Source organism: Rhinolophus ferrumequinum, chromosome 4, assembly GCF_004115265.2.
Source record: "Rhinolophus ferrumequinum isolate MPI-CBG mRhiFer1 chromosome 4, mRhiFer1_v1.p, whole genome shotgun sequence".
NCBI lineage: Eukaryota > Metazoa > Chordata > Mammalia > Chiroptera > Rhinolophidae > Rhinolophus > Rhinolophus ferrumequinum.
Genome location: NC_046287.1, coordinates 85,686,597 through 85,802,770, shown reverse-complemented (window position 1 = coordinate 85,802,770; position 116,174 = coordinate 85,686,597). Strand labels below are relative to the sequence as shown.

The following is a 116,174-nucleotide window of genomic DNA, read 5'->3' as shown; positions in this document are numbered from 1 at the left end:
TTCCAGCTTCCTGACAGGACCTGTCAGGACCTATGGATGCTTGTTGACCACCTCACATTTCCTTTACAGGGCATCATAAGTGGCTTTTCCAGATACCTGAGGCTTATCTCTTTAAGCACCAGATTTAAAAAAAAAAAAAAAAAAGTTTTGTCATATTGGGTGGAAATCCTGCCCAAAGGTGTCATTTATCTTTCAGTTGCCTTTTAAAATATGAGTTACTATGCATGTTTCAACTTTTCCTTGGTGCTGTAAGATCATTATAAATATAAATGGTTCTTCTGTGCTCTAGCTATGAGTGGTTAGTAAGGACAGAATCTTGGCACCGTACATCCCAAGTGCCTTTGAATAGTCTATTCTGTTGGCACCGTGAAGTATGAAAATTGAAATACTTAACTGTAAAATACTTTTATGTCTCCTAAATGGTCATTCAGACCCAGAACACAGCGAGGAGGAGGAGGCTGTGGCCAGGTTACAAAGGACATGAAGTTTAGAGTTTGTCCTGTGGACAGTGGAGAATCATCAGGAGTTTTTAAGCAGAGGACGTACGTGATTTTATTATTTATGGTTTAGAAATACAGTTCAGGCAAGTACAAGAAAGACGACTCAGAGGAGGGAGGATTCTAGGGATAAAAGGAGCAGAACAATTCATGGTGGAGTGGAATTAAACAAATGAGGGGGTCTTCCAGGCTCAGGGATCCCAGCAGGTGACGCACAGGACCTGGGGATGACAATGCCATTTCTGGTTTGGCAGAGATGAGGAGGGAGCGGGGGGCCTATCTGGGGTGGAAATGGTGGATTCTCCTTCGTTCTCAGAGAATCCTGGGAAACAACCAGGGCAGCAGCCCTTTCCCAGGCTAGAGAATCAAGTCCAAACCCCTCTTTCTGGCACCTTCCCTTTTCCTCACACCTGACCCCTAGGTTTCCACCCCCTCCCCATCTAATCCTCCTTATCCTTTAAGTCCTTTCTCTCTTGGAGGCTCCTCCACCCTAGCAGGGCTCCCTCCCTTATCACTTATGCCAAGGCTGCAGGCTGGCAGCCTTCCATCCATATTGAGGACAAGTCTTCTCCCCCCGCCCCCCAGGCTGCACTCAGATCAGGCCATACTTATCACTATTGCTTAGCATGCACTCAGCACCAGGAAACCCTGTAAGCTGCTGGAAGACAAGGTTCTTACATCTTATCTGCCCACAGACCTAACAAGGTAATGAACAAATATCACACAGGAAATAAATACTTGCTGGGCTGAACTACAGACAGATCAGAGGGAGCTTTCTGCCTAGAATTTCATAGTGCTTTTGTCCCTCTTATCCCGATGCAAGGGCAAACTCCATTAGTCTTTTACATATTACTCCTAGAACTACAGCTCTTCAAGTGTTTCCTTGCACTAAAGTATTCTGCCTCCCACAGGTGCAAATCTTATCAGCTATTTTCCAAAATAAAATTCACCTTGTTTATCTCCTACCCACCTTCCCAGTCTCTGTGGATCTTTCCTATATAAAAATAAAAATCCCTTTGGTGTCCTAAACAATCCTGTTGCAACCTGAGAAGCCTGGGCCCAAAGGCAGATGGGCAGCTCATGTTTCCGTGCCTCCAGGACAAAGGACCCTATTTGGAGGAGGGACAATTGGTTCAAATATTTCAACATTCACAAAGATTACCCACTCAGCCCAGCTAGAGGCTCACACTGGGTGGGGCTTCTCAGAAAAAACACTGGGTCAGTCCCCCCAGGACAGGCAGAGGAGCCGGGGAGCCTGGGACTGGTCAGGATGCAGAACCCGACACCAAGCTGCATGCTGGGAAAGCAGTGGCCCAGAAGGTTCCCGTACAGAGAACATGAGCAGTACGAACGGCCCATCCTTCACAACGGGGGCAGAATGTTAATAAATGAGTATAATTTAGAGCCTGAGAGACAAATAGTTAAGTGCTGTGCACAAAAGAAGATACAAGAGACACTTTCTGCCCTCAGGAGCTTGTCAGCAAGTTAGGAAAGAAGTAGAGGACAGTATTAAAATGCTAAAAAAAAATTCAAACTGAGGTGCTGGGGTGAGGGAGGGGCTGCTGCAGGCCAGTCACCTTGGAAGACTTGCCAGGAAGGACTGGTGGGCCTGAAGGTCTGCCCGGCTGCTCCTCACCCCCAGGGGCTGGGGACTTCAGAGCTGAAACAGGTAGCTCTGCATGCGTTTTATACTAGCGTATTAACAGGAGACAAACAAACAAAGAAAACCTGGGCAAGCTCACTGGAGGGAGTGCTCTTCAATAAAACTGCACTTGGCGGAACAGCCTCGAGTGGGGAAAAAAGAAATTATAATGGTTCTAAATTATCAAGAGACTGGACAGGGTGACAAAGAGAAACACTGAAATCATCAAAGTGTAAAAACCAGTGCTTCCATTCCACAGTGTACCTTCCACCTCCCTGGCTGCCTTCCTCACCTGGGGACTACCTGGCACAACTCCAACACTGGTATTCTCCAAGTTCCAAGAGTCTCCAAATCTGTCTCCTTGCAGCTGAACAAGGATGAGACAAAATACACTCAGATTGGCTGGCCATGCTGAATCACAACCACTAACCCGGAGCAGGCCCTGCTGACACCCGCAGTCCAACTGTCTCTGCCTAGCTCTCCTCTCTCCGGGACAAGGATTCCAAGATCCCTCACCTCCCAGCCTCACACCTCCACTCCCTGCCCCCCTCAATTGGCACTGATGAGCCTGCTCCCTGTCGACTGAAATAAAAGCAAAATGAATGTCAACTATAATTATATATATATATACAAGAAGCGGACTACAACATAAGGAATAGAGACAGTGGAAATGTAACGGCTATGTGCGCTGTCAGCGGGGTAGTAGATTGGGGGCCGGAGGTTATCACTTTGTGAGGCGTATAAATGTCTAACTATTACATTGTTTTGTATACCTGAAACTAATAAAAAAGGAAAAGAAAAAGAAGCAATCAGAAAAGAACTTGCAAACACCTCAATCACCACCTGCCTGAGTGCCTTCCCTCTCATTGCCCAGGGAGATGTCCTTGCCCCCCAGGTCAGCCTCCATGTACCCATCCTCCAGGTTTTCCTCCCACCCTCCTGCCAGCTCTTTCTCAGAGTCCTTCATAAGAGCCAGCTAGTCCCCAAACCTCTGCGTGCTGGAGTGGCTGTGGCTCAGCTCTTGGCTCTATCTCTGCTTCCCTGTCTGTGCTAGTTCCTTGGTGATCTCCCTGAGTCCAGCAGACACACCACGTACAGCCAGCAGCTCCCAAGCTCCACACTTACAGACCCACATGCTCAATCAACATCTGTTGGATATTTAATATGCATCTCAAATGTTAACTTGTCTACAGCTGAGTTCCCAATATTCTGCCCCTTACTTGCTTTTCCCACCTTAGTAAATGGCAACTCCTTCCTTCCACTGGGGGTGGGGGGGGATCTTGGATGGCGTCCTTGATAAGAATCATCTCCTTTTAAATCATAGGTAAATGTCCAGCAAATCCTGTCAGTTTTATCTTCAAAATACATCCAGCACCCAACCACTTGTCAGTACCTCCACTACACCAACGGCCCAAGCCCAAGCCACCACTACACCAACGGCCCAAGCCACTTTGTTACTAAAATAATCTCCTAAGTGACCCCCTGGCTTTTGCTCTCACCCCTAAAGTCTCTTCTCAACATAAAAGCCAGAGGAATTCCTTTAAAGGAGAAGTCAGATGAGGAAATCCCTCCAGGGGATTTCCTTGTACTTAGAGTAAAAGCTAAAATTCCTTGCACTGACCTAAAGGACACTGCAGGGTCTGCCCCACCCCCATTACCTTTCAACCTATCCTCATACTCCTCACCCTCACCCACTCTGCTAAACCATCTGATCCTGCTATTCCTGGAACAAAGCAAGACAAGCTCCTGCCTCAGGGCCTTTGTACTGGCTACTCACAGGTTTCGAAATATTCCTCCACCAATACCCCGTATGTATGTGGACCAAAAAAACAAGTCACCTACTAAACCTGACAAGCTCAGGGGAGGACAGCGAGGTGGGCTCTACAAACTCAGAGACAGAAATTAACCATGCAGTGTTACCATGGGCAGAAAGCACAGGGCCTGGGGCAGAGAGAGGGAGGAAGGGAAGGAGGAAGTGGAGACAACAAAGTAAAGAGAGAAAATCATTCCAAAGGTGCAGCTACAGCTAACTATAATAGATTATAATACTATTAGCATTGTGGGAAGGGAGAAATCTCTACCCCCTGTGCCGCCATGACAGTTCCAACAAGGCCAAGTTAAAACAAGGGAATCCCATTGCCCCACAGAAGAAGCGGTCAGCGAGGACCCACCTGGGAACACCCGCGACACCACCCCTGAATATTTCATGCCCTCATTCACATATAATCGTAAACTTCTTTGTTCTTTGGGGCAGTTGCTCTCCTTCTGGGCCTGTCTACCCCCACATTTTGGGAGTGTATTCTCTTTCCATTTTTTAATAAATCCTCTGCTTGCTTGGCTTTGTTTGTGTGGCTTAATTTGGTACGTGCTGGAATTCGTTCCTGTGACGTTTACCAAGAGCCCCTGTTCTCCAGCAACAACAGAATGGTCTGAACATAAAAACTCCAAACTAAAAGCGGGTCATGGACTGGTAGTCATGTGCTAGGCCTGTAGCTTCCTTGACAAAGGTCATCCTTTACCTTAAGTGAGCCTGTCTATGGTCTTTCTTGCATCTAAGATAACATACCCTTGGAATGTCAGTAATCCCTTTTTCCGGACCCCTCAGTGCACAACTCACCCCACCAGAACAGGAGACCACAAACCCCTCTTTGTTATCTGTTCCCCAATATCTCTGTGCGCTATAAAATGTTAATTATTAACTATCCTGTACCCACAAATGGAAAAGAACTATGTGTCCCTCCATTTTACTTTTTATCCAGTCCCAGAGATTTCCCCACTTTGCTTACTCCCACACCATTAACCTACCACCAATGGATTTCATGTATCCCTCCTTCTGTACAAAATAATGTATTAAATAAGCTGCAAAACGGCCACTCTCTGGAGCATTTTCTTAATCTGTTGAGATTTTGCTTCCTGGCAATGATTGTCAGTTTGGCTCAAATAAATTCATTAAAGTTCTCTACAGGTTTGGACTTTTCTTACGTCAACATTTACTTGGTGGGTGCAGTTGTTAATTCCAAAGAAGCCCACCTAGGACCACCCTGCAGACCTGCATATGGTGCTAGGTACCAGCAGGGGCCATTGTGTCCCACCGGCTTCCCACTTCGCATTGGGTGAACTTGAGTAAGTTTTTCTTGGAATTCTGAACCTCCCTGTTTTAAGATAGGAGGCCCTGACTTTATTTGAGCTGCTTTTTATAAATCCTCCAGGTGGCATTAAAGATTAAGGGTTGAGATAACCCAGACTAAGGACAAGAATTAAAATAACTCAGGGACAGAAGGGGAAAAAAAATGCGTGGCTGGTTTTTAATTTTGGCTTTTCAATTGGAATCGCTTACTGCGAGTCTGAACAAAACCTTTTGCTGGATAAATGAGAGTCCGAACCTGTTCAGCTCCAAAGATAAGGGGCATTTACTCCCCGGGTATTCTTAGGTGACTAAGAATCTAGGTGGAGGTGTTTGAGGGTACTCCTCAAAACCAGCGATGGCCCCATAGGGAATTCCAACACAATTGTAATTAAATAATTGACTTCTCTGGGGACGCGCACATAAAGGCTGGTCACTTAGCACTCCAAGTCCTCATGGTTGTACTAGACAGCCGGGGAGAGAAACTGAGGCAAGTAAGAGGGTTGAAGCGACGTGGGAGGTGACGGCCCCTTGGAGGTCAACTGTAAGCAGCACACTTCAACCCATGACACAATATCACTAGGTATTTGTTCAGACTCTGCAGATCTCAAAAGAAAACTAAAAATTAACTGGGAAATCGCGCCTCCAAGGCCGGTAAGCTCCCAGCCCCCAGCCCCATGAACACTCCTGCAGACATACAGTTCCTAGGGAGCCTTTACTTCCAAATACTTACGGAAATGGGAAGATTTAACTGGAAGTGATAGTAACTTAAGATGTCTAAAATGGAGCTCTTTTGACATCTAAATTAATTTTTTGTGTGCTCAATTAGAAAAAGCCAGCTTTAAAATCAAACCAAATGAATGGGCAAATAGAAAAAAGCCTCTGAAATGGAGCACAGAGAGACGTTCTTCTCTCCAGGAAGATACTAAGAAAATTTTAGAGACTATCTTTGAACTAAAGAAGGTTTCTCAAGCTACTCAATGCCAACACCCCACTTTTCCTTCTTCTCCAACTGCCCCATTGTACTCCTTCTTTACTGCAAGTTGTCCAGACTCACTCTCCTTTCCTTCTCCTTCGCTCTGTTCTACACCTCTATGCAGCTCCCTACGGACCTAGAGAACACTCAATAGAAAAGCAGACCAGGATAGACCAAGAAAAAAAACACCCAGAAATTCTGGTAGCTCCTTTTGGAGAAAAGCCAGTCTCAGGCAGAGGGGAACCAGCAGTTGTGTGCAAACAGACCTAAGGAATCTACTAGATTCCCCCAACCCTTCTCAGGATCCTGATGAGTTCGCAAAGAAATTTGAATTAACTGTTAGAACATATGATCCTGGTTATTCTGACCTATTCCAATCAACACACCTACTGGTTTCTGAGAGAGAGCAAAGCAACAGTATTACTAAATAAGGTTTGCTGGGGAAATTCTTGTAGAAGACTCTGATTTATTGTAAAAAGTCAGGTCATCTTAAGAAGGATTGTAGAAAACTGAAATGGGATTAAGAAAAAGAAAAGAAACAGAAGCAAGCATAGGCCTGCTCCAAGGACTCTGAGGAGACATTTCCCCTTACTAATACTTGGGAAACAACGGAAATGACCATAAAAGGAGAACCCACTAAGGCCATTGTAGATACTGGGGTTACTTTACCTGTTCTTAATACCACCTCACTAAGTTGCCCTCTCCCTCGAAGTAAAGCTCTTATACAAACGGTAGGGACATCTAATCAATCAGTGTCAGAACCTATTCCCCTCCAGCTAGGAAATGTTAAGGGGCAACATATATTTTTACTTGTCAAATCTGCCTGGACTCACCTGATACGGCGAGACTTTCTTGAAACCAGTGACACCCACATATCCTTCTCCCTGAAGGGTGAAATGTATTTAGAACTAAATGAATCAGATACTGAACCAATTGGGAAAATAATGATTTTAAAAGAAACTACATGAGAGGAAACTCATCTTAACACTGGCTGAATGTTTGTTACACGGTGCTCCAATGCAACTTGAGGGCTTTCCAGCACAGAGCTTGGCAAGATTAAGTCAGTCACTCTTATGAACATAACCATGGACAACACCTTGCCTCTACCTAATATCTGCCAAAATCCTTTAAGGTCTGATGCACTAGCCGGAATTAGCCCATTCTACAATATTACTTTTCAAAAGAGGGGGCTTATAATTCCATATATAAGCCCCTGTAATTCTCCTATCTTTCCAGTAACGAAACCCAAAGGGAAAGGATGGAGATTTGCACAGGATCTCATAGCTAGCTATATCCTGTGGTTCAAAATTCACATTCCCTGTGTTAAGGTCCGGAATTGTCCCCCCTCAGACAGACAGAGAACCCGCACAATAATGTAAGTCACACAGCGAGGTTTATTTCCAGCCAGCTGGGGTCCGAGTCTCTGCCCGACGCAGCGGGTTTTAACAAGGACCCAAAACACTTAAAGCCAAGGGGTTATATAGCATTTTCAAGGCTTTCCATAGCTTCAGAGAGTACTAGATAAACTTACAGGACTTGCATAGCTTCAAAGAGTATAAGATTTACTACAGGACAAGGAGACCAGGAGTATAAGATAAGCTACAGGACTTGCATAGCTTCAAAGAGTATAAGATTTACTACAGGACAAGGAGACCAGGAGTATAAGATAAGCTACAGAACTTGCATAGCTATAAGGAGTATAAGATAAGCTACAGAACTTCTAGTCTCCATGCTGCAACTGCCCACATCCTGGAATTTTATAATTATGTTGTTTCAGGCTAGGGGCTGTTAACCCTGACCTAAACATAGCAGTTCTCATGCTAACAGTCTCTTACATTTCCCCCCTGTGTGTTGTTCATAATGAGGAATCTTGCTCATGTACAGGCCAGCCGTAGAGGTCTTCACGGGTGGGCACTGTCTGATACTGTTGTCTTAGGACCATGAGCTGGACGGTATTAACACGATCTTTTACAAAATTAATAAGCTTGTTTAATATGCAAGGGCCCAAGGTTAGAATGAGTACAAGCAAGATAATTGGGCCCACTAAGGTAGATACTAAGGTGGTGAGCCAGGGGGATAAAAGGCTTAAGCCAGGAGGGAGGACTCTCTACTAAGGCTTGCCACATCAAAATATAGGGATATTGGTCCGGATGGCGCCGATTAATAATATCTCGGACCTTCTTAATAATGTCTAGGGAAAAAGTTCCCTGGGGGGCCAGCCCACATTAAAAGTAGGCCATTCTGCAGAGCAGAATGTATCAAACTTACCTTTTTTTACTTCCACACCATGATTATGAGCCTTGGCGCGGATTTCAGGAAAGTGGTTCAGGAGCAGGGTCTTAGGTGTTACCTGAACCTGTCCCAAAGAGAAACCAAGAGAAACCAAGAAAAGGCAAAAGAAAGGACAAAAGACACAGTGCCAGCAAATACACAACTTCGCACGGGACTCTTTAACACCCACCGGCCGGTCAACCACACCACATCCACAGGCGCCGTTTCAATCACATCAGTCTCACCACGCTCAAGATCCTTACCCAGGGCCCGTCCAAAAGGCGTCCACTGCGGACGTCGCTGGGCCACCTTCTCATCGGGGACGTCTCCCACGACTTCAAGTAATGGAGCCTCCAGGGTCGTAACCCGCACTTTCCTCCCCGTGAGAATTCTCAACTGGGACCGGGCAGAGACCTGTTTCAGTCTCTCCGGTCGAGGACCTGTTTTAGTCCTCCCCTGTTTGGGACCGGGCAGAGACCTGTTTCAGTCTCTCCGGTCGAGGACCTGTTTCAGTCCTCCCCTATCGGAGGTGGCTAAACCTCCTTCCGCGGTTCCCTATGTAAACCTCGGTATCGGGAGTTGTCTGTTCCCCTGAGGGGCGGGCATCCCGGGCGAGCCCCCAAATGTTAAGGTCCGGAATTGTCCCCCTCAGACAGACAGAGAACCTGCACAATAATGTAAGTCACACAGCGAGGTTTATTTCTAGCCAGCTGGGGTCCGAGTCTCTGCCCGACGCAGCGGGTTTTAACAAGGACCCCAAACACTTAAAGCCAAGGGGTTATATAGCATTTTCAAGGCTTTCCATAGCTTCAGAGAGTACTAGATAAACTTACAGGACTTGCATAGCTTCAAAGAGTATAAGATTTACTACAGGACAAGGAGACCAGGAGTATAAGATAAGCTACAGGACTTGCATAGCTTCAAAGAGTATAAGATTTACTACAGGACAAGGAGACCAGGAGTATAAGATAAGCTACAGAACTTGCATAGCTATAAGGAGTATAAGATAAGCTACAGAACTTCTAGTCTCCATGCTGCAACTGCCCACATCCTGGAATTTTATAATTATGTTGTTTCAGGCTAGGGGCTGTTAACCCTGACCTAAAGATAGCAGTTCTCATGCTAACAGTCTCTTACACCTGTTATCAGCTATTCCTGTATATGCTGCCAATATTTTTCAGTGATAGATTTATGTAATGCTTTTTTCAACATTCCTGTAAAAAAAAAAAAAGGACAGGAAATACCTCTTTGCTTTGCTTTTCCACCTGGGAAGATCGGTTTACTTGGACAGTAATGTACTGTCCAGGGAATATACGAGGACCTCACCTATTTCTCTCAGATTCTAAAAGCTGATTAGAATGATGTTGAATTTCCCAGAAATTACTCTAATCCAATACGTGGATGATTTACTCTTATGCTCTAGGATATATGAGATTCCCAAAAGGACACAATTTACCTATTACAATAGCTAGCCATAAAGGGTCATAGGGTCTCAAAGGACAAGCTTCGATTCTGTTTACCCCAAGTAAAATATCTTGGTTATTTAATATCTAGAGATAGACTATTAATTAATCCTGAAAGACTTAGAGGAATGATATCCTTTCCTCTTCCAAAAACAAAAACAGCTTAGGGGATCCCTGGATCTGACTGGATACTATCACAACTGGGTTCCAAATTTTTCATTAACAGCCCAGCCTCTATATGGTTTACTAAAATCAGATCAACCTCATCCAATTCAATGAAACCCTGAAGAGAAATGAGCTGAAGAAGCTCCAGACAATTAAACTCAGTCGTTACAGGGCTCTCTCCCTGCATGACAGCCATCTCTGCTACAATCATGTTCCACAAACAAACAGAAGAAATGGTTACGGTTGCTCTTTTACTTATGTTACTCATTCTGTTGCATCTCCACTGAACTCTCATGACACTTAACACTTCTGTCAGTCAACTGGCTTCTTATGAAGTACCCGTGCTTTCTGCGCCTAATATTATTAACTCGATATAACAGTCTTAATCCAGCAACTTTGCTACCTTCTTTGCAGGATGAAGACATCCACAATTGTGTTTTGCTTACTGACCACCTTCTTGTTCCTAGGAATGATTCACAGGAAACTCTTATTGATAACGCTGACTTAATTTGGTTTACAGATGGATCTTATCTGAAAGATAAACAAGGGACAATACGAAGCTGGATATGTAATAACTTCCATGGTGAACATAAATTGAAGGTTCTTTTTTACCTGAAAAAGATCTGCCAAACAAGCTGAGTTAATTGTTCTAATAGGAGCTTGTCAATCAGCCAAAGATCAAATAGCCAATATTTATACTGATAGTTGGTATACCTCTGGGGTAGCTCGCAACTTCCAGAATGTTGTGGAAGCAGTGAAGCGTCTTAACTTCCTCATGGCAGCCCATAAAGAATGGAAAACAAGTTGCAGAACTATTAGATGTCATACAACAACTGAAACATTGGCAATTATCAAAATTCCAGGACATTCTAAAGCTGCCACCATGGAAGCCAAAGGAAATAATTTAGTTAATTAATTGCAGCTACACAAGCAGCAATAAGCTGCCAAATTATCCAGATCTGAGAATGTTTCTTCCCCCCTTGTAAATCAGTAAAAGACTCTCTTACAATTCCAATGAACAGCTACAGAAGAATAGAATATGGCAACAAAAAAGGGGGAAACTTTGACCCAGACAACCAGATATGGCTTGGACCTAATCAAAAACCAATCTTACTTATAGGGGCTCAATTATGTATACTTCAACATGTATATGAGGGTCTTGAAAAGATAATTTTGTGGAGTAAAGAATATTACTGAAAACCTTCTTCTACTGTAGCTCATAAAGTATACAGCAGATGTTCTATCTGTCTAAAATATAACCATGGAAAATCACTCCATAGGTTTGAAGGACATCCCCACTTCGTTTAGGTCCATTTGAGGTATGGTAATTGGACTTTATCCAAATGCCGCCATCTCAAGGACACAAATATGTGTTAGTCAAGATTTGTATGTTGTCTCACTGGGTTGAGGCATTCCCTTGCAGGAGAGCAATAGCCTTAACAGTAGGTAAATTAGTACTTGAAAAAATAATCCCCAATTGTGGAATTCCCTGTGAGTTACATAGTGACTGACGAACTCATTTCACTGGGCAAATAATGCAATCCATTTATAATATCTGGCCTATTGTACAGCATTTTCATTGTGCTTATCACCTGTCCTCTGGATTGGTGGAACGTGCAAATGGTACAATTAAAACTTAACTATAGGCTGGGCTGGTGGCTCAGGCAGTTGTAGCTCCGTGCTCCTACCTCCGAAGGCTGCCAGTTCGATTCCCACATGGGCCAGTGGGCTCTCAACCACAGGGTTGCCGATTCAACTCCTCGAGTCCCGCAAGGGATGGTGGGCTGCGCCCCCTGCAACTAAGATTGAACACAGCACCTTGGAATGAGCTGCGGCTGAGCTCCCGATGGCTCAGTTGGCTGGAGCGCAGGCTCTCAACCACAAGGTTGCCAGTTCGATTCCTCGAGTCCCGCAATGGATGGTGGGCAGCGCCCCCTGCAACTAAGATTGAACACAGCACCTTAAGCTGAGCTGCCGCTCTGCCGCTGAGCTCCAGGATGGCTCAGATGGCTGGAGTGCATCCTCTCCAAACACAAGGTTGCCGGTTCGATTCCTACAAGGGATCGTGAGCTGCGCCCCCTGCAACTAGCAACAGCATCTGAACCTCGAGTTGAGCTACGCTCTCCACAACTAACACTGAAAGGACAACTTGAAGCTGAATGGCACCCTCCACAACTAAGATTGAAAGGACAACAACTTGACTTGGAAGAAAGTCCTGGAAGTACACAGTGTTCCCCAATAAAGTCCTGTTCCCCATCCCCAATAAAATCTTTAAAAAAAAAACAAAACAAACAAACAAAAAAACTTAACTAGATAGAGGAGCATTTGAGATCTTGCTCCCTGGCATATGTTGTCAGTTTGGTTCAAATAAACTCTTATAAAAATTGAAAAAACAAAAAATCTTAACTAGATAAATTTTCAGACGCTTTTAATCTCCTTTGGCCAAAAGCTCTCCCTATAGTGTTCCTCAACCTGAGATTTACTCCTTTTAGCAAACATAGGCTTTCTCTTCATTACTCTTTAGTTCACCCTATGCATCTGGATGAAGGGTCAGATGAACCAACCTTACTGAAAGAAGACATTCTGCATTATTATCAAGGACTTATCAACCAGTTTAAATAAATTGATAAATTAGTAACTGATTCATTTCGCTGTGTGGTCCCGGGAGATGAAAACTTCAAAGACCATGACTCACAACCAGGAGATTTCATCCGTTGGACAAGACATCAGTTAAAGACTCTCTCCAACCTCATTGGGACTTATCACGTATTACTAATTAATTTATGTGCAGCTAAACTTAAAGGTCTTAACTCAAGGATTCATGCTTCTTATGAAAAAAAAAGTGCCTAACTGTGAATGGACATCTGCCCATCAGACACTCGCCTCCACCTACAGGGAGCGTCCAAGACTCCTCGAGGATGAGAAGCCACCGACATGAGGGGTAGACAGCCCTCCCAAGACACTGGAAAGGCTTGCATGCCTACATAACTGATATTGAACTTAAAGCAATCATTTGTTTGATTGTCTTTACTGTCTGCTAATAGTATTAGTCATAATGGTAGTTATACTTGTTCTTTGGGCTTTTCTCGAACCTTGTACTTATATAGCCCAGCTGTTAATAATTGCTGAAGGTATATAACTTTTACATTATCAATAATACTATTTTTATGGTTTCTCTTTTGAAATTTAGAAAGGATGTTATTGTAGAAGGAAGAAAAGGAATGTGTGTGTGTTTTTGAGAGAAGTTAAAAGGAAGTAGTTTGTCCTAATAAGTTGATTATTTCTGAATGAGGAAAAGGAGACAAACTGAGGACAAGTGAAGCTGTAGGTTAGAGGAAAAGAAACACTGAGAAAGGAATTTTATGTATAAATGCTAGAACGCAATTACGGAACATGCTTACCCCCTAACCCAACAAAGATTACTGACTATATTAATTCAGATGAAAACTGAAAAGGCTATAAAAAAAAAATGGCCCTCTATAATGGCTGCTGAGGTACAGGAAATTTACTTATGAAACTTACTGTCCTCCTGACCGCTGGACATTTTCTAGACGGTAACTGTAATTTACACCATTGTGTTCTTACAGCCTTGGCCCTGATTAAACCTTAAAGTTACAGTTCCCAATTGCACAATTAGCAGAAATCAGATTAATAACAAATGACACTTGAGTGCTTCCAATGGGAAGTAGATGGGCCATATTAAAATAATAAACAATAAACCAGTAAATGAGAACCCCCTCATGGCCAGATATACTAAAGAGGTGTATGGTGTAGCCTCAAACTATAAGTAAATGGTCTACTACATGCAAAATACAGAAAAGTTCGACAGCAAAACTTGAATCGTGACAGTTATAGGTTAGAAATGATCCAGTATGTTTCTTACTTAGTGAAGGGCCATAAGACTTGATTGCCTCCCATTTAGCTTTTCCTTTTGAAAAACAATTTGGTCTGGACTACCATCCAAGGTCTTGGTCTTGTCTCATTCCCAGTCACCCATCATTTCAGGAAGACAAATGGTGACACAAAGACTTCCTAGGAATGAGCCTGTTTAGCATGGTGGGACCACATTATCCAATTAATGCATCCTTTGGATTGATTTACAACCAAAAGAGGGAAATGGAGATGAAAAAGGGGCCACATACTAAACCTGAAAAGCTCAGGAGAGGACAGCATAGTGGGCCTTACAATCTCAGAGACAGAAATTAACCACATAGGATGGTATGAACATAAAAATTCCTAACTAAAAGCAAGTCATGGCCTGTAGTCATGTCCTTGGCCTGTAGCTTTCTTGACAAAGGTCAATCTTTACCTAAGTGAGCCAGTCTATGGTCTTTTTGCATCTAAGATAGCATACCCTAGAATTAATCAGAGTAATCCCATTTTCGCGGACCCCTCAGAGCACAACCTACCGCCCCAGAGCAGGACACCACAAAATCCCTCATTGTTATCTCCTTCCCGGAACACCATCTCTATATGCTGTAAATGTTAATTATTAACTATCCTGTATCCACCAATGTAAAAGGAGTATGTATCTCTTTGTTTTACTTTTTATCCAATCCCAGAGATTTCCCCACTTTGCCTTCTCCCGCCCCCTTAATCTACCACCAATGAATTTCATGTAATCCTGCTGACATTTCCTCCTTTGATCCTAATATATAAAATATGCTGCAAAACTGCCATTCTCTGGAACATTTTATTAATCTGCTGAAATTCTGTTTTCTGGCAATTATTGTCAGTTTGGCTCAAGTAAACTCATTAAAGTGCTCTCCAGGTATGGACGTTTCTTAAGTGGACATCTAGATGGCTCACTTCCTCACCTCCTTTAGGTCTTTGCTCAAATGTCACTTTCTCAGTCCCCATAATTACCATTAACATACCCCACCCCCTATTGCATTTTCTCCAGAACACTCAACTACCATCTGGTATCATATATATATATATATGACTGATTTGTTTACTGTCTCCCCAATTAGAATGTTAAGTTTCAAAAGTGTAAGAATCCTTTGTCTATTTTCTTTACTCACAGCTGTATTCCCAACACGAAAACAGTGCTTATACTTAAAAGTTTCTCAATAAATAGTTATTGAATGAATCAATGACAGAATACCCAATAAAACTTATTTGCTTGTGATAAAACACTAAACTTTCAGACAAATAGACAACATGGGAAGGTGTCCCCATGCAAAGCTGGCTCTCTTTCCTCCTTCACTCACTCATTCCTTTTTTCCTCCAAGCCAGGAATCTAAGCTCAAATATTATCAAGAGTAGGCACTGACCTTAATGAGAATTAATGAGAACTTTAATATCATGACTTGTGGCCCAACATTTGAATTTTTGCATCTTGAGCTCTGAAACTGCTTACAAGGCATGACCTTTTGAGTTCCAAAACCATAGGCAGAGCAAGCAGCAGCCCTGTGCCGATGCACTGTTTGATAAATCCTACTCCTTGCATTGCAGATACATACCAGTAACACTCCCTGTACTACAATTGTGTAATCAAAAGAAAAAATAACCTTTTTGCTCTGCAGGCCTGGGCTGAAACTAGAACGTTGATAAATGCTTACCCATGTATCACCCATTATTCTCATCTCACAACCTCATTTGCTTGACCACTAAGTCAGCCAATCAGAAAACAAATGATGTAAATGTGGTCTTATTTCCCCTAGCAACCCATCTCGTTGAGCCTTCTTAGCACGGTGAGACCACATTATCCAACTAAACGGTTGGTCATTAATGCATCCTTTGGATTGATTTAAGACCAAAAGAGGGAAATGTAGATGAAAAAGGGGCCACATACTAAACCCGAAAAGGGTTTACCCCCCACCCCCCAAATTTTGGAGTGTATACTCGGTTCAAACCAGGGGTGCATTTCCTGGTTTGCAAATCATTATCTAAAAATACTTTTGAGAAAAAATATTTCTCTGGACTTTAGTTTACATAGGTTGGGTCGGGTATGTGGGCCGCATGAACAGCTCATGTGCCACCTAACAGAAACAGCTATTCCTGGGCTCCAGCCAACTGTTGTTAAATGGCCTAGGGTCACCAGAGTTTCTAAAAGAAGGAGCTGGGGTTTTACACAATAAAGTTTTCTAATTTTAAAATGTTGAAACCTGCTACAAAGTTCTGGCCAACAAAATACAAGGAAAAGTTGTATGTCAGGACTCCTGAGAAAGCTGCTAAAAGGAGACACCCCATTTGGCCTTACCCCTTCCTCATTTCCGCTGGGTGCAACATGAATTAGATGGCTGGAGCCCTAACAGCCATCTTAAGGCCATAAGGTATTAAGATTATGTTGTGTTCTAGCTTGTTAAGTGGGCGGGAGGGGTCTGGGGTCCCCGATGACAGGGAAGGTGCCACACCAACCTGCGATGCATACCTCCAGACTTCATCACAGCCATATTGTTTTGGGTCTTCTGTTACACGTAGCCAAATATAATTCTAGCTAATACAGTGTCACATGCAGTGGAGGGGTAGGGACTTTTGTCACGGCAATGTAAGGAGCTCTGCAGACCAGCTCCCCAGTGAAACTGGTGAAAATTATTAAACAAACAAACAACGTGGAAAATCTCTGAAAGTGAGCCCTAAAGACATACAGCAAATGAGAAACATATATTCATGAAAATCTACTACAGTTTGGTAAGAACAGTGACAATCTTTGGTATTTGAACCATGACCCCGAAAGCGGAGACCAAATGAGTTGGGTTGTAGAAGAAGCGTTTATTATCAGAGCACCAGTGGTCTGAGAAGGCAGCGGGTTAACACCTCCCAAAACTGCCTTAACATTCTCAGAGCGACTTGGGATTTTTAAGGCAAAATCTGGGTGTTCCTCCAGAGGCTACGTGAAGGTTCTGGGGTTCAGCATAGAGCCTTTCCTCTGCACCCATGATTCTCTGGTAGAGTCAGCAACCCAGGGATGGGAGTAGCCTGGAAAGAATGCTAGACCACAGAGATTGTGATCAATAAGCTTAAGGGTATTAATTGTAAGTTTCAGGGCAATTTTCTAAAACAGGGAACTTGGTGGAACAGGAGACATTCCAGAGCTCAAGCCCCAGGGGGATGATCTATTCTTGAGCTACAGGTAGGTAAGTAAAGGTGAGGCCTGGACACAGAGAGGCCTCCACTGTGGGGGTGCAGACCAGGCCCTGCTTCAACCCGACTGCCTCCCCTCAGAAACTCCACTCCACACCAGCACTCCCTCTCCTCCAGCTCCTAGTCAGAGGTTTTCTTCCCAGGAGGGACAGGACATCGGCATTGCTCATCCTGCCCATCTCATCCTGACGCTGAGTATATAAGTTGCAGGCAAAGCAGCCAAGAGGCAGGGGCTCCTTTCTTCCATGCAGTCCCCACTGGTGGAATGAAGGCACTGCCTTGGGCACAGTGTACCCAGAACATGGGGCCTGGTTGCCCCTGCCCTGGCTCACAGGTGGTGGTTCCACACCAAGAGAGGAAAGCTGAGCAAAACTGCCCGTCACCTCCCCCGCCAAACTTCCCCACCCTCTACCCAAGCATTCAGCTCTTGAAGTGGGGGAATCACGCAGAATGAAGTGTGCTATCATCCCTAGCTCCAGAGCTGTGGCTCAGCAATTCTGCCTGGGTGAAAGGCAATTGGGAGGAGACTGGTAGACTAACTGGACATGTAGGCTAATCTGTAGGCTGGCTAGTGTGCTGGAGTGAACCAGGGGGAAAAGAGACAGGGAAAGCATGCCTGGAGTCAGAATAAATCTCCAAACAGGATCTCAAGAACTATCCCATCAAAGGAACCTCCATTTGGTTACATCAGTTTGTGGAGCAATTTATGCCCCAGGACATTGTTGAAAACAATACGTCAGCCTACAGTTAGTGGAGCTTAAAAGCTACCAGGAAAACACAAAGACAAAATAATGTGGTCACAAGGTGACTGTGAGCATACCCAAGGCTGTGCTGCCTAAGGAGCGGCATCAGCGTCAGAGGCTTAATGGGAGGTGTGTGTGGTGGGGGGAGGGGGCGGCAGACTCTAGTAAAATAATCTTGCCAGTCACCAAATAATAAAAAAGCAAATAACAGTAACAAGCTCCTAGGGCAGGTGGGCGTAAGAGAGCAGCAGCACCCAGAGTTGTCTAAAAGGTCCAGTTTATAACAAAAGATTATGAGACATGCACAGAAATAGTAAACTAGAACCCATACACTGGGGGGGAAAAGCAGCCAAGAGGAACTGCCTGCGATTGCAACCAGATGTAAGATTTAATATACAAAGACAGAAAAGACAGAAACCATTAAAATCATTTAAAAAAAATAAAGGAAGAGATGATGACCATGTCACATCAAATAGAGAATACCAATAAGGAGAAATTATAAAAAAGAAGCAAATGGCAGTTAAAAAGTACAATAACTGCAATGCATAATTCACCAGTTGGGTTCAACAGATTTGAACTGATAGGAGATTAGCAAACATGAAGATAGATCAAAGAGATTATGGAAGCTAAGAACAGAGATAAAAAGAAGAAAAATGAACAGAACCTCATAGAAATGTGGGACACAATTCCCCACACCAACATATGGATAATGGGGATACCAGGAAAGAGAGAAAAGAAAAAAAAAAATACTCGAAGAAATATTGACTGAAAACTTCCCAAATTTAGTGAAAAAAATAACCTATACATCCAGAGACCTTGATGAACTTTGGATTCAAAGATACAAATAGACTGAAAATAAAAGATATATCATGAATGAGGGTTCAGACAAGTCACCCCAAGATGTGATTTTGTGGTATGTGGATTATGTTATGTGGTATGTTAGGAGCTAACGAAGGCAACTGTAGCTGAGGGCTCAAAAGAAACTTCTGCCCTTCCCTTAACTACCTAGAAGAACTTAATTAGGGGTCTTGTCCATAATCCATAATAAAATGATCAGAGATAACCTCTTTTGACCTATCTTTACAGCAGGGCAGGGTAAATTTCTATTTACAAAACATCTGCTCTTCTTGTCACCCTACAATGACCCTTTGAAGTCTCCAAGGTACCTTACCTCATCCCTAGCTCAGTATGTCATACATACCCATGTTCCCTTTCTGTCTCTGAACCTCTTGTGCACATGAAGTCTCTGATTCTCATGTATGTGGGGTTTCCATACATATGTATTAAATTTGGTTACTTTCTCTTGCTAATCTGTCTCATCTCTATTTGATTATTAGACCAGCCAAAAGAACCTTGAGGGTGAAGGAAAGATTCTTCCTCCCTCACACATGCAAACAGCAACTACAAGAAGCTGTGGTCGCTATAATATCAAACAAAATAGGCTTTAAAGAGGTACATTTTATAATGATAAAAGTCAATCCATCAGGAAGATATAATTATAAGCATACATACCCAATAACAACACAAAAATACATAAAGCAAGAAATGAAGACAATTCAACAGTAATAGTTAGAGACTTCAATATCCACTTTCAGTAATGGGCAAAAACTAGGTAGAAGATCATTTTGATTTATAATGAATATATATTTATTATATTGTGATTTGTAATAAATATATATTTGATCTTCCTCCCATTTCTGGCTCCTAAAATGCTAGAAATTTCCTAAGCCAGGAGAGCGATAAAGATGCCTTTTGTTATGTTAATGAGGTGACTTTTGGAAAGCCCCATAGGTCACCTAAGGATGGTTGCCAGGGGAACCAACCAGAGTACAGGGTTGGAACTTTCAGCTCCATCCCAGACATGTGGGAGGGCAGAGGAGCGGGAGATTGAGTTCAATCACCAATGGCAATGATTTAATCAATCACACCTTTGTAACCTCCATAAAAACACAAAACAATAGAGTTCAGAGAGCTTCAGAGGTTGGTGAACACGTGGAGATCCAGGAGAGGGATCACCCAGAGAGGATAATGGAAGCTCCGAGCAGCTTTGCAGAGACCTTGCCCTACGCATCTCTTCCATCTGGCTGTGATAGATACACCCTTTTATAAATACACTGTTATGCAACTCTGAGTTCTTTGAGCCACTCTAGCAAGTTAATCAACCCAAGGAGGGGGTTGTTGGAACCTCCTATTTATAGCCAGTCAGTGGGAAGCACAGGAGATAACTTGGATTAACCTGTGGGATCTGATGCTATCCTCCAGGTAGATAGTATCAGAATTGAGTTAAATCGTAGGATGCCCAGATGGTGTCCAAGAATTGCTTCGTGTAAGGTAAAAACCCATACTTTGGAACTGGTATCAGAATTGCAAAATAGGAGACATGAGTAACACTATAAACCAACTAGACTTACCTGACACTCACAGAACTCTCCACCCAATAACGGCATATTATATATTCTTTTCAAGTGCACATGGCACATTCTCCAGGATATACCATATGCTAGGCCATAAAACAAACCTCAATAAATTTAAAAGAATTAAAACTAATGCAAAGTATATTCTCTGACCACAGTGGAATCAGAAATCAGTAACAGAAAGAAACTTAGGAAACAAATATGTGGAAATTAAACAATATACTACTAAATAACCAATGGTTCAAAGAAAAAATCAAAAAGGAGATTAAAATGAAATGAATGAAGACACAATATACCAAAATTTATGGGACACAGCTAAAGCAGCACATAGAGGAAAATTTATAGCCATAAATGCCTATATTAAGAAAGAAGGAGGCTCTCAATCAATAACCTAACCTTCTGCCTTATGACACTGGAAATAGGAGACTAACATAAACCTAAAGCAAGCAAAAGGAAGGCGTATTAGTGTCCTAGGAGTGCTGTAACAAAATACCAAAAATTGAGTATTAGAAATTTATTCTCTCACACTTCTCGAGGCTAGAAGTCAAGGTTTTCCTTTTTGGGGCTCTGAAGGAGAATCCTGTTTCTTGCCACTCTCCTACCTGCTGGTGGTTGCTGGCAATCCTTAGCATTTCTTGGTTTATAGAAGCATCACTAAAATCTCTCCGTGATCATGTGGCTTTCTCTTCTCTGTGTCTTTACATGATATTCTTCTAAGAACAACCATGATTGGATTTAGGGTCCACCATAATCCAGTATAACCTCATCCTAATTTAACTAATTAAATCTGCAAAGGCCCTATTTCCATATAAGATCACATTCACAGGTACTAGGGTATAAAACTTCAATACAGCATTTAGTGGACAAAACTCAACCCACAACAAAAGAAAGATTAGGAAAAAAAAGATTAACAAAATAGACAAATCTGAATCAACCCATAATAAATAAAGATACTGAATTAGAAATCAAAAAATTTCCCAAAAGAAAATCCCAAGTTCGATGGCTTCAACAATTAATTCTATCAAACATTTCTTAAGAATTAAGGGTGGCCAGATGGCTCAGTTGGTTAGAGCCCGAGCTCTGAACAGGGTTGCTGGTTCGATTCCCACATGGGTCAGTGAGCTGTGCCCTCTACAGCTAAGACTGTGAACAACCTGCTCTCCCTGGAGCTGGGCTGCTGTGAGCGGCCAGTGGCCAGCGTGAGTGGCTGAGTAAAAAAAAATAAAAATTAAAAAAGAATTAATACCAATTTTTAATAAAGTCTTCTGAAAAACAGAATAAAAGGGAACACTTCTCAGCTCATTCTATGAAGGCAGCATTACTCTAATACCAAAACCAAAGACATCACAAGAAAACTACAGACTAATAACTTTTATGAATACAGACACAAAATTCCACAACAAAATAGTAGGAAACCAAATCCAGCAACACATGAAAAGATTACATGCCCTAACCAAGTAGGATTTATACCAGGAATGCAAGTTTGGTTCAACATCAAAAAATCAATAATACACCACATCAAAAAACAAAAGACACAAAAGACACAGAAAAAAACATTTGATAACATCCTTTCATGATAAAAACACTCAACAAACTAGGAATTGGAGGGAACTTCCTCAACCTGATAAGGGACAACCATGAAAAATCTACAGCTAACTTGTACTTAATGGTGAAAGACTGGAAGTTTCCCCCTAAGATCAGGAACAGGACAAAGATTCCATTTATACGAAATGTTCACAATAAGCAAATCTATACAGACAGAAAATAGATTAGTAGTTCCTTAGGCATAAAAGTCATGGGAAGATAGGGAGTGATAGCTAAAGGGTACAGGGTTCCTTTTGGAGATAATGAAAGTGTTCTAAAATTGATTGGTGATGACTGCACATATCTGTGCATTGTATGGTGTGCAAATTTTATCTCAATAAATCTGGTTTGTTTGTTTAATGTAAGTAGACCATTAAAATAAGAATTAGGGAAGATATGCTTCTGGCATTCATAGAAAACTAAACTAAAGAAGTTTCAGGAAAAGTGGTGAAGCAATAGGAGCAGACTGCCAGTGTACACCAGCAGACTGCTTAAACAGCAAAAAGCCACAAACCACCCAACATCCTTCAAGGAGAATGGATAAACTGTGCTGTATTCCCACCACAGCATAACGCACAGCAATGAATCTTAGAACCGTAATGTCTAGCAAGAAAAAGCTTGTCCCAAAACACTAAACACACTATGATATCATTTTTCATAAAGTTCAGAAACAAGCAAAACAAAATAATGTATTATTCAGGCACTCATATATATGTGATAAAACTTTACAAAAAAAAAAGCTGAGTTACAACAAACACAAAATTGAGGATGGTGGTTACTTCTATAGTGAGTCCTCTCTGGTCACCCAAGAAGATGAAGAATAGCTGGGTAGATGCCATGGCACCTGGTTCTTGGGTCAGATGGTGTGTTCACAGGCGTCTCCTATTTCATTATGCTTTATTACTATATATGTGTACATGTGTATATACAGTATATGCTTACATATTTCCTTTATGTCCAATAAACTGATAAAATAATGAGGGAAAATCTTAAAAGTGAAGGAAGGAGTGGAAACACACAAATGCAGGTGGTTCTCACTGGAAGACAGAGGAAGGGGAGGGGAGAAACATTGTAACAGCTACTAGGGGACACAAAGTGATGGGAGAGATTTTAGAATGAAGCCAAATCGGATGGCTTTATACGTGAAGGGGAGAAGTCTGTGTCCTAGGACTTCTCCTAGGTGAAGAGGGGAAGAGAAGAGGGGAGATGACCGATGATAGCTCCAGAACGGGTAGAGAGGAAGGGGTAGGGATCAAGGACACTCGGAGACGAGATGACCTTAAAAAGAAGACAGGCCTGTCCTGAGAGTAAAGATATGGAAGTGAAAATAGGTTGCACATCTAAGTAAAATTTGGGAAGAAGCTGCCTGGAGACAAAAAGCTGAAGAAAATCATACACAATGGTGTCACTTTCCTCAAGGTAAGAAGTGAGGTCATTTGTTGAGAACAAGGGAAGGCAGAGATTGAGCACAGGGATGACTGCAGGTGGTGAAGTTTGATAAGAGTCACAGGAAGTTGACAAGGAACAAGTGAAAGGCATTTGCAGGGACAATTAGAAATGAGAAATTGCTAACAGCGCCAAACGCAAAATGCCTGAATTTCCCCAGCAATTCATAGGGACAGAGAAGGCAGTTTGCAGCACCGAAGCAGCAGGTTGGAGGCCACGGGAATGCACGGGCAGGTAAGAGAATATTTCCACGGGAATGCACGGGCAGGTAAGAGAATATTTCCACGGGAATGCACGGGCAGGTAAGAGAATATTTCCGGGGTGGCCGGTTAGCTCAGCTGGTTAGAGCGCGGTGCTCTTAACACGGTTGCCGGTTCGATCCCCACATGGGCCACTGTGAGCTGCGCCCTCCACCACTAGATCGAAACAATTACTTGACTTGGAACTGATGGGTCCTGGAAAAACACACTTAAATAAATAAAAGTTAAAAAAAAAAAAAAAGAATACTTCAGGCTTTAAACCAAGCAGTCTCAGGAAAAAGAAAGAAAAGCCAGTCAATAATCATAGTAATAGACTGATGGGCAGCTTTTAACACTGTTTTCAAAAAAAAAGTACATCTATAATGTGAGTACAACTGGGTTTAGAAAAAGAAAACAAAGAAATGAGAGACTGGACCAAAGATGTTTATTTTGGTTATCTTTGAATTGTAAGAGTATATTTTTTATTTCTAAAAATTAATATCTAGATGCAGCAAAAGCAAACAACGAAGGAAGTTTACAAATATGCTAACAATAGTCCTCCTAAGAGTGATAGGTCAAAGTAAATTTTCCCCTTTTGGTTTTTATTTTCAAATTTTTGTTATGGAGTTAACTTGCCTTTATAATAATAATTAAAAAATAATTTTAAATGTTTCATGCTCAATCAGAGTGATTTTTAGTTTCTGGAGAAACTGATGATTCAAAAAAACTGGTACCATTCTAAAAGCACAGATTTCACAATCGCCGCTGTGTTTAAAGTCTTATTTACTATGTTAGTTACATCACAAAAGTCACTCTCTGCTTTGCCCTCTAGCTCATCAACCTTTGATCTGCTCAGATTTTCTCCTTTAACTCAGTTTAAAAAAAAAACTACAGACATTTCAGAATTTCACTTGGCAATGATTCTACTCCTACAGTAAAAAAATAATATTGCACACACTTGAACATGGATACTTCCTTGATATCGGTGCTATGGTGTCAGTGAACAGGAATGTACCACAGGGCCATCTCCATCCTTGCAATAGAGAAGAAAAAAGCTAGTCCCAAAACACGAAACACACTATGATATCATTTTTCCTAAAGCTCAGAAACAAGCAAAATAAAATAATGCATTATTCAGGCAGTCATATATATGTGATAAAACTTTACAAAAAAAAAAAAAAAGCTCGGTCAGGTAAAGAAGCATTTAAAATCCAGCTCTCTCATCCCCATGGCTTCTCACCCAGTTACTCGTGAACCAATTACACTCTATACTGGTGTTGCTGTTAGGACTACCACTGGCTGCTGACACTGAACACTCAGGAGGCTAGAGAGCCGATCTTCTCTACTGAGAAGAGAGTAACGCTGAGTAACTCCACAAGGAATCAGGCACAACAGAGCCTACTTCCAGTTCTTTTGAGGCTTTTCCACTACCAATTGGGTCTGAACAGGGTTGGTCACCATCTAAGGCTGCTCGCAAGTCTCCAGCAGCTCCATTCCCAGGTTCACCCTCTTCTCTGGAGAAGTACCTCTGACTGTTTTCCTATGTTAAAACTCTGCAATCTGTGGAATAAAGTCCAAAGTCCTGGCCTGAAAAAGAGGGCCTTCCACAATCACTTTTCCAGCCCTGTCAGGCACTCATAACCACCCCACACGCCCAGTGCATCTTACATTCCTATCCTCTGGGCCTTTGCACACACTGGTCTCCCCATGTGCCTCCAATCAACCACGTGCCCAGCCAATGCCTATTCCTCCTTCAAGACTTCATTCAGGCACGACCTCCTATTGAAGCTCTTTTGCATACCTTCCCCTAGGAAAGGCCAACCGAGCATTCTCGCCCGTGAGTGCTATACTGTGTAGACACCTCTAATCTAGCACCTATGCCTGTCAGCTCCAAGAGCTCGGGGGCTGACCTCTATTTATCTTTGCATCCCCCTGGTGGACCCAGCACCAGGCAAACAGAAGATGCTCCATAATGTTTCTGGACTAAAGGCTGAATGACCCAGGTCACGGATCACCTCCCTTTCAGGGTCACCGCTGCCCTTGAAGAGGCCTCTGAAGAGAAAACAATGAAGGGGGAGTCATGCTGTAAGTCACTCATTCAAGAACAGTTGTGGTGCAACCTATCATGTGCACTGTGGAGCATATTTTTAAGTGATACAATCCTGGTCCCCACTTTTAAGAAGCACAGAGTTGCAAAGAAAAGATGGTATGCCCAAGTATTAAGTAAGTTTGAAAGAAAGCACATATTTGAGAAAGACAGGCCTGGCTCGGACTCAATCCCAGATCTGCCTCTTGCTAGCTGTAGAACCTTGAGCAAGTAACTTAACTTCTCTCTGCCTCAGTCCCCATCTGTAAAGATGATTAACTCGGGTCTTATGTTCTACCACCTCTTCCTTCTGCTCCAGCCATTCTGGCTTGCTTACACTTCCTCCAACATTCAGGTCACTCCTGACTTAGGACCTTGACACCTTCTGATTACTCATCCCAGAATACTTCCCCCAAATTTGAATCATACATGTTTCTACTCAAATGCCACCACTTCAGATAAGAATTTCTTCACCACTTGCTTAAAATAGTATCTCCCTGTTCCATGTCATTATGCTACTCAGAACAGTCCCTACCCTGATTTATTTACGTCACAGCCTTATCACTACCACAAATAACACTACTATAGTCTCCTCTTACCGCAGAGGGTATGTTCCAAGATTCCCAGTGGATGCCTGAAACCACAGATAGTACTGAACCCCATAGTTTTTCCTCCTATACATACATATCTATGATGAAGTTTAATTTATAAATTAAGAACAGTAAGAGATTAATAAAAATAACTAATAATAAAATGGAACAATTATAACAATATAAGGTGTGATCCAAAAATACAGTGACTATTTAAATAAAACTGTATTACAGTAAAAGACACATTGCCATTAATCCCCCTCAAAATACTCCCCCTCGCTTCAAACACACTTATCCCACCGTATTTCCATGAAAATAAGACCTAGCTGGACAATCAGCTCTAATGAGTCTTTTGGAGCAAAAATTAATATAAGACGCGGTCTTATTTTACTATAATATAAGACCCAGACTTAAATAAGACCCGGTCTTATATTAATTTCTACTCCAAAAGACGCATTAGAGCTGATTGTCCAGCTAGGTCTTATTTTTGGGGAAACAGGGCATCATCCTTGCCACTTTCTGAAGCAGTTAAGGACATCTTCTTTCGTGTTTTTAGTTGTGCTGTCGTGGCTGCCTCGACGTCCTGAATAATTTTGAATTTGAGGAAGAGTCAGAAGTCACATGGTTCCAGATCTGGTAAATAAGGTGGATGAGGCCACACCATAATGTTTTTATTTGACAGAAACTGCTGTATAGCAGAAGCCATGTGTGACACAGAGCGTTGTCACGATGGAGGATGATTTACGGCACACTTTGAAACACCTTCTCTCAACCGTAGCTCACACCCAACTGACTGCACTGAACAAGTTGAAACTTGTCACACACTGTTACTAAGATTTAACTCACCGCTTCCCTTATTAAAGATCCCTGCCTTTCCGTTGGATGGCACTCGGCAGCAGCATTCACCGTATTTTGTGATCACAACAGAAAGGCTCCATGTCACACATCGCTTCTGGTACAGCAATTTCTGTCAGATAAAAACATTATGGTGTGTCCTCATCCACCTTATTCACCAGATCTGGCACCGTGCAACTTCTGGCTCTTCCCCAAAGTCAAAATGACCATGAGAGGTAAAGGTTTTGAATCAATTCAAGACATCAAGCCAGCCACAACAGCACAACTAAAGACACTCACTAAAGAGGACTTCCAGAACTGCTTCAGAAAGTGGCAAGAACAATGGGATGTGTGTTTGAATCAAGGGGGAATATTTTGAGGGGGATTAATGGCAATATGTCTTTTACTGTAATAAATTGTTTTTATTGAAACATTCACCATATTGTTCGTTCGATCACACCTCGTCCTATAATAAAAGTTAAGTGAATATGGTCTCTGTCTCTCAAAATCCTACTGTTCTGTATTCACCTTTTCACTTAAAGGAAGCACTTTACAGCTCCTCTTTGGCTAATCTGAATTGCCAGCATCACTACTCTTGCATTTTGGGTTCATTATTAAGTAAAATAAGGGTGACTTGAACACAAGCACTGATAATCAAAACAACTACTAAGTGACAAACAAGTGGGTAGTAAATGCAGGATGGAGAGTCTGGATAAAGGGATGATTCACGTCCCGGGTGAGACAGAGCAGGATGGCATGAGATTTCATTATGCTACTCAAAACAGCTCACAATTTAAAACATTAAATTGTTTATTTCTGGAAGTTTCCATTTAATGTTTTTGGGCTTTGGTCGACCACAGGTAACTAAAACCACAGAAAGCAAAACTGTGGATGAGCGGGAACTACCATATTTGTTTACTCTCTTTTTTTTCTGTATCTCCTACTAAGATATAAATTCCTTAAAGGTGGAATCTGAGTCTTAGCTGGATCCCCAGTGACCGGCACAAAGTAAATACTGAAAAAATATTTGTTTAGTTAATGGTGACAAGAATACCTATATTAAAGGGTTTTGTGAAGATTAAATGAGATAGAGGAATATAAAATGCTTTATATACTGCCTGGCACACAGTAAGCTCAGTAACATTGGCTAGTATCAAAGGAATCCAGAAGAGGGTGAGGTCAACATGGGCAGAGGCAGTTACAGAAACTTTCAAGGAGGTGGCAGGTCTTAAGCTTGATCTAGAAGGATAAGGATTTTTCTGATGGTAGAGAGGTGGGGACATTTCAGGGGGATGGAAGTGTCTCCCCCATATACAAGCCAACCCTTCCTCACATATGCTCTCTTCACACCTCCATTAAATGCAGAGTCATCATACTAAGCATTATTTATTGACCAGACTGTGCCTATCCACCAATCCACTTATCTTTCATTTCTATACCACCGCAGCCTAGACGTATTTCACTACAATAGGACATGCAATAATGTTGAATTAATTTCAGGAATCTGTAAAAAAGGCACAGCATACTCTTCAGACCGGCAAACCAGGTCTAGGTGTCTATCCTAATGAAATACTCAAGTGGCAGCATTAAAAATCATGTACAAGGATGTCCGCTGTATACTGGCTTGTGAGCGGAAAAAAAAGAAGCAACCAGAATGTTTCCACATGGAAACAAGAAACATACTATGGTGCATCCACACTGTGTAGAGGTTAAACTGAATACGACAGATGCTTATGCACTAATGTGAAACAATCTCCAAAACATATTGTTATATTGGGGGAAAAAAGTTTAGCAAATACACAGTATGTAATCTCATTTATGTAAAACAAGCAAAAATTTTAAACCCACAAACATACAAAACCTAAAGATTTCTCTGGATATGTGTGTATATATATATATATATATATATATATACACATACACACACACACACACATATGTATACATATTACATATATACATGTATATATTCATATATTATACTATATAATATATAACATATATGACATATATATATACTTAACCACTATATTTTCAGCTCTTCACCACCACCTGAAACAGAGTAAATTTTCAACAAATATTTGCTGAACGAACAAAGACATATGTACATTAATAGACATATGTACATCAATAGAAAAAGAGTAGAAAATAGATCTGCTTTTCATGCTAAGTATTTCTGTACTGTTTACATTTAAGAGACCACATTAATGCACTACTTGTACAATTAAAATGAATTCAAAATTGTTAGAAAAAAAGTTTGCAGGATCTGGGTATAGACCATAAAGGACTCCATGTACCAACTCTGAATAATTTATCCAGGTAACTAATTTAATCGTCTTAAGCAATTAGGCCCTTACACAGCAATCAATACTCACTTTACCTCTCTAGCATCAGGCCCCTTAACAGCATTAACATGAATAGAGAAGTGCTGGGTTTTAAATTGTTCCTGAAAACCAGTCAATGGCATGCCCTTTCTAAAGGGTGCTCTTCTGACAAACTATGACTCCCCTGGGGATGGGATTCTCCTGCTCGGCCTTCCCAGCGCACCCTCAGGAGCCGAGTAAGGGCTGCAGGTGAGCAGATGAGCGTGCAAAGTCCTCCAGGTAGGTGTGTGCACAGAGCGCTGGGGGAAGGAAACTTACTTTCCGACTGGCCCCCTCTCTAGCTGTAATCTGTCTCTCCTGCTCAGGCATCATCTCTCGGAGGAACCAATTTCTTCTGTGATCCGGCCCAGAGCCCAAAGATCACCTGGTTAGTGGGAAAGAAGCGCAGCGTTAAAATCCAGAGAGGAGAGGAGCGAGGTGTGGATGGCATCTTTGCGGTTCGGCTCTCACCGGAGGCAGGATCTGGGAATCGGCCCCAGCATTTCGGACGAGGGGATCTGCTGCCCTCACCCTACAGGCTAATTCAAAGTTGCGCGCCACCACGCCCCTGGCCTTTGGGGGCGCCGGCAAGAGAACTAGAGGAGAGAGTGGGCCTCGGACCCTAACCCGCACCCGGAGGTGGGCTTGCGGATGCCACAGTGTCCCTCCTAGCGGGGCCCATCCTACCTCCCAAGTCTCAGCTACCTCGGGGCGATGCGCCCAGGACTCGGTCTTCAGTTCCCGCGTGTGCCGGTGAGGGAAGGAGGGTGGACCAGCCTCGCAGACCCGCGCTGGGGATGCTGATCCCAGGGTTCACCCACCGCGGGCGGGGGAGGTGCGGTGTGGCGGGCGCCCGCTTCGGATTCGCTCTGCACAGCCCCCTCTCCAGCTCCGAGTCTGACTCCCGGGCACCGCGGTCCCCAGACGCCGCAGCCGCCTCGGGAATGAACTCCGCACCTGGAAAATCGATCTGAGACGCGCAAGTGCCTCCCATTGGTCTCCAACCGGTGGGAGGCTCTCTGGGCTGAGGGCGCGGGGGGCTTCCAATGGGGTGGGGGCAGAGGGCGGGAGAGCCGGCTGTCCATCACAGGCCACTCCCACCCCACCGCACCTCCCACTACAGCCCCGCCCTTGGGCCGCGAAATCCGGGTACACCACCCAAAAAACGTGTCTACTCCGCGAGCGACTTTATTGGCTGGAAGGCCGTGGGAAGCTAGACCAGCAACCAATTGAAACGCACAGTCGGCCCCGTGAAGGCGGGGTAAACACCACACGCTTCCTCAGTAGCCAATAGAGAAGAGGAATAGCGAAGAGCTTCCTGAGTTCTGGGGTCGACTGAAGATGGCCGCCGACAGGGGTTGGTCCTTGTATGAGTTATTGAGGTGAGGAGTCGGCGGTGCGGGTTCGCAGGCGTTTTCGGTATTACGGTAGTCCGTGTCCGTCCAATGCAACTGAAGCTTGCGGGGACGGGCTTTCCTTGTCATGAATCCTGGCTATTTTCTTAAGGCCAGTGAGCGCTCTTCCTCCCGTTCGGGGTCTTCTAAATGGACTGGGGCTGACTGGGTTCAAGACTGTTTACTGCCTTTTCTTCACCTGCCCCACTGCTGGCTGAGGGGTCGAGTCCCTCTGCACGGTTTCGCTTTATCTTTTTCTCTTGGTCGCATTCCAATTAGTCTGTCATAAATGATTCATATTTGTTCCTCATTTTCCTTTATGATTGAGCCACGAATCGTTTTCCACTCATGTCTGTCTTTTTGGTAAAGAGGAAACTGAATCTTCCGTCTCACGTCTTATTTTCACTCACCAAACCCTCATTGTTAGCATTAGTCACTTACGCATAAAGTTTTTGTTGAATCCCCTGCTTCTTGATCATCCATTGATTTTTATTTCTGATGATGTAACAACAGTTATAAGAAATATTACGTTTTTATTACATAGGTAGTAAATTGTTTCTTGTGGGAAAGTTAGGAAATAGATGAGCAAAAACCAAAATTCGCCAGGAATGCTACCATACGGAGATAACTACTGTTAATATTTTACTGAAAAAACTCCCAGACTTGTTTTCCACATTTGTTGTTGTAATACTGCTGTGCTTCACTTGTCTTGAACTACACTAATAAAACAGAAAGACGCTGTCTATTCTACCTAAACAGTTCTTTTAATACCTACATATTTTTGTTCAGGTTGAAAATTTATTATTTACACAATAGCACTCTGAATAGCAGTATTTACATATTCTGTCCAAAATTCAGATGTTGTTTCTTCATGTTTGTCCCCTCTACTTCACATTCTATGATGATTTTTTAAAAACATTTTGAATGGGAAAGTATTTCAGAACCTTCATATTCTTCCCTGTCATTTGAAATATCTCTAACTCGGTGTTTTGCACATAATAATGGCTAAATAAATGTTTGCTAAATGAATGACTCACTTGTTTACAATTATCTTTTTTAAAGCCTTGTGTTTAAATATGGGTAAACATTATTTAATGGCACATATTTTAGTTATATTTAAACAAATTCTAAAATAAGCAATTTTGATGTGCAAGTACTGCAGGATGTTTAATAAATTTATAAGAACTGTAAGTGTATATTCAAAATTAACAGAACAAAATAAAGGACTGGTTCAACATTAGTCAATGTGATTTTTTTTCTGATTTTAAATTAAATAGTTCCGTTTGAAAATCTTATCACATAATTTCCCACTTAAATCATTTGAAGGAAATGTCATAAAAATCTTTGGATTCTGTGGGTCATATTACCCTTGACGTCCTGAATGTCATCCAGATATCTTCCTTTCAGTATTTCCTTTATCTTTGGGTAAAGAAAGAAGTCATTGGGGACCAGATCAGGTGAGTAGGGAGGATGTTCCAATACAGTTATTCGTTTACTGGCTAAAAACTCCCTCACAGACAGTGCCGTGTGAGCTGGTGCATTGTTGTGATGCAAGAGCCATGAATTGTCGAAAAGTTTAGGTCGTCTAACTTTTTCCCGCAGCCTTTTCAGCACTTCCAAATAGTAAACTTGGTTAACTGTTTGTCCAGTTGGTACAAATTCATAATGAATAATCTCTCTGATATCAAAAAAGGTCAGCAACATCGTTGCAACAAGTTCACGAACTTAATTGTCTGACCTGGTATGATGGCCAACCCAGAGAGAAAAACATAACTTGAGAAATTGTTTTAACATAATTTAAGAGTCATCTGAGGAGGTAATAAAATTTTGCATTCAGTCAGTATGTATTTATTGGATGTCTTCTCTGTGCCAGGTGATGGTAGACATTGAGATACGATGGTGAGCAAGCCTGGGTTCTTGCCTTTGCAGAGCTTCAGTTGACCTGGCAATAATAGAGAACCTTTTAGAAGTGAGTGTGGGAGAGAGTTTTCTAATGTGCATGAAGTAGGACATTAGTGGATTTTTGGCAACTCGTTTAGAGGCAAGTAGGGGAAAGCAGTGATTTTAGAGTCATGTAAACAGATCAAATGCAGGACTCAAATAGAAATGGAGACATTTAAATTCCATTCCTCTTATCCCAGAAATTGTTCTACTTGAGATGAAGAGAATAAATATCTTCACCAAACTTTCAACTCTTGGAATATTGATCATTCAAGAAGACATTTCTTTGGGTTACATATTGTCATTTTGAGGATCAGATGCCATTGCTAATCATGTCTAGTTGAAATTAATAATTAAATTTGTTTTAATCCCTTAACACATATACTGAATTAGGAGAAAGGTGGCTGGCTCAACATTGATTTTTACCGCTGATTAAAAATTGCTAATGTGCTGTGGAGATTGGAAGTAAAGGGGACTTACGCTTTAGTCATTGAATATTTTGTAGCATTAGAATTTTAATAATTGAGTACTTTGTTAGACTCTCAAAGCTATAAAATGTTTCTCTGTCTGCAACTAATATATAAAGTAGATATGTAAAAGTAGACTTTACTTTGTAGTCTTATTTTTGTTCAATGGGCATTTATATCTATTTTCACCCTTCCCCTCTTGTTTCAGGTTTTTTTATTCATTATTTTTCCCTGGGCTAATTGTTTGTGGAACTTTATGTTTGTGTTTGGTCATTATCCTTTGGGGAATCAGAGTGATGCTACAGAAAAAGAAAAACTCAAGATCGACTGGAAAAAATGGGAAAAATCAAATGGTGATTGCATTTTTCCATCCGTACTGCAACGCTGGCGGAGGAGGAGAAAGAGTTTTATGGTGTGCATTAAGGGCCCTGCAGAAAAAGTAGGTATGCGTCTTTCTTAGCTAATTGGCTATACTGTTACCACTTTTTTAAAAAATCATTACCCAGAATTCATCTTTTTCTAGTACTTTATTCATAGCCAGGAATTCCCTTTTTAAACTATTCTTTAATAAGGAAATACTTATCTCACATGCCAACCTGCCTTACAAGATCCTATTGAGTTTTAATTTCTATGATAAAGAAATGGAAAGGGAAAGTATCTGCCCTTTTATAGCATAATTTAGTGGGAATAATTAGTCACCTTGGGAGAGCGTGTGGAGGAGAAATTGAATACTAAACAAATATACCGAGTACTGTGGCGCACTTAACCTGAATACTTTTAGTCAGTAGCTGCGTACCCAAAATTATCTTCATGAAGCATCTATTTATTCTCATTTTGATATCATTATCTATTGGATTGTCTTAAGTAAGTTAGCTTGTTAGAAAAAGAGTATAGTGTTGTACATCATTTCGTGTTTTAGGCTTTTTTCTCCCACCCCCGTTCCAAAAATATTTATGATTCCCTCTTAGAAAGGAAAAAGCCAGGTTCCATAGTAAAATACAGGTTCCATTATTGTTTTATCATATGAGAAACACTGTTATCCTTTCATGGTTATTCTACTTCCTGGCACACGCCGTCCATTCAGTTCCAATGCCTTCAGGTAATTAATTCCCTTAGCTCTACATTTCTATATTCTTAGCCCATTCTGGCTTCCAGCCACCATCTCTATATTTCCTCTCTGTCTTCCATAAATGTCTACATCCAAAGAATTTTCTTAAATCCCAGCTTAATTTCCACCCCTTTGAAGCCCTCCCTCCTTTAATCCATACTATCCTTTCCATCTCATAACTCTGTATATTACCTTTGTCCCTGACGAGATGATCTAACTCGAGGGCAGTGGTGTTTCATGATATTTGTACACATACTCCTCAGCAGCCCCTATGACTCCTAATTCACCTGCAAGAAGAAAACTCCATCTCTAGTGTGACATAGGAGATACTTTTTCATCTTGCTCTTGCTGCATATTCTCATGCCTCTCTGCTCCAGCGTACTGAACTAGGAGCATTATGCTTTCTCTAGATTCCTTGCCTTTTCATAGAGTGTTCCCTTTTTTCTGAAACAACCTTTTTCCCCTCAGTTAATTCCTACGAAACTTTCCTGACTCGGCATAAGCTACAGGACCCTTTTCATTCGATCTTTTGTGAATCTTGTTTATCAGTATTTTATTAATATTTCATCACCATTTTTATACTGAGAAAGTTGTCAAAATAAAATTTTTTACTTTTTTGAAAATGAAAATGTCTCATTTATAAATCAGCAGCTTTTGTTGTTATCTGTTCCCTGCAGAACTCTTTTTGGAGGAGATAGCAAAGATCTGTAAGTCTCATTTGAAGGACTAACATTGGAATTGTAGGGCAGGAAAGAGTGGGGTCAGTAGTCCAAATGCAGTGAATGAAAAACAGTAGAAAACATTTTTTAGTCTAAAAATAAGCTTATGATGGTGAGAAAAAAAATATCTACAACTTTTTGATTGATTTGAACGTAAACTAATGAAATTCTTAACTGCTGTATTCTGTTTTAGGTTTCCCGAAGCAGTTTATGTCGTTTATACCGGTGATGTTAATGTCAGCAGTCAGCAAATCCTAGCAGGTGCTTTCAGAAGATTCAACATCAGATTAATGCGCCCAGTGGAATTTGTTTTCTTAAAGAAGCGCTACCTTGTGGAGGATTCCCTCTACCCTCACTTCACACTGCTGGGCCAAAGTCTAGGATCCATTTTTCTTGGCTGGGAAGCTCTGATGCAGTGTGTTCCCGATATTTACATCGACTCAATGGGCTACGCTTTCACACTTCCTCTGTTTAAGTATTTAGGCGGTTGCCGAGTTGGAAGCTACGTTCATTATCCCACTATCAGCACTGACATGCTCTCTGTAGTGAAGAATCAAAATGTTGGATTTAATAATGCAGCCTTCATTACCAGGAATCCCTTTCTCAGCAAAGTAAAGCTCATCTACTACTATTTATTTGCTTTTGTTTATGGACTTGTTGGTTCTTGCAGTGATGTAGTCATGGTCAATTCTTCTTGGACACTGAACCACATTCTCTTACTGTGGAAGGTTGGGCATTGCACTAACATTGTTTATCCGCCTTGTGATGTACAGACATTTCTGGACATTCCCGTACATGAGAAAAAAATGAGCCCGGGACACTTACTAGTGTCTATTGGCCAGTTTAGGCCTGAAAAGAATCATCCTTTGCAGATCAGAGCCTTTGCTAAACTGCTGAATAAGGAGGAGGCTAAGTCACTTCCTTCACTTAAACTGGTCCTCATTGGAGGCTGTCGGAACCCAGATGATGAACTCAGGGTAAACCAACTGAGAAGGCTCTCTGAGGAGCTAGGAGTTCAAGAAGATGTAGAATTTAAAATAAATATTCCGTTTGATGAATTAAAGAGTTACTTGTCTGAAGCCACAATCGGTCTGCACACCATGTGGAACGAACATTTTGGGATTGGTGAGTTTGTCTTTGAACTTGTTTGGTGCAATGAGATAATACATTTTAGGTTGTTTTGATAAAATAGTAATACTCCGGAAGTTCTCATCAAGTCCTAATTCTCTTCCCCCAGTGTACTAAGTGGGCTTTCCTGATTTGAGACCGTGTAAGACATAATTTATGATCAGGAATAATAGCTAATATTTATCGATCACTTACTGTGTGTGGGGGAGGGTCACTGTTGAGGTCTTTGCAAGTATTATCTGATTTTTTTTTTAATTTATTGGGGTGACAATTGTTAGTAAAATTACATAGATTTCAGGTGTACAATTCTGTATTACATCATCTATAAATCCCAGTGTGTGTTCACCACCCAGAGTCAGTTCTCCTTCCGTCACCATGTATTTGATCCCCCTTAAGTATTATCTGATTTAATCCTCTCTAGAACCCTAGTGGATAGGTGTTATTATTATTTCTATTTTATAAATAAACTCAGACACAGAGGTTTAGAACTCGCCCAAGTTCAGTTACACAGTAAGCCTAACCCAGAGAGCGCTGCTCTCCACCACCACATTTCCTCTCCCCAGCTGCCCCCATCCACCTCCTGGCACAGATCCCTGGGCCCAACCCTAAGGCCCCTGAAGGACCACGTGGGCTCTCTGGGTGGGGCCCAGGCCGAGGTCCGTTGGTAAAGCTCCGTTAGGTGATTCTGCTGTGCCCCAAAAGCTGAGAGCCAGTGTCTGCAGGTGGGGGTCTCACAAAATTCTGTGGGTTCTTTTATTGATTCTGTACTCAGTATTGGAGTGGCCTCTCCTTTCCTTTCTGCAAATCCCATCCTAAGTGTGTAGCTTCAATCTCCTTGCCCCTTTAATTGAGCCTTATTACAACACAGAGGGTCTCTCTACTGTGACCTGTTATGCACACATTTTGGTATAAAATCAAGTACTACTTTATGTCTCATTTGGTTCAACAAGTATTTCTCAAGTTCCTCCTCTGTGTTTCATACTGCTAGGTGTTAGGGGGCAGTAGGACAACATAAAAGCCAAGTCTCCTACGCCGAGGCTACAGTTTCTCTTACACCCTTTTCTGTCCCTTGTTGGTAGCACAGTACTAAGCTCAAGACAGAACAGCAGCGACTTGTTGATCCGAACCTTCCGCAGGAAGCCTGACTTCCATGCTTCCTTCCCCAGATGCTCACTGAGCTTTTACTGCGCAGGCACGGGAGTGGGTGCCGGGAATGACTGTGCAGTAGGAGCCGCTCTTACAGCTCTGGGTGATACAAGTTCGACAGGCAGTCACTGCAGAGTGTGCTGAGTGCTTCGCTAGGGCCAGTACAGGGGACTAGGAAAGCACGCAACACAGACTTAGGGGATCAGGGGACACTGGGAACGGAAGCTGGGCCCTGAGCAGTTAGCCATGCAGAAGAGAGAGTAGCCAGCAGAGGGTACAGCAGACATTGTCAAAGGACTGAGTTCAGTGTGGCTGGCGCATGGAGGGGCCAGCAAGGCAGAGGGGACGTGGCCTGCATCAGGCCGGGAGGCCACATTAAGCCAGTGGGAAAAGACAGACAGATTTTAAGTACTGGATTTCCTGACGTTCACTCTGGCTGCAGTGTGGGCAGTGGATTGGGGGGGCGGGGGAAGCAGGAAGATGCCTGGGGCTGCCCCAGCAACCTGACGAGCGGTGCTGGCGCCTGGACTTGGTAGGTGGACACACCAGCGAGCTTCTGAAGTATTGAACGGACTTGGTGATTAACTGAGTGTGTTAAGTCCGGGGCAGAGAGGAGGCAGAGACAACTGCCGAGTGTTTTTCCGACAACTGTGTGAATGGTGATGGCTTTTACCTAGAGAGGGAATCCAACAGGAGAGGCAGCTGATGAGCCAGCTTTCGAACATGGAGAGTGTGAATTGTCTGAGGGTCGTGTACGAGTGTGTACAGCAGGCAGTTGTGTGTGAGTACAGGAGGGGCACCTGATGTGGGAATACAGCCTGGGAGGTGTCGCTGTCGGGGCAGTGACTGCTGCCCCTGTGGATGTGGGCAGATTCCCCCGGAAAGAGTGTAGAGCGAAAAGAGGCCCGTAGTACAAAATGCTGAGAACACTACCAGCTCTGAAGTGGGCAGAAGAGGGGCCAGCCAAGGAGAAGAGAAGACATGGAGGGAGGAGGAAAGCCAGCGGAGTGCAGTGGCGTGGAAACCCGGGGACGAGGGGAAAGGGCAGCCGGTTGCAGTCCTGGCCCAGATAAGGAAGTGGGGGGCGGCGCGGGCCTGGGCAAGAGCGCGCTAGTGGAGGGGGGGGTGCAAGCGTGGAGTGGGCTAAGCTGCGCAGTGAGTACAGGTGAGCCAGTGCAGTTAGTGAATGCAGACAACACTTGCCGTATGTTGATCTGTGAGACGGAGATGAAAGAAGACAGTAGCGAGCGGAGGACTTGTGACCTGAAGAGGAGTGTGTGTGTGTGTGTGTGTGTGTGTGTGTACACACATGATGATTTTACAAGGCAGGCAGAAAGGGAGAGGTGGAAAATCCTGGAGGGAAGGGATAAAATTGATTAGATTGAGGTCTCCAAGAAAGTATAAAGGAATGGTATCCAGCCTTGCACAGAATACTATGGCATAATCCATATTTTTCAAATAAGAATTCAAATTACAACATTAGCAGAAAATTGTGTTCTGTCGAGATGTCACCGGTGCTGAAAAAACAGTTGTACTGATCTCCCTTCTCTCCTGTGCGTCTAGGATATCACTTCTGCACCACCCTTTGGAAAAGTGAGCAGTCAACTAAATCATTTCCTGAAGGCTTAATTCTCTCTAGAAACGTGGCTAAGAAAGGCTGACTAGAGCAACTTATATCCTCATCTGTTAGGTTGGTGCAAAAGTCATTGCAGTTGCAGTTTTTGCGGTGATTTTTAACCTTTTAAACCGCAATTACTTTTGCATCAACGTAATACATCATTTAGCAGAAACTAACTAAAACTTTCATTTAGTTCACTGCTATTGGGCATCCAGTAGTCTCAAAATTGCCAGAAATGTAGGCAGTAACGTAAACATCAGCAATAGTATGTCTCTCTAAGGTGGCTTACTCTTTTCCTTTTTTCGCCTCATGCTGTAATTCGAACTCTTAAAATTTTGCTTTTGATATTTTTTTATCTCTCAATATCTATTATTTACCATCTTGCTAACATTCTCTAGTCTTCTACTTTGTCTTTTTATCTGTAGTATATCTTTTTTGTATAGACTGTTCTTCCATCTACTAGTCTCTTTAAGAATAAAGCATTATTGTAAAGGTTTGAAAACTAAAAAACTTAAAATTATTTTTTTGCACCATGGAAATTAAATGAGCAAATTTATAGGCATACAGATACTTAATTAAATTTCTCACGAGTCTCTTAAAATTTGTAAAGGTTTCTGCTCATTCTTGTTCTTAAGAATGCATTTAAAAACTTAAAAGACTACATTATTTTGTTTCTTCCTCAGGAATTGTTGAGTGTATGGCAGCTGGCACAATTATCCTTGCACACAATTCCGGGGGCCCAAAGCTTGACATTGTCGTCCCTCACGAAGGAGAGGTAACTGGATTTCTGGCTGACAGTGAAGAAGGCTATGCTGAGACTATGGCCCATATTCTTTCCATGCCTGAGGAAAAGAGACTCCAAATCAGAAACAATGCTCGGGCATCTGTAAGCCGATTCTCTGATCAGGAGTTTGAAGTGACATTCCTGTCATCTGTTGAAAAGTTATTTAAGTAATGCCGTACCTGTACAAAGATATTTTATATACAATAGTCAAACACCTTCATATGTTAAGATTTTTCTAAACTCATTCCCTGTTGTAATAAAGTCAGCCTAAGCAATGCTTTCAGCAGTGTGTGTGTGTGTGTGTGTGTGTGTGTGTGTGTGTGTGTGTGTAAGCAAGGTATTTATTTCAGTGAAAAAAGGCAAAATTACCTAAATGGAAAAGATAAACTTACATAGTTTAAATGTAAAAATTTTAGTGTTTGGTCTCAAATTCTGAAAAATATAGATCTGAAAGAAAAAAATGAACAATCTTAATTTTGGTATATTCCTAATTTTCAAATCCTATTTGTCAAATCACTTTAGTAACCAGGAAAGAGAATTACTTTTTAGAAAAAAAGTAAATGTTGAAAGAAAAATGGGTGACATAATTGATCGGTACTTTAGAATTGTTTTGACAGTTTTGGAACACTGAAAAATTCTGGTACATTTAAATTTTAAATGATATTGTAGATGACCTTTTTGAATATAATGATTTTCTTAAAAGAAAAAAGAAACTTGAAGCAGACTTAATCAGATTCTAAAAGCATGTTGTCAAGACGAACTGACGGTGTTTGCTCTGTGTGCGCGCGTGGGCACGTAGCGGCCAAGGTACTCCCGGTAATCTTCTCCACAGCCAGGTACTTGTGAACACGGTTTTTGTTTAGGGCTGTCAGGACAAGTGGACAGGGCTCTCATTACCCCTTCACATTCCGCATCTCAGAGGCTGGAAGTCAGCTTCAGTCATTCAGGAGGGCGGAGGAAGAACAGCCGTGGTTTCGCCGATAGTGATGAGGGTACACAGATCCATGCGCTCGCTCTCCGTGAGCATCACGCACCGTAAGGCGACAGGGTGGCAGAAGAGAGCACTGGACTAGCAGTTAGAAGACCTAGGCCTGACCTCGGCTTCATCATTTACAAGCGTCTGACCTTTTAATACTAAAGCCTTTTCCTTAATCGTTCTGAGTCTCAGATTCTTCATCTATAATCTGGACATAGTAATGCCTGTCCTCCACTGCCTTCTGGAGTTCTGACACTAAAGTGGAAAGTATGTGAAAGTACTTTGAAAATTAGAAAAGTTTCTTTAGTTGAAGGTAACCGTGTATGTAAACGTCTTCTGTAATCCTGTCTTTATCAGTGCACTACAACCCTATGTAGACTCTTGGTTACTAAGCCAGTAGCGAGGAACTAGTATAATCGAACAGGACTTTGATCCTGAGTAATTAGCATGGAAAAGTGAATTTATGCATATGCACATATGGCAACGGAGGCCTACAACTCCTGGCATTGTCAGCATAGGTAGTCAGTTCCTTCTAGTTCAGTGAGTTGACCTTCCCAGTCTGATACATCTTTGTGTTGGGGGCATGTTACAGAGTATGTTTTTCCTTTCCAATCTCCCCTCGTCCAATTCATCGGTCCAGCCAGCTTCCTTATCTACTCCCAGTTACATTGTTCATGTGTCTGCAGGCTGTCTACTCTCATCAGATCAAAATGCAGCAAAACACAGTCCCAGGACATTCTGACACACACACACAGCTTTGTGTCAGAGATCATTCAACTTAGAAAAGACTGGTGGAAACTGGACATGGAAGGAATGCTACAAATTCTACCACCCAGGTTTTACTTTCAACTTTACAGACAAGCACAATTTAAAGAACTTAGACCCCTTGAGTAGCACAAGCTGTTGAATGGCAAAATCTGGATTATAACCTTGGTGTTCTGATTCCAGCCCAGTGCTTTTTCTTATCTTACAGCTAGTCTTTGAGGTAGGATTCACACCATTCATTGTACACTTAGCCTACCCTTCTACCTAAAGAAAATCATGGGACCAAAGATAAAGAAATTGAAATGTAGCAGAAGTAGAGGAAATAGTAAGAAAGGATTCTGAAAGTCCATAAAACATTTAAGCTGTTTCTTCAAAATAATTTTCATTTATCACAAACGTATCATTGGAAAGTATAATTTGTATATGTATTTATTTTTACTGTTCCTAATGTATTATAATACATGTTTTTTTTTTTTCTGAATGACTGATACCATGAAAAGTGTCAAAATATGTTAGCAACAATCTGGACAAATGCTGAGTGATTATTAATTTCTATACTATGTTGCTTTTGAGTGTCCATAGCAGTAGTACAATTCACATTCTTATTCCAGTTGTGTATGTTTTTTGTATAGTAATCTACCTGTATCTAAATGTGATTTATGTTTTAAGATACAAAATCATTATTTGTATCTAAATATGATCTAAAGAAGTGATTTTCGTTATCTTGCGTACTTTTCACAGTATGGTGCCTTTATACCCCTTATTTGGTCTCCCAATTCTGAATTATTATCTACTACCAATATTTCAGCCTTCACATGCCAAGACATTTTTTTAAAAGAAAAAAAATGTTAAGGCAAAACAAAGCCTTGCCGCTCATGCCCAAGAAGAATAGGTTTTCTTGGTTCAGCACTGTATCGATGTGCAATTTTATTTTTATTTTTATTATAGAGCAAATATTTCAGTCAGAATTCTACCACTAAGACATAGAACAAACAACCTTGTCCTTCATAGCAGCAGATAAATCAACAATATCTATTAAGATCCAGGCACATGTTCAACACTGGGATTGTTATAATCAATACACAAAAAGCCTAGGCTTTCCCGACTCAAAGAGCTTACAGTCTTAATGAGGAAATTGTATTATCATTTATTCATTCAAGAAACATTTCTGGCACTGTGCTAAGCACTCTATATAAAAGGACCATCATAAGAGTTTGTAACCTATACGTTTGAAACTATCAGAAAATAATAAAACATAATAAAATGATTATTTGGCATATAATTAATGACGCCTTGTTACCCATTCAATTGCCTTACTCCCAGGTCAACATCAGCTTCAAAACGTTTCAGTGTAACTTAAGAAATTTCAAAATCATGGTTTTATAAAATGGCAGATTCATTATTTTAAATGAATGAATTTGTATTAGTTTTCTATGACCATTTTAACAAATTACCACAAACTAAGTTAAAACAACACAAATTTATTGTCTTAAGAGTTCTGTAGGTCAGAAGTCTAAAGTAGATTTCACTACGCTACACCAAAGTGTCAGCAGGGCTCACGGGGGGAAATACGTCCCCTTGCCAGCTCCTAGAGGTTACCTGCATTCTCTGGCTTTTGGCCCTTCCCTCCATCGGCAAAGCCAGAAGCATCAGGCCAGCTCCTTCTCGCACTGTCATTTCTCTGATTCTTCTGCCTCCCTCTTCCACTTTTAAAGACTTGTGATTCCATTGGGTCCACCTGGAAAATGGAGGATAACTTCCCTACTTGAAGGTCAACTGCTTAGCAACCTTAATACCAGCTGCAACTTTAATTCCCCTTTGCCATGTAACATATGTTCGTTCACATTTGAGGGGAAACCACTTTGCTCCGCCTACCACATACATTAGTTACCTGAAAGATTTCTTAATGGAAATGTTCAAGTAAAAATATTAATTTCTACACTCAAGTTAGTTCTGTTATCTAAATTTAGAGAGTAAAATTAGTAAGTCCTTGTGATTACTAGAAAAGCCTTATCAATACGTGAATATTTACGACTTATACCCAAACAGATACTATAGTTAATAGACACTAACATTGCTTATTTAAAAAGTACAATAGTTACACTTGTATATTTTGACCCTTTGTTGATGTTCCTTGGTCTTCATCAACAATAAAAGTTTTGTCATTAGATGGAGTAGAAATGTTCTCCAAACCTTCATTTAATTCTGTATATTTCTGCGTTTTATCTGCAGAAATTCTCCTAACTCTTATTCTAACGTTTCAATGTCCTTAGAGGAACCGGAAGCTTCTTGTCTTTTGTCCTCCTCTCTGGAAGTAGTGAGTTTTTCCAGGGATTCCACTACTTCGTTTCTTAACTCATCTTCAGATTCTTCAAAATTTCTGAAATAAAAAACAGTAAAAATCAACTTCATGATACCAAAACACTGAAGAATACATAGGGAAATTAGTTTCCCTTCTCATGCCCCACCCTCACTTGAGCAATATGAAAGTTGCATTTTCACCCAGGTCATAAATTATTTACCTGGTTTTTCAAAGAATGATATTTTGGGAGAATCAATATTCTGTTCAGTGGACTTTTGTTCAGCAACCTTTATTATGTTTAGTAATACCCATATACTCATGTTTAAAAGAAGAGGGAAGAGGAAAAAAAAGAAGAATATGCCATATATATATCAAGCCCTTACTATATGCCAGTCACTGCCCTAGAGCACTTTACACACACTATATTTCATCTAATACTGACAAAACTTGAGGTAGACATTATCATCAATTTATAAAGAATCTGCGCTCAGAGAAGTTAAAAAAAATGTACCTGAGGTCTCACAGCTACTAATTAGTAGGAGTAGGAATTGAAATTGTGTCTAAGACTGCAACACTGATACGTTTAGAAGGGCAGAAGGCAAGAGACCAAGAAACCATCTCAAAGATCACTAATATTTAAGTGGCAAGTGAAAGAGACTAACAAGCTGGTAAGAGCCAAGCATGTTTATCATGGAAGCCAAGGGAGCTGTAACTATCCACAAGGAGGGAACAGCCAAATAAGATGAGGCCTGAGAAATGACAATTTCAAGGTGATAGGTGACCTTTGGGAGAGTATTTCTGAGTGCTGTGTGGCAGAAGCCATCACAGTGGATCAAGAAAGCAATGGGAGGTAAAAACGTGGTGACAATTAACTTAAACTCCTCTGCGGGGAGTCCAGCTCTGGAAGGACAGTGTTACCTCAAGAACATGGGAGTAATGGTTTTGCTTTCGTTTGTTTGTTTGTTCATTGGTTTTTCAAGATGGAAGACGTTGGCCATGTTTCTGCGCTGAGAGAAAGTAGGTAATAGATAATAGACACTGAAAATAAAGGAACAAAGCAGATTAATTGCTAAAAACAAGGTCACTGAAAAAAAAGGCTAGGATTTAGAGCACCTGTGCAACGATGGGCTTTCAGCAGAAAGGCAGACAATTTTTCATCTATGAAGGAAGGTAGGGAAAGAGGAGATACGGACTCATGTGGACATAGACAAGTTATGGAACTAGACAGCTGAGATGATGCCACCTACAAACACACACTGCATCTGATAAGTAGGAGGCACAGTCACATGATGACAGCAGAGTGGGTGGGGGTGAGTGCGCAGGGCTGAGGGTTTGAAAGGAAGCTGACTAGTCACAGGATTACTAGATATCACAGAGGCCCCCACTAAAACTGGAGGTCATAAATTTGGGGTGGACCACAAATTACAGCCTCCGTTTATTAAGCTTTCATTATTGAGGTATATGCTTACACAAGATCTTCCCTTTGTGCTCATTCCTCTACAACTTAAAACAATGATGTGTCCAGGTGTGAATTCCTTTTCATTGTTCCTGCTTGGTGGTGGTTTTATTTCCCAGATATGATTTATGCCTTTCAATAATTAGAAAAAGTCCACAGCTATAATTGTTTTGAATATAGCTTTCCCCCTATTCTCTCCTTCTGGAATTCTCTTTAGATATATATTAGACCTTCATGCCTCTTAATTCCTCTTTCACATTTTCTACATTTTTCTCCCTGAGCTATCTTCCAGTTACTAATTCCTTCATTAACTGTACCTATTCTGTTTTTCAAACTGTCAGTGGAATTTTAATTTCTATTGGTAGATTTTTTTTTCATTTCCAAAAGTTCTATTTGGTTAATTATCAAATCTTACTACTCTTTTTTTTTTTTTAGAAAAATGAAAGCTGATTTTTATTTTATCAACAGCCATTCTTTAAACATGAACATGCATACGTAATACTCCGCACACATCACAGTTTTTAACCTTAGTTAATAAAGGTTAAACACACAACATACATCTTTACAAAAAAGTCAAAATGCAAACATAAAACTTTAAACAAAAGTCTTACTAATTTAAAAAAAGTTTGTGTTGGGTACCATTTGTACAACACAGTTAATTTAAACATTTTCATTTTGGCTGCACATGAAAAAAGCGGCAGTAGAAAATAAAGTTATTGAGGGTTTTTAAATAGCAGAGTAGGCAGTTTTGCCATGCAGGAGAAGCAATATTAAATATTAGTTTTCAAAAAAAATCCACATTTAAAAATATTTAGTTCAAGTCACAGAATTTTTCTCAGTAGAGACCCCAATGCAATGCGTAATTAGCTGCCTTAGATGGCCTATTTGAAAGGACAACATCCCTTCAGAGTTGAACTTTACTGGTTTTGGCACAGAAAAGAAGTCTTAAGGACAAGAACATGATTTAAAAAGAGGGAAGAGGAACAGAGGACAGAAATAAAAAGCAAGAGTAAATGAGATCGTAATTGCAATCACTAAAAACTGCGTCCTCATCACTGCAGAACAGGGCTTCTGCCTGCAGCAGGCTCTCATCTCGGAAGTGCTATTGCAGCATGGACTTAATTTGCTTGGAGGTAGTCTCAATCATTCAAATGTTTTGTTGTGTACCTGAGAGCATTGAGAAGACCTTCTACACTATTCAGAGGCTGGTCCTTAGGAACTTTGATACAACCTTTCATATCGATTTTTGAAGTTTTGGCAAATGCTCCCACGGGATGTACGTGGTCATAGAGTACTATGACACCCACCGTTACCCTCAAGCAGAAGGACACTGCCTCTTCATTTGTAAATCTGCTTCTGTAGTCCGGTGTCTCCAGCATGACTCTGTACACACTGGCCATAGTGCTTAGACAACCTGTGGTATTTTCTATTGGTAAATTTTTATTCTCCGACACAAACTTCGTTGTGGCATCACTTAAGGTTTTCAGCATTGGGGTTGCCTCAGCATAAAACAAAGACATTCGATTTGCCAATTCATTATTTACTTCATTTTCTCCTTCTGCTGGAACATTATTAATCCTCATACGACTCAATGTTCTTCTATAATAGCTGAAATCATTCTGTATGGCAGGATTTGTCATCTTGAGTTCATCAAACCGGAGTGTGAAATGAAGGATTTCTGCAAACTGTTTAGCAAGAGCCTGCTCTCGCTCAAGATGCTGGGTGGGAGAATATGGGGTACTTGTCAAGGCTCCCAGAAGCCCTCTTAATGCTGCTTCTAACCTCCGAGAAAATTCGTAAACTTTCTTTAATTTGCCTACCAGTGGAACAACTGCACCCCACGCCTTCTCTTGTAACTTCTCCTCTGCTGGATGCTGGATTGCCTTCAGCCAGTGCTGGTGACTCTGTTCTCGTCCCTCTATCTGTCAACTTGATAACCTTGAATGAACTACTCCAACTCCAGGCTTGTTTCTTCTCCTGGCGGCCAGGCGAGCAGCGAGGACAGCGCGACCGCGGGCGCCGGAGCGCGGGAGCCTCGGAGCCTCGGGAGCCGCCGCCGCCGTTTCCCGGTTGGCGGGTCTCCTGTCACCGCCACAGGTTTGCGAGCGGCAGCAGCGGCGGCTCCGGCGAGTGTCAGGCGAGAAATCACTATAAAAGGAAGAGACGCCGCGAGGAGGAAGAGGAACCGCTGTTTCCCTCCCTCCGCGAAGCGGAGCAGCCGGCCCTCGCACAAGAGGAGGACGCCCACGGACGCGCCTCCCCCTGTGCCCGGTCCCCGCCGCGTCCCTTCCTACTCTTTTTTTGATGGATCTGCTTTTTCTCTCATGTTTTGATTCCTTATTGTAATTAAATAATTTTAAATATACAATATTAATTATCATACAAATATTAAATATACGTAAGATAACTATCTGAAGTTCTCTATGGTCTCATTCAGCTATTTTTGTGTTTGCTATCTCATAATGGATAGCGTTTTTAAATTTTTAATTGTGAGTCACCTTCAGTAGTGCGTTAGTGAAACCACTCGATGTCACCTGGACTGAAGTTATAGCTTGTTTTATGTTTACTTCTTCTACAGATCCCAGAGTATTATGATCCCTTACTGTGAATTTTAATGTTAATTTCTCAATGTACATGTTTCCAGACCATCCAAGTATTGTAAATTCAAACTCCAAAACTGAGTGAAGGCAAATCCACAGTTATAAATTTCTCAGGAAGAATTTTTCTCCCAGAGACGGGACCAACACAGACAAGCCACATTACTGTATTTTTCTCTAGACCACCCTGCACTGATGTGTAGCTCTTCAAAGTTTCCAGCTGTCGAGAATGGAGGAGAACCCATTCCTGTATCTCTATCAGGAAGCAAAAAATAAAGGCTCTAGAATAATTAACAAAACAAAAAATTTTAAGCTTGATATAATGGATAATCATATAGAACATATGTAGCCCCAAAATAGTAAGAACATGCATTTTTTTCCAAGTACGTAACAATCATAAAATTGACATTGTACTAAATAGCAATTGGAGTCCCAATATATTTTTTTAAATCACTAATATTCAGATGATATGGTCTCTGTCCAAAATGCAAATAAATTAGAAATCCTGGCTTTTAAAAGAGTGATTTAAAAACACATTAGTCAGATAATTCGGACTTGAATCATACTATTAAGAAAACTCAGAGAGTGAGAGAACTGGTAGTAAGGACATGTAAACAATGCCTATAACTCAAAAACTACGAAGACACCATACACACCCTTTAAATTAGTTAAAAGTTTTTAAACTGAGTATACCGAGTGCTTGATAAAGATGCAGAGCAACTAGACTCTTACACACTGTTCATGGGAATATAAAACGGCACCACCACTTTGGAAAACAGTTTGGCAATTTCTTAAAAAGTTAAACATTTACCTACCATACAATTCAGTCATTCTATTCCTAGGAATTTACTCATGAGAAATGAAAACTTACGGCCACACAAAGACATTTACATAAATATTCATAACAGCTTTATTTGTAATAGGCCCAAACTAGAAACAATCCAAATGTCCATCAATCGGAGAATGTATAAGTCAATTGTGGTACATCCATACAGTAGAATACTACTTAGCAATAAAAAGAATGAACTTGCAATACATGTAACACCATGGATGAATCTCAAAATTATTCTCCAACAGTAAGGTTTCTAGGAAACTTAAGGGTGTCATTCTTCAGTAGTCTGAGCAAAAGCTCAAGATTGAGTATGGCTTGACTCAAAAAGATTTGTGGCTCTGGATTTTGTCTAATGAAGTGAATCCAAGTAAGATTTGCAGAGACCTTACAAGATTTTTGAAAAAATATATATGCAGAAACATAGTGAGGTTGGACCAAGTGGGACAGAGACAGTGCTAAATCAAAAGAGGCTGCTGGAATCAAAATTCTACTGGCAGGAAGCAGGCTGAGAAAATTCTTCCCTCCTTCCTCCATCTGTCCCTTTCTTCCCTCCTTCTTCTTTTTGTCTCCCCTTCCTTCCCCCTTCCCTCCTTTATTTTCTACACAAGTTGATTCTAATGTTCATATGGAAAAATAAAACTAGACAGGAACATTCTGGAAAACAAAAGTGTTAATATTTAGGGGAACCAAAATAAGAATCCATATTGTAAGCAATATGTTTGTAATACAGTAATTAGACTATAAAGAATAGAAATTGGATGGAAATATGTATAAAAATGTAGTATATCATAAAAATGACATTTCAAATTAGCAGCAAAAATAAAGATTTTCAATAAATTGTGCTGGAATAGTAAGGACTTATTTGGAAAAAAAAATAAAGTTGGAGCCACACTTTGCAGTGTAATTTCAGATGAGTAAAATATTTAACTAAATAGAAAATTACATTATGAAAGTTCTTTAAAAATCCTGATATCAATTTTTAATAATCGATAAATCTAACTAAATAAAAATAAGAAATTCCAACATGGCACAAGCCACTATAAATAAAGTCAAAAGGCAAATAAAAAACTGGGGAAAATATTCCTGAATCATATTACAGATAAAAAACTAATTTTTCTAATATACAAAAACTTCCCAAAATCAATACAACCTCAATAGCCTAAAATTTTTAAATGGCTAAGGTCATTTAATAAATTGTTCCCACAGGAGGAAATAAACATGGATCTTAAGCATATGTAAAGACAACCTCACTCATTAAAAAAAAAAAAAAAAGCTAATTAAAACTAAACTGTGACATCATTTTTTTACTTGTCAATTTTATAATTGACAAGAATAATTTGACAATATCCAACACAAATGTACATATTCTTTGACCCAATACATTGCTGTTCTGGAATTTAAATATGTGTGTGTATATATATATACAGGTATATATGTAGTACATATAATATATGGTACATATGTATTACATATAATATGTATAAATATATATGTATATGACTATTTTATATGATGATATGTATTCAAGATACACTGCTAAGGGAAAAAAGGAAGTTTCAAGATAGTATGTACTTATGAAACTGTTTCTATAAAAAAGAAAAACATACATATATACAAAATATACATATTTGCTTACATTTTAATGGAATTCCTCAGGAGAAGTTTGCACGAGAAGCACATTAGATTGGTTCACTTTGGGGAGAGGAATTATGTAGCTGAGGTAGAGACAGCAGAAAGACTATGAAAAGATTGTACCATTTGAATTTGGAACTATATGAATATATTACTGATTTTTAAAGTAAATTATAATAAAATTTTTAAAATTCAAAGGACTCCAAATTTTAAAACTAATAAGAGAATTCAGTAAGGTTACAGGATACAACATCAATAGTGTTTTATACACTAGCAGCAGCCAAGTTGAAAGCACAAGAGAAAAATGACCCCATTAATTAAAATTAATGACCCCATTAATAATGGCAACAGCAGCAAAACTTAAGTGGCACCTATGCCATGAAGAAAACTACAAAAATATAAAGAATATAAAAAAAAGACATAACAGATAGAGAGCTATACTATATTCATAGCTGTCAAAATTTATAATCACAAAGATGTCAATTCCCATAAATTAATTAACAAATGTCATTCTCATCAAAATCCCAACCAAGTTTTTCATGACACTTTACAAGAGAATGCAAAGGTGAATATGTTGAGTAAAGGGCAACAACAGCTAAGATAAGTTTGAAGAAAAAGATGTGGAGACTAGAAGAAGGTGTGGGGACTAGCCCTACCAGATATCAAAAGGTATGAAAAAGCCACAGCAATCAAGACAGAATGTCACTGATGCAGAGAAAGAAAACGATGCCATTGGAAAAGATTGGAGAGCCCAGAAACAAACCCATGAATATAGTAAAACCTGGTCTCCTTAGCTAGGTCTGTAAGGGTATCTTCTATGTCTCAACAACAGCACTTGAACGTTCTCCTTTCATTTAGGCACCTGGATGTGACCTACTTACGTATCATCATCATCGGATCTTGCTTCTATTGGTTCCTCATCCACCTCAATGTCAGAGGCCATTGCCACCTTCCCCTCATCTTCTTTAGGAAGCCATTGTTTTAATGTTCCCGCTGTTAAAAAAAAAAAAAAATGACAGAGAGAGAGAGATTAACACATACCACTTTATACACCTGATGAGGGGTATGTACCAAAAATCCTGTAGTGAACATCAAACATAATAGTAAAACCTTTGAATCATTTCCATTAAAATGAAGAAGACACTGATGACAGCTGAAACCCCAACTACTCAGCATTGTACAGTAGCTAGTAGGAAACACAAGACAAGAAAAAAGGAGTGAAAGGAATAAGGATAAGTAACAAAGAGACAAAATACTCCCACTTTGGGGGTAGGCGCTTTGATTGTATAGAAAATTTTTTTAAATCTTGTGTTATAAAAATGTAAGACTTGCCAACATCATTGGACCACCATATTCTTCACTGTTTCTATAACATGAGTATCCAACTCATTGTTAGGTTTAATCATTACTGTCTGCAGAGAAAATTCAAAGCACATACACACAATTTTATCTTTTTTGGGTGGCAGGGGGGTGGATATATTGTTGTTCTTTAAAATGTAATTTTATTTCTCTTGAGAAAAGATCAGACTGAAGATAGTACAATATTTTATTTCTTTATGGCAGTTAGCATCCCCTTGACACCTCTAAACATTCCACTGATGATAAGAGGCACTTTTATTTTATACACAAATAGCAAAGAAAATGTTCCCAGTAAAATTACACAATGTTTTCTTACCCTTAGAATTTATAAGTTACAAATATAAATTATTACAAGAACTCTTTTAACCCTTTCTAAGCATATATGTTTTTTTATCTCATATCACTCTGTATACTCATAAAAAGGAAAATATAGTGAAACACATTGAATAAGGTATAACTGAAATTCCTCACTTTCAGAGCCTTATTCCTCTGAATTATTTTTTTTACATATCAATCAAACTTTTATGGATTCTTATTCAGAGAGACCATAATAAAACAATTCATGAGACAATCAAGAAATTTTGAATTACTTTTTAAGTCATTGGTGTTTTTTTTTTATTGTGGTAAAAAATATATGACATAAATTTACCCACTTAATTTTTAAGTTAACAGTACAGTATTATTACATATATGTACATTGTTATACAACAGATCTCTAGAACTTTTTCATCTTACACAACTGAAACTTTATTCCCATTGAACAACAATTCCCCATTTCCCCCTCCCTCCAGCCCTTGGAAACCACCTTTGTACTTTCTGAGTTTGACTACTTTGGATAGGTCATATAAGTGGAATCATACAGTATTTGTGTTTTTGAGATAGACTTATTTCACTCAGCATAATGTCCTCAAAGTCCATCCATGTTGTAGCATATGTCAGGATTTTCTTCTTTTTTAAGGCTGAATAATATTCTATTGTATGTTTATACCACATTTTCTTTATCCATTCAACCATCAGTGAACATTTATTTTGCTGCCATATCTTAGCTATTGTGAATAATGCTACAATGAACATGGGTGTGCAAAAATTTCTCTTTGAGATCTTGGTTTTTTTATTTTTATTTTTTTTGTATACCCAGAAGTAGGATTGCTGGATCATATGGTAGTTCTCTTTTCTTATTTTTAGCAACCTCCATACTGTATCCTATAATGGCTGCATTATTTTAAAATCCCACCAATAGTGTATAAAGGTTCCAATTATACCATATCCTTGTCAACACTCGTTATTTTCTGTTTTTAATAGCAGCCATCCAAATGATGGCGTGAGGTGATTTTTTTTGTGGTTTTGATTTGAGTTTTGTGGTTTTGATTTGATTTTGATTTTTTTCTGGTTAGTGATATTGAGCATCTTTTCATATGTTTGTCATTGATGTCTTATTTTTCCTACATAATTTCAATCTTGTTGCAGCCAAGAGCATTGTTGAAACAGATTTTCTTAAAAGAATACAAAAAAGAACTAAAAGAATTCACAAAAACTGAAAATGCTGGTTTCTTAAGTGGCTTTAAACTTATGTAGAACTAGACTAGTTTTAACTACCACTTTGGGAATTATACTAAGTATGTCTGCATTAGTTACCTTCTGCAGAACAATAAACCACCACATAACTTAGTGGCTTGAAACAGTAACCATTTATTTAGGTTACAATTCTGCAGTTAGGCAACCTTAGCTGGGCTCAGCTGGTTGGCTCTTCTGGTATCAGCTGGGCCCACTCAGGCATCTGCAGTCACTGGCCAAGCCAGCTGGCGGCTGGCTGGTTTAGTACGGCCTCACTTGGGATGGACTGTCTCTCTGTTCTACATGGGGTGTCATTTTCCAGCAGACCAACCCAAGCTAGTTGAGAGCTTGACAGGTTTCCAAAAGAAAAAGCAGAAGCTCCCTGAATACTCAGACTTGGCACACTGCCACTTCCACTGCATTCTGCTGGTGAAGCAAATCACAAGGCCAGTTGAGATTCGAGGAGAGAGTGGAAAAAAAAACATTTAATGATGGAGTTGCTGCGAAGTCATATTGCAAAAGCCAAGGTTACAGGGAGGAGTGAAGGACTGTGATAATTTTTGTAATCTACACTCTACAACCATCTGGCTCCGAAGGGTCCAAAGAGTGTTTCATTTTAGCCTCCAGGGAAAAATACCCTACCCACTGATACCCATTCTACTAGTTTTGATGTTAACTGGGGTCCACACAATAATCTATCAGGACTACTGCCTGGCCTACAGTGACTATAAAACACCACTGACTGTACACTGCATCCCAAGTTCAGAAACATTAAAAGAGGAAAGAGGATGATATGCATCTCAGAACTGGTGAATTTCAGGAAACTGAGGCTCAGAAGGGTTGTGTCTAGCCTAAGAGCACATGATAATCAGTTGGAACCTGCATCAGAACCAATATTCTTGGTCACTATTTTAAAAGCTAGAACTTATAAACCACTTACGCAGACAGGCAACTTGCTAGACAATTTACATATCGTATCTCACTTAATATTTAAAACAATGCTTTGAGGTTGATACCATTTTAATATTGATTTTACAAAGGAGGAAAATTAAGAAAGATTGGTTATCCTATTGGTAGTATCAGAGCCAGAAATTATACCAGATCTGTTTAGGTATAGAATCCATTCTTATCCATTATTCAATGCTGCCTGGTAATATGAGTATACTGCAGAGAGAATCTAATGTATAAACAACCTTTATGTATTCCAAATGTAAATGTAAATGTTTAGATATTTTGCGTTGTTTCCTCTTTCTTAGCACAATATACCTTTGAACATTTTTACAGAGGAAATTTATACTATTATAGTAAAAAAATCCTAAAAGAAAAATCAAACAATGATACAGGTATAGGGAATTATATTTATGTATCAATAGAGAAGAAATAGCCTAGGAATGGATCCAAGTATATATAAGGATAAAGTAAAATAAATTTTGAGCCAATAAAAAAATCTATTAGTCAATAAATAATTTTGGAAAGTTGGCTATTTTGAGAAAAAAATTAAAGTTCCTACATTATACCAAAATAAATACCAAAGAATTAAAGATTGAATTGTGAAAAAATAAAACAAAAGAAGAACTAGAAAATAAGAGTGAATATTTTTCAGATTTCAAGCTGAAAAAGCCATTGTAAGCATCCTCACAACACACAAAGGAAAAGATTGCTATATTTGATTATCTACCGATTTAATACTTTGAATGACTGAATTAGAAAAACATTTCACAAATACTATGGAAATTATTGTTTTAGGCAAGAATTACTGATGTTAAAACCATTAAGTGAATGGTTGATGGGGATTTGTACATTTGTATAGTGCCAAAGTAATACTGCACAGATTGCATTCTAGCCTTAACATGCAAAATATAATTGTAAATGGGAGATTATCAGTCTAGCACCTCCTTCATCAGTGGTCAGCCTTTGCTTTACTAATGGTGCGTCAATAGGACTTGTCTTCTGCTGTGATGCAATACAAAGTATACATTACCTAGAATATACTGTAGTAAAAACCCTTTAACTTCAAACCATCAAACTTTAGATATAATTCAGTTTACAAAAAATACTTGTATATAAGGGATATATTTTTATTTACAAAACAAAAAAACAATCAGACTGGGAGACCACTTCAGGGAAGATGTAGATGCCTGATCACTGCACTGTACACCTGAAGCTGAACAATAATGAATGCCAACTATAATATTATATATATATATATATATATATATATATATATATATGTATATATATGTATGTATACACTTACAAGAGGCGGAGTACAGCATTGGAAGTGGAGACAGTGGAAATGGGATGGCTCGGTGCGATGTCAGAGAGATAGTGGATGGGGGGAGGGGGTCCACAGTGTGAGGGATATAAATGATAAACATCTAAGTAAAACAAACAAACAAACAAACAAAAACAACAATCAGACAAATCCAGAAGATGGGACATTCTGCAGGACAACATGGTAATACCTTCAACAAATCACTGTCATGAAGAAAAGGATGCAGAGGAGAGCTGTACTAATTTAAAAGAGACTTAAGTGAAATATTAATCACATGAAATGTTGGTCCTTGAGAGGATACTGCTTCGGACTATCAGATGTAAAGGACATTTTTGGGACAACTGGAAAAATTAGAATGTGGCCTGTCTGGGTATTAAATGAAGTCAAAATTTACTGAAGTAAAACTTTATAGCCCAGTTTTGAAACATACTGGTAAATGTTCCATATGTACTCGAAAAGAAGATATTTTCTGCCATGGTTGGGTGTAATGTTCTAAGTATGTCAATCGTGTCAAGTTTATGAATTCTGTTGTTCAAATCTTCTACATCCTTACTGATTTTGTCTGTTCAATCAGCTACTGAGAAAGGTACATTACATTTTCCCACTATGTGATAGATTTGTTTATTTCTATTAGATCTGTCAACTTTTGCTTTATACGTTTTGATATTATTAGGTACATAGAAATTTAAGATTATATTTTTCTGATATATTGATACTTTTTCCATTATGGAAAGTCTTTATCTATAGTTATGCTACTTGCCTTAAAACAAATTTTTCTTTTAGTGTTTGCATGTTATATTTTTTCCACCTATTCACCTTTCACCTTCCTGCATCCTTATATTTAAAGAGTATCTTTTTGAAAGCAGCAGGTAGTTGGGTCATTTTTTTTTTTCTTTTAATCCAGTCTGAAACTCTGTCTTTTGATTGGAATCCTTAGTCTATACATACTTAATGTAATTTATTTTTATATATTTGAGTTTAAATCTACCATCTTACTATTTGCTTTCTATTGGCCCATCAATTCCATGTCCCTTTTTTTCTTTCTTTCCACTTTTTGAAATAAGTGTTTATTATAATCTCAATTTTTTCTTCTGTTTGTATATTATACATAATTTTACTATTATATAGTATTTACCCTAGATATTACAAATGCATTCTTGACATCTTAAAGTATAACAATACTTTTACCATATCCCAAACTATGTGCAAATACAAAATATTCTAATTATAATTTACCACTCCCAATTTATGTGCTATTTTGGTTATGTATAGTCTCTCTCTTTTTCCATCACTGCAAGTAAATTCATGAACTTACTATTTTTTCATATGGGCAGTTTTACATTAGGAATATACTAGAAATTTATTTAAGAAGTTGGGATTTGAGATATGAATTTTCCTTCAAAGGTGGAATTAAAAGCAAAGTGTGGCACGTTTTGTTTTGTTTTGTTTTTTTTTTGGTAAACTATTACATGACTGTTCACGTACACATCCTACCAGTGCGGTGGATGTTGCACCACACTGTAATTAAATGTTTACCCATTTTTCATCAAACATAAGTTTCATCCAAAACCACAACCCATATTATTTCCTAAAAGTGCATAAAACTAATGAAGAAGTAGATTGATATATCTCATCTATGAGGTAGTCTGGCTAATTAGACGCAGCCTGAGTATTCCACTTCGTGTGGGAAGCTGACAGTTTTTGTTTTCCTGTTTTAGGAAGACAATTTTAGGAGATTCTTGTTCTTGTTTAATAGGAGACAAGAAAGAATGTATGGTTAACAACAGAAATGTACATCAGCTGTTATTCAAATAGGCAATTTGTTACCAAGGCAACTATGGGGCCTGAAAACTTACACAAGAAAAACGGAGGGTACCTTCCCACCAAAGATTCACTTGGAGTGGTTAAATGATAAACAAAGTTACTGACCTGAATTAATTATGCACATGTAAAAAAAAAGACTTGTCCTTATTTAAGTAGTGTAGCTTTTACTAGTAAGATCCATTCAAAAGGATTTTAGAAGGTCTTGCTATTTTAAACTTTTTAAATTAGGACAAATTAAACATGTACTTAAGAAAGCCTCATTTTTAAATGAAATTTAAAGTTAGAAGCATCAAAGCAATTTATTTTCAAGCATTTGGAAGTTTAAGCTAAAGACTGTTTGATGTAGGATATATGAATAATGCTTAAGTGTATGATAAATCACTTATCCCTAAAAGCATTTATAAATTGTCTATTATACTTGTAATCAAAGTTACTAAAATTTACACATGCAGCAAGTCATTAGGAAGATTCTATACATCCATAAGGATTATTTTTAATGTAATTTCCCTATCCCACTTAATAGCAACACAAATATTGGCAACCTCGTGCCTTTGCATAAAGTAATACTAAAAATGTCCCGTGGCTAAATATGTCCTATACTAAATATGCTCCTTCACAGAGACTACAGCCACCTACTAAGTTCTAGGCAGACCAGACACTCAGGATGGAGACGCAGTGTGGGTGGTGAGTAAAGACAAAGCTCTCATAAGCTTATTTAGTGAGGAAGAAATATATTAAACAAGAAATTAAAGTGACTTATCTTTTTATGATCATAGAATTAATGTCTTGTGGGATGTTAAGCAGGGAAACCAAACCTAGAAAACTGTAAGGAAAACATGCACAGATGTTTTTTCAATCATCTAAAACAGTGGTTCCCTACCCATGGTACAGAGGCAGTAGTTTGATTTAGATACTGTTTATAGCAATCACTAAAAGTTCACAATAATATCATCACTGCATCTTTTTTATGATCCCCACTTAAGTGATCAATATAATAATGAAGTGTCAATATTTCCTACATTTTACAAATATTTGAGTGTGAATGAATCTAAGTGAGACTGAATGAATGTGAAATTGTCAGAGGCAGCTAACAGAGAAAAGACAGTGGACAACTTGAGGACTTATTAGGCTTTTTTGGATCAAAGAGAAGCATATTAATCAAGTTGCAAACTCTTTCACTCATTCATTCAAAAAACACTTATTCAGACTGTAGTATATTCCAGACCCCTTTGAAAAGCCCTATCTGGTAGTATAGGGAAAAGTAGGGAGAGAAGGATAACTGCCAATAAAACATAATGACTCATAAATTTAAAAAAAAATTAATTAGAAAAACAAACATAATGACAGAAATGGATGGGAGTTCGCATCAGAGTGAAACCTTCCAGGAGGGATTATTTTGGCAAAGGGACGAAAGCATTCATTCTCAACTGGGAAGAATTTCTGCTAATGGAGAAATGCTAGCAGCTTTGGTTTTGGGATGGTCCAGGTTGGGAGGGACCATCTGATCTTTACTGTGCCCAGAGTCTGCAAAGTCTGGATTTTATCCTGAGGGTAAATGGGGAATCTTTTGCAGGATTTTAAGCCAAGAAGCGACTTCACCCATTTTAGGAAGATTATCTGGCAGGACTGCAGAGGGTGAGCTGAAGGAAAAAAAGATGACGAAGGACAGGAAGTCAAGATGGCTGCACCAACTGGAAAGGTGAGATGAGGCCAACAACAAAGTTAGACGCTGAAAGAGCAAAGCTGAGTTGGAGTGGGATGGGATGTTAGCATGTTACGAAAGAAAATACCTGCACTTTACTTTGAATGCCACCTTTGGAGGCAAGTTCCTATTTCTAATCCTACTTGTTAGATACATTGCTCATACATGCCTAATGTAAAACTATCCATGTGGAAATACAGTAAGTTCATGAATTAATTGGTCATGATAGATCAAAAGAAGAGTTTTCTATGACTCTCTCCAATGTGGACGAAAAAAGGGCCACATACTAAACCTGACAAGCTCAGGGGAGGCCAACACAGTGGGCCTTACAAACTCAGAGACCAAAAGTAACCACATAGAATGGCTGTGTGCGATGTCAGAGGGCAGTAGATGGGGGGAGGGTTGACACTGTGTGAGGGGTGTAAATGACAAATGTCTAACTATTACATTGTTTTGTACATCTGAAACTAATAAAAAAAAAAAGAGCACACACAAAAAAAATTAAATTAAAAAAATAAAAAGTAACCACATAGGATGGTCAGAACACAAAAATTCCTAACTAAAAGCGGGTCATGGCCGGTAGTCACATCCTAGGCCTTTAGCTTTCTTCACAAAGATCTTTAACTTAAGGGAGTTTGTCTATTGTCTTTTTGCATCTAAGATAACATACCTTGGAAACATCAGCGTTTTCTCCTTTTCCAGACCCCTCAGGGCACAAGCCAGTACAGCAGAGCAGAGACCACAGAACCCCTCCTTGTTATCTTGTTCCCCACATACCATCTCCATGTGCTATAAATGTTAGTTATTAACTCCTGTACCCACCAATGTAAAAGAAGCATGCGTCTCTCTGTTTTACTTTTTATCCAGTCCCAGAGATTTCAACCACTTGGCTTTCTCCTGCCTCCTTCATTTACCACTAATGAATTTCATGTACTCTCCTTATGTCTCCTCCTTTGATTTTAATGTATAAAATAAGCTGCAAAACAGCCAACAGATTAAGAAAAACAGATTTTCCTAATCTGTTGAGATTTTGCTTCTTGGCAACTGTGGTCAGTTCAGCTCAAATAAACTCATAAAAATTCTCTACAGATTTGGACATTACGTCTGTTGACAACAAGAATCATAGGGGCAAACAGAAGAAGAGAGACTCATAGCCACCAAGTATGTCTCCATGGGAGTGTCATGATGGGAACCTCCCTCCTATTAGCCCGGGGCCCCAGCTCTTGGCTTCCAGGCCAAGCCTGGCCTGCCCAAAGCTTCCTCCGGCCACCTCCAGTCCCACTCAGAGACAACGCTTTTATCCCAGGACAGAAGGGAAGGGAGCAGACAAGCAAAGAAGTAACCTTCAGTTTGTGGTCCTGGAAAGAGCGTTTCAAAGATAACGTTCTCTCTCTTTTCTCTCTCTCTCTCCTCTTAAGTTTTAAACAGCAGTATGTCAACTTAGATAAGCCATTATACTGAAGGATTCCATATACTCAGGGACTCTGGCCCCTTCTACTGCTCCTAGATTTAATCAAACCGGTTTTCTCAGTCTCCAGCACAGGACCGTGTGTCTCCTCAGGTACTCCCCACCTGACAGGCCCTTTCTTCTTGTCTCAGTCAAACCCTGCACATTGTTTCGAACTCAACTTTCCCAGAGATGGTGAAATTGGGTTTCATAAGGTGGCAGACCACTCTTCATTAATAATCGGGTAATTCTGGCATTATGCTTAGTCTTGTATATATTTTTGTACTGCTCTTTAACTTTGTAAGCATTGCCAGCCTCTTACTATCCAGTCTGTTTCTATGCCTTCTTGCCATCTCAGCCTCACGTGTCTGCAACACCAGGGCCCAGACCGCCCACCTGTGCAGATGGTCCTCATTTGACACCTGCCTGTCCACAATGGCTTTTCTTGCAGCAGTTCACACCTGCATACCTGATAGAGGACAAATCCCCATTGTGATATGAATTGCCTCAAACTTTAGAAAATGATAGTTGGTTTCCCTGAAAGTAAACACAAGCACAATCTTGCTAAACATTGGAGGCAAAAAGCACAAAAGCCAAAAAACTATGTTAAAATGTATTTTTATTGCCCATAGGATCATATTTTGAGTCTGCTGAATAGCTGTCAGAAATAAACTGAGCCTGGCCGGTACAGCTAAGCGATACCAGCTCATTATCTACAAAGCCACCAGTCCTGCTTAACTTTTCATCAGTTGTCAAATGATCACATTGAACAAAATTACCCTGCTTTTCTTGGAAATTTTGTTAACGGCATTTGGGACAGGCTTGGACAAAACAAATCAACTTCTGAAAAGGCTTAGACACCCTCCCAATTCTTTCTCCAGGCTGAAGGTATTTTTATCCCCTTTCTGCATTTACAAGTGTTTGACAAAATTCCTCAGGGGACTGGTTATGTTCTACAAATAAACTACATACCAAAGTCTTCTTTGGCAGAAAATGAGCTACTTGTTAGACGTGCAGCTGCCAAAACACTCATTAAAGTTCCTGGAGCTTCATGCTGCCACCGTTTCCTATTTTCTGGAACGTTTTTGATCACCATCACTTGGCCATCTGAAGAGGAGACTGGGTTATTGAACATAAAGATGCTTCTTCATTTGAGTTTTTATAAAATCACAGAACGTTAGAACCTTGGAGGTAACCTCATCCCCTTCCCTCCCACTCATTTTATTAGTAAGAAAACTGAGATAACGAGAAGTTTAGTGACTTACTGTCACGTAGCTGGTGAGCAGGAGTCCGTGTTAGCTATGTAAACTGGCTATTTTGATGTGTTAAAATTTCTACTGTAATTGCTTATTTTAAATTAACTTTCCCCTCTTACTGACTCATTGGCTTAGAACGGATTAAATTGTACTACATTTGCAAGCCCTTTCTTGCAAGTTTAATGAGGTTAGTATTTTGTAATAGTATAAATATGTCAGTTCATCCAATTATAATAACTAATTTCAGTGATATACTTACATATTTCAGCTTATAACATGGGTATACATTTTAGCTCTCCCCCAGCCCCATGTCATCATCAAGGGGAACATAGGAAATAATAAAAATCTTCATTACCTATAAAGGTAACGCCTGGATGTTGCTGTAAACCTCTCCTAAGGAAAGACTATGCCAGGAGCTCAAATGTAAACGAAGGAATTTATATGAAAAATTTCATCGCATACGAAACACCCCTAACATTTAAATAGCACATTGGTTTCCAAAGCAATTTTATATGTGTCTTTGTACTGTTACCTCTCTATATCTTGTGGAATTGCTATTATTTTAATTCCAAATATATTGATTAAAAAAACCAACCCTCCAAAAAATTGCAAGGAAGTTATTGGGCTAGGATTTGAAGGCAAATCAAGTCAACTGCCCTTCCTTATACATTCTCTCTCACTGTGAGGAAGGAAGGATTCTGGATCTTTCCTCCTTTACAGTCTTATAGCTAGGGTGGTCAGCTGTCTAGGATAATTAGCAGGCAAGTTTCTCTGGAGCTAGGGGAGGAACCAACACATCTGTGGAAGGTATCTGATACCAAATCTACAGGGATTGTACTGAAAACTAAGAACTGTCAGGTCAGGATGAGCACTGGCTGCATTAGGGACCTTGGTCTCCTCTTGCTGGCACTTTATGCCAACTGATTTCAATTCACCCTCAGGTGTCGTGGAGCAGGTGGAGGTGACGTGGGCCTCTGCCATCATCTGCAACAGAGTCTGAGGAGCTCCCGCATCCCACTGTCTTCTGTTTTCTGCAACAGCAGCAGCAGCATCCTGGATGAACAACTCTGGGTGTAAGAAAATAACTAATTAACTTAAAAGCAGCCTAAGGGTGACTAATTGCCATGAACAGTTCTTAGGAAACTCGGTGACAGTCCCTCAGCTGGTACATTCAAAAGCAGAGAAATCGCCACCATTCTTCCAATAGAGACTGCTATGGACTAAATGTTTGTGTTTCTCCCCAAAGACTGTGTGTTGAAACCAAATGCCCAATGTGATGGCATTAGGAGGTGGGGTTTTGGGGAGGTGACTAGGTCCCGAGAGTGGGGCTCGTCTGAACAGAATTAGTGTCCTTATAAAAGAGGCCGCAGAGAGCTCCCTCACCCTTTCTCTTATGTGAGGACACAGCCAAAAGGTGGAATTAGGCCCTCACCAGACACCAAATCTCCCAGCTCCATGATCTTGGACTTTCCAGCCTCCAGAAGTGTGAGAAACAAATATCTGTTGTTTATAAGCCACCCAATTAACAGTATTTTGCTGTAGCAGCCTGGACAAAGACATAGATCATATTTATAAGACTGATATTATGAACAGATTTAACATCGTTTCACTTTTATTAATAACATTTGATTGGTCAAAATATTTAAATGCTAAAGAAATATTAGTAGCACAAATGGACAAACTCCTTGTGGCATTATGAGAATTACTTTCTTCAGTTTCCATGGAAATGTATTCTATTCTATTATCTCAATTTTTAAGACAACGTGTGTTGTCTTTTCCTTATTTATTCCTACATTTCATTAAAGGAAATTTAAAAATCAGATACGTAGAAGAAAGTAAAAATCACCCATAATCCCACTTTCCAGACACTATTTAAATTTCAAGAATTTTCCCCTTGCTTTGTTTTGAAACAAAAAATGGGTCACATAATACACACCGTTTCATAACTTGCTTTTTTCAATTAGCAACGTATCATAAATATTCTTCTGTACAACTATTTTAAGCAAACATGGTATTCCGTTTCATGTATTATAATTTAATGAATTCTTTTCTGCTGGATTTTTAGGTTGCTATAGATTTTTCACTATTCTAAATAATACTGTAATGAACTCATTTGTAGCTAAATTTTTGTGGACATTTATGATTATTTACCCTAGATAAAGTACTGAAAGTGACAATTCTAGGAGCTAGTATTATTTGCTTTACCAAAGCTTTTCATTGTTAAAGCTGAATCTATTACTTATTTATGTGATTTTTTTTTCCTATGTATTTTGAATAGCTAGTTCTTCCCAGTCCAAAAAAATGTTTGTTTCTAGTCTATCTTTTTTTTTTTTTACTATTTTATCTATTCTGATGCTAGTGTATTGTTTTAATGACTGTAATTTATATATTTTGTTATTTGAAAGGGTAAGTGTCCCTTCACTGCTCTTCTTTTCTAAATTTTTTGGCTAGTTAAGAATCTCCAAAATTCTCCAATCTTCCAAGATCTCCTCACATCAGAAAAAAAATCCTATTGTGGTTTTGATTGAAATTGCCCAAAATCCTTATATTTGGAAAGAATACTTCCAATATATAATAGTGTAATTTCTCTCCATTTATTCCAATGGTCTTTAAATACCTCAGTAAACTTTATAGCTTTCTTCATATACTCTGCACAAGTCTTGTAAAATTTATTCCTAAGTTATATGTACACACACTCGTACACACACATGTACACATGCATACACACATTCGCTACTGTCACATAAATTAGATCTAAAGACCAAATGGGGACAATATGTGCAATACATATTACAGTCAAAGGTTTAAATATCTTATAAAGAAAAAACAAATATGCCATTTTCAGTAGAAAAATGGGTAAGGGACAGGAGCACATAACTCACAAGAGAAATATAGATTGTCAATAAACATGGAAAAATTGTTCAGTCTGATAATAATTACAGGAATGTAGTTTATATTATGAGACCATTTTCAATATCAAACTTATAAAGGTTCATTTTTCTTTTGACCTAACAAAAAGCAGCTAATGTCTTTTGAGATGTATAACCCATCTCTCCGCTTCCCTGCAAACTTATGCGAAGAGTAATCTTTGACTATACCCTTTCTACTAAACTGCCTTCACTAGGCACTAAGGACTCCTGATGGCCAAATCCTGTGCTGTTAGTTAATCTGCCTCACTTGGCCTTTCTCTTCCAATCAATGCTGCCAACCCCTGCACCTCCTTCTAGGGCTTTTTCTCCTTCTTTGGCTTAACTCTCCTTAGTATCTGAGAACTTGGCTAAGCTTAGGGTCCATCCTCGGCTCCATTTCCTTCTCTCCCTAGTCCCTCTCCTAGGTATTTCCAACCACCACCAAGGTTGAAATGCTGTGTATATGTTAAAGAAGCCCTGATTTGCCCCAGGGCTTATGTCTCACACAGCTCGTGTTTTCTAAACATCTCCAGCTGATGTTCTTAAATACCCAAACGTCAATATGTTCCAAATTCAGATCACTACATTATCTCTGATGACATCGCTCTACGTGACACTAGTCAGACCTAGTTTTATTGCACTTGCTTTACTGTGCTTCGCAGATACTGCATTTTTTTTTACAAATTGAAGGTTTGTGGCAATCCTGCTTCAAGCGAGTCTAATAGCACCATTTTTCCAACAGCATTTGCTCACTTCATGTCTCCGTCACATTTTGGTAATTCACGCAATATTTCAAAATTTTTAATTATTATCATATTTGTTATGGTTATCTGTAATCAATGATATTTAAAAATTTAAGTATAGGTGGTATACAATAAAATATTAGTTTCAGGTGTACAAGATAGTGGTTCGACATTTATATATCTTACAATGTGATCACCATACTAAGTCGAGTAATCATCTGTCACCGCGAAAACTTAACACAATATTATTAACTTGTAATTAATGATTTTTGATGTTACTATTGTAATTGTTTTGGAGTGCCACAAACTGCACCCACAGAAGGCAGCGACCTTAATCAATACATGTTGTGCGTGTTCTGACTGCTCCACACCCCCGCCATTCCCCAATCTCTCTTCTTCTCCTGAGGCCTTCTTATTCCGAGACACAACAATATTGAAATGAGGCCAGTTAATAACTTTACAACGGCCTCTAAGTGTTCAAGTGAAAGAAAGAGTTGCATGTTCTCTCACTTTAAATCAAAGCTAGAAATGATTAAGCTTAGTGAGGAAGGCATGTCGACAGCCAAGATAAGGCCAAAAACTAGACCTCTTGCACCAAACAATTAGCCCAGTTGTGAATGAAAACTTGAAGGAAATTAGAAATGCTACTCCAGAGAACACATGAATGATAATAAAGCAAAACAACCTTATTGCTTGCTGGTATGGAGAAAATTTTAGTGGTTTGGATAGAAAATCAAACCAGCCACAACATCCCTTAAACCGAAGCCTAATCCAGAAGAAGGCCTTAATTCTTTTCAATTCAATGAAGGCTGAGAGAGGTGAGGAAGCTGCAGAACGAAGTTTGAAGCCAGCAGAGCCTGGTTCATGAGGTTTAAGGAAAGAAGCCATCTCTATAACATAAAAGTTCAAGGTGAAGCAGCAAGTGCTGATACAGAAGTTCCTGCAAGTTCTCCGGAAGACCCAGCTAAAATAATTCATGAAGGTGGCTACCCTAAACAACAGATTTTCAATGTAGACTAAAAAAATAAAATAAAGCAACACCAGCAAAATGGAGTTGATGTTATCAAGATAGCAATCTAAAACAGAGCTGGGAGGCCTCTGGAAAGCTGAGATAACTCACCCCCTCTTCGTGAAACTGAACTTTTGAACTGGGCTAAACCACAACAGGTACATCCTGATACATTTCCTGGAACTGGCTCAGCATCACTGAACCCTCTATTAAAAAAATAAAAAATTTAGGGCACCTGTTGGCTCAGTGTTTGGAGCACACTGCTCATAACACCAAGGTCACCAGTTCGATTCCCACATGGGCCAGTGAGCTGCGCCCTCCGCAACTAGATTGAAAACGACTTGACTTGGAGCTGAGCTGCGCCCCCCACAACTAGATTGAAAACAACGACTTGACATGGAGGTGATGGGTCCTGGAAAAACACACTGTTCCCTAATATTCCCCAATAAAAGTTTTAAAAAAATAAAATAAAAGTTTTACCTAGCAATAGACATAAGCAATTAATCATGTAGATAGCATAGTGTAAGTCTGCTTGCCAGAAGCAATCACAGAGAGCTCTTTCAAAGAAACAGGTAATCCTTTCAAAGCCCCACTTTTTCTGTCTTTGTAAACTCTGTCCCTTTGTTTCCCTTTTGGAACACAGTTGGGGTTTCTACCCAAATCTGTGTCTCCTGGATTATAATTCCTAAAAAAAGACCCCCAAATAAAACTTTTATTTGCCTTGCAGTTCTTATTCAAAATTGATTAACAAGACAAAACAGCCCTGTGTTGGAACAAGAATCCATATAGGAATTTTATAACTAGAGAGAAGTCAATGCCTGGCTTCCAAGTTTCAAAAGACAGGCTAGCTTTCTTGCTAGAGGCTAATGCAGCTGGTGACTTTAGGTTGAAGCCAATGATCATTTATCATTCCAAAATTCCTAGGGCCCTTAAGAATTATGCTAAATCTATTCTGCCTGTGGTCTATAAATGGAACAACAAAGCCTGGGTGACAGCACATCTGTTTATGTAATTGTCTACTAAATATTTTAAGCCCTCTGTTGAGACCTACTACTCAGAAAAAAAGATTCCTTTCAACTTAATACTGCTCATTGACAATGCACCTAGTCACACAACAGCTCTGATGGAGATGTACATTGAGATTAATGTTGTTTTCACGCCTGCTAACACAGCATCCATTCTGTAACCCCTGGGGTAATTTTGACTTTCAAGACTTATTATTTAAGAAATACATTTTGTAAAGCTATAGCTGCCATACATAGTGGTTCTCCTGATGGATCTAGGTAAATTGAAAACCTTCTAAAAAGGATTTACCATTCTAGATGCCATTAAGAACATATATGATTCATGGGAAGAGGTCAAAATATCAACATTTGCAGGAGATTGGAAAAAGTTGATTCCAACCATCATGGATGCCTTTGAGGAGTTCAAGACTTCAGTAGAGGAAGTAAGTGCAGATGTGGTGGAAACAGCAAGAAAACTAGAATTAGAAGTGGAACCTGAAGAAGTGACTGAATTGCTGCAATTTTATGATAAAACTTTCGTGGATGAGGAGTTGCTTCTTATAGATGAGCAAAGAAAGTGGTTTCTTGAGATGGAATCTACCCCTGGTGAAGATGCTGTGAAGATTGTTGAAATGAATTGTTGAAACTCATGTAGGGTTCTAGAATATTACATAAACTGAATTGATAAAGCAGTGACAGGGTTTGAGAGGATTGATTCTAATTTTGAGAGTCCTACTGTGGGTAAAATGCTATCAAACAGCTGCAGAGAAATCGTTCGTGAAAGGAAAAGTCGATCGATGCAGCAAACTTCACTGTTGTCTTATTTTAAGAAATTGCCACAGTCACCTGAGCCTTCAGCAACCACCACTCTGATCAGTCAGCCACCATCAACACTGAGGCAAGACTTTCCACCAGCAAAAGGATTAGGACTTGTTGAAGGCTCAGATGATGGTTAGCAATTTTTAGCAATAAAGTATTTTTTAATTAAGGTATGCACATTGTGTTTTTCAGACATAATGCTATTACATACTTAAAAGACCACAGTAGAGTGTAGACATAACTTTCATATGCACTAGGAAGCAAACAAATTCTCGACTTGCTTTATTGCGATATTTGCTTTATTGTGGTCGTCTGGACCCAAGCCCGCACTATCTCCAAGGTATGTCTGTATATGCCTGTTTGGTTGGTGACAGCTTCATCCACCTGAACTAGAAAACTGGGAGGATCCTTGCCTCTCTTCTCTTCCTCAAGCCCCACACCTACTGGTTCACACTCCATGTCTATTCTCACTGCACTGCTCTGGCCCGCGCACCTGTCATTTCCTACCTGGGCTACGTACCTGCCTTCAATCCTCACCCTCCACGCCATTCTTCACACTGCAGCCAGCATGCTCTTTCTCCATCATTAAGAGGATTTAATTCCCTTGACTGAAAGTTATCACAAAGTCTAAAGCCTAAGCTCCTAGGCATGTCAAGCTGTACAGGAGTAGGTACCTCTCCGTGTCTCCAGCCAGCTCTCACTCCAACAATGATCAGCATTTTGGGCTCAGAACACACGTTTTGTGTCTCCTTTGGCTCACGACACCTATGTGATTTTGAGGTCTCATTCAGCTGTGAGATTCCCTACCACTTAGAGAGTCTGTGGCACAAGGAAGATTATCGATAAGATGCCCACTGAATTGACTAAAGATTTTTCCAGATGGAAATGAGGCGAAGTGTATTATTCTAGGAAGCAGAAGCTGAGCCAAGCCAAGCTGTGTAAATGCTCACGTAGCTATGTATAGATCCCATCACTTGAGGAAGGAAAGAGGGGGTGCTGGGGTAAGAAAAGTGGGTCACCACAGGATCAGGCCACTTAGGGTCAAACGTGATACTATGTGGAATGGCTGTATCCTACCAGCGTTATCAAAACAAACAGAAAAACCGAGGGGAGTAATGATATGATACGATAACTCTAGCAATCATTTAGAGAATGAAAGGGAAATACTAGAGAAAGGGACGACACAGAGGCAATTCAGTGAGGGGAAGGGAGAGGAAGAATAAGGGGATAGCATGTAGTAAGCATCTAACCTATGCCAGGGACTTCCTATATACCAAACTTCACCTTAGTCTTCGCAGTAAGCTATGTGGCAGGTACTATCATCCTCCGCTCCTAACAGGAAACTGAGATGCAGAGGATTTAAGGAACCAGTGAAAGGTCACACAACCAGGAAGTGGCAGTGCCAGCTGGGATTTAAACGCACACCTGTCTCCAAAGCCCGTGCATTTTCTACTACACACACTGCTGAGAGATGACAGAGCCCTAAACCAGGGGCAGAGGGGATGAAGGAGGAGAAAGACTTCAGAGACTTCTCAGAGTAGAAACCACCCTGAGCGGCAGGAACCGTAAGCCTGGGGAACCGAAATAAAGGATTGCTGGGAAGGAAGAGCTCGGAAGTTTAATGCACACGTGCTGCATCTGAATGCTAGTGGGACGTGTCCAGGGAGCTTTCCAGCAGATCATGAGAAAAATGGATGCATGTTGGAGCTGCTGGCTGGGAGAAACAGAAGCGAAGGGAGCAGGTGAAACTGCCCCAGGAGACAGTGGATGGAGAGAGAGGAGGGCTGAGTCCCAGAGCTTGGCCCCTGCAGGGGAGGGCAGAGGCAGAGGAGCCAGGGCTCTGCGCTGCTCAGTGACAGCAAGGGGCGTCAGGGGACAGTGCAGTAGTGGGAGAGTTTGAGATGGATTGCTAATAAAACAGTTCCTTTCTCATCTACAGCTTTCAAGGTACACGTACCTGCTTCTGAGCAACAGAGTTTTTCAAATGCTTCATCTGTATAATCTTCACACTCCTTTATACATTTATTTTCTTTAAACTTCATGCCGTCCTCAAAGGTCAAAGTTTCATTTAGTATATCCGTGGCCTAAAGCAATTCCATGGTGTTTCATGAGAAACAAGCCATATTTTGAAAGGAAAAAAAAAAGTTAAAACTTTTTTTTGTGTGTTCTCAGTAATAGCATTTACCAAGATACTTGGCAAGTATTCAATTTATGTATATTTAGCAAATAAGTCAATGGAGTTTTACAAGTGGAATTATGTTAGAACAAGATAGAAACAAGAATGTTTTCACTTCTTTTCCTTATCAATAATGATAAGCACTGATTATATGGCCACTTAATTTTATCCAGCCTTCCTTTTTTCAGTATAATTCCATTAGGTTGATGCAAAAGTAATCGTGGTTGAAAAGGTTAAAAATAAATGCAAAAGCCGCTATTACTTTTGCACCAACCTACTACTGCAGTTCATTCTACAGAATTCTCAAGGTTATCTCCTCCACGCCATGTTAAGTATCCAACATTCCTAACTGGGTCCCTAAAACTGCTCCTAATACTCCATAATCAATACAAAAACGATCACTGTTTCAAGCATATCAAAGCAGAGAATAACAAAGGATGAATGCGCTGGTAGATAAAACTTTTTTGACTCGATTATTTTATTCCAGCGGGCCAACTTTAGCGCCTCATTTCACAGAAGCACTGTGGATGTATCACTCCTCAGGTTCCAACCCAGAAACTGTCCCCTCTCTGCGCCCCTTGGATACAGATCTGAGACACTTAGAAGTATAATGGTTACATAAATGGAGGTCATTGCTAACTATCACCACTATAATGAAGTTTTATGTAGCAAAAGGCTAGTAAAAATCTGAAAGGATTTTTAGGGTAGAATACTCGGCATGATACTCTAACGATGAGTACATGTCATCATACATTTGTCCAAACTCATAGAATGCACACCACCAAAAGTGAACCCTAAGGTAAACTAGGGACTTTGGGTGATTATGATGTGTTAGTGTAGGTTCATCAATTGTAACAAATGTTCCACTCTGGTGAGGGATGTTGACAGCAGGGAAGGCGATGCATGTGTGGGCGCCGGGGAATATGGGAAATCTCTATACCTTCTGCTCAATTTTGCCATGACCGCTCTAAAACATGAAGTGTATTAAAAATAAAAATTTTTATTTTTATTTTATACACACACACACACACACACACACACACACACACCCCTGAAAGAAATGATAACATTAAAAAGTTTTATGCTAATAAAGAACATTAAAGAAAGAAAATGAGTATCAGGTATGATATAGAACATGCATATACACATATTTAACTTTTGGTAATTTTAAAGACAAATTTAGAGAAGATGAAATGGAAACGCAAATCAGTTAATTTTGATATTTGTTAGCAGGTCTGGTAAAAAGTGAGATTAAAAAAGATGTTGAACTCAAGTAATAAAATGAGGTTTGAGTTCACTGTAATTGTGCATTTATTGCTGTATCAATGAGAGCGCAAATGCATAACTGAGATTCACCCAAAGACCAGTACAAAGTTATCAATAACTAAGACCTAAAATAAATGTGCATGGTTTCAGGGTACCTGCTCAATTTTTTAGGTAAGTATATTAGTTGTTTACTATGAATTATATCTGCTATTTTAATTTAGCTATGATAAAAAGTTAATACTATAAGGAAAATGGATCTTTCATAAAAGAAAAATAAATTAAATTTGAATAATCCATTTAAGGGGATAACCTCAATTTTAAAAAGAATGGAAGTATAAAAAGGATTTAGAAGATTCATTTGAACACTAGAGATCCTTTTAGGAAGATTTAAGAAAATTCTCCCTACCTGCTATGGAAAAATTTCATGAAAAATGCTACTAAGACACTCATTTTCTCACGCCTACAAATGGAAGTATATACTTAATGACATACCTCTTCCTCTTTGAAGGTATTTTCATCAGAAATACATTCGTCTAAATTAATTTCAAACTTTACCCCTCTCTAGAAGAAAGCAAGAAAAAAAAAAATCTTAGTTTAAGCAATCCAATAAAAACTTTAAAATTATAACTCCCTATTTGATGTTATAGATATTAAAACCAATAGTCTAACATCACAAAATAAAGCAAATTCCATAAAACAGTAGGGGGGGGGAAATCCTGTAGCAACCCAGATTGCAAGGTATGGACCACCTCCCCCCAAACCAGTCAGCTTTCTAATATGAAACCAAAAGACATAATGTGTGTTACCTTGGCTTTATATTTTTGTTCTGGAATTTTACTTTCCTTTATGTTCTGAAGTCTAATTTCTTTCAAGTCTCTTTCAATATCCTGAAAATTCTGAGGAAAATTAAAATATAGCATTTAATATTGATCAAACAAATATATTTTCACAACCCCTGATTCACAGCATGGTATGTTTACATTGTTTGATTTCTTCATTGAATCCAACGACTGATTTGAGAATAGAAACATGCTTTTAATAATAATTCACAAAAACTTGGGGACAGTGTCCATTAACTCAAAATATTAATATACTTAAAACGGGTACTTCAATGGGTACAATTCTATAATGTGACAATGCCTATTACTTCAGTCCAGTCCACTACAACCTAATTTAATTGAAGAATGTAATTTTGACTACAGGATCCTTTCCTTAAGAGGTTTACGATCCTAATCAGGAAAACAAGAAAAGCGCACAGCTCATGACAGTATAAAGGAAGGAGAGGGCTCTAAAATGCGACAGGCAATTTCAAGGAGGAAGAAAAGACGACTGTAAAAGTCGATGACAAGAATTTCAAAGAAACAGTTGGGAGGGAAACTTTAAATGCTGAGCTTTCTCAGGGTTCGGCCTTCGGCCCCCTGCCCCTTTCTTCCTCAACACAAAGGGGGTCTCAGTAATTCCTATGGATTTAAAACCCATCTTTATACAATGACTCTTAATGTGTACCTTCAAATCTGATCTTTCCTCCCCTCTGAGTTTCAGACTCATATATTCAACTGCTTACTTAGCATCATCTTCATTTTAATGTTCACTTCAAAAATTCACACTGAGCACTCACTATGGCCAGACACTGTCCGAAGGGCTAGTGGCGTGAATGTGACAGTAAGGTCCCTGCTGACACAAACTTACATTGTATTGGAGTAAGATAGATAATAAATGAATTAACAAAATAACAACATAATTTCAGAAAGTGTTAAATGGGATAAAGGAAATAAAATAGGTTAACAGCATAGAGTAAAGGATGAGACTGATACCGGAAAAGCCGATTTTGGCATTTGCTGTAAGCCCTGGAATGATCCCGGACCTCGGCACACGAAGGTCTCAGGAAAGCATGTTCCATCAGGGGGAACAGCAGGGCAGTGACCCCGCAACAGGTTTGCAAGCTCGGATCTTCTCTAACCGACATTCCAAAGTGGCCCCCCACAAGCTCACTCCCCACTCTTCCCCATCTTAGGAAACGGTATGATCCCGATCCCTTTCAAGCCTGGGACTTGGTGTGTGAGTGCGCGCGCGTGCGCGTGTGTGTGTGTGTGTGTGTGTGTGTGTGTGTGTGTGTGTTTAATGCTCTCTTCTCTCCACCATTGTACATTAGGTCTCTATCATCTCTCCCTTAGAATCAATTACTCCCTTAGAATTCCTCATCTGCACTACCACAGCCTTTGTATATATGCTTCACATACAGCATGTGTCAGTTTGAATCAGTATTAGCTGTTTGCCCTGCAACCCTGGGAAGGGTGTTTTTCTGACTGGAAATACTCTGAAACAGGACTGTGACGTATATATCTTACTTATGTTTTTGAAGTTGTTTATCTGATTTGATTGTGTAGTCTGGTTGTCTCAATTGTACAAGAAGTATCATATTGCTTTATTTTCCTTAAATACAACTATTTTAGACTCCTAACCCCCACCAATTCAACCTCAGTCCACTTTAGGTCTCTCTGGCATCATGTGAAGGTCTCGGGATTTTGCACAAAGCAAAACATTCAGGGAGGCTTTTCAGCCTTTATTCAACACTGTTTCTTCTCACCTGCTCTTACTCAAGCCCTTGAGGCAGATAAAGGTAAAAGACTTCCCAGAAGGAAAAAAAAAACCCAACTCTCAAGAGCCCTCTGATAATTCAGCTCCCAGTTCCCCACTCCTGTCAAAAAGGTAAGGTTGAAACAGAAGAGAAGTTAACCAACCATCAGATTTCCTGACCAATGTGTCAGAGACCCCGACTCAAACACCATCCAGAAAGTTGAACTTTCATGGGTTTACAAGAGCAGTTCTGAAACTTCACTACACACTAAATCACCCAGCCAGCTTCTGAAAAAAGGACGCCTGGGCCCCACCCCAGGCCATTTGGAGCAAAACCTAGGCATCTGAGTTCTTAAAAATTTTCCCACATGATTACCCTGCACTGCCTTGGGAAACCACCAGCCTTGGGAAAACTCACTGGGAAACACATAAATGTCTAACAATAACCATCACCTGCACAGGTACTTCTTCCTCAGGTGCCTCTTGGTGGATGGACATGTTCCTCTTCTTCACCAGATAGGTTTTATGACTTATTTTTAAGTCCTCCTTTAACACAAATTATACAGTCAGCAAGGTTGGTACTCAGCTGGTTGAGGGACAGTCAATGGCAGTGGCTGGATAAAGCTCTCCTTATGGCTCCTTTTCCCTATGGCTGCTTGGTATTCTCCAATTCCCCAAGTGCTTCTGTCATGGTCTCTTTAGAAATGTCCACTCTCCATCTTTCCTGGACTCAGGTTTCCCTTCACAGACCTACTTTAAAAATAAGGCTGGTGATGGTACGAGGCTCCCCACCACTAACCAAGCCTCTGCTCTGGAGAGAAGTACCTCCAACCCACCCCCTCTCGGCACTTCCAGTCCTCCGCCTGAACCCTTGCGTGGATCTTTCAGAATGCTTTCCTCCTTAGCTCTGCCTCTCTAAACTCTACTCCTTCTGAGAGTCCACTTAGGCTTCCCCTCTCTTCTTCCATGAAAACTTTCAGCCTGCTCATCCTTACTCCTATGGACTTTCGGAGCTTCACTGTATTCGGTCTTATTCAAAAATTGCTTCCTACATGTGTGTCTTATCTTTCCAACTACGTATGAGTAGAAGAGCATATGCTAGAAAGAGAACAGGTTTTAGAATCCGGTACTTATTTAGTCTACCTTGTGTGGATGAGTTACTTAACTTTTCTGTATGGGGAGTAAATAAGAGTATGTGAAAGCTCTAGTTCAGAGCCTGATACGTACAACTGAATTGTACCATATGCTCATCTCATCTGTATTACTTCATCTACAGGCACTCAGAGGCGGGGGAGACGGGGAGAGAGAGAAAGACCAACTTCAGCAGCGTGGATCATTTACTCAATGAGTGTGAGCTCAAGTGCAGGTGAGATGGGAGCCCAGCTGCATCTTGTCTGGTCTCCATGCCCACAGGTCTCGCATAGGAGCATATATATAATTAGAATTAGGATGACATAGTCACTTTATATATCCCACTTTTATATATAATCCAGGGCACTGAGAGTGTTGCTAGTGTTTAAATATCCGTGTGTTTTTCATATAACATGGTCTGCAAACACAGGCCAGCTATTTCACCAGGAGTTCTACTGAAAAAGCAGTGATCTGAGAGATGAAAAAATGACTTTCCAATGTAACACCTTAAAGGGATTTTCAAGAACGATCTCAACTGCACACAAATGTGTCTTGCATGGACTTTAGAATTTTCTCCCAGCATCTGAAACTATTCCAATAGTTGAATTCAGTAAATGCTGCCTCTTTTCCCTACCTCATGAGCATGAACTTACTTACTGCATCTAATCCAGTCCTGGTGCGGTTTAGCTGCTCAGTCAATAGTTATTGACTGATTCATGAGAAAGACAATCAACAAGCATTTTTCATAACTGCCATTCCTAACTGAGAATCTCAGATATCCTCATCACCTGTGTAGCCTCGAGTAAACGATAACAAAGCAAAGCTTCAATTAAATCTGACAGTTTTCCTATTAAAAAAAGAGTTCACAAGATAAAGTTTTCTTTTCTATGAGATTGTTACTTTTAATACCTGCTCAATTCAGTTAGCTCTAAATCAAGAGAACAAGGTTTCCTTTAGGAGAATGAATTTATTCACCTCCGGTTCACTCCCCATCTTCTTTCTAATTTCCTTCATGTCATTGTGGTACTGTTGGCGTATTTCCTCTAACTGCTTCCAATATTTCTGCAAAGCAATCGCAATCCAAAATTTGTAAATGTTTGCAAACTACTTAACAAAATAATCTTGAGATAGCCTACGATTTTAAAACGTGTGATATAGAATTAGAATTAGAAAACCTGTTGCTCCTAAAGACAATACTCTATCCGCCTTCCTTTTGGCTGTGGTACTTCACCCCCTGTGAGTGATACGGTGGCTTGGGGTGATCTCACTTTTATATATAATCCCAAATGCATGAATGACATACAATTCCTTTATATATCCCACTTTTATATATAACCCTGTTACGGATAGAATTTTGTCCCCCCAGGAAAGACATGTTGGAGTCCTAACGCCCGGTAGTTCAGAAGGTGCCCTTATTTAGAGAGCTTCATTGCAGATATAATTAGCTGGGCTAAGATGTGGTCACACTGGACTATAGTAGGCTCCTAATCCAGTATGACTCATGTCTTTTAAGAAGACAGCCGTGTGAAGACAGACACACAGAGGGAGAATGCCACATGACGACAGCCGGGAATAGAGATATCTAGCTGTAAGCCTAGAATTGCCAAAGATAGCTGACAAACCACCAGAAGCTAGAAAGAGACAAAGAAAGGTTCCCCTCCAGCTTTCTGAGGGAGCGTGGCCCTGTGTGGGGACAGAGCCAGAAGTGCAGTTTCCAGGCTCTCGGCCTCACGTGGAAAGGTGCTGGCTCAGGTAGTAAATGGCCATCAACTGTGATTGGATGGCCATCAGCTGTGGCTAGTTGGCCGTCAGCTGTAACCAGTGAGCCATTGGACACTAATATAACTGTCATGGCTACGCTAGCAGAAAAATGGGGGCTAGCAAGAAGGTGGTGGCTCAGCTAGCAAGCGGCGGAGTGTGGATTGCGGATAGTGTGACTCCTACTTCCTGTGTCTCCAACCCAGCTGCCAGCAAGACTATAGTGGTATGACTCCCTTATCTATGGCTCTGTGGGTGTTCCTTTTTGGCCTCACCATGTCCTGCGTTCTTATGTGGGGAGCGGGACCAGGGACCCTGCATGACACCCTGCCAACACCTTGATTTTCGACTTCGGTAAGACAATAAATTTCTGTTGCTTTAAACCACCCAGTTTGTTGTAGTTTAAGGAAGCGAATACAAATTTCAAAACTGTTAATGATGGCAGTTACGTTCTCAATCCAAGGTCAAAAGGCTTATGAACTTAGCTTTGCTGCATTCTCAGAGAAGGTGAGATATATATCTCTGTATCCCCTAAAACCTCCAGTATGCTGCTTCACAGGAGTGTGCAAAACAAGTATTTGTGCAAGAGATTCTCTCAGGCATGTACTGTAGACAGTAAAATTAACACCCTCTTACAATACAAAAGACAATGATATAAGTTAAGTACAGGGGTGGCCCTGGAATCAGACTGTTTTTAACCTGTTCCTTCATTTTGTTTCTCTTGAACAGCCGCTCCTGGAGTCTAGGCTCTTCTCCGTTACTTCTTAGTTCTTGTCTCCTGTTGTGATTTGGCTCAGCAGAAGATGGACGAAGACCCTATTATGTGAATGAAGTAATTTGTAAAATATACTTGCATTTTGGAAACATATTCTGATTTGACCTTGACCTTTTTCTTTAAACAAGAATTACATCACCAATCAAACTCAGTATTTAGGAGTCTCTTGTAGTGAGCAGTAGAATTTTCTTAAGCATGAAATACTGAAAAATTACAGAAAATTAATAAAATCATTTGTGTTGTTTATCTAAAACAATACTTTATGCTACCATATGAAACACCTAGATTCATTTTCTGAATTGGCAAATTATAACTGTTAAATTAAAATTCAGTAAAAGTTTAGCAACCCCTGAAGCATGAGATTAGATTAGGGAAATAGAACTGGAGCTATTTAGCAACTCAAAATAAGAGCAATACAAATAGGATGCATATCCAGTGTCCCTCAGCCCCTAAATTTTGACACTATACTTAATGGTAAAGGTTAACTTTTATTTCAAATAAAATACAGTATTCACTTTTTAAAAATGTGTAGAATTCTAAAAAAATAGAATCAAAGAATTGTAGCAGTGAAGGGGACCTTGAAGCTCATCGACTCCAAAACTATCATTTATAGAAAAGGAAACTGAGTCTCAGAGAGGTTGCATGACCTGCCTAAGCTCACACAGCAAGCGTGAGAGCCAGCAAAGACAGAAGCCAGTCTTCCCAGACCCTGATTCAAATCTATTCTAATTACTCTTCTTTAAGTTATTAAAAAACTAAGGTGGAGGGGAGACTTGATCTTCTATGTGGAATGAACTTTGACTTATGGATCCATGAATATTTGTGAACAGAGACACGACTAGGAAATTCCCAGTTGCCTCTCATATTTTACTCACCAATTGCTTTTCCACTTTCAACTTATATTGTTGCGCTTCAAATTTCCTCTGAAGGTATTCAGCAGGCCTTAGGAAATGAAAATGTTCAGCTTGGGTAGAAATTTTAACCAGTCTTAGACATCGATTGCACCAGCGGATTTTCAGGTTAGTAATAAGATTCACAATTCACCTGTGACTTGAAGTTCTGAGTTCGAGAAGTAGTTCAAAGTTTCAGAATGTGTATATTGGGAAAGAAGATCTTTGGAATCAAGAAGGATGGGAGATAAAGAGAATTGTGACAATTGGGGATACAGGAGAAAATAAAACAGAAAAATTCTCTGATCCAGTGATTTTTCTTCAGGGCTGGATCAGTGCTTTCAGAGTTCACAATACGTTGGAGGGAAAAAACAAACCCATATTAGGATCTTCTCATGCCCTGTGCAGGTATCTAATCCACAGTCTTGACAACCCTGACTTGACTGATGGTTGCTAGTCTCTTTCCTGCACTACACTCTGAGCTCAGCTTCTACTCCTCATGCTGGCATATAAATGCTTCATGAATAAAAAAAATGAGGCTTTAGCTGACTCACAATGTTTAAGGTATTTTTCCAGCACAATTCTGGTCAAACTGTTTTCAGGTTTATACCTATGTTCTATATGTTTATCTTTTTTGCAGAATTTCCTGCTAAGAATTCCTGTCATTACTAATTATTAAATGAAAACTACCACAATTCAGATAATAGTATGACCTACGATCATATGACAAAGTTGTTTGGAAAGACAGAACTATCATTTCAGAAATAACTTCTTCAGGAACATCATGATGAGCAGTCTGCAGTTTATGTAGAGTCAAATTAATAAGTCAGTCGTTTAGAAATGTGATGGAACAGGCAGCTAGTTAAGGTCTCTGGGCCTCAGTTCCTCATGTATAAAATGAGCACAATGCTGTCTCATAGGGATTGCTATGAAGATGCGACGAGATTAGGCGTGTGCAGGTGCGTGGCCAGTGTCTGACACAAACGGTGCTGGAATCAAATGGGGCTAACGTGTAGCACTCACTTCTCTCAGAAACCTAAGTGGCGTGTATAACAATATCTCCAAGAGAAAAACTATTCAGTCACACAGGGGCTTTCCAAAATACATTCTCTATCTATCTCTGTTTGTCTCTGTCACACACACACACACACACCTCTATACAGATTCCTCTTCCTCCAGACAAGTATATCAAGACTGGATTCCCATGTAATCTGAGCTCAGATAGAAAGGAAAGCTCGGGGTGTGGGCCTAGAAGAACAACTGGTCAAGTCATCAGAAGGGCATCCTGGGATACAGTAGGATGAGGACTATGATGGGCACATACAGGAAAGAGAAGGACTTTTCTACCATGTTATGTGAGCGTTTGGGGGATAAAATCATAAATAATGAAAATAATTGACAGTTTGACAGTTCTCATATCTAGACAAAGAGTGGGAGACATTTTCCCAGTGACTGAGAAAAGGCAAGGGAGTTTTGTGGCTTCACCTATGTAAAATATATATCACTCATTAGTAGAATCTTATATGAACATTATAATTTGAACTAGTGGAACACATACCCTGTTTCCCCGAAAATAAGACCTAGCCAGACAATCAGCTCTAATGCGTCATTTAGAGCAAAAATTAATATAAAACCCTGTATTATATTTATATTATATTACATAGACCCGGTCTTATGTTATATAACACCCAGTCTTATATTAATTTTTGCTCCAAAAGATACATTAGAGTTGATTTTCCAGCTAGGTCTTATTTTCGGGGAAACATGGTAACTTCGGATGATCATGGAAGTCATTAAAAATGTGTTATGAAGATGGATGAAAGTATAATGGCACCCAGTATCTTTAAAAATAAAATGTCTATTCTTCCCATAGCTAATCTTTTCATTAGCTATCTGATGGGCTCACCATCACATAGTCTCTTGTATTTTTCATTATTTATCCAAAATTTCAACAATAAATAAGTCACCAAAAGTTAGCAAATTCCCAACCCTGAAAGAAAAAAATGTGATGGCAAAAACACTGTTTAAAAATGACTCTCAGACTTAGGTCTTCAAGCCTATGGATGGATGTCAATTATTCTGAATGCAGCAACACTAACATTGGTGTGAAATAAATAACAGAAAATATTGTAGATATGCAGAAATTTGTTATGGAGTAAATTTTTTGAAAGTCTGCCATAGAAGCAGTTAAGTATTTTATTTTCTTTCTACTACATCCATATTCTGAAAATTCCCAAGAACATAAATGTTGAATGAAATATATTTCACTTTCCAATATGTCTCAAATGATAATTTGATTATAATTTAATTATTATTGATGAATATGAATAACCTCTTGGAAAAAATGATAAATATACAACTACTTTCATGAGAAATTTACTTGAAGGAAGGAAAAAAACATTAAAAATTCAGGAGTATGAATCTTTGCCCATAGTTAAACGACTACATGAGTAAGAAGATAAACTACATCAGATTGGAGATGAAAAAGGGTCAAGGGATTACTGGGGTATAACTTCATAAATTATATAAATGTGTAATCACTACGTTGTACATCTGAAACTAATATAATAATGTATGTCAACTGTAATTTAAAAATTAAAAAATTTTAATAAAAATTTAGAAAAGAAAATGGGTCAAGGGAACTATGAATTAAGTACCGTGTTCCCCCGAAAATAAGACCTAGCCTGACCATCAGCTCTAATGCATCTTTTGGAGCAAAAATTAATATAAGACCCGGTCTTATTTTACTATAATATAAGACCCGGTCTAATATAATATAATATAATACCGAGTCTTATATTAATTTTTGCTCCAAAAGACGCATTAGAGCTGATGGTCAGGCTAGGTCTTATTTTCGGGGAAACACGGTATATAAAATGAAGAGTTTGGAAGTTCTTAGATTATTTTAGGAGAATTTGGAAGGATTGCAGAGTAAAGAATATTGATATATCAAGATGTTTTCAGAGGAACAAAGTTTCAGTTAGACTGTCACGTTACCATTGACCTGGTGATGGGCTGTGGCTTTCTTCCTGACTATAATTCTCCTCAATTCCAGTATCTTTTTGAGGGAAACAATGGTAACTTGGTTCGTGGGCTCTCTTCCTCAACATGTCAAGTTGAGCATAGTAATAATCATAATGGCCACACACTGCAGCAGGTTTGGGCCTTTCTATCATTTTTATCTGAGGGATTAAAAAGAAGAGAGAAGATTTTTTAAAATACATAATACAAATCTATAATGATTGACAGTTTGATAGTGACTGTAACTAAGACAAGGCACTAACGGTATATTTTTGTTGTTTTTGCTCTAGAATTGTTTTTAGATGAAAATAATCTTAGAATCCCCAAATCCTGGAATTGAAAAAGATTTTAGAAGTCTATAATATGGTAGTTTATAATTTTGCTAGGGTGTGGTATGAATTTTGCATACTTCATGGCTAGTACATCAAAAATACTTAGCTAGGGAGTACACCTAGCCCATCCAAGATCTGAAACTAAACTCAGTATTATCATTTTCTGTTTTTCATAAATTTATTTACACCTTTCTGTACTTTATGGAAGAATAAATGTTATTGTGCAACTACCAAATTTGGGGATTTGCAACATTTTAAGTTCTAATAAATTGACTAAATACAAAATGTCACGAGTTGAAGAAAACAAAATTATGAGTTATTCAGTCATTCTTCCCCAGTAAACACAAGGAAAGTCATGTAACAGCTGTAACAGACATGTTGCCATCCCAAATTATACCTCACCACCCTTCCCAACCGGAACAGAATGAGAGGAGGAGAACCAGAAACAAATGTTTATCTTAGAGTTGAGTAGACACCAATGAGGTAGAAGACAAGAATCAGACCAAATTAACATATGAAAACCAGTCAAGACCTTGTTGCTAAATAGCAAAGTAGGGTCAATTTAACATTAATCAGAACAACTCTGCCTACTCAACAGCTGGTAACAAAAGAGAAAAAGAAGGTCAAGCTATTGGGAAGACCTAGACCTGGCAGTTGGAAACCAAACAAATTTCCTCACTGTAAAAAGTAACATACTATATTTTTTTCTTTTTAATGCTATGTGGGTTTTCATATATTTTTAATATTTTATATATTTATTTTTATATTTATATGCATAAATATGTATTAGATTGAACCACCAAGAGTTATAGATATTTGACTATCTTCAACTTATAAAAAGGCACTCTCATATTTCTATTTAAATATTAAACATATAAAATTTGATTTATTAATCTAAACATAAATTATGTATTTATTTTTTAAATATTTAAAGTATGAAGTAGTTTTCTTAGTTTTATAATTTTACCTATATTCAACCCAAGAGAAGGTTGGAAAATGGTTAGAAATAAAGAAAAATGTTGGAAGGAAATAAACAGCTTCTCTAGGATTTTCTCTAAAATCCCAAATGGTAACAGAATCAGAGATGGTTCCTGTGGAGACGTATTCATTTCATTGTATTAGCAGAAGCTCGCAAAGGATTAGAAAAATGCCAATTTGTTCTCCTAACTTAATCCACACTCAGATCTTTTAGATATTTTCTCTCTTCTACAGGCCTGCTACAAAATTCTATAAATCACAACATACTTTTAAAATTTCTTTCATAAAGTTAAACCACCTTCTAGCAAATGAAGAGTGGTAATTTAATAGTTTAAAAAATCTACTTATACATTAACACATTATCTAAAATGTCTATATAGCAAGTCAACACTTAGTAAATGTACTTCTAAATGGTCCTCTAATTATACCATGAGCCTTCTTTAAAAATACAATTCTTCAATTAAGAAATAATAACCATTTTATTATTTATTTACCAGAAGCATTTCACTAGCATGAACTAAAAGATTCAACACTCTGCTGAAGTGGTTTCAAATCACTAAGCATAAAGAATCTCTAGGAAAAGATCAATGATTATACAATTTTAAAAAATCCCTCAATAATATATAACATGTCAGAATTAAGAGTACGAAATGCATATTTTCTGCCACTATGCTACTCATTTGTCTTATATAAGAAAACTCTATTTATTTAAAGAAATTAAAAGAATTTTAGTTATAAAAAGGAAACTAAAACTAATGTATACAAAACTTGTAAGACAATTTAGCATTGTTTTAAAAAAAGCAACAACTAGAAGTTGTCAAGTGAATTACCAGTCTAATGATCATTACAGAAATACGTTATTATAAGTTCAAAACTAGTGGATTTCAAAGTAATGACCTTGTACCTCTTGAATATGTGTAAGCTTATAGAATATACTATCTGCTGAAAAACCAGAATGGTTTAGTACGACTTACAGATGGCTTCTGGGCTCCAACTGGTGGTCTCCATTCATTTCTATACACTATATCCTTCCTTTTAATTGGCACTGATATCCTTGATCTTGGGATGCACTTCCCCTGGAATCGCACTTTCTGTATTTCAGAATCTTATTTCACCAAAATAAAATAAGTTCAATTTTTAAAAATTTCCACATCTTTAATATTGATGCTTGTGAGGGTATAAACATAAAGGATATTTCATAGCACAGTAAGTTTACTTTACCCAGAGACATTTATTCCCAGTGACAGAAGTACTGATGGAAAATTATTATGCCTTTCCTTTGAATGGAGAAAACTATTTTTTCCAGGATTCCTTTAGATATAATTCTACTTTAAAAAAATTAAGAATTAATGTTAACATTTACAGAAACAATATGCAAAAGATAATGGCACAAGTAATTAAAAGTAGTCATCAGAGCTTGGATTATCAGGCCACACCATTCATGTCACATTGTTGTTTGTAATGTATGTGGTGCGATTGAAAATACAGTGAATGCTGATGCTGAGTGCCATCCAACAGAAAGGCAGGAATCTTCAATATGGGAACAGCTCATCCAACCTTAGTAACAGTGTATGACAAGTTTCAACTTGTTTAGTGTGGTCAGTCGGGTGTGAGCTACGGTTGAGAGACGGTGGGTTTTAAAGTGTGCCATAGCTTTTTCTGTGCTAGCTCTCTCTCTGGCACTTGAGCTCTCTTGCCCTCGCTCTCTTCCCCTTCCTCTCTCTCTCTCCGCTTCTCCCCTACATCAATTAGGCCTGTTCTCTTCCCTGAGCACATATCACTAACACCAGAGGCTTAGGTCTCTCTCTCCAAGCTTGGCTAGACCTGTTCTCTTCCCTGAGAATGTATCGCTAATAAACGCTGCTTGCGTATTAATCAGCTTGGTGACCTTTGTTTCCTCACTGCGACAAGAAGAATCCAGACTCCCCTAACATTTGGACAAGAGTCCACCATTTTCCCAGAATGTCAGCATTCTGAATAAACCTGCTTTTCTTTCCACCAAAAAAAATAATAATAATGGTAGTGTGCCATAAATCATGGATCATGAACAATGCATTAACATGAAATTTTGTATCACATACCACTTCTGGTATGGCAATTTCTGTCAAATAAAAACATTACGGTGTGTCCTCATCCACCTTATTCACCAGATCTGGCACCGTGCGACTTCTGGCTCTTCCCCAAAGGCAAAATGACCATGAAAGGAAAACGTTTTGAATCGATTCAGGACATTGAGGCAGCCATGACAGCACAACTAAGACACTCATGAAAGAGGACTTCCAAAACTACTTCAGAAAGTGGCAAGAATGATGGCATAAGTGTGTTCAAAGTGAGGGGGAGTATTTTGAAGGGGATTAATGGCAATGTGTCTTTTACTGTAATAATTTTTTTTATTTAAACATTTACCATAGTTTTTAATGACACCTCCTCATTTAGTAAGTCTTTTAAAATGTTTGTTGCCATCAAAATTTGTTCTTGTTTTCCTATCTTTCCTGTATTAGAAATGTTTGCAATGTACTTTCTCACATCCTTTACTTATTTACTTTCTAAACATTCTAAACCTAAACTAACACATAACAGTGTCAAACCAAATTGAACATGGCAACGGGGCTCATTCATTCATTTTCCCTCTATAACTTTCCTCAATTTTAGTTTCTCTACCACATGGATATTATTTCCCTATCACTGATTCCTTGAAGACATTTTCTACTCCTCCTTATCCTTTAAGTTCAGACATTTGGTTTTGGCTCAACCCTGCTCCTCTTAATTTCACAACATAACTGAATTAGTAATCTTCTTTAATGTCTCTCTCTCTCTCTCTCTCTCTCTCTCTCTCTCTCTCTCTCTCGCTCTCTCTTTCACACACACACACACACACAGCACTTCATCACTTCATCAGCTGATTCCTGACATTAAAATTTTCTCTACTTATCATTATCATAAAGTATCACGTGCTTTCTTTGGGAAGTCACATAATAACAGTTCTCCTACTGTTACTGATTAGGTCCAAAATCCTAACTTAAGCTCCCATGGGCCTTTCTGAGAGAATTCTTAATCACTAGTCCATCCTCTTTATTAAAAAAAAAAAAGAAAAAAAGAAAACAAAGCTTCATCTCATCATCCCATGTCTGTCTGTGAACCTTCTCTTACTCTTGATCCCTTCCCTACACAAAAGTTTGGATTCTACATCTTCAAATATCTCTTTAGCAAATTTACTGCTTCATGAAGTTTTCCTGACTAATCAGCAGAGAGAAGATGCTTCCTCCAGGTCATACATGAACTAGATATATAGGCACACCCAGCAGTCACCACTGGACAAGATGATTTTCCTCTTGCTTATATTGCTCATATTTTTTAAATGTTCATGTTCAATATATTTGGTGACATTTCCCTGCTAATGTTTGTTGTCAGCCATATATTATGACTCACCATGTGAGACACAGGTAATAAATGCTTTTTGGTTGCATAGTTAAATCATTCGTACCTTGGGCCTCCTTCCCAGCACGTTGAGAAACTGATGATCTTGCTCTACGTACGAGGTTGTGATGAAATTCTTCCTGAATGACCTAAAATCGAACATGAGTCAAGGACCTGCTAACCAAAATCTCTGTCAAAATCCAGGCAGAATAACCTCAAAACTCACCTCAGGAGTCAAGTACTTGGCAATAAGATTCTCTAAAAAGGGCCTTTTCAAAATGGAGTTAATAGATGGCCGATCTCGGGGAGATACTTGAAAGAGCTGAGATATCAAAGACTGTAGATCATGGGAAAACCTTGAAGATACTGGGACAAAATGTGCTTGACAAATCTTCAGAACCAGCTGGTGTAGATTGTTACCCTCAAACTGAATGATAAGGAATAGTAATACTAAATTAGAGAAAAATCCAACACTAGTATTTAAAGTAGTATCATGAAACAAAACAATTTTTTAAAGCTTCAGTTAGAAGCACCATGGTCCACCCTAAATTATTTTCATCAACTAATATTTCATGAGGCAATTACTCAACAAGATGGCATGTCAGACAACAGTTTAGTGGTCACCAGAGGGTAAGAGAGCAAGAGGGAGGTAGACAAGGGTAAAGGGGGTCAAATATACAGTGACAGAATATTTGACTATTGATGGTTAACACACAATGCAAATACATAGATGATGTATTATAGAACTGTACACTTGAAACTGCTATAATTTTATTAACCAATGTCACCCCAATACATTTAATAAAAACAATTGTAATGGATTATCAGCAAACAGTTTGTAATGTTGAAAGTAAAGGCTGGACCCAACTATGATGTTGACTTGACTGCTGGCTCTGGGTCGTTTACAGGCAAAGAGGCTCAGCATGTTTGCATAAGGATGAACTCACTGAACAACACATTACTTAGAATGCATCTCTAATGTTAAGCGCTGCATGACTGTGAAAACAATGCACAGCAGCATGGTGCTGGTGTTGCGGTAAAGATACAGGTTTTGGGAAACACTAGCTGTGTGACGTTGGATAACAGTGATGATGATGATGCTGACAGTGTCAGCTGTGTAGAAGAGTTAACACAGAAGGCCTAACACGGCTCTCCTTAGAAAGGCCTGCTTACAGTATTGGCCCGGTAACTTCAGCGTCAGGAGAGTTCACACAACTCCCTAAATGTTCAGAGTGGCTCTGTGCCTACACTGTTTATGTAAACGGTATGTTTATGCTGAACACCTGCTGTCTTCCTGGGAGTCTAGAAGCTTCATACATGCCAGGTAGAGGGTGCCTACATAACCAGTCCCCAACAAAAACCTGGGCACTGGGTCTCCAACGAGCTTCCGTGGTAGATAGCACCTCATGTGTATTGTCACAACTTGTTGCTGGAGGAATTAGCGCATCCTGTATGACTCTACTAGGAGAGGCTCTTGGAAACTTATGCTTTATTTCCTACAGACTTCGGCCCCATGAACCTTTTCCCTTTGCTGATTATTTATATTCACACAAAGTTTTTTTTATTTTTTTAATGGAAATAGGCTACGGGCATTTTTCACTTTATAATATAGCTTGGACATCATTCCATGTCAGCATATATAGATCTATCATTCTTAATAGCTCGCCCACATAATTTTCAACAACCTAGTAAAATAAACATTAACCTTTTCCTCTCAGAAATTAATTTCATTGATACAGTTTCAATAATTCAAGGTTAATCTGACAATTAACATACTTACAGGATGCTTGAGTGTGCAGAGCTCATATAAGACACAGCCAAGAGACCAAATATCCCTGGAGAAGATAAGAGTTTACATGCCAAAAATATTCATAGTTCTTAATAAAAGCCTTATCCTTACAGTGCCTTATATTTGTGTATCTTTACAATTTTATATAGGTTGACTAGTTTTTAGAAATTTTTAAGATACATTATCAATTCTTATTCTTGCTAATATAAGAGGTAAAATAAAAACAATTTGCAGTTTGTCAGAATCCAAGAGGAGAAAAGGTATACAAATTGACTACAGTCTGATGGCTCAATATTTACTTCACCATCATGTGCTCAAAGAAAATGGAATTTTGAGCAATGTGGAGGGAGGAGGCAGGACTCAAACATGGATTTATTTTGATTCAAAAGGTAAATTTTGGTTGATTTAGAAAGGTACATTCCCCTCAAGGCTATTGACAGAACCAAAGTTTTATTAAGTGATGAAAATAATACTGAAACTCAATAAACTTGAAAAACGTGCTTACAATGTATGACTAGAGACTTGCTCTTTAGTACTTAGTATTTATATGTGATTGGTTTAATAAGGAGATAACTTATAAAACAAAAAGCATAATTAAATCTAAGAGTCCAAGGAAAATATAATGAGAAGTCAAGAAAGCGAGAAGAGAGTCAAAGAGTCAAAACAAGAGGGATTCAGTGAGGTGAGGTAAATGGCTCCACTATTTGGCAACACTTCCTTTGAGTGTGTGTGCAGGAGAAGCAGAGAGTGATATACTATAGGTTTGAGTACAATAGAGGGTGATTACAGAATAGGTAGGAAACAACTTCTAACTGGTTTCTAGAATTTTTCTAGAGTTTCTAGAAACTCGCTGATCACTTCCCCCCACCACACAGAATTTTCTCTTTACCTGGTCTTTCCTAGGCCCAAACTCCTCCTCTGTCCCAGGGCGCCCTCTGCAGCCAGTGCAGTGACCTCATGTGTCTGCAGAGCTCTCCAGGACAAGAGCCACCTGGGACAGGGAGGCACCTTCCGTATGCCGTGTATCTCCCTTTGTGGTCAGGACTATGATGATCCTGGAATGATTTCCTGATCTAAAGGGGGCAGCTGATTATTGCTGGAATCTTCTAATTATCAGAATCACCACATCAGTATATTTGAATGTTGACCCAAATTCTTAAAAAACAGTGCAAAGAAATAGAACAGTGTCGCTTCACTTAGGGCTCAGCTGGCAGCAGCACAAAACTCTGCTCTGGACAGCATGTCCTGCCACCCAGCCCTACACGAGCTGCATTCCTGCTCTACTTGAGGCCAAATGCCTTCGTGGTGCCAGGGTATAGCTCCAAAACACTACCTGTTTGTTCTTTTATTATGCGGAGAAATGTTTATTATTCTTTTTGTAAGTCTCTACCAGCTGGATTTTGCTTTCCATTTATGCTTCAAAGTTAAACAGTTAAATATTTCTTGCATGTTTTCCTAAACAAATGGACAATTAACTCGCAAAAGGAGTTCAGTCTTCCTGATAGGCCAACTGGTTCAACTGGCAACCAGCTTTGACAAGTGAAATTTTTTTCCTTCCCCTTACATGGAAGTAAAAACGACCTCATCTTCATCTTTTATCACTGTGTATATTAATATTACTCCTCAGAACTAGGCTCTGGTATCACATACATAAAAACTAGCTGAGTTTTAAAGCTGGAAGATACCTTAATGATTACCTAGCCAACACTCTTGTTGTTATAGATAGGGAAACAGGCCCACAGAGGTCCACTGATTTGGTCAAGCTGACGACAGAGCCAGGTATGGGAGGAAGAAACTTTCCTCTACCCTCGAGGTTCTTTCAGTTGGTCTCATAAATATACATGAAACAGATTAATAAGAGAAAATAACCAAATTTAATTATATATGTACATATGGGAACCCTGCATACATGGGAGTCAGAGACCCCACATACATGAGAAGTTAGGGATGAAAGGGAAAATGAGGTATGTATGGCATTCTAAGCTAAGGATGAGGCAAGGTTATCTTGGGGCTTCAGAGGGGAGGGAGGTCATTGCAGGACCGAAGAAGAGCAGATATTCAGTAACTAAAGTTTTCCCTGTCATATACAGGTCAAAAAGGCTATCTCTGATCATCTCTTATTATTGGCAAGTCCCCTAATTTAAATTCTTCTAGGTAATCAAAGAAGAGCAAAAGTTTCTCTTGAGCCTGCTGGACTTGGTTGCCTTTATCTCAAAATAATCCACATACCACAGAGGCACATCTTGGAGTCACTCATTCTGAATCCCTATACAAGACTAGGATTCCAAGCTCCCAATCCAGTGCTCTGTCACCAGACCACACTGCCTTCTATCTGGCCCACCTACAACACTTTTCTGCAATGACCTAAATAGTGCTTAGAAGATATGAAAATCAAATACAAAGACGGACATCAAAATGACTGAAAATTTCAACGTTATCCCATCACTTGTATCTTTAAATAAAGAGAATTTGCTTCATTCTAAATAAGTTCAAAAGCTTCTGGGAACATGAAGTGGCCAGAGACAGTCACTGGGATCCCCATTTCACACTTGAAGAAAATGAAATTACAGTAGTACCATAAGAAAGAGAGACTCCATCAGATTTTACTGAGATTTTCAAAGCGATAGCAACTCACGTTTTGTTGTTGTAGGGCTTATTCTGACAGATCTCTGGAGACAGGTAGTAAGGTGTTCCAACACAAGTTCGAGCAAGTTCCATGGAACTAATAAATTACATTGAATAGCAAAATAATGGTTTATTATTGGAGTAAGAAAAATCTTAAGACATGGACATGCAAGAAAAAAGTATAAAACTGGAGAACAAAATTTGATGTAAGCACATATTAAAATAAAGAACATATTGTCCATTGATAAGAGTGATAAAAATAGTTGATATTTAAACTTATAATTCACCTCCCCAAAATCTACACATTAAAAAAACTTTATGGCCTAAAGACTCCACAAAGAGGGACAACTGTCATAGTACAAAAGTCTCTCAGATGTAGAAAGAGTCCCCTATTTCCAATTATCAAAGTAATGTAACCTCTTGATTTAAAATTTTGAAAATACAAAAGTGAATAAAGAAGAAAAAAATTATCCATAATCTTACCACCCAAAAACAATTGTTAAAATTGTGATAACTTTCCTCCCTATCTTTTTTCCATGCACATCTTTTCACAGTACTTTGACCACAGTTATTTAAAATTCAGAATTTCATTTTTTACCTAATAACAAACATTTTTTCATATCATCAAGAAGTCTTCAAAATCATGATTGTTAGTGGCTATATAATATTCAAGTACTGGCTATGCCAAGTTCTATTACATTTAACCATTTCCCAATTATTAGGCATTTAAATTATTCCAAATTTTAAATTATTCCCTTAGAACAAATTCCCAAAAAGAGAACATTTAAAAATCTCTTCATATGACTGCCAAATTGTCTTGCAAACCAGTTACACCAATATATTCCCCCAAGCATGTGTGAATTTGCATGGGTCACTAAATTCTCACTAGTTTTATGCATATTAAAGTTACATCTCATTTGGTAAGTTTAGATCACACTACAAAACAATGTCACCAACATTCTATTATGCCAAGATTTATCTTGGGAATTTTAATTTCAGATAAAGTACCATCTGAGTGATTTAATGGATTTATATAAACAGTTATTTTGAATTATTTGGAAACCAAGCTTTTAATATCTTCTTAATTTATAATACCTAAAAGTATATGTTTTGGCTGTTATGAATAGAAAAAAATAAGAGTTTGAAAAGTACTTACTTGTTCAGGACTTTTGCTATACCAAAGTCCCCAAGCTTTGCAACCATTCCATTCTTGCTAAGAAAAATATTCTATAAATGGAGAAAATGCTATGTTGTTTGAGAAATTTCAAGAAAACAAAAGATCAGTTCTGTCTTGGTCTTCCCTCTGATCCGCTGTTACCTGTGTTTTTATGTCCCTGTGTAAGATCTTCCTGTCGTGAATATGTTTCAGTCCTAGAGAAATCTGCACAAACCAACTCAGAACCTATAGAGGGAACATAAAACAAAATTAGTGACTGGTCTGATGGTCATTGTGTGTCTTCATAATATGCAAAAAAGAAATAATGTATTTATGTATGTGTTTATATGAATGAAGCTAATTGATATACCATCTTATTTTCTTTTTACAGCTAGAAAAATGGAGGTGCAAAAATCAATCCAAATGTGTTGGTATCCAAGGGAACTCCACATACACAAAAGATAAATGGAAGCAAGAGAGAGAGGGAGGCAGTTCATGATTTTCTTTTTTCTTAACACTAGGTTGCTAACTGTATCAGGATGGTAGACAAGCAGCCCTATTTCTTGATAACTGTGGTGCCACTGGTTTTTCCTTTTCAGTGGAAGGAGGATGCCCAGGGCAGAGAGAGAAAAAGGAAGAAATGGATAATATGTAAAAGTTATTAAAAATTTTAATGAAATACCATATATATGATTATAACATAAAAGCAAAAATGTTACTCTTAAACTTTTTAAAGCTTAACGTTCTTAGTCATGATTTTATTTTTCTTAGCTGGTCATAAGCCTCTTTAGTAAAATGTGTTCTGTGCCTACAGAGATTTACTGAAACTGTTCTAAAATTTTATTCACTCTGTCCTCCAAATTATACTGAAAGGAAAACCATAGGAGGAAAAAAGCCACATGCCAGATACTATGATTCAGTTGTAATTTTAGTTCTCTCCCAACAGAGGGAAATGTAATTCAAAATTTTGTAGAAAAAGTATTTTTATTAAATGTTGCAAAATAATATTAATACCTAGATAGGAAGGAGGTTTCTATAAGTATGGAATTTAATTATAATGTAAATGAGCATAGGAAAAATGCTTGATTAAATTTACAGAAGTTAGAGATACAGATTCTTTAATCATTCATACATTCAAAATATTCCATTTTAACATTAGGAAGAAGTTATGTGGGTATGATCCCCTTAAATGCTAAAATACAACAAAGAAATGAATGACCTACAGAAAGATAGTGGACCACTCCTTTCGCATCAATCACACAGGCACTGATTCGGATTCCTCTCCATACACATACCCGTCTCCTTCATGAGTACAACTCCTAAGAGGTTTCCAAAGGAAGCTCAGAGTATAAAAGAAAAATGTGTTTGTGCAAAGAGAAAATGGGAATTGAGGCCATTATTCTTTACCTTTTTGCTTCTCTCTCTTAATAACCAATGAAACTAAATAGCCATTGCTAAGAAGAGCTTCTATCTTTCTTAGCAAAGTGGGACAGCTATTTTAAAACAGAGTACCAAATGGTAAAAGGAGGAAGAGTGAAACTATAAATATGTCACATTTAAAATGGCTAAGGACCATCCACATTCAGATTTTTTTTTCTTTTTTTTTTTTTTTAGCCCTGAAGATTTATATCAGGGGTATCCTACGTGAGATTGTCCAAAAATAAGATACTGTCTTTTCTCAAGCAAACTTCACTCAGAAAGATTCAATTTAAGTTCAACTGCAAACATGCTCTGGACTAAATCTATCAGGAATATTGATCTACTATTTTATGGTTTGAATTTCTCTACCAGGAACCATACTTTATCGAAACACAGTCTACTGCTTATAGCGTTACATATTTAATGCCCCCATGTAAATCAAAAGGCAAATAGAAGTGTTTTTACCTGATCTTCACTAAATAACACTCCCCGTTGTCTATTGATTCTTTTCATGAGATCCCCTCCATCACAATACTCCATCACAATGAACAGCCTGTTGTTCTCTGTAAGAAAAGGCATCATTTCGTTCTGGTAGGGTTTCAGATATGTGCTAATCATTTGCCTTTCCAGTTCTAGAAAATGGAGACTATAACAGCAAAATTTGGTATATCTGTATCTATCTCTGGCTGTAGAATCAAGATGGACTGTGTTCTAATCTCACTTCACCATCTACATTTCTTAGCTCTGTGACTCTAAGCAAGTTACTTTCTCTGTGCCTCATTATCTCATCTGTAAAATGAAGATAATAATAAACTCCTCTTAGAATTGTTGTAATGATTAAATGAGTTAAATCCATGTCATGCGTAGAACTATGCCTGCACACGATAGTTCAATAAATGTTAGTTATTATTAATATATTCCTCCAAGAGATTAGAAGTCTGCTGTAAAACAGCAGCTGTCTTCCCTACACTCCAGGAAGAATAAATAGACCTTTCTCGAATTTGAGTATAAACTTTTATTTATATGGCACTTATTCAACCATGCTATTGATTACAATAGACACTCTTTTAACTGACCTCTGCCTGACCTACTCACTACATTAATGGCATGCTCCGCCAGGGGTGCCCACTCAAGGTTACCCCCGGTTGCTATCAGACTCTCTAGTAGGCTCACTTACCTCTGTTCCCACTGATTCTTACCAAGATCATTGTGCTTGTTCTCAAGTCTGTTTATACCAATTATACTTGTGATTGTAATTATTACATAACTGATGAAACATGAATGGGAAAAGAAAGACGTGATTATTTCTACAAAAACTACATTGAATGCTTTGGATGACTCTAAAAGTGAAGAGCTAAAAAAAAGTCATTGACTTATACGTTGGATGGGGCAAGTGGAAAATAACTGGGAATCCTTTAAAAGGACTGTGCACACAAAATATCGGTAAATTCTTACTCAACTCTAAAGAAACTGGAAATCATAAATGAGGAGGCTGGCCTACGCAAATAGGAATATTCAGTACTCTAATCAGCGGACTCATAACGTGCTCTTGCCTCCTATCTTTGCAGTGGCTGTTCCTCTTGCCTAGAAAGCTCTTCTCCAGACATTAGCATGACTCTTCAAGTCTTTGTTCAAATGTCACCTTCACAATAAGGCCCATCCTGACCATCCTATTTAAAATTGTTCTCTCCACTCCTGCCTTACCCTATTTAATTTTCCCACAGCACTTATCACCTTCTAAAAGAATGTCTAGATTATATTTATTATGTTTACATTTATTGTCTGTCTTTCCCCACCCTCCCTCCTAAAAACATAAACTCCACTGTTGTAACAGGCAGCTTCTTAGATGGCCCTAGTGCACACACATTGTGTAACTTCTCCTTGAGTGAAGGCAGAACCTATAAAAATGATGGGCTATCACTGCCAGGATTATGTTATGTTAGCAAAGGGAATTTTGCTGATATAATAAAAGTTACTAATCAGCTGTTTTGAGTTAAGAGAGAAGGAGATTATCGAGGTGGACCTGACTTAATCACAGGAGCCAGTTAAAATTGGGGCCAGAGGTCAGAGACAGAGGAAGTAAGAGATTCCAAGCAGGACAGAGCCTCTTAAAGGGCCACATGGCAGGGGAGAAAAGTTGGTCTCCAGAAGCAGAGAACCACCCCCGACTTAACAGCCAGCATGAAAGCGGACACCTCAGTCCTACAATTGCAAGTAAATGAATTCTGCCAACAACGTGAATAACCGTGGAAGAGAACTACTATGAGCCCCAGCTGACACATTGACTTCAATTGTGTGAGACCTTGAGCAGAGAATCCAGCTAAGCCAAGCCCAGACTTCTGACATGTGTAGAGAAACCGGGAGACAAGTGGGTGTTGGTTAAGCCACTAACAATGCAGTCATTGTTATACAGTGACAGAAAACAACAGTGCAAGGATTTTTGCCTATTTTCTTCACTGAGGTATATTCCCAAGACCTAGAATATGCCTGGCATATAATAGGTACTTGATAAACACTTACTGAAGAAATTTAAGTGGAATTAATTTGGCCTCAGGAAAATCTCACCACATTCTCATTTTCGTATGCTGCTTCAAACCTGTAAATCTTCATACTCTCTGTAGACAAACATTTAATGAACTAGAGCCAGGGTTCTGTTCAGAAATATGAGAGCTGTCTGAGGGTAAGCAAAGGCTTTATCTCCAATCCCCAGTAGTCAGGTGCTGCAAGGACTCTGAGGCTTTCCGATAAGCTTGGTGTTTTAAGTCCCAACAATCTTTCAGGCAAATGAAAAGGCAACACAATAGCTCTAGTTTTTCTAAACACAGGGGTGCTCTACTTTAAAAAAAGAAAAAAGCTGTCCTAAGAAAATTTAAGCTTAAAATACAAACAAACTCAACGGAGGTTATTTACACTGTAAAAATGACCTCTAATTTTATAACAGTACCCAGGGTAAGCTGTCCTCAAATATCCATTTTGCATGGTATAAAGTTACACTCCAGTCTATTAAAGTGGTCCAATCCATGCACTCATTCAGCAAATACTGTATTGAGCACCTACTATATGCTAGATACTGCAAATCACGTGGGGAGCAAAATAATCCATTAAATTTACTATTTAAAAGGGAGACAAACATTAAACCAATTCATAATTGTCCATATAAATAGACATATGCACACAGGTACAAAGAGCTGGGCAAGATCAGTAAAGGGGGCTATAATTTGAACTGTGATGTCAGAGAAGGCCAGAGGCTGAGGAGGAAGTAGCTAGACAGAGGGAGTCACAATAACAGCCCAAAGGATGAGGAAAAGAAAGGTCGTCGAATGGCATTGTTATTAGGAATCAATGATCAGGAATGTAGACACTTTATTTCGTGGCTGCCCCTTGAACTTTTTGAGAATCCCATGCTCACGTGTGCTGCTCGGCTCCCAGGAAGACTTCAGACGTCCCCAAATTCTTTTCAATACCCAGTAGCTAAAGAGGGCTGCACACAGAGAATTATTTTGAATGCAGTGGTTTTCATTTGTAAGAAACACAGTGCCCTGCACGGTGTGAAAGCTCAAATAACAGTGTTTGTTTATTTACTGATTTTTAGCCCCCGGTGGTGCTTAAAGATAGCTAGGTAACACTCCTGCTCCATGAACTACTTACCACCTATGACTGAGCGCCACAGTGCCGAGCGCTGGGATGGGGAATGCCCCATGGTGAACTGTGGGCCTATACAGCCCTGTCACAGCCTATAAACACCTGACAGACTAGATATGTGTATATTGTCTGCCTCTTCCCGCTAGAATGCAACCTCCATGAAGACAGGAATTTTCGCCTGTTTTGTTCACTGCTCTATTCCTGGCACCTAGAACAATGCCTGGCATGTAGTAAGCATTTGAGAAACATTTGTTAAGTGAATGGATGATTCCTGACCACTACTCTTTTCATATTAGTTTGTTTGGTTGGTTTTGTCATTTATAGACGTCTACATGCCTATACTTTATTAAAATAATTTAAGAATGCTAGAAAGTCAAACCTTGAAATGAATTGAAGAAGGTTACAATGTTAGGGTGTTTCATCTTTGCCAGAAGAATGACTTCTTTCTTTGAAGCTTCTTTTTCTTGGATGGGCATCTAAATTATATTAAGAGACAGAATAGTTTGTAAAGATAACTTGCTTTAAGAACATACTTTTTGCTCACTTCCATCTCAAATTCTCCGGAATTTCACTGGCTTTTAATGGCACTTCTTAAACCAATCTCTTGACATCAGGAAACGACATTTCTAGAATTAGAAAAGTGCCTCATATATCTAATCAACAGTTTGTCAATGACAATCATAAACAAAAAATAAATATTTCTGGTGAAGTTTTGCTGTATTAAACGTTCAGTTGGTCTCAGACAAGAAAAAGCTGAAGGAGTTCATCATCACCAAACCACATGACAAGGAATGTTAAAGTGACTTCTTTAAGAAGAAGAAAATAAATACAAAATATGAATAAGAAAATATCGTAAAGAAAAAATTTCTCACTGACAAAGGCAAACATAATAAAAGCAGAGGATCTAAAGTTAGTACAAAGGTTCAAAGGGCAAATGTAGGAAATCATTTACAACAGGAAATTAAAGGATATACACAAACATACAAATGCACAAAGGAAGTAAAAAAATAATGACAAAAACATAAATGTGGAGGGGTTGAGTAAAAATGGTAGCGATTCTAGAATGTGTTCAAACTTAAGCGACTATCAACTTAAAATAGACTGTTATAAACATAGCTTCATATATATGAAGCACATGGTAACCACAAACCAAAAATTTACAAGAGATATACAAGAAATACATAAAAAGGAAACCAAACACAATACTACAGAAAGTTATCAACATACAAGAGAACAAGAGAATAAGGAACAGAGAACTACAAAATCAATCAGAAAATAATTAATAAAATGGCAATACTTATACATCTATTAATAATTACTTTACATGTAAATGGGTTAAATGGTCCAATCAAAAAATGAATGGAGGGGGCCAGCCCAGTGGCTCAGGCAGTTGGAGCTCCGTGCTCCTAACGCGAAAGGCTGCTGGTTCGATTCCCACTTGGGCCAGTGGGCTCTCAACCACAAGGTTGCCAGTTCAACTCCTGCAAGGGATGGTGGGCTGTGCCCCCTGCAATTAACAACGGCAACTGGACCTGGAGCTGAACTGCGCCCTCCACAACTACGATTGATAGGACAACTCAACTTGGAAAAAATTCTGGAAGTACACACTATTCCCCAATAAAGTCCTGTTCCTCTTCCCCAACAAAATCTTTAAAAAACACACACACACACAAAGAAAACGAATGAATAAAAGAAGTGGTACCTATGAGGGATGCCAAAAAAATGTATACACATGACTTGTATTCATCTTTTGTTATTGGTATATATTGAGTATTACAATTTTAATAGTTTTTTTCCTTGCTTAAAATGTGCATATATTTTTTGGGGCACCCTCTGTATATGCAATGGGATATTACTCAGCCATAAAAAAGAATGAAACCCCACCATTTTGAAACGATATGGATGAACCTAGAGGGTATTATGCTAAGTGCAATAAGTCAGACAGAGAAAGACAAATACCATACGATCTCACTTATACATGGAATCTAACAAAGAAAATAAACGAACAAAACAGAAACAAACTCATAGATACAGAGAACAAACTCATGGTTGCCAGATGGGAAGAGGGTTGGGGGGCTGGGTGAAAAAGGTGAAGGGATAAGTAGAAATTGGCAGCTACAAAATAGTAGCAGGGATTGGAAGTACAGCATAGGGAATATAGTCAATAATATTGTAATAACTATATATGGTGTAAGGTGGGAGCAAGACTTAGCCAGGGGATCACTTTGTAAGTTATAGAAATGACTAACCACTATCGTGTACACCTGAAACTAATATAATATTGAATATCAACTGTAATCGAAAAAAAAAATTTAAGTTCAGTTGGGCTGATGATACTGTGTTAATTATTTAGGCATCTAGAGGAAAGTTATTTTATATTTATCTTTCTGCAGCAAAGGAATTCTTTATAAAAATGCAATGGCCCAGCAGGAATCACTGCTGAGAAGAAATAAAATCTAAAATATGAAAATGTGTCACATGTCTCATAAATCAGACCAGTAAAGTTCTGTATTAAGATTACAGCATTTTTCATTTTCAAATAAAATTTCTCTTATGACTTCATGTATGAGGTCTGACAATTAAGTTCGTGAACTTGTTGCAATGATGTTGCTCACCTTTTTTGATATCAGAGGGCTTATTCATCATGAATTTGTACCAACTGGACAGTTAACCAAGTTTACTATTTGGAAGTGCTGATAAGGCTGCGTGAAAAAGTTAGATGACCTGAACTTTTCATCAACAATTCATGGCTCTTGCATCACGACAATGTACCAGCTCACACGGCACTGTCTGTGAGGTAGTTTTTAGCCAGCAAACAAATAACTGTATTGAAACACCCTCCCTACTTACCTGATCTGGCCCCCAATGACTTCTGTCTTTACCTGAAGATAAAGGAAATATTGAAAGGAAGACATTTGGATGACATTCAGGACATCAAGGATAATACAAGTTCAGTTCTGACGGCCATTCCAGAAAAAAAGAGTTCCAAAATTGCTTTGAAGGGTGGACTAGGTGCTGGCATCGGTGCATAGCTTCCCAAGGGGAGTACTTCGAAGGTAACCATAGTGATATTCAGCAATGAGGTATGTAGCACATTTTTCTAGGATGAGTTCGTGAACTTAATTGTCTGACCTCCTATATTTGCTGTATTTACTTATTATTCTATTTATCATCTATGGACAGTACTTTTTTCAAATGTGTTGGTGTCAGTGGCAGTGGCCACACTTCATTTCTACCTTTCTTTCCTCATTCTTGGCACTTTGCCAACTTACATTTCCACCCTGACTTCTAGCCCAGTTGCCCTATCTTTCTGGCCTCCATGGGTCACCTGTTCCTTTCCATGGCTCCTTCTGTAATGTTCTTCTTTACCACTGGCTCACACATAATGTTTGAGTCCCCAAATTTCTCATCCTCACTTAGAAATAAGACATTTAAAAAAAAATTAACATTCTCGATTCCAGATATGTGGCTTCCTAGCTATGCACCCAGTAAGTTATTTAACCCTTCTAAGCTTCAATATCTTCCCCCCCAATTTAAATTGTATAGACAATACACGAGTTTCAAAACAAAAATTACTGAATTACTCCTACCCAACTGATAGATTTTGCTCCTTAAAAAAATTTTAACTACTATTTTTCATATAAACATTATAAACAAAATTAAAAGCAAACATAAGTTAGGTAAAAAAAATACTGGCAATGTATTTGACAAAGATTTTGTATTTGTAATATACAAAGAATTCTGGCAATTAATAAGAATTAAAAATTAATTCTGGCAAACACCAATATAAATATGGCAAAGTACATGAATAGAAAACTCGCAAAAAATAAAATAAATAAAAATGGCTGATAAACAGGAAAAAAATATCAACCTTACTCAGTAATTAAAGAATAAAAACTAAAATAAAATTTGATGTAACATTTCATGTGTGAAATTGGAAAAGACAAAAAGAATGTTAATACCCATTATAAGCCAGAAAGCAGCAAAATGGACACTCATATACTTCAGGTGTAAGTCTGTAAACTGTAAAGTCTTTCTGGGAAGGCAATCTTACAGTATTAAAAAGAAACTTTAAAATGCTCCTATTTTTGACTTATTAATTCTTCTGGAAATTTATCCAAAGAAACTAATCAGGAATGTGCCCGAGGATTCTCATATAAAGATCATAACTAAAGTGTCTTACCAGTTTTTTAAGAACTCTAAAAATACATGCTGTGATTTTAAAAAATATTTTAAGCCAGATAGAAGTGAATAAGGTAAAATGGAAACTTTCCCTTTTCTTCCCCACCCATTCCGTGCAGTCCTATTTTTTAGGGGTAACTGCCACTAATTGTTAAACCCTTTTTATTTAATGCACTTATAGGTAAATGTATACATACACATATACTTATATAATATATATTATGTACATTATTTAACAAAAACGAATCATACTCTACATATATAGTGTTATTTAATCATAGCAAAAAAATCAAGCATAATTATCTGAAGTAGAAAAAGAGTTAGATAAATTATGGTATTTTTAACCTGATGTTACACTATGCAGTCATTAAAAAATCAAGGGAGGCAATGTGTTACAGAAGAAAGAGCGGAGGAAGAGTAAAGACGTGCTGGTTTCTGTGCCTCCTTGAGTAAATCACTTACCCTATTTGAGCTCAGCAATGTCAATTATACAATGAGAGTAATGAGGGCTACCTTTTAGGACTGTTAGAAGGATAAAAGAAGTTGATATATGTAAAACACATAGGATGGCATGACATATAATAGGCACCTAGTAAGTGGTAAAAGTATCATTATTATCATTATTATTGTGAACATTTAATATTATCATATGAGAACATTTCATTATATGAAAACTTTGAATGACAAGAGAAAATATTCACAATATATTGCAAAGTGTAAAAATCTGCTATGAAAGAGTATATCCGGGCCAGCCCAGTGGCTCAGACGGTTGGAGTTCCATGCTCCTAACGCCGAAGGCTGCCAGTTCAATTCCCACATGGGCCAGTGGCCTCTCAACTACAAGGTTGCTGGTTCGATTCCTCCACTCCCGCAAGGGATAGTGAGCTGCGCCCCCTGCAACTAAGATTGAACACGGCACCTTGAGCTGAGCTCCTCGATGGCTCTGTAGGTTGGATCGCGTCCTCTCAACCACAAGGTTGCCAGTTTGACTCCCACAAGGGATGGTGGGCTGCGCCCCCGCAACTAACGACGGCAACTGGACCTAGAGCTGAGCTGTGCCCTCCACAACTAAGATTAAAGGACAACAACTTGAATTGAAAAAAGCCATGAAAGTACACACTGTTCCCCAATAAAATCCTGTTCCCCTTCCCCAATAAAATCTTAAAAAAAAAAAAAAAGAGTATATCCACCATGACACTAATCATTCTAGTAACTTACAAAGTACATTTATGCATTAAAAATAGCCTGGAAAGAAATTCACCATGTTAATAGGGATTAAGAGAGAGGTTATAAATGATTTTTATTTTCCTCTAAATGGTCTTATTTTCCTCTTTGGTTCTTTTCAAAATTTCTACAATGAAAATTTTTATTTTTATAATCTCAAGAAAACATATAACACTTTTTTGAGGCAAGAAATAAAAGGGTACGCTTGATAATGGTAGCATGATAATATTTTCTATTAGCTTTTTGGTACCTATAACAAAATAAGCAATTTAAATTCTGGGGTCTACAGTTTGCTGAATAGAGAGGTGTTGAAGAGATGAGAAGAAATGTAAATTTCTCAAGATAAAAAGTAATGAAAAACTACAGTAGAGTAGAAAGAAGAAAGAATAAATGTTGATACTGTGACACAGGTGTTGCTAGACAAACTTGATAACATAAAGAAATATAGAAAAGTGAGATACCGAGGCCTAATGTAACATTCTACTTACTTCTGGCATGCAGGCAAAGGTGGTTCATGAGTAAAAAAGATGAAAAAAAAAATCAGTGCTGTACTAGAAAAATACAGTCAATTTTTTATTATCTCCACTAAAGAATGGGAGAGATACTATGAAATGCATTAATATATAGTTTTACAGAGGATTTGTTAGATAAGACAAAGGTCTCAAGGTCTGGGCAGTTCTTACTAAATACTATTTTTGTCAAATGTTAAAATGTAGCACAGTATTTTGCAGATGCAGCTATAACCTGATGAGCTTGACCAAAACTATACTTTAGCCACCTGCCAAGAAGAAATCACTATTTGATAATTAACCAAAAAAAAAAAAAATTAACCAAAAAAGCAACGACTAAGCCTCCTCTTCAGGAGACAGAGCTTTCGATGTGAAATCTCCTTTCTTTTACTTGCTTCCAGTAAATAAAACCACCTAAAGACAACCATGTCTCATAAGTGAATATAACACCCCAAGCAACAAACCCCTTAGGTTCAATAACAGATTCACCTCCCAAATAGCTTTTTCTTTACTTAGAATTAAAATGGTTTTATATTATACTTTCTAAGTGTGCACCAGCTTAACAATAGAGCTAGAGGTCCTGAAAGTATCTATTCATTGAATCATTTATCCAGTAAGAATTTATTGAACACCTGCTGATGCAAAGCATTATTAGGTGCTGTGTGGAGTATCAAGATGAATGAGACATGGATTCTGCCTGCATAGAACACACAATTTAAGAAAGGGGAGAAGGCACAAAACAAACAGCTAGAGTACATCAAAGTAGAAAGCAAGCAGTACCATTAACAGCAGTACCAATATGCATAAAAGCTATGGAGTTTACAGAGAAAGTGAGAATAGTACTTAGAGAGGGAAGGCCCTGGAAGGTATCTGGAGCTCAGCCTTGAACAGGTGGGATTTTGATGGTTGAAGATGGGCAGGCAAAGACTTCTTGGAAGTAACAGCCCCATGGAAGAGCTCAGAAGCTAGAGTGTAAAGGATGTGAAAAAACAGAAGGGTACATGAAGGAGAGGATGGAAATGGTATTTGGGAATAAATCAGAGAAGGTGTCAAAACTAATCTGAAGAGCAAAACAATATAAAAAGTACAAGGCAAAAATTACTAATAACCCCACATTCCACCTAGATAATAACAAGTACATCTTTTTTTCTTGTATGTATATGAATATATCTGTGGATATGCACATACTTATATATATAATGTATATATTTTTACAAAGATTGCATCATTCTACACATACTATTTTCTCAATTAGCAAAAGTTGTGGTATTTTCCATGTCAGTACTTCACCTACAACATGATTTCTAAGAGCCACTTAGAGTTTCATAGATTACTTAACCAATCCCCTACTTTTGAACATTTAAGTGTTCCTAACTGTCTGGACGAGTACATCTCTGGGTATTTCTTTGGAATAGACTGTCAAAAGTAGAACTACTGGATCCTAAGATGAGTGCTCTTTTCCTTTTAGTTTCCAAAATGAAGATAGCTTTATCTGCTTATACAAATAATACAATTCATAATTTTAAAAACATAATATATGCTCCATATTAAAATTTCTGACAATAAAGAATGACAGAGGTGAAATCCCACCACCCAGCAATAATCACTGTTAACGTTATGTGTGTGTGTATAACATTAATCGTATATAAACACACATAGCTTTTTATGGCCTGATTTTTTCATCTTTACAACATATTGTGGACCTTACTCCTTGTCAATAATAGACAGGGCATGGATCCTTCCAAGGCTTTGATACATTTTGATAAAGTCCCTTCAGGGTGGTACCAATTTACCTTCCATCAGTATAGAAAAAAAGTGCCTGCTTTCCCTGACTTTTATATTCTTTTTAATCCTCCCAAATTATATAAGCAAAAAGTGATATTTATTGATTTATTTAATTAGTATACTAATGAGTTTGAAATTTTTGTATGACTTCTTCAGTTACGGGTTTGGGTTTTTGTTTTTATTGATTTATAAAAAGCTAGCATCCTTTAGTTGATACTAGCAAAAAATATTTTTGACACTTTGTCAATGTTCTTTCAATTTATTGTGGGGTTTTTGTTGGGTTTTTTTTGTAGTTTTTTTGTCACACAGAAGTTTTATATCTTTATGTAGTCACACTGAGCCATGGTTTTCTTTATGACTTCGGTCTCAGTGAAGGTTTGGGGGCATAGCTGGAGCATTATCAAAATTGTAGGAGTCTTGAGAAAGCTACTGACGTGATCCAAGTGACTCAGGACATCAACAAAAGGGATGAAACAAAATCAAGGAAGAGAGTAAACAGTATTTAGCAAGAAATTGGATGTGGAGACAGAAAAAAATCCCCAGAAGACTCTAAGGTTTTGAGCCCGGATATCATAAAGACATTGACATCATGACACAGTGCAGCACCCAGCAGGTGAAGTGGGTCTGCTTGGAAAGATGAGAAATTTCTGCTTTGTTTCAGGTACAACTGTGGTCCCTTCCAAGATGGCCCTCAATGATCCTTGCCCTGCGTTCTTGATGCACAGAAACAATTCAATGAGCCTTGCCCTGCATTCTTGATGCACAGAAACAATTCAATGAGCCTTGCCCTGAGTTCTTGATGCACATAATACTCGTAAATGTTTATTGTTTAAGCCACTAAGTTGGGAGTAATATGTTACACAACAATAGATTACTAGCAGAGATTACTTGAAGATATCAAGCAGGCAGTTAGGGTGCTGGAAGGTATCAGGGCTGGAGAGACAATTTTAAGAGTGATTTGCTTAAAGATTGACGTGAGGTGATTTCACAATGTACAGAAAGAGATGAGAGCTAGCAAAGGACATGGAGAGGGAGAGGAGACAGAGGCCTGAGGAAGAGCCGTCAGGTAAACAAGAGAGTGAGCAGAATAATGTTGTGGAAGAAAGCTCTGACAGGTCACTAGAATAAGAGGACATTAGAAGTGTGCCCCGGATCCATGAAAAGGGACCTACAGCAATAAATAAAGCATTCTTTTAGAAACTAATTATCTATACTTTGAGCTTTAATATAATGTGGGTTAGTCCCTTTTATTTTGCAATTTTTAAAAATGTGATAAAGTAAATGTAACAAAATTTATAATATTTTAACCATTTTAAGTGTATAATTCAGTGGCATAAATACATTCACTTTGTACAACTTGAACAATCCATTTTGCATAAATTTTTTTCTGCTACTCTCATTTATAAATCCTCGAGAAGGCAACCAACAAAATTTGCCTTAAAATTAATTTTAACACACAATGGACATTATTGTCCCAATATATTCTGAGACGAACACATCAGCAGAGTGGGTGACATAGACACTGACCGAGGAGAATTCAGCAAAAATGATTCCTTTGTAATGAAATGTATTTAATTATTCTACAAAATCATTACACTAACAATAATAGATGGTTTTCCTCCATTCATTCAATAAATATTTTCGAGCACTGTTCTGCATGCTGAGGGAGACAGACAATAAACCAGTGAAGAATTAAGTTATGAAAGTAATTCCAGATCATTACAAATCCTAACAGAATAAACCAGCAAACATTCATTTCCCCAGTCACATTATCCACATTTCAAGTGCTCCGTGGCTATATGTGACTAATGGCTACCTCTTAGACAACGAAAGGAAGAGAGAGAGAGAGAGAGAGAGAGAGAGAGAGAGAGAGAATAAACCATGTGGTGCGATAAGGAGTGCTTGAGGTTGGGGAGCTACCTGAGCTAGGATATTTGGGGAAGGCCCCCTCATGGAGCTGACCTAAATAAGAGAAGTCCGTCACAGGAAGTGCACCACCCTAGGGCAAAACAGAGAAAAGAGTGGTAGAGCTGGGTGGTATTTCATAGGCCTTACAGTCCACCCTGAGGAGTGCAATAGAAGCCAGGATGATACGAATTCTTTTCTTTCCTTTTTATTCTATTTTCCTTTCTTTTTTAAAAACAAGATAATTGGCTGTTGTTTGGACAATGGATTTATGAGGTTGAGTAAACAGTCAACTGTTCATACTTGTAAAAACCAAACAAAACAAAATGTGTTCCCTTTTCACACTGGATTAAAAGCCGGCTGAATATACCACTGAATATGAACAGGAATGTGAACTGCTTCACTTTACCTTTGCAAAGTTGATCTCTTTTATAACACAGTGCTTGCTATCTGATTTCCCTTTGGCCAAGTATGCTTTCCCAAAGGCACCTTCCCCAATGACCTTAATCACATCATATTTATCCATGGTCTCCAATGAGTGGAGGTTCCTGAAATAAGAACAATGAAAATTTATTGCACACTTTTCATAAACGTTAACAAAATCAGACAATTGATCCCTAAAAGAACTCATTTTGCTAAAACTTTCCTTCCAGCCTCACCAAGAGTCAACTCTCCTTGTGGCCACAGGTAACAACCAAAGTGAGAGAGCTTCTCGGTGGGCTCTGAGATCAGACTTGGGTTGTAACTCACTTTGGTACACTATAGTTTTGTGATTTTGGGTAACTCACTTAACTGCGCAAAACCTCACTTGGAAATAACAATACCTTTTTTTTGCAAGTTGTTCTGAGAATTTAAGATATAATACCCCGGCATCACCACCTCTATGAAGCAGTTATGTCCGTAATGCTTGTGTAGTTTTACAGTCCAGTTTTGCTCAGTGGTGAGGTACCGCCCCCTAGGGGACACTATGAAAATTTACGGAGTTTTTTTCTGTTCCCCGCAGAGATCGAGAGACACTGCGGCATTTAGAAGCGATTGAAGCACCGGATACTAAGATTCCGTGATGCAAGGGACAGTCCTGCACAATAAAGGATTATCACGCAGCCCTACAACTTTAGAAAGTCTCCCACACATTCATGTCCGTGGAAAAATCTGTTTATCTGCGGCTAGAACCCAGTTCTATTTTACATCGAAATACAATTTTTGCAGTTTTAATTAACAGTGAATTTTCGAGGAATGCAACTACATGTAAATCAAAGCTTGACTACACTTTGTTCTGTTTGGAACTTTATCAAGAACTGGTCACCGTTTTTGAAAAATCACGCCCCCACTGGCCATGCAACTCCAGATAGCTAAGACCTTCACGGTCAGGTGACTCCCTGCCCCGGCGCGGGCACCCGGATACATCAGTACAGATGGAAATATAGACTTTATTACAAATTGTTTCCTTGCAATTTCCCTTTATACTACAGTTTGGGCATAATATTTTTTTTCTGTTTTAAATTGATGAGCAGTTTATGTTTCTGAGTAATTTGTATCAGGGTAGGAAGTGGGGACGATTGAGTTGGATGGGGCTGGTACTCGAGGGCACCAGTGTGGAAACTGAGTGACCGCGACCCTCCCGCACAGGTGACACCAGGTGGTGAAAGCCCCAGGTTTGGGGGGAAATTCTTCTCCCTGAGGAACACTCCGGGAGGCGGCGGGGCTCGCACTTGAGCGCGAGAGCTGGGCGCGCAGCGCGTTGCCATGGTGACAGACGCGTCCATGACCCGAGACCGCTCCTCTGCCCTCCGGGTCTCCCCGGAAGTGGGATCCCTTTCCTCGGGGCTCCCGGAGCCCTGGGAACAGCTCGGGGTAAGGACAAAGGTGGCCCGCCAGCTGCATACCTGCTTCGCGGGCTCCGTGGGGTGAGAAAAGCGTCCTTGGTGGGTCTGGGTTTCTGCCGTGCGGCCGGGGCGGAGCTACGCGAAGGAACGTGGGTGGGGCGCGGGGACGTGTCCCTACTGTCCACCAGGAAGAGGAGTCGGAGGCTGGGGAGTTTGGAGACTTACGGGTCGGAACTCCTTTCTTAACCCTCAACAAGCACACCGCGCCGGTTGTTTGCGGTGTACCAGATGCTTTGCATATATCATCTCTATGCAACAACCCAGCGAGGTAGTAGACTGCCATTTTACGAATGAGCTAAATTGAGACAGGAAATTTCTTGTCTCAATTTAGATGAGAGAAGAAGAGATGAAGACTTGGAACGGAGTCCTACTTTTCTGGCCACAGCTGGTGGCCTTCCATGTGGTCCTTTTACAAAACTGGCTGCTGCCAATGGCCTGCAAACATGCTCCCGTTCCCACCATTCCTCATTCCAGATTACACATCAAGCTGTCTAACACGTTTCATTACATGTTTAGTAGTTGAAAAGCATGTAATTTCCAGCAATTATAAATGCTGACAGACACAAGTAAAACACAGCCAATGGAATCTAAATACCATGGCAGTTTTAAACCCATTTTTTTTAAGCTCTTCCTTAAGAATCAAAGTTTATATCATTACTCTCTCCTTGAACTCATCTCTATATGTAATGTTTTTCATGCTTCAGTCTTATTGATAACCCTATCATATAAACGGAAATTAATTTCTATTTCCTGATCACAGGCTTTTATATTAGATTATTAAAATCACTAGTACACAACTGATCAAAATAAAATCACATTGATAAATACTAATTATAAAAAGTAAAATTGTATCAGAAATTCATTTAAAGATCTGAATGGGCTTTCCTCTTCCTCCCTCCCAATTAATTCAGTTAGTGTCTAGAGAAATGCTAACTTTTTGCTGGAACAGACAAGGTTCAACATTGATTCTGTTTTTCTTGTTTTCTCTCTTTTTAAAAGCTAAGTGCTGAGAAGCCTCATATCAGTAAATAAGAACTGGAAGTTTTGTTAAGTGTCCCTTAATTCTTGCCTAGTTGTACGTCAAGAATCATATAATCTATCACTAAAAAAGGTTCCTAATCATCCATTAGCGTCCTTGAAATTTTATTAAAAGCAAAACCCTGCAAACCATCTGACTTTTGAAAGCATTTGTCAACCAATCAAGACTCATTCGGTCTCTCAATAACTATACATAATTTCAAATTCCTTTTGGTAGTTTGGAAATGTTTACACACTGGGGAATACTAAGATTTGAGATGACTAAGAGGTACAGAATACAGTCTTTATGGAAGCTAAGTGTCTGGAAATATCCTTAAAACTATCCCTGCCTACCATAACTCTTGAAAAGTCTTTTAAGAATGGTGGAGGGAAAAGGAGTTAACCTAAGTAACTTTGGGAAATGGTGTTTTGACTGGAAGTGTAAGGTTACAGACAATAGGAACAATACATAAACTCTATTCTAGTAGGTAAACTTGTTTTTCCCAATGGTATGGGTTAATAATTTGGAAACTGCTTTACATGTGTTTTGATGTTGAACAACTAAGTAAGCCAGGTTTCTTGCTGTCAGAGAAGCTACAGAAAATCAAAGGGTGAGGATGGGGGTAGTTAGAATGAACCCTATGATACTGGATTAAAGTCCAAGACATCAGTATGAACCCATTCTTAGCTTGATACACATACAGAGAGACACAGAAATGACTACAGATGTGAGTAAATACACAAGATAGTATAAATACATATATTCTGCAGCTCTTCCTGCTGAGAAGCCCTCGAAACAGTGACGCCCCTGTAGCAACAAACACACCCAGCACCCAGATCTTGATTTCTAAACCAGTGAAAGGAACTAGGTATCTTTGAGAAATAGCAAATTCTGTGGCTGGGTTTGAGAAGGTACAAGATGACCCTGGACCATCTTCTAGCAGTGCCAGAAAGTAAGGAAGTGCTCAAAACACCAAAGGATGTGGACATATCAAAGGGACAAAGAGCCAACCTGAAACAACCCCCAATGGCCAAAGCTTGAACAATTTAAGCAGCAAAATAAATGACTTAGTATTGGATTATACCCTTATTCAGGAGATGGAGCGTAATTCCTCTCCACTTGGGTATGCCTGGACTTAGTGACTTGCTTTGAGTGAACAGAGCATGGAAGTGGAAAATTAGTTAACTACAGTGGAGAACTGGGCAGACCTGCCTTAACCAAGTGATCAAGGTTAACAACAGAAGTAGTAAGTCACGTTGAGATCAGATTCTCCCTGATGATGTGATGGGAAGAACACTTCACTTCTGCGGTGTTCTTCCCCAACACCCTTTAAGCTCTGTCTCATTATGAGAAAAACGCCAGACAAACTCAAATTGAGGAACATTCTACAAAATACCTAACCAGTACGTCTCAAAAATGTCAAGGTCCTGAAAAATAAGGAAAGACTGGGAGATTGTCAGAGACCAGAGGAACCTAAGGATGACTAAATGTTGAAGTATAAATAAATTATGTGGAGGTAAAGGTTATACCACAGTTTTTGTATGTTAAGATAAAAAAAATTGTTTAAATCTTTAAAAGATGTATGTATTCCATATTTTAGCAGATCCTTACTAATGATCCCACTGTAGTTTCATAGCTATTCTCCTCCTATTCTTCACTTGAGCATTGTTCCCTATGCCAGGTCAGGCTTATGCTATTCCCACACTTGCCCCTGTGGGATCCCTTGGGAAGCGCCTATTCCTTCTTTAGTAAAATATTCTCGCCTCACTAAAGTATCATGGAATTAAATGACAGGAAACAGTACAGTGTGTCATGGAGATCCATACATGTTGGGATCCTACCCCCTTCATTAGTTCCACAACATTGTAGTTGCTGATACTTTCCATATTGATTCCTCACCTTTGGCGCCATTCCTTTCTCACGTACAGGGCTGACACCTTCTGACAAGATATGTAGCCCACCCCACTCTTCCTGCAGTGGATCCTCTGACCAGGGTTCTTTTGTGTATCTTGTGAGGGGTTGTATTTAAGGACAGCTGGTAGTGGGTGAAGATCATTGAAGATCGTTGATCACTACCCGGTGATCAATGAAAAACTGCACACATTATTATGTTATAATATATTTAGATCTTCAAATCTTTAGGAAAGGTAAAAAGAGTCACATAGTAATAAATATAAATCATAAAAACGCAAATAACGTTATGGACTGCTGTCATGCTCCATGGTCGGCATCCCTATGAGGTAGGCACTGTTATCCTCATGTTAGCTTAGGAAATTCGAGCCTAAAGAGGTTAAATAATTTCCCACAATCGCACAAGCAGTAAACAGTAGCATCCAATTTCCATTCTGACTGCAAAGCCCAAACCTCACACCCATCATGCTACACTTTCTCCTTTAAGTTAAAAAACTCACAAGAGTTGTAGATTTTTTTCAAACCTTGTAATACTAATCAGGAACAATTTTAAATATTCAGTTCCCCTCTTTATTCTGTTTCCAAGGGGAACAATACATTTCGTAAGCTCATATTATCCAAACTTTAATTCCTCACTTTTAATATCTACTCGTTGTGACTAAGGTACATTTCCTTGAGCATTAGCCTTGAGTATCAGACACTTCTGGCCAGCCAACTCGCTGCTTCAGTTCTGAGATCCAATCAAGGCTGTCGTCTTCCTCCTCAAAGTCCCTGTGGAAAAAGTGTGGATATTAAGCCTCCATATTAGGGACACGGTAAGCAGAACACCATCATAACAATATTTACATTTTTGAAAAATGAGCTCCAAAAGGCACTGAACAGAGAAAAACATTTGTCAGCGCTTGCAAAAGATCACTTCTCTCACTATTTCTATCAATTTTTCAATATATATAATTGAATATACTAAAAAATAATAAGTCCAAGCTGAACGATTATAAACATATGGCTCAGTCAAGAATTCTGTAATTACTATTATGCATTACCATACCATCCCAGACCAAAAAAAATCAAGATATAAATATTCATTTATGATGTAAAATAAGATAACCAATTCCTATTAAACCTGAAATTACTAAGGTATAATTTAAGTTACACACACACACACACACACACACACCACAACTCAAGCTTTCTAGGTAATATCACAACATACGTGTCCTCCTCATCCAGCCTAGGTTCGAGTCTCTCTGGGTCCAAAACGACAGAATCATAACCTCCATCAACACTGTCTGATGCTTCTGTTTCTTCACCCAGGGGGCCTTTCAAGAGCCCTTCTGAACCTTCAGAGGAATACGAACAGAAATCATGCTCATTTAAACATGCTAATTTAAATATTGTGCATTTGGGACTAAAATCCTCCAAAAGCTTGCTAGTTAATTGAGGATAATTCCATGTTCTATATATTTTTTTCAGTACCTCCCCACTTTACCTAGCATAATTTCTGGCATAAAACAAGCCAAGGAAGCATCAGTGTGTGTATTAAATTTTAAAATACTACTGTCTTCAAAAGAATTCACAATACAATTAAAATCCTCAAATATAAGAATTTATATGAAAGCATTAAAAGTAATCAATGGATAGTCAGATTACAGTTTCTTACTGTGAGGAAGTCTGAACTGTAAAATCACTAGTATATTTGCTACTCTTAAAAATGGGCTACTCTTAAAGAAAGCAGTCACGTGATTATTAAAACAAACAAACAAGTGAGCTAATAGAAGTAATATAGCTCTATGGGAAATTTTAAATATAGCTTAAGACTAGCTAGGAAAGACTCAAGAAAACCTAAAAATACAACGCTATGAATTATTTTATAACTTTAAAATCAAAGGGTTTCTGGGAGGAGGGAACAGGGAGTTATTGTTTAATGGGTACAGAGTTTCAGTTTTAGACAATGGGAAGTTCTGGAGACAGATGGTTCTGATGGCTGCACAATATGAATGTACTTAATTCCCCTGAACTATACACGTAAAAACATTCAAAATGGTAAATTTTATCTTATGTATATTTTACCACAACTTAAAAAAAAAAAAAAATCCAAGGGTTTCCATGGTTACATAACAAACATGAATCACCTGGTCTATATACTGTGTATGTTTGAAACGCCAAGCTGAGATTAGCATTCTTAAGGATGTTCAACAAGGTTTCAGGAGTCTCTTTGAGCCACTGCTTACGGGTATTATTTCCACTGTACTTTATTACAGAACCACCTAGTTGTGAAAAGATAAAAATTAGGGCCAAATAAAAAAGATTTTCAGCACATATCTTCCAGATCATATTTCAAGCAAATCAATCATATTTTACTCTCTATTAAAATCTACTTCACTCACTTGTCTGAGCAACGCTCCAATGTGTGACACCAAACATCCTTCACAGTGACATTAAAAAAAAAATCTCCAGCCCATTAAACAACTATGTGAAAATGTTCTATAATAATAGTATTCAATCTGACTACTAACCTCTATCATCCTCTGCTGTCAAACTGGATGTGAGTATGGATGCATTTTCCAAAGCTGTAAGCGCTGCATTGGATGCATTTTTTTCCCACTGTCGCCTGAGAGGACTTGGTGAAGTGGCTTTCCTCGGATGGACTGATTTATTATCTGATTTTAAAATGTAAAAAAGGATTGTGGAACATATTCTTTCATTTATTCATTTATACCCACACGTATATTTCTCTAACAACAATACAGAAGTATTTTCTCTTTCAAATTCAGATCTAACAACAATGTTGTTCAACTTTAAGTAGCAAAAAAAAAAAAATCCAGATGAAAAGGCAAAACAAATCATTAAGGTGAATTTTTAAAAATAACATGTATAGGGTGGCCGGATGGCTCAGTTGGTTAGAGCTCAGGCTCTCAACAACAAGGTTAACAACAAGGTTGCCAGTTCGATTCCCACATGGGATGGTGGACTGTGCCTCCTGCAACTAAAGATTGAAAACGGTGACTTGACTTGGAGCTGATGGGCCCTGGAGAAACACACTGTTCCCCAATATTCCCCAATAAAAAATTTTAAAAAAAAGGAAAAATTAAGACTTTATACAATTAAAAAATAATAAAATGTATATACTTACATAGTACACTATGTACAAGAATGAAGCTCTGAGAGGACTTATATACACACTGAATGCCATGCTTTCTGTGGTTGAGAGCATAACAAATACTAGTTTTTCTAAAGACTCTTACTAATATACACTATTCTCTCTGGATAAGTAAGATATTCCTGAAATAAATAAATTACTGGATAAGCAAACAAAAATCTGCAAGTCCACTTGTTTATGACACCTATGACCTAGTCATGTGAACAGATATTCCTTTTATATCCCCCAACCACTCACTTATACAATGATTAGAATTTGAATAACTTACCTTTCTCTTCTCTGTTTACTCTCCTCAGTGCACTTTCAACTATATTTTTATTAATGCTTTCTAAATCAGTGTGGCTGTACTTTGTACCTTGTTCTTCCTCTTGCTTTAAAAGAGATTAAAAATACAGATTAAACAATGCGTGATTTGCTACAAAAAAGGTAAACAACTATGCAGTTAGATGTTTTAATTTTAAATAAAGGTTAATGAATTAAAAAACATTAATGATCACCAATCCTATACATAAGTGTATATTAATAGCCATATACATCATACATACCATGTTTCCCCAAAAATAAGACTTAGCCAGGCAATCAGCTCTAATACGTCTTTTGGAGCAAAAATTAATATAAGACTTGGTCTTATTTTACTATAATATAGGACCAGGTCTTACAATATAATATAATATAATATAATATGTAATATAGTATAATATAAATATAATACCAGGTCTTATATTAATTTTTGCTCCAAAAGACACAGTAGAGCTGATTGTCTGGCAAGGTCTTATTTGCGAGGAAACACGGTCTGTATATGTATATTAATAGTCATATACACTACTAGCTGTTAATATCAATCATTGCAAATATGAAGAGGTTATATAAAAATGACATATTTGAGAGGACTTCATAGAGGAAATAATAAAAAAATTTCAATATCCTTTGCTATATTGGGCTTTTCATGCTGGAAATATCAAAATGAAATATTGTATAAAGTTGCTACATATGGTCAAAATGTTCCCACTCAATTCATTATTTTTCCAAATTATTGAAGCACTTGATATCATGAACTATATAGTACATGCTATCATCTTTAAATCTGCACATATTTTGAGAAGGAATACATACCCAGTGCCTTGAGTCTCCAACACATAGGTTCTCAATGATTCGTTGAATAAATCAATAAATTAAACAGCAGGCTGTAGCTGGCACATTGTTTTCTTACGTTCTATACAGTGGTTCTCAAACTTCTCTTCCCATACACCCAGGGGGCATGATTTCAAAGGTTCCCCCAGCCACCCCCCCAATAGACAAAACCTTGGAGGAGTGGCTGTGAGGAGCAGTTTTTAAAAGCTCAGGGGGCGG

At 38.8% G+C, this 116,174-nt stretch overlaps 4 protein-coding genes across 8 annotated transcripts in view; 1 reads left to right on the top strand and 3 right to left on the bottom strand.

Annotated features, from left to right (window-relative positions):
* The first annotated feature begins 30,791 nt into the window (after positions 1-30,791).
* ALG11 (ALG11 alpha-1,2-mannosyltransferase) lies at positions 30,792-40,152 on the top strand. Its single transcript, XM_033104919.1, has 4 exons — positions 30,792-30,908; positions 33,537-33,767; positions 35,349-36,280; positions 39,731-40,152. Exons 1-4 carry the CDS (start codon positions 30,868-30,870, stop codon positions 40,000-40,002), a joined length of 1,476 nt encoding a protein of 491 aa, XP_032960810.1. The 5' UTR covers positions 30,792-30,867; the 3' UTR covers positions 40,003-40,152.
* A 7-nt stretch (positions 40,153-40,159) lies between these two features.
* NEK5 (NIMA related kinase 5) lies at positions 40,160-108,816 on the bottom strand. Its single transcript, XM_033104918.1, is given in 25 exon segments — positions 40,160-43,829; positions 43,832-43,952; positions 51,273-51,384; positions 61,525-61,659; positions 62,744-62,875; positions 63,241-63,354; positions 70,250-70,376; positions 72,227-72,295; positions 72,541-72,630; positions 74,765-74,857; positions 76,418-76,504; positions 77,900-78,016; positions 78,851-78,917; positions 81,863-82,047; positions 84,171-84,301; positions 86,681-86,762; positions 86,840-87,040; positions 88,394-88,448; positions 91,038-91,124; positions 92,184-92,254; positions 92,346-92,429; positions 94,068-94,165; positions 97,624-97,720; positions 107,259-107,397; positions 108,736-108,816. Coding segments are annotated over 24 exon segments (2,631 nt in total). The 5' UTR covers positions 107,376-107,397; positions 108,736-108,816; the 3' UTR covers positions 40,160-43,670.
* Positions 45,768-47,435, bottom strand: LOC117021679 (protein FAM49B-like). Its single transcript, XM_033104920.1, has one exon. It carries the CDS (start codon positions 46,968-46,970, stop codon positions 46,470-46,472), a length of 501 nt encoding a protein of 166 aa, XP_032960811.1. The 5' UTR covers positions 46,971-47,435; the 3' UTR covers positions 45,768-46,469.
* A 3,123-nt stretch (positions 108,817-111,939) lies between the features above and the next one.
* Positions 111,940-116,174, bottom strand: part of NEK3 (NIMA related kinase 3) — a 24,565-nt gene continuing 20,330 nt past the window's right edge. For 4 of the 5 annotated variants that reach the window (XM_033105170.1, XM_033105171.1, XM_033105173.1 and 1 more), the window contains 5 exons: positions 115,093-115,195; positions 114,181-114,324; positions 113,797-113,931; positions 112,878-113,004; positions 111,940-112,435 (listed from right to left, as the gene is read on the bottom strand). In XM_033105170.1, coding sequence (XP_032961061.1) covers positions 112,345-112,435; positions 112,878-113,004; positions 113,797-113,931; positions 114,181-114,324; positions 115,093-115,195 — 600 coding nt within the window. In that variant the 3' untranslated portion in view covers positions 111,940-112,344. The remainder of the gene's footprint in view (positions 112,436-112,877; positions 113,005-113,796; positions 113,932-114,180; positions 114,325-115,092; positions 115,196-116,174) is intronic. The other variant, XM_033105172.1, reaches the window with a different exon arrangement.

What these genes read in the sequence shown, in the direction of transcription:
- ALG11 (XM_033104919.1), top strand. Translation starts at nt 30,868, where the DNA reads ATGGCCGCCGACAGGGGTTGGTCCTTGTATGAGTTATTGAG. An exon ending in TCCTTGTATGAGTTATTGAG is followed by an intron (nt 30,909 to 33,536) that starts GTGAGGAGTCGG and finishes CTCTTGTTTCAG; the next exon opens with GTTTTTTTATTCATTATTTT. An exon ending in GAACGAACATTTTGGGATTG is followed by an intron (nt 36,281 to 39,730) that starts GTGAGTTTGTCT and finishes TTTCTTCCTCAG; the next exon opens with GAATTGTTGAGTGTATGGCA.
- LOC117021679 (XM_033104920.1), bottom strand. Translation starts at nt 46,970, where the DNA reads ATGACAAATCCTGCCATACAGAATGATTTCAGCTATTATAGAAGAACA.